This window comes from Uloborus diversus, chromosome 9, assembly GCF_026930045.1.
Source record: "Uloborus diversus isolate 005 chromosome 9, Udiv.v.3.1, whole genome shotgun sequence".
Classification (NCBI taxonomy): Eukaryota; Metazoa; Arthropoda; class Arachnida; order Araneae; family Uloboridae; genus Uloborus; species Uloborus diversus.
The window spans coordinates 135383079-135527257 of NC_072739.1; the positions used below are offsets into that span (position 1 = coordinate 135383079).

The 144179-nt window shown below is 35.8% G+C and overlaps 1 protein-coding gene across 1 annotated transcript; it reads right to left on the reverse strand.

Annotated features, from left to right (window-relative positions):
* Positions 1-27835: 27835 nt before the first annotated feature.
* Positions 27836-78340, reverse strand: LOC129229286 (23 kDa integral membrane protein-like). The gene is made up of 6 exons (XM_054863560.1): positions 78013-78340; positions 61202-61399; positions 60277-60357; positions 46377-46472; positions 32735-32830; positions 27836-30592 (listed from the first exon to the last, which is right to left on the reverse strand). The coding sequence occupies exons 1-6, from the start codon at positions 78223-78225 to the stop codon at positions 30440-30442; spliced, it is 837 nt and encodes a 278-aa protein (XP_054719535.1). The 5' UTR covers positions 78226-78340; the 3' UTR covers positions 27836-30439.
* Between the last annotated feature and the right edge of the window lie 65839 nt (positions 78341-144179).

The following is a 144179-nucleotide window of genomic DNA, read 5'->3' on the forward strand; positions in this document are numbered from 1 at the left end:
TTTTTTTTTTTGTGCCATTCACATTTTTACGCCAAGAGAGAGAGAGAGATTGCCGCCTTCGGCAGCTTTCTACCTTTACAATCTATCTCTAAATTTTCTTATCCATCTCTATTTATTTTAATCTCCCCGTCCATTTCCTAATAAAAAAAAGATCACTCAAAAAACCACTTTTTTTTATTTAAGTAGAGCAAAAAAAAGCTCAAATTCCCCGTAGTGTGCAAAAGGTAGCGTTTGACAAAGAAAAAAAAATCTCGCTGTTTTTATTGAATTAAATGCGCACAACTATGAAATGTAACGTAATATAGATACAGCAAAATGTCCAGCTTGGGGGGGGGGGAATAAATGCAATCCCTAAATAAAACAAAAAAAGGAAAGAAAATAAGCAAGCGCTGCCGGAAAAACACGTGGTCATCACGTCATAAAATGTAGAAGTAAGCTATATAGTAAAAAAAAAATAACACTGTTTGCGATTAAGATTCCATCGTAAATATCGAATCGAAATCCAAGTAGTGACGTCAAAAGCATAAAAGATTGAAGAACGCTTTTTTCGACCGATGCGTGGAAAGACATGTGTTCAGCATTAAAAAAACATTGTAAAAAAAAAAATATTGCGTATTTATAAGAACTATTTACTTCTGAAGAGGGCGAAATGTTTTTACTATTACCAACTTAAATTTTAGAAATGAGGCTTTGATACTTTTCGCAGGATATTAGAAAAAAAATAAAACACAGGAAAAAATGTAAATTAAAGGTTTTTTCAAAATTCATAGAAAATACAAAAATTGCTCTATCTTCAAACTTTTTTCATTCATCATATTTAAAATTAAATTTCCAACACTATAGTACAAAAAATATTTGTGTGGTGCGATTGGTTCGGGGTCTGTGAGGTAAAAAGTACTAAAACGTGCAAAAAAAAAAAAACACATAAAACATTAAATAACTTTTTTTCTCTAACTAAAATATCAAAAATCGAAGCCCGAGGTGCACATCTTCGGCAGAAACTGTACCTGTATACCAAATTTCATCTTTCTAGGCCTTACCGTTTTCCCGGGAAGCGTGCCACACACACACACACACACACACAAACATCTTATTTTATTATATGTATAGATTAAAAATGCTGGTTAAGTTTTTGTCTGGTGTACAAGATAGATGTCATTACGTAAACCAAAGCTTCAAATGATGGTGCATGGGCACACGCAGTTTTTGTTGCCGTGCTATCTTTGACGTTCGAATTTCAATGCGCCGGAGATGTGAGGTATGCATCACGGCCCGGGGTCATAATTTCGAACACCTACTTTGATGACGATTGTTGGGTCCCTTAGTTCTTAGGATAATAAACATGTGTTCTTCTCTTATTCGTGTCTTTCCTTTTTGGTGATTTGTGTCATCACAACCGCGCCGTTTAAGCGTTTCCGACTATGCATTGCTATGCGTTTTCCCATCGTCTTGGTGTACTCTATCTGCCCTGAAAGTTTGTAAACGCTGTACTGATACACCCTGTATACACAGTGGCGTAGCTACGCTTTCTGCCGCCTGGGGCGGTTCCTCAATGTGTCGCCCTTTAATGGGAAATAGTTAACATATTTAAGAGTAAAAAGTGTTTTAATAGAGAAGAAAATAGAAAAAAATATTACCTTCTTATTTTTCTTGCAGACAACACAAAAAAGAAATTCAGAGGCCCACCGAAAATTTTCAAAAGTTAAGTCAAAGTTCAGAACTTTAAGCAACTTTGATAACACTTCTAGAAAAGAGGCTTTGAGCTCCCTCCAGATTTTTTTTTAAATCGAAATCAGTTTTATGCTTTCTTTGGTGACATTAGGGAAGTTGGGACTTCTCAAGGAAATTTGTCGAAATTGAAATCTTAAAAAAGCAATTTTTGGCTACCTTTGTATACGTGAAGATAGTAGGGAAGATTCATCGGCGCTATCCGGGACGCTTTTCAACTAAACTGAAACACACGTAAATGTAGGATATATCTAGTGGTGTAAGGGCCTCCCCTGAATCCAACAAAGACTGGATTTTCCTCCCGAAATATTTTCAAACTTGAAATCAATTTTAGTCCATCTTTGATGACGTTAAAGAGAATAGGGAATGTTCGGGAGCTCTCTAGAAATTTTCCGGTGCAAAAGTTTCAAAAACGCATTTGTAGGCTATCTTTGACGTCATAAGTTTCCAACTTTTTCCAAAAATATTGGGAGGTCAGGTTGTTTTCCCGTCTCCCTATGAAACTTTTTGAAAATGAAGTCTTTAAAACGCGATTCTAGCTGTTGTTTGACGGATAACGTCATGAGAGAGAGTTCGGAGAGGGGTTTCCCACCCGAAATCTTTTTCGAAACTGTTGCTTATAAAAGAACTCAGCAGTTCCAATTTTGGAGGTTTTAAATATTGTTCGTAAATTTGTTCATTTGGTCAAAATGTTACACAAGTAACCACATTACAACCATCAATTAAAACAAAACTAACTTTTATTAACATAAACAAAATAAAATTAAACCATAGGAATGGTTCATGCTGGTATTTCAAGGGCCAGCGGCTCCCTTCAAAATCCACATTAATCGAAATCACAAAACCTAAAGCAATCTTTCAATTTAAACTTAAACTTAGGTTTGCTGTAAAAATTTGGCGAGATATTTTCTCGCCAAAAGAAACTAAAAGGGAGATTCAACACACTCCCCCAGGATGAACAATTAAAATGTTCAGCAAAATTCAATATTTAACTTTTTTTTTTAAACATAATAACAATCAAACAAATTAACATACTTACAAACTTGGTGTAAACTTCAAATGAATAACAGCTAACTAAAATATATAACAGTCTGAATTAGACATGAAATAACATAAAGTTCAATTTAAAAGTAAACAGAAATGACATTTTTATGCGAAAGATTTTTTTTTTTTACTGAGTCACTGACTCAATGTCAAGTTCTAAATTATACAGTAATTGTATAGGTCTCCTCAAAATGCCTGAAGGCGTTCGAACAGCACAAGATCTAACTTTAGAGTCTCTGCTGAAAAAAAGGTCTTTAACTACTCCTATTTTCCACATGTGTTTTGGAACCTTGTCTTCATGAACTATAACTACGTCTCCAATTTTGAATTTTGTAGGAGTATCTATTGGAACGATGCGATTTGCAGATCGAAGTTCCAGTAAGTACTCCGTTCTCCAACGCTTCCAAAAATGGTTTAAAATTTGATCTCTGTATCTCAATAATTTCGTGAGGGTCTTTTTGTTGGATTTTGGTTCTGCCACAGAAGGAATATCAGGAAAGAAATTTGGGCGCTTGCCTATCAGAAAATGAGAAGGAGTTAGGGGAAATGGCTCGTTAATTTCATCATACACGTAAGTTAAAGGTCTTCCATTTATAACAGCTTCGATCTCAGTGAGAGTGGTTTGAATCTCTTCATAGCTCAAGCAAGATCGTCCTAAAACTTTCTTCAAGGGCGTTTTGACAGAACGCACCATGCGCTCCCAAAAACCACCCCACCAGCTGGCTCTAGGTACAATAAATTTCCACACAATTCGGTTTTTAGTAAAATACTGTTGAACCTCAGTTTTGGAAATCTTACTCCAAATCTCCTTCAGTAAACCATCAGTTTTGATAAAAGTCTTGGCATTATCACTGTATACAATTTTACAGAGTCCTCTACGTGAAACAAATCTTTTGAAAGCTAAGATGAAGGTTTCAGTGCTGAGGTCAGATGCTACTTCCAGATGAACAGCTCTAGTAACTCCACAGGTGAAGAGCACAATGTAAGCTTTTTCCGGGCCCGATTTAGTTTTGATAAAAATAGGGCCGGCGAAATCAACAGCACAGGTCTCAAATGGGGTGATTCAATTATCCTATCCTTCGGTAAAGGAGCAATTTCTTCTTTGCCAGGTCTAATTTTAAATCTTTTGCAAATAATGCAAGATTTCAGCACAGATTTAACATATTTCCTTCCTTTGATGATGTAATATGTTTCTCGAAGATGCGCCAAGGTTGTGGCTACTCCATAATGATAAACTTTTTCATGGGCCTGAAGAATTAGCAGTTTGGTGAATTGTTCCCCGCCCGGGAGTATCCAAGGATTTTTTTCCCTTAGAGGCAGATCAGATAAGCGAAGTCTTCCCGATAAATATAATAAACCATCTTCATCCAATTTAGGGTTTAAATTGTATAAAGGAGAATTTTTATTGATAGGTTCTTCCCGTTTCAGTTCTTCAATCTCAAGAGTGAACACAGTTTGTTGAGTTAACTTTAACCAATATTTTTCCGATTTGTAATTTCTGCAGTAGTAAGCTCACCTGACAGCTTAGTCTTTTTCTTATTAATGTTATTAAGGAATCTGAAATCCAAGCGGTGCTGTTGTATACACGATTAAGTTTACTAAATTTTCCTAAATCCAGCAATGGTTCTGTAAGTAATTTAACATTGCAGGAAAGCTGAACAGAATTTAATTTGGACCTCTTTTCAATCAAATAATCATTATTGCTGGGAAGAATGTCATGCTTCGGCCACCTTTCTTTAGGCATTGATAACCAATCTGGACCTTCAAAACCATAATGTATTTTCTACAAGACTAGTTAAACTTTCCCCTCTGGTCAACAAATCTCCAGGATTGGCTTTCCCTGGAGTAAAATTCCAAATTCTGGGGTTAGTCAAAGACTGTATTTCTTCTACCCTATTTGCCACAAATGGCTTCCAGTTTATCGGTGAACCCTTTATCCAATGTAGCGCGACAATGGAATCTGACCAAATATGGACATCTAAAACATGAGAACTAAAAACAGTTTTTAAATATTTGCACATCCTAGCAGCTATTATCGCACCCATAAGTTCGAGGCGAGGGATTGTCAAACGTTTTATAGGGGAAACCCTACATTTTGCCCAAACAAGACTGGTCCGAATTTCATTATCATTTTTGGCACATCGAAAATATGCAACAGCACCATAAGCCTTAGGACTTGCATCAGAAAAAATGTGAAGTTCTATGGTATCAAAATTTTCTAAACCCCCCGGAAAATATTTACGAGGTATCTCAAACTTGGGTAAATGATCAATTTCTGAACACCAACTTTCCCACTCGTATTTTAGATCATTAGGTAAGTTTTCGTCCCATCCTATACCTCGCTGCCAAGTTTCTTGCAACAAACTTTTCATCCTAACAGTAAATGGTAAAAGAATTCCAAGAGGATCAAATATCTTTAGAACAGTTTTCAAAACAACGCGTTTGAAGGATTGATTTTACAATCCTCGCGAAAGTCTGGAACGTCAAAATGCAAGCTATCAGAATTGGTATTCCATAGTAAACCCAAGATCTTTAAGGTACCATTACGAAGTTCAGCTGTTTTTCACACATTCCCTTTTCTTCCCACATTTTTCGAAGTTTTACGGAATTAGTATTAAATTTCCGCAAATTCATTCCAGCTTCTTTAAAAATATCTGAAGCTGTCGATGATATGTAATACACTTCTTTATCAGATTTCGCACCAGATATCAAATCATCTACATAAATGGATGAATCCAAAATATTAACTACTTGGGGATGATTTTCATATTTTTTAATATGATGCTTGATCGTAGAAGCCAAAATAAAGGGGGAACAGCTTACCCCAAAAGCCGCCCTCGAAAATCTCATAAATTTTAATTCACCCCTTTCGTTACTAAACCATATAAATTTCAGGTAATTCCTGTCCTCTTCCGCAATTCCAATTTGCAAAAAAGCCTTTTCTAAATCGGCGCAAAATGCAACATTATGTTTCCTAAAACTAAGTATTATATCAAGAACGTTTGGATTAAGATTAGGTCCGGGGAATAAACAATCATTCAAAGAATTTAAATGTTTCTCCTTTGAAGAAGCATCAAACACCATTCTAACTTTAGAGGTTACCTTATCCTCTCTTACTACTGGTCTATGAGGCATGAAATAACTATTTTCGATTTTTGAATCAGAACATGGTTCTATAACCCCATTACGTTCCTGTTCCAAAACAATAGCTTTATAACTATCAAATAAATTAATGTCCTTTTCAAGTTTTCTACTTAAATCGTCAAAGCGATTTCTTGCAATTCTGAAATTATTCGCAACTTTAGACTTATCTTCCTTCCATAAAAAAGAAGTTTCGTATCTGTTATTTACAAACTTTAAGTTAGATTCAAATTTATCAATTATTTCCTTTTCTACTTCTGAAACATTTTCCCTAGATTGCATAATCCCGAGTGATTCCAATTCCCACAAAAATCTTAAGCTTTCGAGCTCATTATCAGGGCTTTGCTTGCTACTTACGACTGAGAAACTACAAACAGATTTTCTTTCCCCTTTCATTGACCCATCCTCTACAAAACCGCAAAGCGAGTACCCCAACAAACTATCACACAGAAAGAGTGATTTTGTTAACTTTTCAACCGGACCATAACAGATTTGGTAAAAATAATCCGCACCAATTAATAACTCGATTTGAGAACCACCTACGTTATCACAACTCGAAAACTTGTATGACACTAGTTTAGTCATAACTTCTTTGCTAATTGGTGGGGAGTGAATACTAACACTCGAAATCACATCTGTTACTAACGCTTCAATATGAATACAACGCGATTTATCATCTACATGAGATAACTTCAACTCAACGACATCAAAATTTTTAATTTGCGGTTTAAAAGCTCCAAATGAAAATATCTGAAGTCTTTCTTGCCTTAAAACTGGAGGGTTTAATTCTGAAATTAAATTTTCTGTGACATAAGTTTTTTGACTTCCCGTGTCATAAAGAATTAAAGACAATTTAGAATTCGAATCAGATTCCACCTTAGCGCATGAAGTTTGCAAAATTACCTCTTTAGTATTTACATTAGTAATATTTTTCCGACAATGAGAAACTGAAGTAATAATTGGTTCTCCCCCAGTGTCTCTGTTTACATTTGCGGGTTTGAAAGTTTTATTGGTACAAATTGATGTGTGATGAAAGTTACCATTGCATATTTTGCAGCTCTCAGTTTTAAATTTGCAATTTGAGAATAGGTGATATTTACGAAAACAAACATAACATCGCCCAGTCTTCCGCAATTTTTCACGTTTGTCAGAAATAGGCTTCGACTTGCATGATTTCGAATCATGTTCTGTTGAATCGCAAAATATACAAACACTTTTTGAATTTGTAGTTAATGTAGAAGTCGTGGGAATATCCCCATTTGTAATTACTAGTCTGCTGTTTATTTTTTTCTTTTTTACTACTTGAAGAATATTTTTCAGAATTCTGCAGATGAATTGTTGCTTCACGAGATTGAATTTCATTTTTTATAAATGTTAGAAGTTCATCGATGTCCATATCTGTCATACTTGACCGTTTACGATTGAAATCCAGGGCCATTTCAGTTGGAATTAATTTCAATAAAATAGGTGCAAGCAAGTGTCCGTAACTACCGGCTGTAACACCGAGGGAGTTTAAATTTCGAATTTGAACTTCAACATTATCATAAAGTTCCCTTAAGTCCCTTATGTGATAGGAATTTTTCACTGGTTTTAAATTTAACAGCTTACTCCATATGCGCATTAATGACTAAATCATTTCTACCATATCTGTTTTTCAACAAATCTACAGCTGATTTGTAATTTTTTGCCGTAAGTGAAAATCCTGCAACAGCATTATAAGCGCTGCCACCAAGTAGAGATTTCAAATATGAAAATTTGTCGATAGGAGATAAACTTTTGTTTTTATCAATGGCATTAGAAAATTGGCCCCAAAATTCCAACCAGCAACTGCTGTCCCCATAAAACTTAAGTATGGTAAGTTTAGGAAGTTTCATACAACGCTCAATTTTGAAGGATTGAGAATTACTTTCATCTTTCGAGATTGATGACTCAAACAATTCCTTTTGACTTTCAGCAGCACGTTCATTTAAAAACTTAGTAATCTTGTACCTAAATTCTATTATTCTTTCGCTATAATGTTCAGAAGTTTCTATTTCATTTTCAAATTCTGACTCGGCAGTCAGATCTTGGATATCCGAATTTAATTTTTTCAAGCAGTCGTACTTTTCATTTAATTGGTCTTTGTAAATATTTAAAAGATCAATTTTCTGCTCTGCTGCGATTTCCTCACTTTCTAGTGCTGTATCTATTTTGTTACACAGTTTTGAAGTCTGTGTTCTTAAACCTCCGCGTTTCTTCTTTAGGATTTCTAATGTACTTGTCATTTTCATTCAATGCAATATTTACAACAGGTATAATAATAAACTGAGCTTACCTGTGTAAATTACAAGACTTTTCAGATTCAGATGATCACAATATCAAATCCTGTCGCGGACGCCAGATGAAAGAACTCAGCAGTTCCAATTTTGGAGGTTTTAAATATGGTTCGTAAATTTGTTCATTTGGTCAAAATGTTACACAAGTAACCACATTACAACCATCAACTAAAACAAAACTAACTTTTATTAACATAAACAAAATAAAATTAAAACCAAAGGAATGGTTCATGCTGGTATTTCAAGGGCCAGCGGCTCCCTTCAAAATCCACATTAATCGAAATCACAAAACCTAAAGCAATCTTTCAATTTAAACTTAAACTTAGGTTTGCTGTAAAAATTTGGCGAGATATTTTCTCGCCAAAAGAAACTAAAAGGGAGATTCAACAGCTTATTTTAAGCTCTGCATCACTGAGAAAAGAAGGCTTTGCGGTCTTCCCTCAGAAATTTCTAAAAACGAAATTTGGAGCCAACTGTGATGACGTTAAGTGATTTTGTGCTCATTTGGGGTCCCTACCTTAGGATTTTTTTGACATTTAAGTTTTACAATCCCAACTTTAAGCTATTTTCGAAGTTGATGTCCTTAATACACATATTAGACTATCTTTAATCACATTACATGAAGGTCAGGGCTTGCCCGCCCTCAAGAATTTGTTAATATTGAAATTTAAAAAACTCAATATTAGGTTAAAATATGAGATGTAAAGGGATGGAGTGGGCATTATCCCTTGGAAATGTTTCGAGACTCAAAGCCTAAAACTGCACTTTTGAACTGTTTGGTGACGTTAAGGAATAAGAAGGTTCGGTTGTTCTTCCCGAAAAATGTGACACCGCCCTCAGTCTGTACATGGTTATAACCAGGGGTTCCAGACCAGTGAATATATTCCCTCTAAGGTGAAAGCATAGTGCCCTAAGGTGCCATGATGGTCAGGAAATAGAGCAGAGGAGCCAAAACAACATGCAATCACAGTAAGACTCGCTGCGCTTGCGCTTTTGCCTTAGATATGCATTCAACCACTTCAATTTGGCGGACAAATGATGGTTGCATCTATGTGTCTTTCACATTGAATGAAGTGCACTATTAGGTTAAAACACAACTTTTCTAGGATTAATTATCCGAAATAACAAGTAAGTACAGCTTTTGATTACATTGTAGCTTTTAGGGCTTTCAAACATAGTTAAAAGTATTTAAAAGTGCATTTACTGCTTTTCAGTTACCGTTACTGTCGTTTAGTTTCAGTTTACTGTTACTGTTGTGAAATTTCTATCATTCAAAACGGCTACCAAAAATATCTCATTATTTCTTGAGTACTCGATAAGCAACATTTAATCACCAAAATAACCAGCAATAAGATTATCAATAATCAACAAGCGAGAACCAGAATAAAAATGATTCTTGTGCTTCGGTAGGATATAACAGAATAACATGCGAAAACATAAACAGCAAAAAAAAAAAATCTTTCTCCGTCTGGCTTTTTTTTTTTTTTTTTTTTCTTTTTCATTCAAGTGTTTGAATCATTTCCTGTTAGTGGTTAATGTCTCAATAGCGTTAGAAGATTCTTTTGGTTTTTAAACTATCGAAAAACTTCATGTGCATTTTATTTTGTTTCTCTTGATTAACGTTTATGAAGCGATTTTGTTTTTCCGTAACTGTAATATCCCAGAATATTTTTGGCTCTTCATGTAAATAATTGATTGAAGGTTGGAGAAGCAAGCACAGGAGTTGGTGATTTTTTCTCGAGTTTGTGAGTTAGGTTTTGTTAAAGGGGTTTTTCTTTTATTTCCAATTGCGTTTCTCCAGCTATGCATGTTGCTCGTGCATGGTTTTTGTTTTTATTTTTCTAAGAGGAACTTGTTTATATGGGGCCAAAAAGGAAGGCTAGCCCTAATAAGGAGGTGGTTGTTAATGGTAAAGAGAAAATTACCAAGCGAAATGAATTTATATATGAAGCTAGTATGTCTAGGAAAGAAAAAATTAGGGCTGCCATGACAAATGGAGCCGATAAAATTAAATAGTTATTTTCGGTGTTAACAAGGAGATACTAAAGAACAAAGGGATGAAGTTCCACAAAGAAATAGAAAACTTAATCTCAAAAGAAGATGAAGTATATTTTACCAGGAACGGCAACATAATTGTGAGTACCAAAAACGAAGACACCATGAAAAAGGTGAGTGAAACTAAAACTTTTCTGGATATTGAAGTTGGAACAAGACTATTAGAAGATGCCATAAGCACAAAGTATATACTAAGAAATGTAGATGAAGATTTGACCGTAAAGTTCATTGCAAACAAACTGGAGGAAAGGGGAGTTTACGTAACGCAGGTGATAAGATTTAAGAAAAAAGAAACTGAGGTACCAATCCCGATTGTTTTGATAAAAGAGTTGGGAATCACAAATAGAACAGAATTTAAAATAGGATGCATTAACTTCCGAGCTAATAAATACATAGAAAAACCTTTGACTTGCAAAAAATGCAAAAAAATAGGTCACCCAGCAAAGTATTGCAAGGGAGAAGTTAGATGCTCAGATTGTGGAATGACACACCGAAAATTGTGGAAAAATAACAGCTTGCTTTAGATGCAATGGTAGTCACAGTGCAGAGGATAAAAGTTGTCCTGTTCTAAAGAATTATACAAACAATAAAGACAGGAAAGAACAAGAAAAAAATAAAACATATGCAAAAGTGGCTAGTGAAAATAAAGATGAAAATGAAAACAAAGACTTAATCATTAAGCAGTTAAAAAAAGAATTAGGAGAGAAAGATGAAGAAATAAAAATGCTGAAGCAGGAAATAGACAAAATTAAAATTGAATTACAAATATTGAGGTACAATAACACCTACAACGACAAAGCTGAAAATAGTAATTTTAATACAGTGGAAGTTCAGCTGATTAAGCAATATAGAGAGATGAGGAAGGAAAATCCAAAAATCAATTTTATCCCAAGTGCAGAGAATCTTCTACCTGAAGCTGAACTGTTGGGAGTCTACCAATTGATGGAGACCCGATGGAAAGTGACCAAGAGGAATACAACTCTCTTTAGGGGGTTGTTCTTTTTTCTTTTTTTTTTTCATGTTCAGGACTGTTTTCTTTTGTCATGGAATTGCCGCAGCTTGGCTAAGAATCTTATTTACTTAAAAAATTTAATTTCATGGTTATCTCCTTTCGTTATTTGTCTCCAGGAGACCTGGTGCACAAAGAATAAAATCCCCACTATAAGTGGCTATCATAATTTTAGTTATGAAAGACCACCTCCCTGCAAAGGGGGTGGACTTTGTATATATGTCAAAACAGACATTCCTGTCACTGAAGAAGTAATAGACATTACCAATTCCAATTTTGAAATTAATAGTGTGACTATTTTTTACAATAGCAAGTATTATCAAATTATTAACTGTTACAGACCACCAGGTAGATTCACTGAAGAGGACTTAAACGTTTTAAAAAAGATCCAAAAGGGAAATAATCAAATTTTTACTGGTGATTTTAATGCTAGAAATAAAATAACAGGAGACAAAAAAACATACAATAGCTCAATTAAATTCTATGACTGGATCCAAGAAAAAAATATCTGCATAATCAATAAAAATATTCCAACCCATATCAACAAACAAAAAGATGAGGGAATATTAGACCTAACAATAGTCAGTTCTGAGCTAATTACAGAAATGGATTGGCATAGAAGCGATGAAAACGGCGAAAGTGATCACTACCCCCACTATAATCAGGATTGCTGAAAAAAAAAACACACACAAAAATTAAAAGGTATGTAAATTGGGACAAATTCAAAGATAATATGGAAAAAATCATTCCTAATATAAATTTCAAGATTCTTAATTGCAATACTTTTAATCAAGTGACAGAAATTATTACATCAAATATAGATAACGTAACAAAAATAGTGAAATATAGAAACAACAACTCAAACAGCAACTGGTGGAACTTAGAATGCTCAAAAAAGAAAAAACAGAAGAACCAAGCAAAAAACAAAGCCTACAGAACTCAAATGATAACTGATTGGATTGATTACAAAAGAAAACTTGCTCTTTTTAGGAAAAGCATAATAGAAGCAAAAAGAAAATATTGGGAAAACATAAATTATAACATTAAACAACCTAAAGACATATATAGATCGGTAAATAAATTAAAAAATATCATAAACAAATCAGCAAGTCCCAACCAAGTACTTATCAAGGAGGGAATTAAATATTTTGAAGATAATGAATAGGCAGAAATGTTTGTGGAATACTTTAGCAAGAAAGACAAAACAGATAAAGAGAAACACATACTGGAAATTAATAATATAGGAAGTTTTCAATCTTTTACGATGAAAGAACTTTTGGCCGAGATCAATAGTTTAAAGAATACGGCAGCAGGATCAGATGGAATAACAAACAGCATTATAAGAATGTTACCAGAAAAAACCAAGGAGCTATGCTTAAGACTTTTTAATTATAGCATACATACGGGTAATATGCCAAGTAACTGGAAGATATCAATGATTATTCCAATTTGCAAACCAGAAAAAACCCACAGAATTTGGAGAGTTATCGGCCAGTTGCACTAACACAATGTTTGTGTAAACTTATGGAAAAATTGATACTTAAAAGACTCACATGGTGGGAGGAGAAGAACCAGATTTTCCCAGAATTTTTACATGGTTTCAGAAAAGGGAAAAGTGCAGAAAACTGCATAGTACAAATTATTAATACACTAAAAAGGCTAAGAAAAGAAAAAAACTTTATCTTCCTCATCTCATTAGATTTGAAGGGTGCTTATGATAACATAAAATCAGATATACTGTTAAGAAAATTAAACAATTTAAAAATGGATCATAAATATATTAAATGGATAAAAGAATGGTTGACTAATAGAAAAATAGTGATTAGATGGAGAAACAAGATGTCTAAAGAAAGAAGTATTGAGTATGGACTGCCTCAAGGTTCCATATTATCACCATTCCTTTTCAATTGTTTCATGTCAGACCTGGTAGGTAATGATGAAAGAAACAAACTATTTGTATACGCAGATGACATTTCATGTATTATATTCGACAAAAGTAGAGATGCAGCCATTAGGGCTATCAAGAATTTTATAGAAAAAATAGAAGAATGGTCGGACGACAACAAAATGATATTTTCGGCTGAAAAGAGTAGCATACAAAAATATGACAGCGACTAGAAACAAATTCATTGAAAATATAAAGATAAAAGGAAGGGACATTCCATGGAATACTCGGAACAAACTTCTTGGAGTGTACATTGACTATAATTTGTCCTGGAACAAACACACACAAGTAATTGAAAGGAAAATCAACAAGACTGCAAATGTAATTAAATTTTTGGGAAGTAGGACAGGTTTCTGTAATGATAACTTACTCAAAATAATCAAGCAAGTTATACTCCCACAAATTGACTATGGCAACCTGAGCAGAATCAAAGATACAAAATATAATAAGAATAAAATGGATGTCATCACAAACAAAGTCATAAGGAATGCTCTGAAATTAAACAATTTTGCCCCAAATGAAGTTATAAGACATTTTACAAATATTGACACATATGAAAGAAGACTAAATTGGAAAGCCACTAAGTGGGTCTTAAAGGAAATGTATCAAGATAATTCTTCAGAAAATATTAACTTGATTAATTCAATGGAACTGGATGAAAACATAGTAGATTTTTGTAACAACTTTATGACAAATTATAATACAAAAATATGGAAGGATACAAATTATGAAGAATACCCACCATGGCAATGCAGAAAACTGAAAATCATTACAGATGAAAGAAAATTTCAACAGACACAAATAAAAGAAGAAATTAAGCAAGACTTCCTAAAGTTTCTTACAGAAAATAAAGACAAAGAAATATGGGCTACTGATGGCTCCAAAAATGAAACATATGTAGGCTTTGGACTGTTAAACCAAGACAAATCTATTAAGAGAAAAATCAGAATCCCTAACTTCTGTTCCATTTTTACAGCGGAGCTTTCGGCGCTATATTATGCTGCTAAATATCTTATAAAAGCTGATATGCCAACAATTATTCTCACTGATAGTCTTAGTGTAATCAGAAGTGAAAACAAAAATCAAGACCCACTTGTGAAAATTACCAGATGTTATTTGGAGAAGCTATCCAGCAAAAATTATATTTATTTAGTATGGTCCCCCAGTCATTCAAATATTGAATTAAATGAGGATGCTGATGCTCTTGCAAAGGAAGCAGCAAGTGGCTCAAACATTCCAAGCTTAAATATCACTACATGGAAAGACTGTAATAATTATCTGTTGAAAATGAAACATGAGGAGCAAATGGAAAATTGGGAAAAATCCAAATACTTTGAAAAATTTAAATTTAGAAAAATTCCCTCAAACAAAGGAAGTTACAAAGTCCAAAATAGAAGGATTGAAATTTTCCTGAATAGACTAATCTGTGACTGTTATATTACAAAAAGCAAACTTTTCAAAATGAAAAATACGAACTCCCCAAACTGTGATTTGTGTGACTCTCCTGAAACAATTGATCATATACTACATCATTGTACAAAAACAAAATCAAATAGAAAACGTTTAATAGAGCTTATTCAGAAATACAAAAATCCTCTTCGTATCAAATTTCTTGATCAAGATATTTTGTTTACTCCTGGGGTCGCTCAGACTTTGTTTTCTTTCTTTGGTTGAGACTGTTTCGGTGTTGCTTGCTTTCCCCGTTTGTTTTTTTTTTCTTTTGCTTTGGGGTTTCTTTCTCTTGATGCATGCTTTTCTGCTATAATCAATAACTTTTACCAAATAGTCTTCTATTTTTGGTTGAGAAAGTATCTTATCGTGATATTCTACTTTTATAGGAACAAGATAGACAAAGTTGGAAGAACTCTTCAATAGTGACTTTTATAAGGAAGTGAGGCAAGGCGAAAAGAATTCGCAGCCCTCCATAAATTTTTGGAGTCCCAGGACTCGAGATCAAATCAAATCAAATCCCAATGTGTTTGTTTTTCTGTGGTTTTCCGCTATGATTACTGATTAAACGAGAAAGTTCGTAAACTAATTGTACTATTCTCTTATTGAGTGCAAAAAAAAATTTTTGAATAATACTTAAAAAATCCGAATTTATAGCTTTGTTATGGAAGGATATTATTTTTTTCTATGCCTTGTGTTTTAATGTTGTCACACGTGTGCTGGTTTATTTTAAACTTAAGCGGTTAAGCTTCTCATCAAACATTTGATTTAAAAATTTTGAGTTTTAGTAGGTGATGGATCGACTTCGATCCATAAAAAAGTTAGCTAATAGAATTATGTGTGAATAGAATGAGTTATGTTAAATTTTATATTCATTACTTTATTTGCATAACGTATGATGAAAACAATTACTCTCCAATGTGTATTTGCTTAGTCTTCAGTATTTCAGCACACATTAAATATTAACTTTTCTGCGCAATACAATTCAATTCAGAAATGGATAGCGAAAGAGGGTAGTAGTGTATTTTCTTACTCTCTCTGCCGTTGTATCTTTTTCTGTCTTCTTAAGCAATCCCATTCCTTTTGTCAGCAGTTAACTAATTATAGTTGGTACAATAAACTTAGAATGATAAAGCATTCATTATAAATGTCATGAATGCAGACTAAGTAAGTATGAATAGTATTGATGTATATCTTTGTATTGTGCTGTGATTCCATCTATTGCTAGATCCTCTACCAAGTCATGCTGACTTGCAGATATTAAATTTAAAATAAACCCTAATATCTTTAAAATTCTCTTATTTTCATGTATCTCTGTTTAAAAAAAGCTTATATGATTGTGTCAAATATAGTTTTAAAAAATCTTCAAGTTACTCGAGATAATTTCAGTGTAATGACTGACATATAAGATGTGTGAAGTCCTAATAATTGCACAAAATTGTACATAACTTTAAAAATAATCAGGCTCACGCAAGATTACGTAATCCAAAAAGTTATTTTCATTCAGAAAAATAAAGATTTAAACCATATTTTTAAAACATAGTTGAGGTTTCCCCAATTTGTCTATTGTGAACGGCATTAACTTTTCAAATTAAAGATTCAAAATAGTAAAATTATTGCTCAAAAAAAGTAGCTTTGAATTAATTTCATGTTTAATATTTACTGTACTTAATAAACATTTTGCTCATTTATAAGACTTATTTTATTCATAGTCTACCTTTCTTATTTGTTGTGATTTTAAATAAAATATGCATGTACTTTCAAGATTTTGGACACTCCCGAATAACGGACACCTCTAATTAACGAACATTTTTGCAAGTCCCAGTCCCTCAATATAGGCCATTCCATGTAATTCACTCTGAATAACGGACACTCCGAATAACGGACAGTTATTTCACAAAAAGTTTCACTTGCGATCGTAGCACTTCCGGTTATTTTTTCTTTTCACAGAACATCTTAGTAACTGCTTGCCTTACTAAGCTTTTCATCCTCCACAACTGAATCCCCCCCCCTCACCATCATTTCCTTATCACTGTTTCTTGGAATTAAAAGGGTGGTAATGGGCAGAAACAGCGATTGGGGCTTAAAAGTTGGGGGCAGAAAAAAAAAAGAACTAAAAGACATGGTACTTTTTGCAAGCAGCAAAAAATGAAACAGAAAAAAAAAGTCATAATTTTGTTACGGCTAGTTTTAAGAGTATTGAAGCAGATAAGTGAAAACTGATGTCAGTGTAACAATTAACGTACGTTTTTCTTAAGATTTTAATGATTTTTGTACACAATAACTATTCAAAAGTTAAGATAAAAAAGGGGAAACTGGGTGTTTTTCTAACTGGGGCTCTCGGGAGATGCAATTGAACAGACCGGCGCCGGTAGTAGTCGGCTTTATGGCGCCGTGGTTTCGTTGGGTTATTTAATTTTTAGACATGAAAAAGATTTGCCCATATTCAAGGTCATATTGCCAACTGTCAATAATGCAATAGTGATACTCCAGATAAAATAAATTAGCCATATAAAGTAGAGAATTTTTGGAAGCACTGAAATACAGTAAAGAATTGAAAAACTTTCCTGAGCAAAGGGGACACTGAAAGACTTGCTAAGGTAAATGATTTAAATATTTATGTTGAGAAACAGGCTTGTAATGCAAAAAAGAGATGTCAAACTGTTTTAACTGATTACTTTAATTGATTAAATGCTTTTTAAGACAAGTGTGTGCTGTCAGTATACCTTTATTAAGAAAAAACAGATTAATTACTCTTGACGTAAAATGTAGTAAACCTTTCGCAATCATTTCGATTGTGTTCTACAAAGGGAACAACAGCCCATTTTGAAAAAAGTAAATTAAGTAGTTCCTCCTAATAGCGGACACCTCCCAATAACGGACAAAACTTCTTGTCCCTTGACTGTCCGCTATTCGGAGGTTTCACTGTACTATGTATCAATAAAGCCATGTTTGTCAGCAAGAATATTTTTTACCTTTGGTTGTCCCTCTCTATAGCCTTTTAGCGGTTTGGCCGCGATTTTTGATATCCACTACACTTGTGCCTCTTAACTCCTCATATAATCGGGAGTTTACTGTACAGTTGAGCTTAGTTAATGTGAAATGCCAGAAACTCCACAATTTGTTCGATTAGCTGTTATTTATAACTGTTGCATAAATAAGTGAAATAGTGAAAAAAACAAATGAGTGTTGTCTTAAAAAAATGAATTACTACTATTCATTATTACGTTATGAACGTATCTGTTAGTTATTAAGATTTTCCATTTTTTGAAAAGAAGGATGCTAAACAGTGGAGGAACAAGTGATAATCCGCATTGACACATAGAAAGTTCCGAGAAATGTCCACATACAACAGGTATAAGGGCTTAATGCTCCATACAAAAATATTTAACGTATGGTTGACTTTTTAGTCGTACAAAATGATGTATAATTTCGACAAAAAAATGGCGTTCATCAGCAAAAGTTTTCAGAGGAGGGGTCAAAAATTTTTGTTTGTTTTAGCCTAAACTTTCATTTGAATGCACCTATTGTGCATAAGATTTTCAATTTAATTATGTACAGTGATGGTCCTATCATTTTTTCTGAGAGTATACTCCCAGTAATCAATTATGCACAATATGTGTATGCGATCATATGCATAATATGAAAATTTTTGAAGCTTGAGGGTATAGGATATATGTTGTATTATATGGAGTATACCCTAGGGGGGCACCACTGATTATATATAGTGGACCCTATCTGAACACTCGCTAAAGTGAGCACTGGCCTGAAACATAAATTTTTGGGAGAGCGGAACACAAGATAGTCCCAGACTACATGTGCATTATCCAGTTTTCTCCTATAAAGAACACGTCCATAATCCAAACATTTTTGCTTGGTTCCATGATTGTTTCAAACCAACTTAACTAAGAAAATATTCGTTTTAACCGAGATTTTGTATCAACCGTGAATATTGGGAATTTAACAATATTTTTGCATTAATATTTTATTATTGGGTCTAAATGCTACTAAAATATATATATCGTCACCTCAGAGTAACAGTAGGATATCTTAGTATTATTCCTGGGATTAGATTTCTTACTGTTACTCTGAGGCAACAATATTCTCTTGCTATATTATTTTCTGGGACATTCCAAGTTATTTTTGACATTATGTACAGTCTGTAACATGACCTTTTTTTGCCATAACTTTTTAATTTTCAGTTCGATTTGCAAATTATTTTAATTTGAGCTGGTGTGTTGGTAGGAAAATATCAAAATAAAATAATATGCTAATCAAACAGAAAATAAAAAAGTTATGGCAAAAAAGGTCACGTTACGGACTCTACATAAATGTCAAAAATACCGTGGAATGCTCCTTCTACTTTTTAAATTGAACAATCACTATTCGTATTCAACAACCAGGGGCATGCACAAAAATTTTGGGGCCCCATCACAAATGTCTTTCCCATTACCCTTTATGTTGTTTATCCCTATTTTCATCCCTAGTTTAAAAAATATTTTGTCAACAGGTGTCCTCCCCCCCTTTGCACGCCCCTGGCAATAACTAATCTGAGTTTTTTTTTCTTTTGTACTTCTTAAGTTAGTGTGTACTAACTTGTACAAATTGTTTGTGTTATGTGGGAATTTAAATATTTTGTTTGAATGGTTAGCTATACAATTTTAGCAAACATTTAGATTTAATGTGAATGTTACTTGATGAAAAATACAAAATTTTTGTTTTTTCCCAATAAATAAGAAAAGATTTCAGAAATTTTTAGCTGCGAGCTGTCACATTTCCTCAGCAATATCACAAGCCCAATGAATGTGCATGTAACTGAAGTTGGACAATTCAACGTGTCCAGAACATCTCTGGGCTGTCGCATTAGGATGAAAACATCACACTGCGACAAACCATACATGTTGCATTGCGACGTAACTGAAGATGGACAATTCCACATCTCCAGAACGTCTCTGGGCTGTCGCATTGCGACAACCCATGCATGTCGCATTGTGACGTAACTGAAGTTGGACAATTCCACGTCTCCAGAATGTCTCTGCGCTGTCGCATTGCGACAACCCATGCATGTCGCATTGTGACGTAACTGAAGTTGGACAATTCCACGTCTCCAGAACGTCTCTGGGCTGTCACAATGCGACGAAAACATCACATTGCGACGAACCATACACGTCGCATTGCGACGTAACTGAAGTCGGACAATTCCACGTTGCCAGAACATCTCTGGGACGTTTCTGGAATGTGCCGTGACGTGCCCGAGACGTTACAGACGTCGCAGTGCGACGTATTTGCTACGTGGCCGAGATGTGACTGTGCTATGTGGGAAGGCGCTAACCTTGACTCCCAAAGGGTGCACAGTTTCAAGGGGGGGGGGGGGGAGTTAGCTGAAGCGCACAGGTTTGAGATAATAAGGGGAAAATATCGAAGGCGCACGGGCACGGATTCAATAACGCAAAAAAATGAAAAAAAAAAAAAAACGCGCTTCGAAACCATGCTTGCCACAACTTAATTACACACAAAAAATTTGATCAACATCGGTCAGCCGTTTAAAAGCGTTATGGTGACAAACGTGAGCACAGAAGATTTTTATATATTAAGACTAGAGGACCCGACAGACGTTGTTCTATTCAACCTTTGTGAATTGAAAAGTTAAAAAAATTCAATAAACTATCAAGTGTTTTAACCGTTTTGTTGAAAAGAAATAAGTAAAAAGAAAATGTTTTAGCTGCTTGGTGTCAGAATGCGTATGGATCATTCCACGTAAAATCACCTAAATTAAATAGTCGGCCGTGCCGTCATGTCTCCGATTTTTTCCATTATTTTTTTACGAATAGATATCTATGAAAATAGCCCAAAATCATTTTTTTTTTAGATTTTTTGAATGAAAATTACGCCCTGGAGATTTTTTTCAAAAATTCGATTTTTGAGCATTTTTTGTAGTCACCGTTTTGGCATGAATTCAGAAAATCTCTCTAATTTCTTTATTTTTCAACCAATTAAACTGAATTTGGTATCAATTTCAAGCTAATATTTTCTGTTTCAGTATGAACCATAGACTAATTCGGAACTCCAGCGCTCGAATACGCTACCTTGCGGTGATTTACAAAACTGCCGATGGAACTAAAACATTGCCACGTTTTAGTTCCATGTGTGTCTGTTGACGTAAATACAGGCAGTTTGTTCTGAGTATTTATTAACGCAATCGATGTGTCTTAGTTTGCTTTCAGCTACAGAAATTAATTCGTCCCCTAAGAGTATTCTCGAGCTTCTCAAAATAATGTTAGTTTTCCTTATTTCTTTCAAAAAAGTATTAAATGGTGGACGCGTAAACAAGAAAACTCTGGATTAACAAAATTGGATAACGTTATACCAGGTAAAATTTTTTATTGTATGAATTTGTAAGAATATGAGTTTTTTTTAATCTTAAATTAATTTAATTAATCATATTTTACAGCAGCATTTAGTTGGAATGGACAGTATGCAAAATATTTTCTTGGATTTATTATCGTAGAACAAAATGAAAAATGTTTAACCTAGAAAGAATTTACTTTATTCCTTTTATTCTCAGCTGAAAGGTTTCGCCAAATTTGTTTAGGGTTATAATTTTGGTATTGTGCGAGCAAAGTAGCCTTGGCGAGATTTCGCGTTTTTAGTTAAACCATTTTTAATTTTTATCATGAGTGGAATAAAATGGTAGTAAGATTACAGAATTCGATAAGTGAAAAGAAATAATGGTCAATCAACTGAAAAGAAAACTACCACCATATATCCGTGAGAATTTTGTTGATGATTTGCATAACATGACACAATTAAATCGTAACTCAGAAATTAGAAAAATCGAAACAGAAAATTTTTAAATGAACCGACCGATTCGGGAATTCGAGAGAAATAACTCAGCTACAAATGGAAAAAAAATAAGCGCTAGCCAAGAAAGGCAAAGAAGTATCATCTTTTTTCGATAATAATTTGTAATGTCATATTGAATTTTCTAGCATTAATTGTTGTTCTTGTCAGGCCACAATTATTATTTAGTTTTATCAAGAATTGATAAATATCGAATTCAACATCATGGAAATAGCTGCTTAGAACTACGAACTACGTAGTTTGCATTAATCTTTGACGTTTAGTAATGCTTCTTGAATTCTCATTTGTTTCTACGTGGGCCAGAATATCCACAAGACTTTGAAAATTAATTTAAAAAGAATAAAGCGAAAAAATCATACGTACGAACAAAAATCACAACACTTTTAGCATTTTCTTCGTTACCATGTGCGTTTGTTTTAGTTTTCAATTCCGCCATTAGACAGTGACTTCAGTGCCCCCTACAGTTCGTTGGAGTTGCGAATAATAAGAGTAGACCGAGCTTTCCCAGACTTGCTGATGAAAAAATTGGTTCATGGATACATCATGTGACTGGCGGAAGGCTTGGCGAAAACTTTGGCAGCATAGTTGCTAGATGGCAACATTATCTATAGTTTGGCACTCGACATGTATTTTAAGTAATGTGTTTTCATTATAATTTTTTTCCAGGTGCAGAGATTGAACTGTTTTTCTTTTAGTTATGAATTAATTTGACATTAGTAATTAGTTTTTGATCACAGTTTTCAGAAACTTTTATTTCATTTGGAACTGCTACACCAGCGTTGGCGTGAACGTAATGGAGGAAACGTTTTGCGTTAACGCAAAAATGTACTAATCGGAATCTTAAATTGAAATTGTAGGTAAAAATCTTACCGTTTGCCGATTCAATTTGGGCACTTGCATCTTTAATTGCTTAGAGAGTTATTGAAATTGACTAATGAAAATGCACAGTGCTATCTAAACGAAAAACTCACTATATTAACAAAATATTTACAACTTAGAATAAAAAATTTACAAATCGGACTCCATAAATATTCCGCGTTCCATCAATTCTATTTATTTTATTTCTCGCGGGCGTTGATCGTCTGCTACGATCAACGCCCGCTGTTGCTAGGATATCCACTAGTCACATGGTTTGGTTCATGAGCAGCAAAAAGTTGCCATAGCTCGGTCTATTCTTATTATTAGTCTATGATGTGAACGACAGAAAGTATTCTATGAACAGTTCGGTGTTGGGTGTTGCCACTCTTTCTCTAAAGTCAATTTTTATGTTTTTCAATAGGGGGATTAAATAAGTTATATCTCCGGAGTACCTACTACGATTTGCATCAATTTTTTTTTTGTAGCAGATTTAAATCATTCTCTTGCTATGTAGACAAAAGTAGAAGGGTGTTTTTGTTGTTTTGAAATAAAAAGATAAAGTTTGTTTTGCAGAAAATACAAGTTTTCTATTACTTTAAATCCCTTTTAAGCTTAAAAAAGGCCAAGAACTTTTCAGAACAATTAATACTGGACTCTCAAAAGATTTGTATCAATAGTTAATCGCTAAAAAGCTGTTTACTTTTGAAAAGAATTGTGCAAAAACCTCCGTTTCAGACTTCCCAAAAATAAATAAATAAAAAACACTTTTGATTGAAAGGATGAAAAAAAAATTACTGTTGAAAACTTTTCTTAGCATAATCTTGTTTGGATTACGTTACACCTGACAATGAACTTCCATTTACAGTAAGTACTGTACAACTCCAGATTTCTCCGAAGAAGATTAATTTTGCTGATTGAAGTATATTTTAAAACCTCTTTGAAACTTACTGATAGAAATTCTGACTTTTTCATCTTCTGATACAAAGGAAATAGTAAATTAAAAAAAAAAAAATTGCAGTCCGCACAAGCATGCCTTTCATTTCACATTTTATAATCCACGAAAGCTATGTGTCGATTAACTTTCAAAGCGAAAGAAGAATGATGCATATTGCATGAGTATTGTAAGAGCGGAAGATAATTGTCAGGTGTTACGTAATCCAAACAAATTTAGGCTATGAAAACTTTTCAATGGTAATTAGTCTCTTTTTTTTTCGATTAACTGCCCTAAATTTCTCAAACTGTCCCTGCTCGATCATCCCCGAATGGGATGAAATTTTATAGAGGTGTAGAGATGTTTTTGAAACTAACCTATGCAAATTTTCAGATTTCGAGATCCGAATCCTAAGTAACTAGGATCCCCAAAATATAGTGCTCCAAAATGGCGGATCAGCTTTGTGAGAAGAATTGCCACGTTGTTGTCAAGGTTACAGAAAATTTTATAACATGGGAAACATGAAATTTTGGGAGCTTAAAGTACATTTGGCTGTTGTTTCGTTCTAGTATTTATGTGAGTTTGAGCTCATAAGATTTTGAGTAACAAGCATATAAACTCGTGAAAAAACGCTCTTTTGTATTGAAATTATTATTTTTGAGACCGTTTAATTAAGTAAGATGATTAGATCTCATGGTTTTCTGACATGAGTCTAAAACTACACCACGTCTAGAAAACACTCCTGTCTGTGAAAATTGCAACACCACGAAGGACTTACGCGAGTGAGCTGAAAATTGCAGGAAATGTAAAGTAGGGCATGATATGCAAATGATTAGAATTGCTGACCGGTAGCGCATGCGTATGCTGAGCAGCGCCCTCTGAACGGCGGATCGAACCGAATGTAAACAGACGGCTGTAGCGAGGCGTGTATGATTATCGGTGGTTATATGCTAGAGTAAACGTTAACTGAATCTTAACTATGCCTCCTGACGAAAAAAAGCAAAATTTGAGCAAATTTCGGAGTTTGAACGGGGCAAAATCGTCGCCTTTCGTGAAGCTTGATTGTCTTATCGTGCAGTAGCCGCTCGTGTGCAGCGTAACACAAGCACAATCATGCGTGTTTGGAAGGAAGCAGTGGACAGAGGAGGGTCGAACAGCTCGGAAATCCGGGAGTGGACCCCGAAATGTGACGTCAGTTCGCGATGACAGACAACGGGTGCGTATGGCGCTGACGGACCGCACAGTTTCTTCTAGACCATTGGCAGCACAGTGGTCAACAGCTACAGATGTTTCATTGTGTGCTTCATCAATTCATAGACGTCTGCTGCAGCGTGGGCTGCGCGCAAGGATTCCTTTTATAGAGGATTCCTCTCACGCAAAACCATCACCGGCTGCTGCTATACAATGGGCCAATGTGCATAGGAGCTGGCGTGCTTATTGACAGCAAGTCGTCTTTTCTGACGAATCCCGCTTCAATTTGTGGCACCATGATGGCCGAATTCGTGTCAGGCGCTCTGCCCGGAGTGCATTATCGAACGCCACAGTGGACTAACTCACGGAGTTAAAGTCTGGGTTGCCATAGCATATTATAGACGATCACAATTGCTACGAATTGTGGGCAATTTGAACAGTACCCGATACATGAACGAAAATTTACAGCCCCAAGCTATTCCTTCCCTGCAAGGATTGCCAGGGGCTGCATTCCAGCAGGATAATGCGCGTCCACATGTCGCCAGGAATGTCAAATGCTACCTTGATTCGCAGCAGGTACAGCTTCTTCCTTGGACTGCATATTCCCTGAATATGTCACCGATTGAACATGTGAGGGATTTCGTTGGCAGGCGTCTCGCTCGTGATCCTCGTCCTGTTTCTTCGACAGACGAACTTTGGTTGCGCATACAAACAATATGGAATGCTCTTCCGCAGGCAGGTATTCAAACTTTGTTTCACTCCATCCCGAACCGTGTAGCAGCTCTTATTGCGGCGCGTGGTGGCCACACAAAGTACTAATTTCTATCTCTTTTTATTGTTTGTTTGGTTTGAAAATGTAATCATTTATTTGTACCATTACAACTCAACTGTGTATTAGATTTCATTCAACTATGATGCTTCCTTCATGGTGTTGCAATTTTCACAAACAGGAGTGTAATTACAGCTCTTGCTCAAAGTTATTGACTCCGGCAATTTAGAGTAATTGATCTAAAACTGTGATTCTTTTTGTTTCAAATTATCAATTTTGAGACCGCGTAATTAAAAAAGTATTAGTTGCCATGGGTTTCTAACCAGGACCTTAAACTACACCACTCGCACTATAACTACAGCTGTGTCCCAAAGTTGTTGACCCGTCGCGATCAAAGTTATTGACCGTTAAACTTGGGCATTTTAAAAAATATCGTCGATTTTGAGACCGTTTAACTATTAAAGCCAAGAGAAACGAAAGCTATTTTATATTACTCTTAGTACTATACTGTGGTGAGTAGCTAATCATGTACTTATTTCCGAGGGTTACTCGCGGCTTTAGCAGATACCTGGACCTAAACAAGGCAAAAAAAAAAATAAAAAAAGTAGCAGTTTCAATTGACCTTTGCCCTCAAATCCATGAGTGAGCCACCAAAATATTTATGCAAGCATATACCTGGTATCAAGTAGTATCTTTATTTAAAAGAATTGGTTTGGTACACTCATTGCTGTTGAAGCAAAGCAATAATATATTTAGCTCTTTTTTCTCACGACCCTAAACTTTGACCCCCACTCGAGGGCTAACAAATTAAATTAGAGAGGAAAGAAGCTTCACTTTTTCTTATTACCATACTAGTAAAATATCCTGAAAGTTTCAGGAAAATTGAAGGTGTCAACTACCAGGCCCCCATTCATTTTGGCCAGTTTAAAAAAAATGATAAAGACGTTACAAAGTATTACATTAAGAAAACGTCTAATTAAATTTTTTTTAAAAAATCTTAAAAATGATGCTTTTTTCATATTTTGTCAAACTTTAGGCCCCATGCGCGATCGGAAGATGTCAATCGATTTCCTTAATTCTTTTTTTCCTTTGTTTGTCTTTATAATTCGCAACTTTTTCGCGCTATAACAACTTCGAAATAAAAAAAAAATGAGTTTTTTCGGCCCACCTTAATGGGCACCCCTGTCTCAACTATATATGAAATTTTTTCTTCAAGAGGTGGTCTCTCGTCCCTCTCGAGAAAGTTAATAGTTCCGCAAGTGGAAATTTGCTGTCCAATCACCAAAACAAACAAACAAAAAAAAAAAAAAAACTTTGTTTAATTGATATATTTCCAAATAAGTTTACAACGTTTCTACAACACAGGGTTTATTTTTCAGTCGTAAAATTCCGATTTTTTTGCGCAATCACGATTGTTTATTTTTCTCATTTGACTGTTTTTGGCGTTACGCTGATTTTATTTTCCCGCCAGCACCCTCTGCAGCATCACCGTCGACCGACCGCCTCATGATGCTGCTCCTCTAGCAAAAACCGTCTCCAGGTTGTGTCCATATCCTACACACACACTCATGCCTGCACACAGACACAAACACACATGCCTACATACACACACACGAACGCCTACACACACGAACGCCTATACACACACACGAACGCCTACGCACACACACGAACGCCTACACACACAGACACGAACGCCTACACGCACAGCACTACATACATAACACTCACACACATGCATACATACATTCACACACACACGCATCCACACACATGCGCCTACACAAGCACACACACATGCGCCTACAAAAACACACACGCGCCTGCATACACACACGCTCGTGATTGCGAAAAACATACATTGAATTCAAAATGCCAAAAATTCAAATTAATATAATTTTTTTAATTTAATTTTTTCTTTTTTTTGTGTGTGTTTTTAAGGATTAATGATGCTAATTAGGATTTTGTGGAATTAATATCCCTATCTTTAATAGCGACAATAGATAGTATTATTCTTTCTTTCTTTTTCATTTTAGTATTTTTTTTTTTAAGTCTGTAGTTTCAGACAGCAGACACAGAAGAAAGTAAAAATGCCTCTATCATGCGAGATATATACTTAAGGAAACCAGGGGCGTCCCGATGGGAGGTCACAGGAGGTCAGTGTGACCTTCCAGAAAATGTCCTTATTCAATAAATTTTGTCTGACGATTCAGCAATTTGGAGAAATAATAGCAATATTGCAATTTTTAAATACTCAGGTATCCCTTTTCATTAGAGATGTGCTTATGCGTGCATCCGTCCTTTTATCATTCGACAAAATTAAGTTCAAATTGGCAAACATAGAATTTCCACTCTTCCAAAAAATTAAGTTCCGGGCGCCCCTAGAGGAAACAGCTGTAAGACTAACTGACGAAACATAGATAACTAGTGACATTAACTAAATATAAAGAAAAGAAAAATCTCTAACAAGTGATTCGAAATATTACTATTTAAATTATTGGAAAAAACACACATACACACATATTTTCATATTTTTTATTTTCAAATAATACATTTACAGCAAATTTGAATTTTCTACACAATGAATATTAATAAAAACATTTATCAAACACATAAATACAATACTGAATATCATTTTTCAAACAACAATGCTCACTGATTTCTTTTTCTGTGAGCTATTTATTTAACAAAGTAATGGAAGAAAAAAAAAATAATGCAATTTTATCAGAGGAATCTTTTGGTTACTAACAGTTAACAGAAACAAAATTAATTTGAGGTTTTGACACATATAGATATCTTTAATTTCAGATTATCGAGCGTGATTATATGTGAAATTTTATATTCTCTAAGGAATCATCAGTGGTAGTAAATGATGTACTATTTTTGCATTAAAAAGCACTTACGGATACTTGTGAAGCTGTCCTTTTTGGAGTTAATACCAATAATCAGCATAGGGTAGACTGGCCAGTGAGTACACACCTGAGCGTTTTTTAAATTTAAAAATTCATAGCGTCGTTGAAAATTGTAGCATTTGACACACGCACTAGATCAGCCAGAAATACCTTCTGGTGGGTTTTTTTTTTTTTGATCATAAATACCATTCTCAAGGGGTTTATTTATTTATTTATTTGTCAATTTTTAATCAAAAATATCTTCTGAAAGGTTTTTTTAAAAATCAAAACAGTTCTTTCATATACCTAAACTACTGTATTAGGATTTGCATTTGTGTTAAAACCAATGCCTCTAGGGGGTGTTTTTACCCCAAACCTCCCCCTCCCCTTCGCTGCGCCACTGGACATACACCTTCAGTAAAAACATTTTAAATGATATATGTAAATTTTTTTTTTAATTTGGAAGAACGTTTCAGAGAGGGGGGGGGGGGGGGTAAGGAATGAAGAAGAGTACTCCTTCCCAGTAAATGAACACTCCAACCAGTGATCAAACGCAGCGTTTTCTAATCGTTTTCTTTCTGAAAATGTGTAGGAGAAAGTTACCACCATCAATTTAAAAGAAAAAATTTTAAACCTTATTTTTTTGAAAAAGAAAAAATACGAACTGTTCATTTACTACAAAAGATTCACTCACTGGGTACCTTTAGAAGAAAGTACATCCCACCTGGAAACTTCGTTGTAAAGCGCGAAATGTTTTAAACTTAGTGGGTTTCCCAACCGCTCTCTCTTCTGTACATAAACAAGTATAAAATAGCATAATTCAAAATGGGAACTTCGTACATATATCATACTTTGAAAGGAATACAAGAGTTTTACAGTATATGAATTTTCGTGGGCAAAAGCATTACCAGGGATTCAACAACTTTTTGAGGAAGGGGAGAGAGGGTTTTGGTTTCCAAACGGATTTCATATATACACTAAAACCCAAGCTTAATGAGTAATTCTTTGATATATTAATATTAGTATTTAATTATTGTTATTATCATGTTATTAAAAATTGTAGTTCTAGAGGGAGTATGGGCCGGGGACTCTCTAAGGATTGAAGCGCAGTCGTATCTCCTCTGGTTTCAAGAACGAGGTAGAGCTAAATAAAACTCAAAATTAGTTGTTTTTCCTCGTATTTAAAATAACTAAATACTCATAAACAGTCAAAATTAACCACTTGCATTGAAGCATGGTTTAGTAGGGTAAAAGTCATGGTTTGTTTCATGCCGACAATGAGTACGATTAACTGTTTCTAAATCATTGCTACACATTTATTTTTAATGATAAATACTTTTGAAAATAAACATGGGGGCCACTGCTTTTGATAACATGAGCTTGGCAAAATTGTACGGCAAAAGTTTCATGAAATTTGAAATACTTCCAATATTTCTTATGGATCAGTTTTATGAACCTTTTTATGCAATTTTTTTTACAAATTCTTTAAAGATATTTCCTTTTTTTTTAATTGTTAGCTGGAACAATTTTACAACATTTTTATCAGAACAGTTTTGAATCTAAAACGGCAAGAGTTTTTTTTTTTTTTTTTTTAAACTACTCAGAAAAAAAAAAAGAATCAGAATTTTACTTTGAGTTTAGATATTCGAGCCATTAGCTAGGCTAGTTTAAATTGCAGCAATTTTGCACACATTATTTCTTAAAAATTTACAAACGTAAAATGAAAATAATTTTCTAAACTTCTTATGCAAATGCATCAGCAGCTTTCCTAACAGTGGTTTTTGAACCACTGATTTGAACCATTTCGTAGAAATTTGTTGGCAGATGTATTATAAACCTTTTAAGACAAGTTTAATCACCTTTTATGGCAACATACTCGCATAGCTTTCGTGGCATCTGTTCATAAGAGAAATGCAACTACGCAGCCTCCGAAATCCTTAAAACCGAACACTCTGCCACCGACAATATTCAGCCCGATTCTCGTACCGCATCGTATTAACTACTTTGCTGTCCTTTTCCACTCAGTCACATGATTGTGTACACGTGACTGGTCGAAAATGATAGGGGAAGAAGTTCGACAGGTAAAAGAATCGGGCTGACTTTCGTCAAAATTTAACCAAACACCACGTGATTACACAAGAAGCGCTAGCTGAGTACATAAGAAAGACGATGGTGAAGTGGCAGCTGACTTGCTTGGCCTTGCAGCTTTCAGAGACCTAAAAAACTTTTAGTTTTTGTCGCTAAGAAATATTTCACATGAAGTACTTTGATTCAACACTTATGCTTTTTATGAGGTAGCCCGTTGCACAGAGCGCCAGTAGCTGAATTAGAAGAATAGGCAAAGATATTCCACCAATAATTCCAGCTTTTCCTCGAATGTAAGTTAGCATCTTCGCAGCACAACCCTAGAAGGAAAAGAACATCAAATGAAACTTTTTTTTCAGGCCGTGAAAGAATAATATTCAGTATTTTTTAGATGTTGTAGTAGGGTAACGGCACCAGTAACAGACGTGCTTAAGACATCGCTCTCAGGTTAACTCACTTTTCTGAGCATTTTAATGTATTTAGAGATTTGAAACTTGTTTTCTCTAGTGCAACTACATCTCATCTAACATTTGGCTGCTTCTGGATCCTCTGAGTTAGTTAATTCTAATTTTATTTGCTCAATTTCGAAAAAAAGTCCAACCCCCCAGTAACAGACACCGAAAATTCTGATGATACCCAGCAACATTTAGGATGAGGAAACGATGAGTAATGGACAGAATTCCTCTTTCCTCTTCAAAATATGCAAAAGTTCTTTATTATTAGATCTAAAACCTTATTAGATTCAAATGAACATGAAATACCAGCAGACCTCGAGGTGGTTCAGTAAATTAGCGCCCTTTAGCCAGGGCCCTAAAGCAGAAATCCATGAAATACACCGCCAGCTCAGTCATTTCCAGCCGAGGACTGCAATTTCATGCTTATTAGCACTATTCAGCCCGGCATAGGAAAGTGACTGAGCTGGAGATTGAAAACCTCTTAACGAAGCCAAGAGTGCCAAACAAACTGGTAGCTAATATAATTAGCACAGACCAGACGAGTGACCGAAGCAATGGTTCGGTTCAATTCGAGGATTGAAGGCAAGGCACGGTATATTCAATAAATTTCCGGGGCCCTTATGCCAGGGCTAAAGCAGAAATCCATGAAATGACTGAACTGGAGGTGTATTTTATGGGTTTCTGCTTTAGGGGGGGGGGGCTGGCTATTGGGCGGTAATTTACTGAATATGCCATGCTTTGCCTTCAAATTTCAAGTTGAACCGAACCATTGCTTCGATCACTCGTCTGGTCTGTGCTAATTACATTAGCTACCAGTTTGTTTTGCACTCTTGGCTTCCTTAAGAGGTTTTCCACCTCCAGCTCAGTCACTCTCCTATGCCGGGCTGATGAGTGCTAATAAGCACGAAACTGTAGTCCTCGGCTGGAAATGAATGAGCTGGCGGTGTATTTCATGGACTCGTGGTGGTTGTTCATAACCTTACACCACTGCCTTGTTAATACCAACTGGCTCATAAAATTCACTCTGATAACACTAGATGGTTGCACAGTATTCGTGGGTCACAGCAACATCAGTTTTACCCGCCTAAAACTCTAATTGTTTAAATCCAAACGTACGACTGTCTGTTACAGGACCCTTGTCTGTTACTGGTGCCGTTACCATATTGAATGTAGATGTTGCAGAGAATGCAGTAGTTTGTAGATGATATCGATAACAACTTATTTAGTGCTTGGGAAGTTAAAACTGCTATTCTGACACTGAATTGAAACTTTTGAACTGAGTTTCGTTTCTATTTTCAAGAAAAAAAAAATCACTGCTTTTCAGAAAGTTGAATTAGTTGTATTTATAGGAAGTTCTTTTTCCCCATTTTTAAACTCTCCCCGTTTAGAAATCAATTTATTTGTTTTTCCCCGATAGATTTTATCATCTCCTTTCACGAAACTATACCTAATTTCTACATCAGTTAGATGCTTTTGTTCCATGTCTTCATTTTAAAAATTAAATTTCTTAGTCATTTCGAAATCCCATTTTTTATAACTCTTTCTCAGATATCACACATCAAAGCAATTTTAAAAACTGCGTTTTCCAATTTTTATACAAAGAATTTCGTTGCAATATGCATATGTTCGTTATTTAGCAATTATATTTTCGCATACTATATTTAAAACCTGACTGTGGTGTTTTTTAAAAATTGCACTTGGTTCCTTTTACCTTGAAACTAAACTTCGCCGCTATTTCAAGAACTTCATTAATTGTTTTCATAGACCATTTTTTAAAAATGTTGCCAGTTCCTATTTTACTCGTATTTTCGAATCTGCCTTCTTGTTTTAAATGTCCATTTAAAGCTTTACTGCTTTTATTTTTACTTGAAATACATTTTCTTATACCCCTTCCTAAAAGAGATGGTGAATGAACTCTCAGAATCTTATAAAATTTATGAAATATCGAAGAATTAAAACTTTTGCTCTGCGAAATAAACGAAAAGAAATTTAAAAAATCCTGCTTACCGTAGGATGTAAAGTACCAGTACTACTGCCCATGCAGGACTTGGGAGCTTCTGTCAATCTGTAGTCCCTTGGACTCTGAGAACCACAGCATTCCAACTGAAAAACAAATTAACATTACCGTTTTGTAAGCGTCACGTAGGGGGGCCGATCCTAGGGTGTCAGCCGCCCGTGTGCAAAGACCTAATGTGCCGTTCCTGAAGAGCAATTTGCATGTTTTGACTAATACTTAGCGCCCATATAAATCTTTCTTCAAATTTCTGTATCAAGTTCTAATTTAAAACAAAAACCAAAAAAAAAAAAAAAACAGAAGGATGAATTTATGTAAAAAGTTAGAAACTCCTTAAGTACTCGCACAATTTATATCGTTGAAGAAAGTAATAGGTACAGAAATTTACTAGCCGTAAAAACGCATTTTATAGTCTGTCTTTCGTGACATGAGAGGAAGGAGGGGGGGGGGGAGGTATCGCCCCCAGAAAATATACGAAATTGGCGTATGAAAGATAGCTGTAATTAATCTTTGGTTGTGTTTGGACAAAAGAGTCGGGAATATTCAAGGTCCATGGAGAAATTTTCAATATTGACATCAAAAACTGTATTTTAGGAAATATTTCGAGACTTGAGGGGAAAGTAATGTTGGAGTTCTTTCCTGAAATTCTGTCAAAATTGATGTTAAATTGCAGCTATTTTTTGTGACCTTAGTTTAGGAAGGATCGACGCTCTTCCCGAAAATTTTCTGAAACTGTCGTTTTAAATACGCAATTTCGAGTTATCTTTGTTGAAATTGCTGGAGGGAGGAAGATTCAATCGTCTCCTATCGAAAGTTTTCGAAATTGAAGTTTAAAACTCAAATTTAGGCTGTCTTTGGTGACGTTAGGGGGTCTGGCATCTTTCCTCCGGGAATTTATCGGCACTATTGTTTCAAAAACACATTTTTGGCAAAATTTGGACACGATAAGGGAAACGGGAAAATATTCCGAACTGAAATATTTTTGGGAATTAAAATCAATTTTAGGTTATTTTTGTGAAGGAAGGATTTTAGGGTTCTAAAAAGCACAATTTTGTGCTATCTTTAGTGAAGCTTCAGCGGATCTTTCTGAATATTTTTCGATATTAATATCTGAAAAATACAACCAAAGACTTTTCTCCACCTCACCTCGGTGGTTGATGGGGGATGCCAGATGCCCTAGCGCCGTGAAAATTTACATAAGCCATCCGTAATTTTTTAGAAATGGAAGTCCCAAAATCATATTTTAGGCATTGTTTCATAGCGATGGGACAAAGAGCGGGGGGGGGGGGTCAGTGTGCCCTCAAGAATTATTTTTTGAAACTGATGTTAATTTCAGGCTAGTTTAGGCAGGAAGGGTTTGGTGGCTCCACGGAACTGTCTGAAAACGAAATTTTGAGCTATAGCGATTACATGAATAATTATCAAAAACGCTTTGTGGAACAATATAATTAAGGTGAAAAAACAACGTAAATGAAGCACAAATATTGAAGAAAATACAGCATATAGCTATTTCAAGGCTACAATGGAGCCTCTTCATCAGTGCAAAAAGCTCACCAACACAACCAGAAGTTGCGAGAGAACTAACAACAACCAGGTGGACACCGGTATTTATACCAAAGAATGCCAACCAATAAGAATACAGGAACAAGACATCAAACAACCAATCAGCGAACAGCATGTACACTCCTGGCTCAAAAGCAAAGGGAGAGACAACCAATCAGAAGCCAGGAGACAAAAAGAGTGCGAGACACCAAAGAAACAGGAAAGGCAATTATAGAAATTGCTTCCAAATATCATGAAAAAATGGAGTGCTGGAAAAATCATTGACAAGAGAATGAGAATTTTTCCAAATATAGTAAGCTTCCCAGAAATCGAGGCCATAAACCGAAGAACATTTACAAATAATCTTTGCAGATGAAAAATCAAAACAGTGACCAGAAGTCCAACAATGCTGAGCGATGGAAGAACGAGCAAGTTCATTTTGTTTAACATAGTTTTCGTGCTCTTTCAGACGGTGCTTGAGAGCACGTTTAGTCTGTCCAACGTAACCAAGTCCACACTTGCAGGAGATGCTATAAATACCCCAGTTGCTATGGCAATCAATGGGGTCCTTTAAGTTCGTAAATTTTATCTTATTAACTGGAGAAAAAGCTATATCGAAACCAAATTTCTTCAAAATCTTTGCAACTTGATGAATAACTTTTGGATAATAAGGCAAAACAATAGTATACGAAACATTGGAAGCAAAAACCTTTTCAGAATGAGAGGGCAAAAATCATTCTGAAATCCTTCTGTACCGGTGTCCACCTGGTTGTTGTTAGTCCTCTCGCAACTTCTGGTTGTGTTGGTGAGCTTTTTGCACTGATGAAGAGGCTCCATTGTAGCCTTGAAATAGCTATATGCTGCATTTTCTTCAATATTTGTGCTTCACTTACGTTGTTTTTTCACCTTAATCATATAGCGATTACGTTGGAGAAAAGGGGGATCCGGGGTATTTCCCCCAGTTCTTCGAAACTGATGATTGAAAAATGCAATTTTAGTTTGTTTTTGAATACGTTAAGTGAGAGGGGTGGGATTGGAGGCCTCTCTAGAGACGCTAATTCAGTCTATCTTTGGTAGTAATGTTAGGGAATGGATTTCAGGGCCCTCTACCGCAAATATTTCGAAAAGGAAATTCGAAATATGCCATTGAGCAATTTTTGATGACGTTAGGGAGGCTGTCTCCAGAAAAGACATTTTGGAGCCATCTTTTTTAGGCTATGTTTGATTACATTAAGGAAGAAAGGGTGAATAAGAGACTTAATTGGATCTTTAAAATCGGTGGTTCAACCAGCGAAATTTTCCGAAATTAAAGTCCTAAAAACGCAGTTTGAAGCCTTCTTTAGTCTCGTCAAGGCATCCTTTTGGATCTTCGCTTTGGAGCCACACTTAAAATTTTTAACCCGGGGCAAAGGCCCTGTCCTCCTACCTAGAGCAAACACAATGTGCTCTAAACATTCCATTTTTCTTAATATGCTATGCTGTTGAAAAAATTGGCACTTACTCTGATAATTGAACATTTAAAATTCAGCACATTTATTCGACTTATTATGTTATCTTATGAAAAATTCTTCAGGAATTTTGCTTGCTTAAAACAACTATATGATGCGGCCTGCGGCCGCCCCTTACTTTGGCCGCCCGTGTGTGGTGCACACTCTGCACAACTGCTAGGATCGACCAAGGCGTCACGAATAATATTCATAACCCCGGTAGCAGAAACAGAGCGACGCTGCGACGTTCGTCTCAGATTTTTGAAAAGTCTGCAGATTATTTCTTAGTTGAGTCGAAGAAAAGCTTTAATTTTCATAAGAAAAATAGTCTTACATTTACAAATAGTCTAGCTTAAAAAAGCTGTTTCACAACTTTGCGGAGGGAAGGATAATAGCTTGCGTCGAAAGGATCATTAGTTTGCAAATGAACGCAATAAATCAACAGCCCGTGTGTGCCATCAAGAGACTGTAGTTTCGTCCTTATTATGGGCTCATTCGTCTGGAATAGTCAATAATCGAGGTGGAGGCTAAGGGAATCTTATTGAAGCTGAGTGAGCCAACAAATTGGCAGTTAAAGCAAATTTAGCACATCAGCGAGAGTGCACAAGATGAAACGTACCATTGCTTCGGACTCTCGCTGTGGCACAGCGAGTAATAATAAATGTATCAAAAAAAAGGACGTTCAGAACAGCCTATGCTAAATATGCTTTTTTTAAACGTATTTATTGTAATTCAGGGGTTTAACTTTTCAGGTTTTCTTTTTCTTTTGAAAACTGACATGAGGTCACACATATGTAGTCCCCAACATAGGTAGTCACCCCGCCCCCCATAATACATGGTTAACACAAAAAACTGGAGCTCATTAGAGTAACTAAAACTAGTAAAAATCCAGGTACTTTCACACACAAAATTCAACTCTACTGCACAAAACTTCATTTTTTACATATTATTACTAGAACATATGAAACCCAAGAAGCAAAGAAATAAACACTATGCTTTTGAGATAATTTAAGATCTAGGTGAGGTTGACATGTACATTAGTCACTTTCACAACATTAATGAGAGGGCTCTGACTCTGTTGAAGTGGGGGAGAAGTGTGTACAGTAAGACAGGGAGAATAGTGAGACAAGAGCAATATATTTTCTGTTTAGATATTTCTAGTCTAGTTAAACTTTTGAAAATTCAGGTCGATACACTATGAAAAATATTATAGAAAAACGAGCTGATGACATCACAAGACTTCCTTTTACTCCAATTTAGTGCCATTTTCTCATTATTGGCAGTTTTAATGTGATTCATTAGTTTACTCTCTAAATATCACCAACAGTGGCCGAATTGAAATCAGATTTAAAAAAAAAAAAATCGCCAAATTTGTTGGACGACAAAACTTGGCGACCAAAAGACTGACAATATATCGCCAAGTGTCCGTCAAATTATAACACCACTTGAGCTTACATCGAAATTAACAATGATTTCTCCCCAAAAAGGGGCAAAAGACCCCCTTTGGAGCATCCGAATGCACCAAAAAAGAAAGTGAACAACTAGACCCCACTAGGAGTCTACGTACCGAATTTCAACTTTCTAGGACATTCCGTTCGTGAGTTATGCGACATACATACGTATATACAGAAGTCACGAAAAAAATCGTTTTTTTTTTCTCGGGAATCGTCAAAATGGTTATTTTGCGTGTCTATACGTTCTTAGGCTCTTATCCACACGTGGTCGAGTCGGAAAAAAAAAAACTCAACATTAATTCGGGCGTGAGTAAAATGGAAATTAAGGCCGAATTTTGAGTTAACTTTTTTTCGCGAATACAAAACTTCCTTTTTTGTAAAAGGAAGTAGAAAAGTTACTTTCAAGTATCATGTAAGAAAAATAACTATGCCATCATAGTTTAAACCCACTGAAGTAAAATAATCTCCATTGTTTTTTGCGCTATTTCTAAACCGTTTGATATATTTGACAGATTTGTGTTATTAATCCTACATTAGCTTATTAACTAACGTTCATTTTAGCAGTATAATGATGTTGTCAGTTTTCTTTGCCTGAAAATGGCAGCCATTGAGTTAAAATTTTTGCAGTGAGGGAACAACGAGACACTATTAAATCGTTGCTCTTTGCTCCCATGGCACTTTTAATTTAAAAATAGAGAAATTATACATTGAATTAAATTTAATTACAACTGGCCTGTAGATGCAAATAATAATAAAATACGTTTGAACGCCCTGCATCAACGAAATAAGTATGATTGAATGGAATTATGACTCTTATGGCTTATATTGGTTTCTAGTGTATTTTTTTATTATTACTGTCTAGTTTTAGTATTTTTACTGTACATTTCTGTATTGGAAAAGGTTCAGAGAACGGTTATTAGACTAGTCAGAGGACTTTCAGATTTAGAATATGATACTAGACTCAATAGGCTTAATATGTATAAGCCTGGAGCAAAGGAGAGCCAACAGGGGACATGATTCAGTTTAAATTAATCAAAACGAAAGATGTTAACGGATTAAATTTTCTCAAGGGAAAGCAAGACAAAGGGACATTGTTATAAGCTATTCAAATCTCAGACTAAATTGGAAATTAGGAAAAATTACTTCTTTAGTAGGGTGGTGGGCACTTGGAACAGCTTACCGGAAGAGGTGGTAATGAGCAAGGGGTGGATAGCTTTAAGAGGGCCATTGATCTTCATTGGGGACTTATAAACGGACTAAAACCAGCCTAGCTGGACCCAGAGCTTGTTGCTGGTCGTCACATTTGTGTTTGTATAATAACACACAAATATTTCCATTTCGTAATTATTCTATTTAAATTAGTTTTTTTTTATTGTCTCATTGCAAAGTGTCAAATGTAATAATATTTTCTCACTTCAAAATTTCAACGTGCCTAGAAAAAATTTTGCAGATTTTCTGAAACAGCTAAGAAAGAAGCTGTCGTCGTAATAGACAAACGCAACAGTGAAAGCATTCCATCCTTATCTAATGCTATATCATAAGAAAACACTTTTAGCCAATTTACTAATCCGGACTTACCTAAATATCATTCTATCTCATAATACCAAACAAATTCGTGGTAGATTTCACTACTGTGTGCCAAAACAACATGAAATTTACCTTGCCAAAGGCCAATGTTGCCAGATTGGGGGAAATTTCCCCATTTTGGGGAAACCTGGTGGTCTCTGGGGAAATTTTGGGGAAATGAATTTTGAGGGGAATTCTTTGAGGAAAAATTTTTTTCTTGGGGAAAACCTGGGGAAAGAAAAAACCTCGGGGAAAAAAGAATTTTTTTCGTATTGAGATTCATGACAAGAAATAGTAGTTACATTGTTTGTATCAAACAGCTTTGATCAACTTAATGGAATTCGCATTTCGCATTATGTGGAATATTACGCTACGGAATTCGCATTAATGTTCTGCGTGAGTAACTAGTTGATACGTGAAACAGGTAAAAATAGGTGTGATGAAGAATGTTCTTGGATAAACATATAAAAAAAATCATAGTTTAAATGTACATACAGAAGCAGAGTAGTAAATGCGAGTAGAAAAAAAAAAACATTTGGCTATTTCTTATCTTTCGGTCAGACGCTGGTATTTATGACTAGTGGCACCCGCACGGCTTTTCCCGCAGTAGAAAATTAAGAGGTGTTTTGGTTCCCCTGTACATTTACAAATAATGCATGATGAATTTCTCGTCAATTGGCTTGCCCCCGTTACGGTTTCACGTTATGATAGCTTGGTAATTTACTCGTCCATCTTATGATAATTTTTCTCGGGAAAATGTTCTTAAAATTGGAATAGAAAAAGAACAAAATCCATTTTTCGAAAAATCGCTTCGAGGTGCAAACCCCTATACTACAAACTAATTTTGTGCCAAATTTCATGAAAATCGGCGTAACGGTCTAGGCGCTATGCGCGTCACAGAGATCCTGACAGACAGAGATATCCAGACAGAGAGACTTTCAGCTTTATTATTAGTAAAGAAGATAAAGAAAGATAAAGAAGACAAAAAAAAAAGTAAAAATGGGAAGAAAAAAAAACGTTGGGGAATTTTATAAGAAAATTTGGCTATTTGGGGAGAAAAAAAATTTCAGGAGACAAAAATATTAAAGAAAGTCGATTCGTTTTATGAAAATATTAATGGAAAAATAATTTTTGAATTTGGGGAATTATGATGGAAAACATCGCTTTTTGGGGAAAAAGTAGGAAGGGAATTGGGGAAATCTGGATTTGACCATCTGGCAACACTGCCAAAGGCGATAGCTTATACCAAAACCAAACAACAACAATCATTCGTATTTTTCCAAGTAAATTTAGATTCTTTCAAAGTTTACTAATTCAAAAGATATGTGTCTCATTGTTCCCACGTTCCAGGGAAATGGTAAAACAAAATTGCATTTCGTTTTTTTTCCCCTTTATTTCCCCTTCAATTTTGTGAATTTATAGTTTTTCTAGATCCACTTTCAAAAAACCGACTAGAGTGACAAATAATGTAACATTTGAAAGAACTTAATTTCTGTGTTTTTGAATGATAAAAAATATAATTGAATTTTCGTGTCTCACTTTCCCCTGAAACATCGGTTATCCGGACTAACTGGAACCAAAGGCAATCCGGATGAAAGAAAGTCCGGGTGATATGGGGAATCCTAAATTAAAAAAACTTATCTTTTATTAGCAGCAAAACACAATGCTTTTTTGAAAATTACATGGGACCGTTTCTCACTAATGCATTATCATTTATAGTTCAGCTGTAGTGGTGTCGGGCTAACGTTCAAAGTATTGCCATGATGTTTACTATAATTTATCGTACTACCTATGCAGGGCCGACTCTAGTAGTTCTGCCTCACTAGGCAACATTGACAAGTGCCGCCCCCTCCCATTGAATAATAATAATACTAATATAAAAAATTAATATATTAATAAAATAAAAATAATTGTTAAGTGCTTAAAATTAAAGTGAGTTTCTAGTTAAATTCCAAACTAGGTTTTGTATATCCAAGCACTGGTACACACTTTAAATCATCTTTTTTAATATTAAATTAGGGTAACTTATGGCACTGAAACAGATATTAATATTTTTAAATGACGTTTAAATCACGCAATTTGCCGTCTCTAAAATTAAATTGAATTTCTTGTTAAATTCCGAACTATATTTTGCATAGTCAAGCACTGGTACACACTCTAAATTATTATTATTTTTTTAGCATTGAATAAGTAAATTTTATGACGCTGAAATAGATATTCATACTTTTAAAAAATATGTTTTAATCTCGAAATTTGCCGCCCCTAAAATCGGCCGCCCTAGGCGGCCTCCTAGGTCTCCTACCCCAAGAGTCGGGCCTGTACCTGTGCAGGAGCTTACATTTAATCAAAAGAAGAAGCGGATGGTGACGATGGAAGATGATTGGTGTTCTAAAATTTCTGATCTTGCTATCGCAATTAATTCATTAACTAAATATTAAGATTATTATTCCAGCAAATGTATGATTACTAGGACTCGACCGATGCATCGGCCTGGCCGATGCATCGGCGCCGATGGTTCAACAATTTAGCCATCGGCATCGGCATCGGCGGCCGATGCTAACTTGCAGGAAACATCGGCCCATCGGCCTTAAAAACATCGAAAAGCCGATGGAATTGGCCGATGTTTTTGAAAAAAACAAGACCTTTGTTTTACTTTTTAATACAAAGTAAAGGGAGTTGTTGTTTTCAAACAAAATTGTTTACTTAAATTTCAGTATGAATTAATATTTTAGTCACCCCTGAAAGAGTTTTTAATACTGCATTCAGGTACCAAACACGTTAATTATTGCGTTGTTTCTTGCGGCTGGATGCACGTATGTATCTCTCATAAGTCATAACTAAAAAATGGTAAGCTGTAGAAGGCTAAATTTTCGCCTGTGGGAAGTGCGCACGTTTCAGTTGTGACCTTCCCTCTTTGTTTTCGATCGGATGTTCTAAAAAGCCTATTAACTGATTTTTTGTGGCTATTAATTACTTATTTCAATGCAAAACTAATATAGCGTCTTAGACTGACGATCATTTGGCGATATATTACCGAATTGGAGACTGTGGAAACAAATATGAGATGGCGAAACCGGTTTTGTTTCATTTTGTTCGATTCCCGTTGAACCGACGGTAATTTTTAATTTTTCGATGTTTGTAATATGAATCACAGTAATGCAGTCTTTTCTGTATCGCTTCGACGGAGCTACAAGATTGGGGCCCGTCGAAATACATTTTGGGGCCGTATTTCTCTATCACAGAAGTTGTAAAACATTAATCAAAAGCATTGTTGTAACTCCTACGGTACCCCTGCAACATTTGCTACATTTTAAATCCGCCACTGTACGTCAAAACAAACTCGGGTGCAAGTTTTAAAAGGGTTTTTCTGCTCAATGTTTATTATTATTTTGAACTCTATTTTTTGCGACTATTTTTTGTATTTCCGAGAACACTTGCGTGCTCCTCCTTCCACTCCCTCAATTTCTGAAATTAAACTAAAGTTGTACTTCTGAGTTGTTTAAAACCAACACCATTCATAAAATTAGAGATTTTTTTTTCAAGTTTTATCTATTGTTTAGGAAGAGTTTAGAGCATTAATTAGAAATTGATTAAAGACGTTTTGAATTGTGACATATAATTCGGAAAACAAAGATTTTGAATTTTTCTTCGGAAGTGCTGAAGTAGATTCAGAAACTCTTCCGAGGCGTTGGTGGTAGCGCTTCTGTACTAAAAAAATTAAGCCGAAGTTGGGGCCGAAGTTTAACATTGTGAGTTACCCCAAAATTAGAGTTTGACCCCCTAATCCGCCCTCGTCGTTTCAAGCATTTCTTAAATATTTAGCGATTATTTATTTTGGTCAAGAAATGTCATTTTGCGTATTTTTTATACTTGTTTCACCTATATTTTGTAATGCGCCACCTTTTTTGCATCATTAATAGCGATCGATTTTTTTTTTTCTGTTGTAACTATTTTTATGTATTTATATAAAATCGATGAATAAGTTATTTTCGTTTTCATCATATGCTTAATAATATGTTATAGAAAAGTTTCAAGGATTTTCTACTATGCAATTTTTTAAATTTCAGAAAATTATTGTTGAATTGAAAAATTGAATTTGAACGTGTTTGTAGTGCTCCATAAAAGATTAATCAATCAAAGTGTTCAATATTACGTGTGCAAACATCAAATCAAGTAGTATGTATATGTATTAAGTTATTAACTTGGGGTAAATATTGAGTTTGTTTATTGGTAGCTGCGTTTTAAGAATCTCACTCATTTCGTGGCTATTTCTTTTTTCCGCAAAATTTACGCCACTGTTATACATTTTATGAAAAATGCCAACTTTTCTATTCATAAATTTTAAATAAGTATAAAAATATTCCTATTATGATTTAATATTGTAATTTATCTGTTACCTTTTTTGTTTAACTTGATGACTAAAAAAGGTCTACGTGCAATCTTTCCACTTTAATAGCGTAATTTGTTGACGGTTTCATAGTTTTTTTTTTTTTTTCTGAATGATTAAACAACATAATTTAATGCTTTTTAACTATGTTTAGTTTACCTAAATCCAAACATTATTAAAATATTACTGAAATCTTAGTTATATGTTCAATTTAAAAAAAAAATCAATTGGTTATTAAACAGTCTCTTTGTTTTTCCTCATTTTTTTTTTTTTTTTTTTGGCTGTTGTTCTTCGTTTTCCATCACACAGCAGTCAAAAAAGGAGAAGCATAACTACACCCTATACAGATTGTACGTAGTACGATCCAAAAGTTCGAGGGATAAGCTGTATAAAACCTTACCCAGAATAGTTCACATTACCGAAGCACATCCACCTACAAAAGGTCATCTTGAGGGACTATGTACTTCTGCCAGTGTTCATATAACTTTTACAAAAACTCCTGGGAGCCATTTTTCACTACCTTCTGTGATGCAGCTTTATCTTCTCCTGACGGAAGAAAGCGGCGTCCATGCAAATGTTTTTTTTTTTTGCTGGGAACAGGTAAAAGTCACACGGAGCTAAGTCCGACGAAACGTGATGTTTTTGGTTTGTCATATCAGAGTATTGGCCAATCGAACCGTGCATCCTCAACATGAAAGTCGCCTTCTTCCCCACGATGAAGTCAAAGCAGCAACGAAAGAGCCCTTACAGGAGGTTGCGATAAATGTCTTCCAGGAGTCCTTCTAAAAGCTATACGAACGGTGGCAGAAGTGCATAGTCGTTCAAGGTGACTATTTTGTAGATAGATTCACGGTAAATTTTTATACAACTTGTCCTCGAACTTTTAGATTATGCTACCTACGTACGAGTTTTCAACTTACTATTTCATAACATTTTTGAGTGACGTAAGTTTACGCGCATGAAAACATCACAAGAGAATTTGCGATAATTTTAACTAAGGAGGCTTTCAAAATGGATATTTCGGTCATCTATATGTTCTTAGGTACATATGCATGTACATATGCGCAGAAAAAACTTGTGAAGTTTAAATTGGATGATCGTAAAATAAAAATTTAGGTCGAAATCTGATTTTTTTTTCGGGAGGGGGGGGGAGTATTACAATTCCTTATCCGTAGAAAGGAAGTAAAGTGAAATGAATCAATGATACTTTAAATCCCTGACAATTTTATCAATTTATTTCTGTTAGATTTTTTTTTTTTGCCATCGGCCAACAGCATCGGCCATCGGCCATCGGCAATCGGCCATTTGGAGGAAAACAATCGGCCATCGGCCATCGGCCATCTTTGAACAATCGGCCAACAATCGGCATCGGCCAAAAAACGCCATCGGTCGAGCCCTAATGATTACGTAGAAATATTTCGTCCTCATGCATAATTTCGTCCCCCTTAGTTTCTCTTGGTCTGACACTAGGTGTCGCCGTCGGTGATATTTTTCCTGGTTGTGGTCAAGTACTTTATTTGTCGAAGTTTCCTGAATCTTTCTGCGCTGCGTTGCTGTTTGGGAGCACTTATTCTAATTTGTAAACTTGATTTACATTTAATACTATTAGATGCTCTTCTAGATTTATTAAAATGTATTTATATATTTGAATTCCACATATTTGTTTGGAGTAAACGGAATGCCCAGGGTCTTTAGCAACTTTTAGGTTCACTTCACGTAGGAAGCCGCGATATTGGCGAATATGATGTTCCTATTTTCGTCCCCTGCTAAGATTAGAGTAAAAACTTTGATACAGAGAATCATCTGCACTAAAATTGTTTTATGAAGACGGACATGGAGAAATATAGGTAGTTTGCACCTCGTGGCAAACACAGGGGCGAAGAAAAAAAAAAAACATCTGTGACGCTTATTTAGAGACTTGAAAAATCAATCTTATATCTTTTTTGTAAAACAAGCTGATGTGCCTCACATGACTTCCTTTTACTCCAATTTAATGTCATTTTGCCATTATTAGTAATTTTAATGTGATTCAATAGTTTACTCTCTAAATATCACCAACAGTGGCCAAATTAAAACCAGACTTTAAAAAAAAAAAATCGCCAATTTGTCGCCAAGTCAGCGACAAAACTTGATGACCAAAAGACTGGCGAGAGATCGCCAAGTGTCCGCCAAATTAAAACACCACTTGAGTTTACATCGAAATTAACAATGATTTCCCCCCAAAAAGGAGCAAACGACCCCTTTAGAAACACCCGAATGCAACCAAAAGGGGAGGTGCACAACTAAACACCACTAGGAGTCTACGTACCAAATTTCAACTTTCTAGGACATATCGTTCTTGAGTTATGCGACATACATACACACATACACACATACATACATACGTACATACAGACGTCACGAGAAAACTCGTTACAACCAAATCGTCAAAATGGATATTCCGTGTGTCTGTATGTTCTTAGGCACTTATCCACGTGTGGTCGAGTCGAAAAAAAAAACTCACCATTCATTCGGGGGTGAGCAAAATGGAAATTAAGGTCGATTTTTGACTGAAAATTTTTCGCGAATACAATACTTCCTTTTTTGTGAAAGGAGTAAAAAAGGCATAATATGAGATTCTTTCCTGTAATACAATTTATTAATCCGCATTAATTATTATTACATCTCATTGTAATCTCTTTTAGACGGTGTATTGGAGGGGGGGGGACGAAAATAGGTTATCCGTTTTTAATTCTGGTAAAAGTTCATTTAATAAGAACTTCTTTTTAAACTGAAAACAAATTGCGTGTAATTAGCTTAAATACCATGTGCAGGCTTAGTTGGTGGTGTGATATAAATGTTCTCGGATTAAATGATCGTAACGTATATGCTAATTAGAAACTAGAAAGCTTGTGAGGGACGAAAAATGGCGACTTTACCCGTTATAGATATATTTTTAATTTTACAAATTTGATCCAGATGAATCGGAAATCTGGATAAACGATGTTCTACTGTTCTTAATATTCACATGTGACTACAAAATTTAGTAAATCAGTGTTTGTTTTACTTTTTATTTATATTTTAGGCACTCTCGTCTCCCTTGAAATTCATCTACGCCCCAGATTCATAACCGCTGGAATAGATCATGTTGATTCATTGCAAGATAATAACTCTTATTGCCGTGGATAGTAGGAAAATTTTCTCAATTTATTTCACTTACGTGCTCTTGAACATAATCCATAAATTTTCGAGCAGAATCGTCCTCCATCCTGTCATCTATCTGTTTCTGGATTTGCTTTTCAAGTTCTCTGCCGATCTGGAAGAATAAAAAAAAAAGAAAAACATTGTATTAAAAGTAACTACTAAACTAACTACTATAGTCTGTAACATTATTTCCAAAGCTTTTTGTCCTTGCATGAATTGAATATATTTAACTACACTTTTTTGCGGTTTAGTAAACTTTGAGTTGCCAAACCTTTCTCCTCTTCTCAAATACTGCTCTGTTTGCAATTTTGCACAGTTAACTTTTTTTTAGCCCATTACTTATTGAAATGAAATAATTCGACTTCAGTTAAGGAAATTCGAATTATTTGGTTACTTTTCATCTTTAAGTTTTTCTAATGTAACCATGTTGAAAGTTAAATTGTCTGTTGACATCGTTACAGCTTTTGGGACTTTAATTATTGAAATAAAAATTAAGTTGCAATTTCACACCTTACACTTTTTTTTTTGTAATGTAAACTGAGACAGTTTATTTGCATTTTGCACCTTTATGAAGTTTAGCTATTGCAGTTTTATTTATTCGATTTCATTTTCAACGCCGTTATAATTTTTTGCACCTTAGTTATTGACAATTTTTCTGTGCTTAATATTCGTGCAGTTTTGTACTCACGTTTCGATCATTTTCAATGATGATTTTACGTAGGTCTATTTTAGATAAAAGAAGAAACCACTAGTAGTCGACACTACACAACCAGTTGGCATTTATAAATATAATTTAAGAACAGAAAACACTAAAATGTGCAAACAATTCGCAATCCCAGAGCTCGAATACGCTACCTTGCGGTGATTAACAATACTAAAGAAAAAGGTAAAACATTCCATTCCATGTGTTTTCTTTTGGGTAAATTACAGGCTTCAGACAGTTTGTGGCATAATCTAATTTCAGAAGAATAGAAAAGAAAGCTTCCCACAAACACGATGAAAACTTACTGCCATTCACGAAGCGTAGATGCAAGTTATAAGTAACGGCATTTGTTTGTTTTACCTTTTTCATCCGCCATTAGACAGTGGCTGCAGCGCCCCCTATAGTTTATTGGAGTTGCAAATAATAAAGCACAAAATGTCTTTAAATCTGCAATGTTTACCGTACGGCTTTTCCTTAGCTAATGTTTTGGCACCTGCATTTCTCTTTCTTCTCTCTGCAATTTTTTCAGCTATACATCTGAATCTGATCCAAGCTGAACTAAAAACTGTTCACCTTGATCACTTCTTCTCGAAAATTCAAGGTCACGTAATTTGCACGTGCTTACAGCTAAAAGCTGTTGCTAAATTCCAAACATTTTAAATTGAAAACGATATGCAACTTATTGAGCAATCACGATTGCTTATTGTTCTCACTTGACAGAACTTGACGTAATGGTTCCTTTTTCAGCTTGAACCAGGGGCCTCTGCAGCACCACCGCCCACCTGCGCGACTCCTCTGGTCCCGAGCGCTGTCCCCCAGAATCCACTTCTGCTGGGTGGTGGCGTTCATGTCCCACACATGCATACTCATTCATACACATATACACTCACACACACGCGCGCGTGCCTTTCCACACGCCTACGTGCACGCACTTAAGCCTTAAGCCTATATACACACACACTCAACTATACACGCGTAACCACCCAGGAGGAGGGACATCCTTGGGGGGGGGAGCCGTTTCTAGAAACAATAACTCTAATAAGTAGGGTCTTATCGCAACTCGTGATTGCGAAAAACATAATTTGAATTCAAAGTTTCAGAATTCAAATTAGAGTTGATTGGAGGAAGAGTTTTTATTAAACATTTCTTCAATTTCCTTTTCATTCATCTGAAAATCCTGGACAGTCAATTTTCATTTACAAAATAAATTAGGGAGAAACACGCGAATTGAGCAGTCATTCCAACAAATTTGAAAAAGAAATCATTCGTATTTCCACTGGCGTAAATCAAACTAAATTTTTCAATAATATTTCAAACACATATTCTACCTGCTTATTCAACTTAGTGTTGATTAAAGTTTTCCATTTCATTACCATTTTATTCTCAATAGCAATTTAAAAAATACGACGCAACAATAATTTTCAGAAAAATATTTCAAGCATTACTAGCAAAGCAAGCCCATCAATACATCGACGATGTCATGCATTTGAGACTCGCCATCTACTAATCACTCAGCAAATGAAGCTCAAAGTTTAAAGAAAAGTTCTGTGTTCAAAAAAGTTTTTTTTTTTTTTTTTTTGTTACATCAGTTTTCGACAAAAGAAAAGGTTTTTGGTAAACCTGTTTCTTTCTGAAATCACCTCTCTTCAAATATAAAATCAGTTCAATTTACTTATTTTTTATTTTAATAAGTATTCGCAGGAACTCTCTGAAATACAGGATGTCCGAAAACTCTTTGACACATTTTTAAAAAATCATAAAAAAGCAACAAATTTTCGTATAAATATGCTATTTGTACAATAATTCACATTTTCCATGTGCTTCTTTTTGTCAAATGGGGTCGATTCCGAAATTTTAAAAGTATTTTGTTTTTCTGAAAGAGCATGCTAAAAACATAGGTTTTGAGTATTTTTTAAACAATTTGACAAAGTTTAATATTTTGAAAAATTATTTTAATCGTTTAATTTTCTTTTTGACACCTCTGCACACGACATCACAACTGATGAAATGCCATTCACTGATGCCATTAGCGCAGAGCGCAATATTTAACTCGCTTTTTTACTCATATGTAGTGGCAATGATATGGTTAATAGCAAGCGTTGACCATAATATTTAATTCGCTTCTGAATTATCATAACCTGGAAACGCGGTAGACAGCAACTGCAAGCATTCAGTGCGCCAGTGGATTGCGCGCCTAAGTGAATCACTTGTGACGTGATAAAAAACCACACCTTGTTTGAAAAATAGGACATTTTAAAAAGTAATTAAAAATTAAACGTTTTGAAAATAAAAGATTTTTTTCGCTCCATGTTATTTTATTGCTCATTCTATCAACTTTGGTGACTAAAAGTAGTACTTTTGACCGATGGAAAGAATCCCATTGTGTAGCATTGATAGCATTTCAAATCTGAAGCTAGGGTCAGGTGGGGTGGAATGGGTATAAAAACAGGTATTTTTGAAATGATTATTAAACTATTCAAATTTGATATCCAACAATTAAAAAAAATTAACTGAGTTTTTACATTTCAACAATACACTTCACATATCCATAGTTATTATTACTGAAATAATTTTATTATTTAGTGAAAAAGCAATCGTTTCAAAGTCGGTTTCTATATCCATTCCACTTTATGGGGTGGGGTGAAATGGGTAGTATTGTTTTAAAATAAATTTCAGAGTGGAAACATGAATTTATTTATTATTTTTTCACAAAAATCTATTAACATAGGGTAAAAAGCAATTAGACTGTAATTTCACTGCAATTAAAGGTATAATGTTCACGAATATTGAGGATTGGCTGACTTAGATTTTGATGATCTGTTCTTCTTCAATTTTCATTTTCACTTGACTGGGGAAGTTGAAAAAAATTCCCATCAAAGACTTCTTAAGAATTTTTACGACATAAGCACAATAACATAAAGGTTCTAGAACTCTTGAGCAATAAAATACTTTTTAAATTTCTTAACACTGCATTCAACTAGCACCCAATCTCCTGTAGATATTGTACTTCAGCATAAGCTTTAGTGGAAAGGGAGTTTGATCCGACTGGTTTTCAATTTATTTGGTCAGCTCTGGAATTGTCTAGTGGTTGCATGGCGGTGGGCAAATGATAATTTCATTATCGATACAGTAAAACCTGAGAAGTTGACCACCTGTCTAAGTTGACCGCTGTTTTCAGGCACGGAATTAGCCCTTGTCATATAAATCAACCTCTGTAAGTTGAACACCTGTTTCAGTTGACCACTAAAGTAGTGCACCGCGAGTGGTCAACTTACACAGGTTTCACTGTTGCATGCTTTACAGTTTCATAGGTCAGCTGGCTTGCATGTCTTTTCAGATGCCTTGCGAAAAGTTTGAGCCATTCTTTAAAGACTGTGTCTTCCATCCAACCAGATTTAGTGCAACCATAAGCAACTCCATAACATAAGGATTTCAGAATATAGAACTTCTGATAAAACGAACAACTTACTTCAGAGAATAACTTTTAATGAGAAAAAATGTTAATTTCAGAGCCTATGTCAATAAGCCTAATATTATACCCATTCCACTCCACTTAAAATTTTCAAACATATTTCTTAAAATGTAGAGACTTTTTCTTTTCTGATTTTTTCAGTTGACAAAGGAGACTTCCTTTAATGAAAATAATAGCAATAGAGTGCTGTCTAAATTCAAACAAAATCCCGAAAACAAAGTTTTAACGATATCAGCAGACCTGGCAGATTCACCTCTTTGTGTGCTCTGTGAGGGGACTTCTCCAATGACAAGGGAGCATCTTTATAGTTGCTCCTCTTTTCATGACATTCATAATTGTGATGACTTCCAGGCCCTAACACCCTTTGAAGCCACTTCATTGTTATACTGGACAGCAAGACGCCTTATGCTTGAAAGAACGATGGTGGGCGTAATTTAAAAAAAAAAACGATATCAGTTAATTTTAATTCTTACAATATAACTTACAAGAAGGCTGCCACGAAACTGGCTGTTTCCATTCAGTTTTCTCTTGAACCAAAATTAAGTCAAACTCTTGTAAACAACATGAAGGTTTTTATTTTTAAAAAAATTATTTTTCTTTTCTGTAACTCGAAAGATTAATAAACTACCCATTCCACCCCACCTGACCCTACTAATTATGCAAGTAGCACAAACTGCCCCGCAATCCATGATGGCTAAAACATGGGTTGAACTTGAGTAGGGGAAACTAGGGAGGTTTGATCCATAGGGAAACTTGACCCTGGGGATTTTTTCCATGAAAAGGATATTTAACGAAAATATTAGACACATTATTGGTTGTCCAAACGCACAACAGTATTTAGCAGAGCGAAGCCATTTCAAAGTTATCAGTGGCTTACACATTAAAATCTTTAATCTAAGTTGTTAAGAGCCATTATTTTGAAGTTCAGACAAGGTGTGGCAGTGACCACTTTTGATTTTTATAATTTTTTTATATGTCAAAGTAGGTCATGAGAAGTGAACATTCTGAAATTTTTAGCCTTCCAAAAAAATTTTTTCGCTCGTTAAAAATTCCCAAAGTTTGACGTTTTGCAGCGCTTTTTAGAAACATTCTAAAAGTCGCGTTTCAGTGCGCTTTAGCTCTTTACAGAAACACCACCCCACGGTAATGTTTATATTTATTGGTTGTACTGTATCTAGTGATGATGACTTCATAGTTATTTTGGTTGGGGGTTGTTGCTTTCTTCAGATAAGGGGTCGCAAAGTATGGATTTTATCCGTTTTCGCGCAAGTTGAACCTGCGTTATTTCCCCCAAAAAGCCACCCCCCGAAAAAAATGTAACATATACTGAAAGTTTATACTGTGAAGAGAGTAAATGGCACAAAATTTGTTTGAGGTTTAATATTTTTTAGGAGAAAAATACCCTGATATTTTTCAAATTATCAAAAATTGTGCTTTTTTGATCGCAATTAACTGAAAACAGCATCACTAGGGAAAAAAACCTTTTATATATTATGGTACCTGGCTATGTGTAAAACATCATGAAAAAGAAAGCAGCATGGGATCTCTCCTTGTTTTCCAGAAAATATTTTTTTTTTTGTAGCTCATTTTATGCGTTTTCTCTACGTAAAACATGTGTCCAGTATGCAGATTAGATCTTCTAAAACTTTAAGGATGTAGTAAGAATGTATATATTTGTGTATAGAGAAAGAAAAAGACTAGTAATACTTTATTTTTCTGATTTTTACAAATTGATGGTATTTTAATTGCAGGTAATTCAGAAAACGATAAATCCATATCATATATATATATATATATATCATGAACAATATCTGCTTCACTTTCCTCTAAATGTCTATTTTCTATGTCATCTTCAAATACCTCTAAAAGGCTGTCAGTTCTTGATAAATCAGTATTATTCGCTTTTTCTTGCTTGGGATATCAGCTAAAAACAGTTTGAATTTGACTTTTTGTCAGATATTCGTTCGGTTGGGATATTTTTATGTCTTCAATCATCTCTGTTCTCATTGCATGTTCTACTTGGTCGGACGTCTGTTTTCTGCCGGTTTTTTACCATAAAGGAACTTTTCATAAAGAAATTCTATTTGTTTCAATGAAAATTGTGTACTTTTACGAGTTGGGAGAGCCCACCCCTCACATGAGATTTCCAAAATGTTTTCTTCTTTGTTTTCTCTTTTGTTTCAGTACATGCAATGAGAATAGAGATGATTGAAGACATAAAAATATTCCAACCGAACGAATATCTGACAAAAAGTCAAATGGAAGCTGCTTTTAACCGATGTACAAAGGAAAAAAAAAGCGGATAATACTGATTTATCAAGAACCGACAGCCTTTTAGAGGTACGTATTTGAAGATGACATAGAAAAAAGGCATTTAGAGGAAAGTGAAACAGATATTGTTCATGATATTTCTTCCATTGCTACGGACATAAATAAGAAAGAATTATTTTGGGATTGATACGATAAATCTATATATAGTATATATATATATATATATATATATATATATATATATATATATATATATATATATATGCATATATAAATATATACATGTACTATATATATATATATATATATATATATATATATGATATCGATTTATCGTTTTCTGAATTACCTGCAATTAAAATAACATCAATTTGTAAAAATCATAAAAATAAAGTATTACTAGTCTTTTTCTTTCTCTATACACACATATATACATTCTTACTACATCCTTAAAGTTTTAGAAGATCTAATCTGCATACTGGACACACGTTTTATGTACGAGAAAACGCATAAAATAAGCTGCAAAAAAAATTATTTTCTGGAAAACAAGAAGAGATCCCATGCTGCTTTCTTTTTCATGATGTTTTACACATAGCCAGGTACCATAATATATAAAAGGTTTTTTTCCCTAGTGATGCTGTTTTGAGTTAATTGCGATCAAAAAAGCACAATTTTTGATAATTTGAAAAATATCAGGGTATTTTTCTCCTAAAAAATATTAAACCTCAAACAAATTTTGTGCCATTTACTCTCTTCACAGTATAAACTTTCAGTATATGTTACATTTTTTTCGGGGGGTGGCTTTTTGGGGGAAATAACGCAGGTTCAACTTGCGCGAAAACGGATAAAATCCATACTTTGCGACCCCTTATCTGAAGAAAGCAACAACCCCCAACCAAAATAACTATGAAGTCATCATTACTAGATACAGTACAACCAATAAATATAAACATTACCGTGGGGTGGTGTTTCTGTAAAGAGCTAAAGCGCACTGAAACGCGACTTTTAGAATGTTTCTAAAAAGCGCTATGCAAAACGTCAAACTTTGGGAATTTTTAACGAGCGAAAAAAATTTTTTGGAAAGCTAAAAATTTCAGAATGTTTACTTCTTATGGCCTACTTTGAGATATGAAAAAATTAGGAAAATCAAAAATGGTCACTGTCAAAATTTCCGTTTTTTGTCTGAATTTCAAAATAATGGCTCTTAAAACTTAAGGTAGAGACAAAAGAAAGCTACCTAGGGAGCTTTGACCCAAGTTAGGTAGGGAGACTTGATCCAAAGACTAATTTGATGCTTTTTCAATAAATTTTTGTTTATGAATAGTTAAAATATTACGATTTAGGCCTAATGATTTGACTTGATTGATCTAAGTTGTTAAAAATTTAAGGTTAACAAACGAAAGCTACCTAGGGAGCTTCGACCCAAACTAACGAAGGAGACTTGACCCAAAGAATAATTTAATAGTTTTGGAATGTATTTTTGTTTATGAATAGCTAAAGTATTGTGTTTTAGGCCAAATGATTTTATTTTATTTAAGCAATATCTCAAATAATGTGAATATGAAGGCGTGATTTTTTATATTTTTTAATTTAATGAATGTCTAAAATATTTTGGTCAAATAAATTGTTTATATTTGACAAATAACTAAAATACTAATAATCTTTAACTTTTTAAAATAACTGAAATATTGTTTAGGCTGAGCTAATAAAGTTTTTAACTGGATTTCTGCTTTTCTGTTGAAGTGGAATAAGATTAAATTAAAAAAAAAAGTGTAGCACTTTGCCTAAAGAGTGAACAATTTTTGTTCATTCACTTCAAGTATCACTTCTTAGAGCAAAACACAACATCAAAAATCACTGCGTTTTTGATTTCAGTATCTACGATTTTTCTTACATTCATGAAGGTGGGTCATGTCTCCCTAAGTGTTGGGACAAGTCTCCCTAGCTCTAGAGACAATTGCGGAATATATATTTTTTTGTAACATTTCTACTTAGAATTATGCTATTATTTTTAGCCATAATAATGTGCACAATGGCAACCTATTTTTGGATTTTTTTTTTATTTCGTTCTAACTTTCCTACAAAAATTGTGGAAAAGAAAAAAACAAAAATTGGGTCAAGTCTCCCTAGTTTCCCCTACCGTTTAGATATAGTTCGAGCAACAAACGGTGCACACATCGAACTCAGGTAATGAAAGGAATTGTTTTCTGTTTATTAAAAGGATTAAATGCCTCACCTTACGTTTGTTTTTCGAACTGTGACGTTTTAGCGCCACCTTTAAAAACTCAAGTTCGAAGTTCTTTTCTTTTTTTTTTTTTTTAAATATTTCTTTATCTTTATCTTTACCAATAATAAAGCTGAAAGTCTCTCTGTCTGGATATCCGGAGGATGTCTGGATGTCTGGATCTCTGTGACGCGCATAGCGCCTAGACCGTTCGGCCGATTTTCATGAAATTTGGTACAAAGTTAGTTTGCAGCATGGGGGTGTGCACCTCGAAGCGATTTTTCGAAAACTCGATGTGGTTCTTTTTCTATTCCAATTTTAAGAACAAAACTATCATAAGATTTACGAGTAAATTACTAAATTATCATAACGTGGAACCGTAACATGGACACAAGCCAATTGGCGAGATACGAAATTATCATAACGTGGAACCGTAACATGGGTACAAGCCAATTGGCGAGAAAATTCACCATACAGTATTTGTAAATATACAGGCGAACCAAAAGACCTTTTAATTTTTCTATTACGGACAAAGCCGTGCGGATATCACTGGTTAGTATTAAAGTTGAAAGTCTGGATCTCTGTCCAGATATCTGTCAGGATGTTTGTGATACGCATAGTGCCTAGACCGTTCGTCTGATTCTCTTGAAATTCGGCACATAATTAGTTTGTAGAATAGGGGTGTGCACCTCGAAGCGATTTTTCGAAAATTCAATTTTGTTCTTTTTCGATTCCAATTTTAAGAACATTTTACCGAGAAAATTATCCAAACGTAGACGAGCAAATTACCATAATGTGGACGAACAAACTACCATATGCGACCATGGTCGAGCAAATGAACATAGCAGATTGGCGAGAAATTCATCATCCATTATTTGTAAATATACAGACGAACCAAATAACCTTTTACTTTTCTACTACGGTCAAAGCCGTGCGGGTACCACCAGTGGTGTCATAAAATATTCCGTGAACCAGTGAAGTACTATTGTGCAAACTTCATTTTAATACGACAATTTGTTTCTTTTTTATGAATTTTTCAAATGTGTCAAAAACTTTTCGGACCCCCTGTACATTTAATGATAACAATCACAGAGTTCTTATCGTTACGTAAACATATTCACTCCCCAACTAAAATATGTATAAAAATATACGCACAAGTATAGCCCACACTTCAATACCGAGGAATCCACGATGGTTTGGATTGGTCTGGAAGAAACAGTATGTTTAATGTATTTTCAGATTTTTGAATTTTTCAAATTCAACTTCTTCATCGCTACTTGAGTGTGATTTCAACAGGCAACAGAGGAATTAGTTGGAGTGATGATAAAAATTTTCGAAACCAAGAGAAATATGTTTGGGAATTTCCACTGGTAATTCACTAACATTTTCGAAGAAAATCACAAGCATTTTATTATATTCCAAGCAAAATATACATCATCCTCATAAAAATGATAGCCAATGATCGAGTAACGCTCCTGACGTCATCAACAGTTAGACTCGTGCCACGACATGATAATTTGATAGTATGTTTTGGTAATGTTTAAAATGACTTTATTGTGACAAGGCTGAACTAAATCCAGTAAACTAACTGTTTTACTGGTAAGACTGTCAGGGAAACTTTCATGGGAATCAAAAAACGAAAATGTGGTCAACAAATGAACGCTATCTCCTGGAGTTCAGGGTTCATCCACTGGAGAGAGGCTAAAATTTCAACTATCAAAATATCACCAAACAGGCAATGGCTTCGTTCAAATGTAGAAGCAATTTTCACCCGTCATATCTTCACTGGCGATTTTCTGGTTTTAATAAGAAATTCTTTGAGTTTTGTTCTTTTTAAGCTAAATGTAATGTTGTAATTAAATTTTCAAAATATTTTTTAGTTGATTAAAAAAAAATAATTAAAAACAGGGTTACTGACTGACATCTAGAGTGTTTTAATGTCAGTCAGTTACCGTGTTTTTAACTATTTTTTAAAACTCAATCAAAAAATATTTTCAAAATTCAATTACGTTACAAAATTCAGGTTAACGAGCTGATGCGTGCATCACATGACTTCTTTTTACTCCAATTTAATGTCATTTTCCCATTATTGGCAATTTTAATGTGATTCAATAGTTTACTTTCTAAATATCACCAACAGTGCCCAAATCGAAATCAGATTTAAAAAAAAAAGCCAAATTTGTCGCTTGGCGACCAAAAGACTGGCGATATATCGCCAAGTGTCCGCCAAATTTTAACACCACTTGAGATTACATCGAAATTAACAATGATTTCCCTCCAAAAAGGGGCAAAAGGCCACCTTAGGAACATTCGAATGCAACCAAAAGGGTAGGTGCATAACTAGATCCTACTAGGAGTCCACGTACCAAAGTTCAACTTTCTAGGACATACCTTTTTTGAGTTATGCGAGATACATACACACAAACGCCTATACGCACATACAGACGTCAGGAGAAAACTCGTTGTAATTAACTCATGGATCGTCAAAATAGATATTTCGGGTGTCTGTACGTTCTTAGGCACTTATCCACGTGTGGTCGAATCGAAAAAAAACCCAAAATTCATTCGGGGGTGAGCAAAATAGAAATTAAGGTCGATTTTTGAGTGAAAATTTTTTTGCGAATACAATACTTCCTTTTTTGTTAAAGGAAGTAAAAAGAACAATAAACTAGAGGAGAAGATTATAAAAATAATGTTTTATTTTGCGTGGAATGTGATAAAATGCTTGCGGTTTTTCTTCGAAAATGTCAGTCTTACCCGCAGAACTAATTGCATAGCTATCACTTGAAGTTGAGATTTTCGCCCGGATTATCCATGCGTTTTACAAAAGTTATAACCACGACAATTTAAGGGCTTCTTAAACAAAAGGAAATTTATTTTTATATTCATCGCAATATAATATCAGTTAATGTAGTTGCAAAAGTAAGATTTACTTAGACGACTTTATGAAAAAAATGACAGTTCACTATATTTTCCATTGCACTTCCGTTGCACGTTGAAATCACACCGATATCTAAGCTACTTTTCTAAACTAAACATTCGTTTAAAAAATTGAAAATTTAGCAATTTAAGGCACAGACCTTTTAACGCGCGTACACGAGAACACAAACCCACTTTTTTAGATTTTAGGTACTTCCTTATTTTAAAATAGCTCCCTCATTAATGAAGACTATACAGTCATTCTAGGTAAGGCCACTAAAAAGAGCAGCTGACTCATCCGACATTTTGGTTCTAAATTAGTGCGCCTGAACACATTATTATCTTTATTTTATACAGTAACCACGTTGCGGAAAACTGGTTGCTATAGATGTGTTGTTGTTTTTTTTTAAATTATTTTATCATCTTATTGGGAAAGATATATGTAATTTATATTTAAAATTAAGTAAGGTATAAATGTGGGGTCCATTACAGGAAACAGGTCCTGATAAATTGTTATTTAATTTGAGAAAAAATTTTCCTCGTAGATTTACCTGAAAAGGGACTTTTCGTTCAACTAATCATCAATTATTTTACGACATTGGAATCAGCGCATAAAATGAAGTATTTACAAATACTTGAGACAAGGCTCGATCCATAGCTGTTTTAGAACCAAAATGTCGGATAGGTCGATCTGTCCTCTAAAGGGGTTCTAACTTCAGGTAACTTGGATCTACAGTTTCTTCATTTCCTAACTGCTCCACTCAAATGTTAATAGTACAGTGAAACCTGTGTAAATTGACTGCTTGCTATGCAGTACTTTAGTTGTCAGTTTAGACAAGTGGTCAACTGATAGAGGTTGATACACATGGTATGATACTCACGTTAGTAATGAGCCTCACGTTGTATTGACGCATGCGCATCATGCAGCTCGCTCCGCTTGACAGTAACGGCGGTGGGGATTGTTGGTTTTACAGCGCAACGCAGGTTAGTTGCCTCCCAGCTTTTGGAGCGGTACCATCAGCTTTAACAGTAACTCCAATACTATGGTGTGTAACACGACGATATAGAAAGTTCGTCAGAGCAATGCAAAGAGATAAAATTTTTGCATCCGGTTTCCTTCCCAAACATGCGCTATTCTTCAACAGGTGTTTGGGACTGAGTGTCTGTCTTATTTACAAGTAGAAAAGTGGCAAGAGGCCTTTCGTAAGGCCGGGAAGTGGTGACTGACGGACCCCAGTCTGGATGCCCGTCCTCGACTCGTACTGACGTGAATGCGCAACGAGTGTGTGAATTTTTGATTACAAACTGTCGTTCAGGTCTCTACCAAGTAGCAAACGCCCTGGACGTAATCGGAGACAACGGTGCAACGCATTGTTACGGAGACGTTGCACGTGCAGAAAGTCTGCGCGAAACTTGTGCCGATAGCACAAGTTCATTGCTCTGCACTCTTACGCAACAATGTACTCTATAAGCATAGACTAGTTTGATGTACTCTCACGCTGCAAACGATGTTCTATGTAAGCAAGAACGTATTTTTATATACTCCATTGTTATCCTTGATGTATCTTTTGAACTCAATCCACTGATGTAATATCTGATCACGAAATTTCTGACGTCACAATAATCTCTCCTCTTTAGGAGTTATGTCACCATGCTCTAAATTTCTTGAATGCATTTATTCTGTAAGCATTATTATTTGAACTGTTTGAGCCCCACTAAACTTTACACCTATAAACCTGCGACTTTCTGACTGTGAGATGACCGCATTGTAATACTCACTAACGAGTAAGTACACATTTATGTGTTCACGCAATTATCTTAAAATTGATCGATGGGTACCATTACACCAACAAATGGAGCGTTGATAGCCTGGTGGATTGAACATCGAACTCAGAATTGGAGGGTCTCGAGTCTTGGTCTCGTTTCGTCAAGTACCAGCGAAGTACGTGCTCGTTAAATCCATGAATCCGAAAGTCACTTGGACTGTCATTTGCAGTTGCCATGGGCACAGCGTTTCTGGAGCACCCCCCGATCCCTTACCTATAGAACTATAACATAACTCAGGACGCTCCCTTTCGTACAGAACTATGGCTAAAACATGGAAGTATGAGGTATGGCTCTACCATCAATCGAGGCCAATAGTTAAACTCCTGTCTCTGTACTGGGCCTCTCTTTTATTATGGGGTTCGCTATAAACCATTCTCAATGTAGTTGAGCAGGGATTGTCTTTACTGCCATTTTGGTTTCCCAATTGGCATTAATAACAGCAACAACAAAAACTTTCACGAATAAGATTAGTAGGAATTATAATATACTAAAATACTTACCGAATTGCTATATGGGGCACTCCAAAGTAAAACAAGTGCGGCCAGTTCAAACAAGAATACAATTCCAAAAACAATGATGTACTGTAACAAGAAAACAAAATGTAGTATTCCGCAAGCGAATATTTTTTAAAGCAAATGACGAGGAAAGAATGAAAAACTCAACGAAATCCGAAGTGATCAAAAATTTTCGACTTCTAAAGACTTTTCGACTTCTTTTTAATTACCAAAAATTAAGAGTTTTAGAGAACTGACGAAAAATAAGAATCTATTTTAAAAAAAATCTTTATTTTATTAAAAACACAAATGCAAGGTTAAAGCCATAAGGACGTGTGGTCGTATAACAATCCACATTTTTAACCGCAAAACTTTAGAACTTTTAAAAACTTTGTCAATAAATTAAGTACCCGTAAAATAAGTATTCGATGATTTACTACAAAATGATGATTCAAGAGACTAATAAATCGCCAAATTTCATTGGCTGATAAAAGTCTACATCTTGAATCAATTATATTAACAGAAATCATTTTTTTAAAAGATTGAACCCGACAATTTAAGCGCTCTTAAATTCATTGCTTTTAGCTTAACAAAACTAAATGTTTTAAAATGTGTTGGACTCAGCCTCTCATCTCTTCAACTGGTGGATGAAATAAGTGCAAGCGTGCTTGGGAACTGAACCCTAGGGGTTCCGCGTTCGATTGACCACTTAACCGGAACGTCCGTCTGGCATCCCAGAGCCCTCGGTCTCGTAAACAGAGATGGGCACAGTAGGCCTTGGCTCCCATAGGCTGCTGCGAAACTGAGCTCAGTTTTATATTGACTGATAACTCTCAAAAGTCAGTATCTTGTTTGAAGCATTTGAATAACACAAACCGCGATTACAATAAGAAGCATAAGCATACGAACTACGATAGAAAAGATAACTTACGAGGAAGAGGAGCCACCTTCGTTCTGCGACTGCGCCGAAGCACCCGAGGAACCCGATGATCAGGATGACGAGGGAGGCGATGATGCACATCACCAAGACGGTCTTCAGATTATCCACTTTCAAGGTCGACTCGTACTGCCAGAATTCCGGATCCACATACACCCAGACGGACAGGGACAACAGAACCACGCCCAACAGCTGCGACACATAAAATACGGGTTGCAATCGTCTATTTAAACAGTTTCCTTCATAGGCGGCTCGTACGGGGTGTTGGAGGGGGGGGGGGCAAAGGGGCAACTGTCCCCAAACTTCCCGAAAAAAAAAAAAAAAAAAAAAAAGAGGTTGCGTCTTCAAAATTCACGACTGATTGAAAAAAGATGAAATTGATCGATTCTAGTGTTTAAAGAAAGATGAATTAACTTGACAAGTCAGTTTTGGTTCATCGCCCACCAAACTCTGCACCTTCTTTACCTCCCACTTTTTGGTGTTTTGGTGTTTAAAACCTAATTTCTTCCAATACTTTACTTTAAAATATATCACGTGACTTGAGATCCTTGCTTCAAGATTTGAAAGCTTCACTCTCTCTCCATCTTTTATCCATTCTCAATGCTTTCAAACTATCAGTCACTAAATAGCTTCCGTATAATTTTTTTTTCTTTTTTTGAGCAATCCGAATTGCTTATTGTTCTCATTCAACCGCTGTTGACGTTAAGCTAATTTTTCAGCTTGGACCAGGGGCCTCTTCAGCACCACCACCCACCGTCCTCTTCAGGCCCACTTTCTTCCGGAATCCGCTTCTCCTGGTCGGTGGCGTCCATGTCCTACCCACACGCACGCTCATACACACACACGCGCACGCTCATACACACACACGCGCACGCTCATACACACACACGCGCACGCTCATACACACACACGCGCACGCTCATACCACACACACACAGAGACACCTTTGCACACATACACACACGTCTACGTGCATACACACACAACTATACACACGTAACTGCCCAAGAGGAGAGGCAGTTTTGGGGGGGACAAGAGCCGTTTCTAGAAACAATAACTCCAATGAGTAGGGTCTGTCGCAACTCGTGATTGCAAAAAACATAATTTGAATTCAAAATTTTAGAATTCAAATTCTTTTTTTTTTTTAATTTTTCTTTTTATTTCATCGTTTTAAACTCTATTTTTCTATAAAAAAAAAAAAAAAATCGCGCAAGTCAGAAATAGTCTGCAGATTTCCTCAAGAACATGCGATGGGCGTTTCTGGTACTCGGATAATGAAATCCTTAGTTTACATCCGCAACTTGAACATACCTGTATACTGTATAGTCTGACTTGATACCAGAAGGTTACGTGTTGCATATCACGTCCGGGTCGCCAGTTATAGACGCAACTTGGACGTTTCAAAAATCGCATAAGTATCACATAACTGAAACACATATTAAAGTAATCTTTTTTAATTTATTTATTCTAAGGGTTTTTAGTATCGACATCAATATTACGCTTGTTATTACTTTTTTATTTAAAAAAAAAAACACCATCTAATTACGAAGCATCAAATGTTGAATTACGTTTTGTCTCCAAAGATATTTACTGAATTCAAAATCGGAATAAAATACAACTAAGTAAAATAAATGTTGCTAAAGGGGTCATTCCATTTTAAATCAACAAATGGGCCGTTCCGCACCATTTTTTATTCTGATGAAATTTGGTAGGTAATATGAGGCAGTGAGAAGCTAAGGGATGTAAGTGGGCATTTCAACTTTTGAGTAAAACGCGTTTAAAGATAGCATCCTAGGTAGGCTTTCATTGATTTTTTTTTCTAAATCATGCTACATAACAATAACTACCAGGGCTACTAGTACCATCTCTTGCCCCAAGTTTAAATAAAATGTTTGTTTTTCGTAAAAAATTATGTTTTGTAAATATAGTTAATAAAAATTGGAAGCTATTTGTTGTTTAATTACATTTTGCAAATATATTTCAATGAAACATGATTACATGGTGATTTTTAAGGTATTTTTCCAGTCTACTTGGCCTCTTTTAAGTAATGTGCAAAAATTATTATTGCATTACTTTAAAGGCTTATATCTCTTCTACGCCCAAGAAAAACAAGACAGTTTTTGTTTTGTTTTAAAGGGCAATGTAACGGCTTCTTACCCTAGCATTTTCAAATTTTTATCACCTAGCCCACAGGTCGCTTTTGTGGAGTGAAAAAACCCATCTTATCAGTTTTTCTTAAGTTTAAGCAATTTTTTTATTATAAAGGACTGCCAGTATCAGCGTATTTTTCTTTGTACTTCTAGTATGCACAATCAACTGCAACAGGGAAAAAAATAGTTTCCTACAGCAAGTTCATCATTGGCTATTTTAGGATCGAAATGACGAAAACGGTCTAATTAGAAATTTTCCGTTGTCAAATCGTGGTTGAAAAAGTTACGTTTTCGTCATTTCGAGCCTGAAAAAATCGATGATAGACTTACTGTAGAAAGCTATTTTATTTCTTGTTGTAGTTGACTATGCATACTAGAAGTACAGAATAAAATAAGCGGATATTGGCAGTCCTTTATTATGAAAAAATTGCTTAAACTTAAGAAAAACTGAAAAAAAAAATGGTTTTTTTCACTCACCAAAAGCGACCTGTGGGGTAGGTGAGAAAAATTTGAAAATGCTAGGGTAAGAAGCCGTTACATTTCCCTTTAAAACAAAACAAAAATTGTCTTGTTTTTCTATTGCGTAGAAAATATATAAGCCTTTAAAGTAATGCAATAATAACTTTTGCACATTACTTAAAAGAGGCCAAGTTTGCAAGATAAATACTTTAAAATACGCCATGTAACCATGTTTCATTGAAATATATTCGCAAAATGTAATTTTAAATAACAAACAGCTTTCACTTTTTCTTAACTATATTTACAAAACATAATTTTTTTTTTACCAAAAGCAAATATTTTATTCAAAGGATTATATCTCTTCTACACATGGAGAAAAAAAAAGGGACAGTTTTTGTTGTGTTTTAAAGGGAAATATAACGGCTTCTTACTCTAACATTTTTTTTATTTTTTTTTTGCTTCTAGTGTATAGTATGCATAACTAACTACAACAGGAAAAAAAAATAGCTTCCTATTAAAAGTCCCTCATGACATTTTTAGGCTCAAATGACTAAAACGACACTTTTTAACCATGATTTGACAACCGAAAATTTCTAATTAGGCTTAACTTAAATCTTTTCTTTTTATGCACAAATAAAAGTTCATTCTTTCACCTTTAAAATAAGACGCTTTTGGTCTTCTTACTAATTTAAATAAATTTACTAGAGCTTTTTGAATAATGATCAAAAAATGCCAAATTTTACTCATCCGCGGAGCAAAAAAATGGTTTGGGATCAAAACTTCGCTGGACAAAACTTCGCGGTCAAAACTTCGCGTGAACAAAACTTCGCGCGGACAAAACTTCGTGCGGTCAAAACTTCGCGTGGACAAAACTTCGCTTGGACAAAACTTCGCTTGGACAAAACTTCGCTTGGACAAAACTTCGCGTGGACAAAACTTCGCCGATTCATAACTTCGCGTGTCTAAAACTTTGCCGATCCATATAACTTCGTGTTTCTAAAACTTTGCTTATCCAGAACTTTGCGTAGGTAGAACTTCGCGCATTCATAACAATGATCTTCCATAAACATATCATATAAACATAGCAAACAAGTAAAAATGTGTGTGTGTGTGTTTTTTTTTTTTTTTTTTTTTTTTTTTTTTGTGGGATTTATTGTTTAATGATTTTTCCAGGAACGCATTAGACACACACTATAAAAAACTAACTTTTCATAATGAATTACTTGATTGCAAGTTAATTGTGTAAATCCTAAATAAATTTAAGTATAGCAAGATAATAAAGTAATTTAATGGTATAAATTTGAAAATTAAATTAAGATTAATTGATCACTTTTCCAAAAGCGATTAATTGGTTTTATAATAACAATTTAATGTTCTACAGCTAACTAACTGAAAAATGTTTGACAGTTAAAAATTTTGTGTTTCATTTTAATTTTTTTCATCATTTATTCCTATTCCTATTTCAAAACTAGTTTTTCAAAATTTGTGAGAAAAATTCAGAAGCGATCCTACCCCCCCCCCCCCCCCCCCCCCGCCCTTTCTCCAACTTGCTTTCTGCGGTGTTAGTCATAATTCTCTCGCCTCTCCATTCGAACAAGAAATTGAATGATCGAATTTTTTTTTTTTTTTTTCGAAATTTTAAATTCTAATTATGCGGAGAAGATGTTCTATGATGTATGGATTCATGAAAAGTAAAATAAAATTTTAAGTTAAGAACTGCCACAAGAGAGATAAATTTTAGAAAATTGAGGTTTTTTTAGCAAAAAAGTAATCTTAAATAAATTTTAACACAGAGTATATACGGATAAAGTTGAGACTTGATCCTGGAATGGTCTTTATAATGTGTGGTTGTTATAACGAGCGTCAACTGTTTATGTAATTTAAAGATTGTTTTCACATTAAAACTAAAATAATTTAATTTTAAGAAGTTTTATTTCAGAAGCGAAAAGTAATACATACATGCACGAAGTTTTGTTTGTGCAAAGTTTTGTACGCACGAAATTTTGACTGCGCTAAGTTTTGTCCAGGCGTAGTTTTGACCGCGCGAAGTTTGTCCAGGCGAAGTTGTGACCGCGCGAAGTTTTGTCCTCGCGAAGTTTTGTCCACGCGAAGTTTTAGGCGCGCGAAGTTTTGACCACGCGAAGTTTTAGGCGCGCGAAGTTTTGACCACGCGAAGTTTTGTGCACGCGAAGTTTTGTCCACGCGAAGTTTTAGGCGCGCGAAGTTTTGACCACGCGAAGTTTTGGCCGCGAAGTATTGTCAGGCGAAGTTTCGGCCGCAAAGTTTTGACCCATTTCCAAAAAAAAAAAAAAAAAAAATAGCTATGTCTCAGGAATAAAATTTTTCCAAGAAAAAAATGTAACAGTTTTGGGGTACAGAATATTGGTACATATTACCTGGCAAATTTCATCAAAATCAAAAATGGTGTGGCACGAAAATTTCTGAAAATTTGTTGATTTTATATTGGATGGCTAAAACATAATTAAGCGCAGACGATAAAATATCGGCTGTTTAGCTACAAGTTCTTACATTTAAGGATTCGTGTTCACTATTAGAAGTTAACCTTTGAAAAAGTCTTAATTCTTATATTTAGAATTCAAGCTTCTGCTATAAATTTTACACTGTCCTAAAAAAAAAGAAGGGGGAAGAAAAGACAAACTTCAAAATGTTTCTGACAAAGTTCTTTCTGATGTAAATTGCCCCCCTAGTTCCAAATATGACCACCGTTTTTTCCCATCGCATCACACTTTTTAGAAATTCCCTCCTCCCCATTTTTTTTTCTTTCCAGTTTTCCAGTTTTTGTAGCCATTATTTTTTGGGAAAGGGAGCATTAAATGAACCGTTGACATGCTTCTGCGGGATTAGAGAGGTTTGAAGTTCAAAAACATGGTACAGGTTGGAAGACCTACGGGGTTATTCCTCCCTCAGCTATGTTTTAAATCACCAAAACCGGTCTTTTTATTTGAGGGGTTTGTTTTACACGTTTTACACTTATTTTTCGGCGTAAAACCAAGTATAGGATTCATTCCTGTGAGTCCCAAATCGGAAAAAATTTTCACGTTGTAAAAAGCAAAAATATTGGAAGCATCGAATGTAGCATAGCACAGCACAGTCAGAGTCGCATCGCAGATCTTCAGTAAGAAACCTTCCCGCATTATTCAACTTACATTCACAGATATAATTACGATAAAAATGAATTTAGGTATGCTTATAAAGTAACATTAATGTGTATATTTATATTTCTGGTGCTGCAACAGCTCCATTGTACATCAAGTTTCATACAAATCTGAGATGATTCATTTTTTTTTTTATTTTGCTCTAGCATGAAAATACCTCCACCTTAGTTTTTGAGGCTTGTTTTAATTTAAAGTTGAAAATACTTATTATCAACGAACAAACTGTCATATTGTCGAACCACGTAGTTTCTATTTTCATATCCCGCCAGCCCTAGTCTTTACCGCAGAAACAGAATCGTCTGCTTTCTCTTCCAAAAAAGGATTCCTTCCGGCGAGGCGTGTTTCCAACCTGAATCATGAAGTGCAGATAAGCTGCAAACACAAACCCTGACAATCTATCTTCAGCCGTGCCGAAGATTAAAAATGCATCCTTATCTGCAACGGTTGCGTTAGCTTTTGCACATCGCTGTACCTATTGAAAAAATTATCTTATCTCAAACCTATAAGTCTAAGAGGGAAAACGAGAAAGGTGTCTCTCAATCTCAAATTTAAGAATTTTAGGTGGTTTGTATGAATAAGGGGAGAGTTTGAAGCAGAGGAGCACAGAGATCTTGGAGCTCGTCACAAATGACTTTACGGTCCCCCTCCATAATGTTTACCGCTATGTCTTTATACATATTTCACTCTCATTTTAAAAATGTCGGGTCTCCTTCAGGCTCGGGCCAACAAGAGTGCCTTCTCTCTCTCCCCCCCCCCGTGCACACCCCTAGTTTGAAGAAACGTCTTAAAAGCATAGACAAATTTGAAAATTAATTACCTATCTTTTTTTTTATTTATTTACACTGGAGGTTAATGCTTTTAGTTTTGCTCTAACGAGAATTAGTTATGGAGGAAATTTGTACAAAAATTAGACATTTTTTATAGTTTAGTAGAAGCAGAGGTGTTTCTAGTCACTCGGGGTGGTAATTTGTAATGTCAAGCATTTAAAAAATATACACATAATATTTTGAGTAAATGAAGTTTATACAATTTCAGAAAAAACTCATTTCTATTCATTTTCCGTAGCAAAAGTCGAAATTGAAGAAATCAAAGAACACGTATAAATTGCAATAGCTTTTCGTGGAAAATTTGCCAGAGACGCAAACATAACCGGCCCCTTCCCTCAACGTTGTGTTCCTTTTTTAGCCTACTTTCCCAGTAAAAGTCAGAAAAAGAAGAAAAAAGCATGAAAGAAGGCTTAATGCATCTTAAAAATATCGTGAAAAACAAAAAAAAGTCAAAAATAAATAAAATAATTAAATAAATATTGAAAAATTAAAAATTGGAAAGTAGGGTATTGAGATGGGGAAAAATGTCTGTCGGTCTGTCTGTCGGTCTGTCTGTCTGTCGGTCTGTCTGTCTGTCCCCCCCCCCCCTAATAACTTTTGAATGAATAGTCTGATTCGAACAAACTTTTTTTTGTTCGAAAGATCTCGGCGAGGACACCTCATTCCCATATTTCACTTTTTGATTTGAACTATTTTTTGTTCAATTTTGAACACTTCAAAAAAACTTAACATTAGCGCCTACGGGGATATTCAAAGCAATTCCGAACTGTGAGGCGAATTTGCTTCAAACAAACTTTGTAGGAAAAAGCTTTTGATAAAAAACTTGTATATAAGATATCTTTTTGATTTGAACAATTTTCCGTTCAATTTTGAACAGTTCAAATCCCTTAACATTAGCGCCTACGGGGAAACTGAAAGTCAATGTAGATTCCGTACTTGAAGGCGGATTTACTTCAAACAAACTTTGTTGGAAATAGCTCTTGACGACCTACTCCCGACTCCGACTCCGAGAATTTAGGGTGACCTGACACCGACTCTGACTCCTGTTCCCGACAATTTATCGGACTCCGACTCCCCGACTTCGACTCTGACTTCGTAGCTTTGGCAAACATTCATACACGGAGGACAAATGACTGACTCCGATTCTTGGATATTCGACTCCGACTCTTTTATCCCAAAATGAGATTGACTCCGACTCCGACTCCGCTGTGGTTTTAACTGTGAAATAATTATTGTTGATATGATTTGTTTTTATTTTCACGATAAAGTTTTAATTTAGGTATTTAGTTTTCGGTGAATAAAAACTAAAAATATGCGCAGACTTTTTTTTTTATTTTTATTTTGGTACGCGCATTAATTCGTTTAAAAAATTATTTTTTGCAACAGGGGAAAAAGAAACGATTTTTTTATATGATGTATTTATTTTAATGAACTTATTATTATTTTTTCGTTTTGAAAGCTGTTAAAAAAATTTTTTAATGGAAAGAAGTGTATTAGCTGCTTTGCTTAAAAGGTGCTGCTATTTTATTTGTTCGTTTTTTTTTTTTTTTTTTTTTGAAGAAAAGTAAGGAATATTTTATTCCTAGAAATCAGCTTAAAATATTAAAAAAAATATGTTTGAAAAAATTTGCGATTTTAGCTATTTTTGAGAATATTGATCAGGTACTAGAAAGTAGTATGGGTATACGGGAAAGTAGGCTCGTCTAGTTCTAGACGGAACTTCTTGTTGTAGTTTCATAGATATTAAATACAATTTGAGATTTAATGGGCAAAACTTTCAGAATTAAGTTTCTACATTTTCCATAAACTCTTGATAACAAAACATTTTGGGTATGACCCGCAGAAGGGTATCACCCGAGGCAGAACGCTGCCCCCCCCCCCCCCCAACCTGTATTGATGCCACTGGTAGATGTAGACATTAAAAACTTTTAGTTGGTGCATTAAAGCATCGTGAATAGTTCATTTCTGATTTTTGTTTTTAATTATGAAAATAAAGCAATGAAAAGCTAAGGTTCACCACGTGACGCCCTCTCATGTCTTGGCGCCCGGCGCGATCGCCCCGATCTTCGGACGGCCCTGACTGGGATGGCACCGTGACAAAATCAATCATATGATCAAAGAAAGCAACCGCTGGAATCTATCCGAAAGAGTAGACCTTCAAGTACTTCTTGCTGAAATTGACCCAGAAATCCATTTAAATTCGCTGCACTAGACACACGAATCTTCGCTACACTTGACATACGAATCTTCGCTTCACTTGGCACACGAATCTTCGCTGCACTTGGCACATTAATCTTCGCTGCACTAGGCCCACGAATCTCATTAAAAAATTGACTCGTTAAATGTAACTGCATCCGACTTCATGCTACTATGTATGTGAAGTATGAAGAAAAAGATAAATTTTTGCGTACGCTAAATTATTTCGAAAGTGATTTATTTATCTTGCCAATGTAAGAGAAAGCATAACATATAGTGTTTGGTAAATAATAATTGGTATTTTTGGTATTTTTGGGCGGAAGCAGCGACATATTTTGACAATTACAGCATTTGTCACTCCACATAGTAAAAAAAATGTGATGAACTTTTTCCGTAACTTAATCCGATTTTTGAGAACGCATTTTCACGTAAGAATTTCGAATCTTTCGGATTATTTCTAAATAGAGGATCTTTAATCGTTTGAGTAAGAAGCCCCCCATTCCACCCTGAGTTTCAGTCCTTTGGTTTTACAAGCTTTTAAGTTGCAATAACTCTGTTTTAATAAACTACTACACTACTATTACTAAACAAATTAAGGTTTGCTAAAAAAATCTAAATAATTTCTCAATTTATAATACTCTATTACTGTGGAACTGATGGGCGGTTAGGAAGTTTTACTATTACTAATAATGTGTATTAAAATGTTGATAGTGGGTATAAAAATGTTGACTAGCACTCACATACATATTCATCTGAAAACGTAAACAAATGTGACCTGACCCTTCCTCCACTCACCCCTTCCTGCAAATAAGCCCTTTATCCTAGTCAAAACATATATATCTTCTGGCGAATCTTCGATGTCGAAGCTTCCATTTTATAGCGATTGCATTTCCCTAAAGAAACATACTCGTGCTTTATCTCTAAAATGTCCAATGTGGTTGATACAGAGTTGAGCAAGTGAGTACTTGAGTATAAACGAGATTGGTTCCTCAAAAAAAAAAAAAAAAAAAAAAACTTCCGGAAACAGCAAGGAGCACAGCTAGAGGGAGCTAGGGGACCAACCACCCATAGCACTTGGTTTTAACAGATATTGTCAATTCTAATAAGTTTCACTAGACATAAGGACTGTTACCACTAGATATTATTCGGCCATAGATTCCTGAGTCGATCAAGGACTGAGTTCATATTTAAACAAATGGAGAGCAGGTAGTGGAGTACTTTGATCTTATTGGTAAAGAACTTGGTTAGAAATTACAAATCACATCAGATGTTGAATTCGTAGGCAACTTTTTTACTTCTTATATGCCAACGGGGGATAGAGTGTTGCAAAAATTGTATTTCCTTCACAATCATCTGAACTTTTCCCGGCAGGACATAGGCCATAAAAATGGGGAAAATTCTCACCAAACAAATTTAATTTAATGAAGACAAGATACCAAGGCCAAATATGATACGTAACTTTGCTGGTTTCTGAACAGGAAATCTAATGGTACGCACAAACACCAGAAAACACTTAAGAAATACAGTCAAGTGCCCATACTTAGGACAGTTTTGAACTTTTACATTTTGTAGAATATTAATCATACGTTTTCCATTCGAACGAAGTATTCTATTTTTAGGATGTGCCTTAGTACTTCACCTCAAGACAAAGTATAGATGTGTAGATATGTCCCTTTAAAAATAACACAAAAAAGTACTTTGTCCCGCGTTAAGGATCCTCTCCCTAACTTGGGTAATCTATTATTTTGATCTTTTTTCATGCATTCAGCAATACATAATAGTTTGCAACACTAATTATCATTTTAAAAAAGTTTATTTTACAACCCAATAAAGAAAAAGTATTATTAGATAGAAATAATATAATCTTGTTAACTTTCAATGATTTCAGAATGTACACTTGCCCCTGAAAACATTGAATGTCTCCCCAGCCTTCTTAATTCTTTTGAATATAATATTTTGGCTTTTCCCTCTATATTTGGAGGCAAAAAAGCAATTGGTGAACCCAAATAAAAATTAACACAGCTTATTTTTAGCTCTCCATGTTCCTTATTTCACATCTTTTCACATTCATTTTCATTTCTTCATAATACGTGAAATTCACTACAAATAAATTAACCTCATAATATATACTTCGAGACTCATTTTCATTAGTAGAACTAATATAGGTAATATTTTGACAAAACGTCTTTTGCTCGCAATAGATTCATTTTTTTTTTAACAATGACAACTGTTCTGTCCAGCTATGATATGGCACATTTATTATCATCAGAATAGTCCTTAATTTATTAAATTTGGCATCTATACGTTTTTTTTAATAAAATAATACACTTTATTTCCTTAATATTCCTTATAGATACTTTTTATGCCTTAGTGTTCTAACTTGGAAAAATGTCCCAAGTTTGGAGCGTATTTTCAATTTCTCAAATTCATGAATAAATAAGATCAACTGAATTAGTTGGGTGGAAATGAATTTGTCCAAATAAGGTACAGGTACATAGCCGAGATTAATTGTGAAACTAATTCAAACTAATGCTGCTCAGTAAGCGTAGGTAGCCAAAGTTATTTCCATACTTAAAAATCGCATATTTTTTCAAATTTTCAAAATTATAAAAATAACCCATAAGGCTGATACATCAAAGTCCACTCCCATCAGCCTCATAATATAACTATTAATTTATTCGGTAACACCATTTATTTCTTACTGGTGAAATACCAACAGGTGTACCAGCCCTCAAAACTAAATTCGGCAAAATGTCCCAAGCTAGGATACTGTTTCAAGTAAGGGCACTTGACTGTACATCAAAAGGATAAATTATCATCATCTACTGAATAGAAAATACTGCTATAAAATTTAAACTGTTTTAACACTGCTTTAAAAATTTGACTAAATAATATTAATTAAGTTTGTGTTGGGTAAAAAAGTCTCATAATAATATTTAAACTAAAAATTAAACTATCTGAAAATTCTATAAATCAAGATGTTAATGACTTGACTAGTTAACGAACTTTGGAATGCATGTTTGAAATCAGCAATCTCAAATTATTTTAGAATACTAAAATTTTACCCGGTGGACAAAATGTTGTTAAGTAGTGCTATTTAACAACCATTGTTGGTTCGACGGGATCAGTAAAGAAAGAAGTTTCCGAATTCCACATTAGACTATATATCCTGGACTAAATATAAATGATTAGATGAATTAGCCATTGAAAAAAAGTTAAGATTCTTATTAATACGTTCTGATGTATATTGCACCAACAGTGTAAAGCGAAATGATTACAGTGCGACGCAAAAGTTTAGACAATGAGCAAAGTCACAAAGATTTCGAAATCTATTTATTCAGTTTTCCTAAGACTACTTTAGTCTAAGATGCTATGCATACTATATAATATTTATAGCAATGAAAAGTTGACTTGCGCATTTTACAAGTTTTTACATCGCAACAAAAAATTAACATTGTCTCAAAAGTTTAGACACAAAAGAAATAAAAATTAAATAAAACAGTTTTAAAACCTGCTTGTGCATCTATTCTTCTTTATTAGTTCATAAATACGAGTTTCCATCGAAGAAACTAAATCTTGCATGGTTTCGGGCTCAATTTCGTACCATACTTCCTCAATAGATCTCTTAAGTTCCGATACAGAAGTGTATTGTCTACCATTGCTGTAAACTTTACGACACATGATGCCCCAAAGATTCTCTATAGGGTTGAGGTCTGTGCTACACGCTGGCCAATTGAGAACTTTTATATTATTTGAATTTAACCAAGATTTTGTGTTTCCTGCTGTGTGAATCGAAGCATTGTCTTGCTGAAATTCCCACTGAGGGCCCCCTATAAGCTCAGCAAATGGTAGGAGATTATCCTCTAGTGTCTTAGTGTAATGCTATGATGTTTGGCGACCACTGGTAAAGGTCAAAAAGACACTTGTCCATTGTAGCAAAACGCTTCCCAAACCATCACAGAGCCACCACCTTGTCGGCGACTAAAAAAACATCTGGGTTCCTTCCGTAAGTCTATGCCAGTACGATGTCCAAGCCATCTGGACCATCCAGACTCCACTTTTTTGCGTCGCTAGATATTACTGATATCCATTTCGATCCACATGACATATGATTTCGAGCCCACAACATTCGTTGTGATTTATGATGTGGCTTTAGAGCTGGTTTCTTTTTCATTTTGCAGTGAACCATTGTCCCTGTTTCCAAAATTCATCTACGAATGTATCCTTTGATACCGAAAGCCCAAGGAGCTTTGAACTTCACGAACAGTCATTTGTTGGGTACTTGCTAGTCTTTGGACCTGACGATCATCCCGTTTATTCGTCACACGCGGGCTCCCAGATCGGCGTTTTGCTTTATAATTGCAGCGACTTGATAAAACTCGATAAATAGATTTCTTTGATCTATTAATAATAGCCGAAATTTCAGGAACAAGCTTACCTTCAGCTTTCAACTGCCAAATCTTAGTTACCTCATCCGCTTTAATCTGCTCAGCTCGCGGCATCTCGACTACCAAGTGTTATCGTCGGTAGACCTTAAGTGCAAGAGGTCTGTGATGTCATCTCTTTTAAATTTGCATATACGAAAAAAAATTCACAGAAACTCGTAATAGTGTCTAAACTTTTGCAACAAGCAAATTTCTATTTTTATCCAAAACGGTATTGTTAAAGCATATCAAACAATTGTATTTTGGTTTTAGTATTTCAAAAGAGTTTTTGAATGTGTTTGCAGACTTTTGTATTTCTACTATCGCAATTCTAAATTCTACAGCTGAAGAACGTCACTGTCTAAACTTTTGCATTGCAGTGTACAAGGAACTACGTAATTTCAATGAGGCCTACGGCGCAGCGCAAACATAAAGAAATTTTGAAAACAAAATATACTTTATCGGCGATTTGTTGACTACAACTTAATTTGAATAAGTAGGGGAACATGGGACAAAGTGAATTGGTGAAATATTTACTCTGCTTTTATCTCCATCTATCTGGTATAATTTTAACTATGTAGTACCATATGTAGTCTATTCCAGTCGGGAAAAAAAGAAGTCGAAGAGTAAAGCGTTTGGTAATACAGGCAATTTTTAAAAAATGGCACTCATATTGTAATATTTTGTCATAAGTCAAAAATTATTTTTGCTACTATAAAATGATAAAGTTCTTGTTATCAACATTTTATGTATTAATTGAGACTTCCTAATATTCAATGCAGTATTAATTTAATTAACATTAAGCTTATTTGTCTTTTAAATAAATTGTACAATTAGTTGCTGTTGACGTATCCGTCATAAACTATTACGGAAAGATTGGTGCCATTGCCTCGAAAGGTTGGACTTCTTTATTAGCAGACAGGACAAACACAAGAAAGATTTACAGCACATAGAGAGGAAATAACACTCAGGGCACCGGTTGGAATCGAACCCGCAACCTCCGGCATGTGAAGCGAAGCTTCTACAATAGAGCCACGGAGGCCCCAGTGCAATTAGTCAAGTACATATAAGGCAAATTGGATGGGGCAAAGTGAAATAGTTTGTTTCATTTACTCACTCAACCATTTAATATAAATCACTTCCGTTTCTATTTATTAATTAATTCATTTACATTCCTCCATTTAGTAGTTCACTTATATATATTTATTAATTCACTCACTTGTTTTCTTATTTATTCATTCTTTTACTCTCTCATTTATTTTTCTTCGTTTAGTAATAGATTTATTTATTTAATTATTCGTTTATTGTTTCATTACATTTTCATTTATTCATTCAACCTTTTATTTACTGATTCTTTTGATCAAAGACACGTTTTACAATCAAATAGAAAATATTTCATTGGAAAAATATTTTATTTTTCACTTTGCCCCATAGGGAAAAAAAGTGAAAATTTTCCACTTTTTTTTTTGAAGTCCCAAATTTACTGCCAAAAATAAAAAATACTGTTTCAACGCAAGTTTTATTATAAAATACAATGTTCTTTCTTTATGTACTGTAATTTTCAAAACAAATATCCGATTTGTTCATTTTGAAAAAACTCAGTCATCTTAACCATTTCACTTTGCCCCACATTCCCCTACTTTAAAAATATTACTACAGTCCAAACTCTTTTTCCTTTTTTTTTTTTTTTTTTAATTCCGCCGGACGCTTTATGTGGTAAAAGAACCGTTATTTGAAAAGTCATCAGTTAAAGGATATACCATTAATAATTTTGACATGATATTCTGAAACATATTTCCTAGCATAATAATCGCAGTTGGCTTTTTGTAGTCAAAAATCAGTAGGAATAGGATAGGAATGTGTAAACGTGTAATGAGCGAGTTAATACGATGCCATCTCAAATCGTTCACATTTAAATTTTTCAGGGAATACCCCCCCCCCCCCCCAGCCAAAAACCTTTAAAACAGGAACATCCTTTAGGGAGATTAGGAGGTGAATTGCTCCCCCCTTCTACCTGGATTTGAGAAACTGATGTTCTTGCATATAAGTGGGTGTAGTTTTTGTTGTTTTTCAAAAAATATTTTATCGAGTATACAACCTTTACCCTCCCCCCTCCCCCTGGAAAAGTTTGAAATGACGGGCCTGCTTTTTCAGCCTTCGACTTCAAACCACATAAGGTTTGTTTTTGTTAAGACAGATAAAAGCATGGAAGAAGAAATTGAATACAAGCAACAAATGCCTGGCACAACAAACTTAGAAAAAAGCAGTTTTTTGAGCTGCGAAATTGTAATAATCATGCTATACCGACAGCACTGTTATCACATCCAGAGACGGAACTTTCGTCCTTGTTATGGACTCATCAGTATGGAATAGTGAATAACCGAGATGGAGGCAGATGTCATCCCATTGAAGCTGAGAGTGCAAACAGACTCACCCTGGCTGGTTTAAAGGCGATAACTTACTGCTTTATAATAATCATGTTTCTGTAATTGTTCTGAAACATTCCCAAAATTCTGTGGTTTTGTCATCACAATACGATGGTTTAATAGTTAACAGTTTATTTCATCGTTAATGATTCTGAGGTTTCGCCATCACAATGCGACGGTTTTACTTTCCCATTTATGCCATCGTTAATGATTCTGGGGTTTTACCATCATTATGCCACGGTTTAACACTTATCAATTTATTTCATCGTTAATGATTCTGGGGTTTTGCCATCACAATGCGACGGTTTTATTTTCCCATTTATGCCATCGTTAATGATTTTGGGGTTTACCATCATTATGCCATTGTTACCCACTTATCACATTACGTCATCGTTAATGATTCTGGGGTTTTTCCATCATTATGCCACTATTTAACACTTATCAATTTATGTCATCGTTAACGATTCTGGGGTTTTACCATCATTGCCACGGTTTAACACTTATCAGTTTATTTCATCGTTAATGATTCTGGGGTTTTGTCATCACAATGTGACGGTTTTACTTTCCCACTTATGTCATCGTTAACGATTCTGGGGGTTTACCATCATTATGCCACGGTTTAACACTTATCAATTTATTTCATCGTTAATGATTCTGGGGTTTTGCGATCACAATGTGACGATTTTACTTTCCCACTCATGTCATCGTTAATGATTCTGGGGGTTTACCATCATTATGCCACGGTTTTACACTTTTCAATTTAGTTCATCGTTAATGATTCTGGGGTTTTGTCATCACAATGCGAACTGTTTTACTTTCCCATTTATGCCATCGTTAACGATTCTGGGGTTTTACCATCACAATGCGACGGTTTTACTTTCCCATTGATGCCATTATTAATGATTCTGGGGTTTTGCCATTATTATGCCACGGTTTAACGCTTATCAATTTATTTCATCGTTAATGATTCTATTGATTTGCCATCATAATGCGACGGTTTAACTTAATGCAAACACAAAGCGACGATTTAAGGCTTAACAATTTATTTCATCGTTAATGTTATGGAATCAAGTCATTAGACACGCCCTTCTAGTCGATCGAAAAAAAAACAGGTTCTTATCAAAATGCACTTAAACAAACCACTTACCGTGACCAAGAAATTGAATCCGAGCAGCAGATACTTCAGATGGTGAACTTTCAGCAGCGGTTCGTTGTGTCCGGGAATCACAGTGACCGGATACTCCTTGACCGGAATTTTTTTCATCTCCATCTCCGGCTCGGGATTTTGATTAAGTTTTTCCTGTTCCGGATCTGGGACTGGGTTCTCCTCATCGTGTTCGTCACGTCTGCCGAATCCCATGATTTGAAATTTTTATTTCTTTACGATATTTGCGATCGAACGTTTTAATTCCAAAGCGGATGCAACGCAGCTATGGAAGGAAAAGTACAGAGTCCGCGCACTCAAACTTAGGAAAGGTTGAAAGAAAATGCTTCGGGCAGGTAGAGGTGCGAAAACGAATTTTTTTCTTACGGCGGTTCTTATCTCGCGATTTCGAATTCGTCTCTGATAAGGGCAGAGGTAAAAAGTGATCCGGAAACACTTAAAAAGTAGAGTGCACTTCCCACAGAGAATTATTCATCGAGTTTCTGTGAATTTTCATCATTGTTACTCGAGTTATTGTAACGGAAAACATTTTTAACTTAAGGCATCAATTTTCTTACCAGGATACTATACGATAGTGTAATAATGGAGAAATATCCAAATAAGTAGTTACCAAAAGAGCACAGTAAAACGTGTTTTTATTTGCACTCGTATACCCATTACCCAAATATGAGGCCTTAAAATCTGCAATTTTTTTTTAAAAAGAAGCCAAAAGCGAGCTTTGGTGAGTAATGGAAGATATCTTTCACATTCTTTGCAGATGGTGAAATCGTAAGCGGCAAATTGGTTCTTTCACTTTCTCGCCAAATCTTTTGATTTGGCGCATTTCGTAAAATTTTGGCAGACATAAAGACTTTTGATCTCGACAACGGGGCACGAGGGCAAACATTTTTTGCACTAAAAACGTCTCGCTGTGCTCTTTCAAAAGCTACCTATTCAAAAAATAAATAAATAAATAAATAATCACACTATTCATGTGGTTCCGTGGTTAGGGGTCATCCACACTAAGACCCCTATAGTGGAGGAGCCGACGCATCCGCCATTTTGGAGCAAATTAGATCCAGTGCTTCGCAACGATAGCATTGCTGCTGATGTTTACATTTCTTTAGCATATTTTAAATTGAGTAAAATGGGTGGTTGTTCGGCTATTAATTGTGAAAACAGCCCCAAAAGAGGATTTCAGTTCTTCAGATTTCCAACAGATGCAAAAAGAAAAAAGAAAAGGATAATTAATAGTCGACGAAGTGACTGGCAGCCTGAAATGGAGCTCGCTTGTGTGCGGTTAATATCGATTTATTTCTCATGATTTTACTATCATTACGTTATAAATGCTCAGTAATGTTTGCTAACACGTTGCAGTGCTCTACAGAATATCTTTAATTCTGTATTTTCTGCTTGTGCGACAAGTACTCTTGCTCCTGCTTGCTCCAACATGGCGGATGCGTCGGCCTCTCCAGTTATAGGGGTTCTAATCCACACATGATGTCAAACTTAGAGGAGGAGAGTTTCGCTAAATTGTGACTTTGCAACAAGGGGGATGGAGGGGGTTACAATAAATTTGACCTTGCAATTTTTTTAAATTGAAGCAAGTGATAAAAATGTGGTTTTAATCAATCATAAGTGACCGAAGGAAAGCCAAAAATCGCAATTTTAACACGTTTGACTGCTGAGGACGCCAACTACGAGTTATCTCGTACTTGTTTACTTGTCATTTTTGTACAGCTACGATTAAACTCGGAATATATCAGTGCCAATATCTATAGGTGAGGAAAATCCATTTTTTGAAGAAAATTATAAATTTTAGGCCAAGTGTGGGATACCTAAATGCTTTTAAATTTGAATAAATGTTTTTGTGGTGCATGTGGGGTATAAGGGGACAACGTATTATCAACAGAAATTTCAAGTTTCTAAAAAAAAGTTATTATTATTATTATTTTTTTTTTTTTGGCCTAACATTACAAGCAGGGCTGCGGAGTCGGAAGAAAAATTCCCGACTTCGACCCGACTCCTGGATTTTGAAACGTTCGACTCCGACTCCGGATTTTTTATTTATTTATTTTTGTCAAATCCCCTCCCTCCCTCCCCTCATGGGAAGGGGGGAGGGAAACCACTTAACAGATATTGAAATATTAATTCCTTTTTGTGAATTTCCTCGTTGTGCTTTATTGTAAACCTAAGATGTTACAAGTTAAAAATTCAATTTGTGCAAATTTGGCAGCTTTAAAATTAATCTTAAAATATGAAGATTTTAAGATTAACTACAATTATTGAGTGTTGTAACCAATTAATCATATACTGATTTTATTTTGTACTTTTTAGAGCGAACCAAGTTTTGTATAGTCTTTAGATTTAATATATATATATATATATATATATATATATATATATATATATATATATATATATATATATATATATATATATATATATATATATATATATATATATATATTTTTTATCAGATCTTTTGGATTCGTGCTTTCGTGCCAACAGTTATTTGAATTTACCAAGCACCCTCAAAAGTTTACAGACTTGCTCAAGCGATACATACATTCCTTTTACTCTTTTATAACTGTGATCGAGGAAAAAAATACATTTTTTTTTTTTAATTTGAAAGTGATTTTTTTAGAAAATGTTAGGCAGCAAAACTGTTTGCTGACAGTTGCTACCCAGTCAAATAAAGTTAAAAAACAAGCAAACTTAAGGACGGCGCAAGCAGCTATTGCAGAAAGTTCGATAAACAATCAAGCCAGCTGGTTGCCAAAATGAGTTATTTTCCTATTAGTAGGTCTTTATATATGTATTCAAACTAAGTGGTAGTCCGTTTTTTAAAAAATGCAAGGAGAGTCTGAAAATTAAACAAAAAAAGAAAAAGAAAAAAAGCCCAGAGTAGGAGTCAGGGCCTGATTAAGATATCAAGGGGCCCTAGGCCAAATACTTTTTTGGGGCCCCTGTATTCAAACTTTATAACTTTATCCATTGGCTGAAACAATTTTAACCATTGACTAAAGTTAATTTCCGCCATTTAGGGGCGCCTAAATATCGGGGGCCCTAGGCCTGGGCCTATTCAGTAATCAGGCCCTGGTAGGAGTCGGCATGTTTTCGAACGACTCCGACTCCTTTACCTCAAAATGAGTCCGACTCCGTCTCCACAGCCCTGATAACAAGTGCTGGTTCACATTTTCAGACGGGAGTCGTCGCGGGTTGTCGTTGTTCAAATTACATGAAAGTTAATAACTGAAAAATTAACAGAAATTACATTTTTGTGCCTTCATACATCTTCATTCTTCCGCAGTTCAACTTGATTCGCAGCGTGAGGGGATTTTCGCTTTAACAGTGAAACGAGAGAAAAGTAAAAAATCAATCATTGAATGATTTTTACTGAAGCTAAAAAGACTAGGAATGATAATCAACAGACAAAAAGGATAACGTGAAACTGATTTTACAGTGTTACTGGTTACCACTAAAATTTGAACTAAACCTGAGGGAATCTAAGAACTCCAGAACGGAACAACGACCTATCTACACACCCCTCAAATCCAGATTTCTTATGAGTTTCTTAGCAACCTTTAGTAAACATAATTTTCTCCCCTAACCTTCATTTTTCATGAGACAAACAGTCTAAAGTGGAAAAAAAAAAATCTACGAATGTCTCAAAAAAAAAATCGGTATATAGAGATGTTTTCGATATATAGAAACAATTTCTCTATGTAATGAACATTGAAATTTGCTGGGATTTCGATATATAGAAAATTTCGATATGTGGATGTTCGATACATGGAGGCTCGACTGTACTTTTCTTTTTAAGTCAAGCTCTATTCAATACAAATATTGGCGAAAATTGAACATTACGATTGGCAAACAAACTAATGGCATTAAAACGATATTATTTCTCATTGCATCCGCTGATGCACTTTGTGTGTAAAATTTGCGCCAGTCAAATTCGTTTGAACCTTGATCCTTTTAAAAGTAGCTTCCAGAAATCGCTACAACTACTATTTTTTTGTCTCGTCACTACATTACTTTTTTTTTAAAAGTAGCATGCTACACTACAAACTACTAAAAAATATAGCTACTACAGTAGCGTTGCTACTTGTAGCGCGCTACTTCCAACCACTGGTTTTACCACATGGTTCGGACGATGAAAAAGACAATGTGCGGCGTGCTACAATAAAAAGTAGAGCATTTCAGGAGCTTATGCCTACACCAGAGAAAATTATGAAAAAAAAAAAAAAAAAACACCAATTGTTAGAAGAAAAGCCATTAATTATCAGAGAACTTCAGACATCAAAGACTTGTTTGACAGAAACAAGAAAAGAAAGTAAAAAAGTAAACTCTCACTGAAGGAACTGATACTAAAGAAAACGATGCTATTTGGTACTGTCACACACTTGTGAGAGGATAAGATGGATGAAATGAGACTATATCTAAAATGCGGCAAGTGGCATCATAAGGAATGCATCGGTGTAAGTCTATGGCAAAGATAATTTTGAGCGCCCTGTCGATCGTTAAACAAAGGTTTATTTTTTTCTTTTGTCATTTTGAAGACTTTAAGCATGATTATTGCATATATATTACAATTGATCTCAATTATCAATGTTAGAAGGTTATTATGATTATTTAAGAGTGTTAAAGTTCTTAGGCCTTATTATCCTACCATAGTATAATAAGGTATGACAAGGTTTTAAAAAATGTTTTATTTTATGCTTGTTTTCTGCAAAACTGGTGATTTTTTGGTTAGTGTCTTGTAGTAGTTGATCTGTATGTTTAAATTATATTACAATTTGTTGATTCGGATACATAGTTTTTATTTTATTTCAAATATCCCTTGGGTAGGCCTTATCACCCGCACCTACCTTATTAGGGCCATTCCACGAAAGAGTTAACCCTTTATATATTTTATTAAAAAATAATAATTTTAAACGGCAATGACGAAATTTTGGCTTAAGAGTTAATACACACATAAGTAAGGTAATTTGTTAAACAGAAAAAAAAAATCATTAATATTTTAAAGTATTATTTTTAATGACATATATGAGGCGTCACGTGCGGGACAGGGTGAGTTTTCGTGGAAAGAGCCATTAGATATAGAAAGAAGAAAAACCAGATCCATTCGAACCAATTTTCTTTTCTTTCCGTTTTAAATTAGGTACAACAGCAATTTTCGACACACTTTCTACTGAAAAAAAACACACATTAAAAGAGAAAAACGATGACGTAACACAAAAATTCTTGCACAAATTTATTGTAAAAAAATTACATTTTGTACAAATATGCAAATCAAATGACAATGAAATGCCACATGAAAATGTTTCACTTTTGAATCTGAGAAAACTCGCACCGTTGGAAGTCAGGAATGTAAACATTCAGTAGCTGTTAACCAAAAAATAAATAGGTCAAAGAATAACGAATAAACACCTTTCTACTTGAAAATTAAATGAATCAATTAACCAACGTTTTGATGCACAAAAACTGAAAATTACTGCAGACACGTGTTTTGGTGTTACAAGGAACATCTTTTTCAATGCAAAGAAGTGTGAACTTTAGGATGAAAAGTCATAATTCCTCGAAAGGTCGTGGCTTTAAACTGGTGCGAGTTTTCCCAAAGTCAAACAAAACAATGAGGAAAATGCAGTTCAAAGACAATTGACATGAAGCTTTGATATATTACAATGAAAGCATTTGATTATCGAAATTGATTGGAGAGCCAAAAATAAATATGCAAACAAACCCGTATCGCCCGCACCGGCGATTTAAGAACAAAATGGCGTTCTTTCTATCAGTTGTAGCCCTTAAAATTTCGAACAAGGATTTTTTCAACAACTTCCTTCTCAATAATGTCGTGGTGCTGGAAAAATCACTGTTTTTAATACTGGTTACAATTAACTTCACTGATTATGATTTCTTTACTAGTAAAAATGTCCTATTTCAACAAAATTAATTTCTTCTAAGGTCTTATACAGATCTTCTTAAGATGAAAGGGGGAAAAAATAACTTTAATATGATTTACAACCACACGGGTATAGTTTTCTCTTTGTAATCCTTTCTCAAATTGAGTAAATAATTTCTAATTTCAGGGGGTGGGGGGTGGGGGACCTTTTTTCCCATCGCAATTATGACGCTTGCAAAAGTCTTTCTTTTTAAAATAAATACGTGACATTTCCTTTTTTTTTTTTTTTGCCATACTATTTAGTTATTAGGATTCTTTTCCCTTCAAATTTTTCTATTTCTCTTACACCACTTACAAAATGAGACAATGCGCTTCTTTTTAAAAACATCCTTAACATAAATTAGAATTCTGACGTTCAAAGTGTTTAACATATCATTTTTAACATCGAGTACTTAACATCTTAATCTCTACTAAAGCATAGGTGAATATTTTTTGACATTATTTTGACTTAGTGCTTTCCGGTCTTTTTTATGCTTATAAAAACGAATTATGAAAAGTATCACAAATACTAATGCCCAATGCCAACCCTTTATGCGATTTTACCAAAATAAAGTTTTTACTTGACATATTTAGAATGTTCATTACATTTTAGAATGCTTCATAATTAAGAGAAGTAAGAGTAATTAACTTTTATGAATTTAGAAAAATGAGACATTAGCAGTAAACTTTTACAATTTGAGAATACACAAAAGACTGGAATAGATAAATAATAGTTCTATTTTTTTTCCGCTTTCCCCAAAATTTGTCATTCTTTCCATACAAAGAACTTGGAAGAAACCTTCCCCTTCACTTAAATTTTAGCCCCTAGATAAGTTATAAGAAATATTCGAAATATTACAATATACTGTACAATTAATCCAATTTTCGTCAGAAAGACTTAGCGACCAAACTTCCACAACAACAACATTGACAAAGAAGCAAGTCACTTGGCGTAATTTAGGGACACAACTAATAAGGAAGCACCAAAAAATTAAGAGTCAGCCGAATTCATCTTCAGAAGAAATGCAATCGCCAAAGTCCCGCCATGGCGATGAAGAACAATGACATCAGAGGCAGAGGAACAAATGCAGGAGCTGAATTACATAAATTGTAGTCACATGTGCAACGTTTCGATGAAAAGGCGAAGTTCTCAACTGTCCTACAGTCCCTGGTGAGCTCAGTTTCTGGCTGAAGACAATTTCTCCGCACTTGCTCCAGGGCTCCTGAAATCATGAAAGCAAATAGAACAATGAGAATATAGAAGAGAATGTCCTCGTAACAATCAGTCCAATTCCCCTACTTCTCGAATTAATTTCGTCGTCGTTTTCGACTTTGTCCACGTGACTGGTCGAGAACGACAGAGGAAGAAGTTCGACCGGTACGAGAAACGGTCTGAATGTCGTGCACAGTGCGAACTCAGAAAAACCAAATCACTATAACACACGCCTCTGATTAATTGCGCTATCGTTTTCATCTTTGTTCACGTGACTGGTTGAAATCGAGAGGGGAACAAGTTCGATCGCTGCGGGAATCGTTCTGGATGTCGAGCAGAATGCAATTCAGAAAAATTAAATCACTTCAACAGGGTAAAAAGTATTTACGATAGATAAAACTATTTACCATGACAAATACACTTAGTTTGAATTGGATAAATATGTAGGTAGGGGTGTATTGGCATTTGGCAACTTGTTTGCTTTCTAACTTAACAGAAAGAGAGAAATATCGTTCAAGTAACCACAATGTTTGCTTCGCATGCTTTAATTTCACATGCTAATAGAACGTACAAAGTTTTTTAACGGCTAGATTTTTATTAGGTAGATTATTTTACGCTCTAAAAGAGCTCTTGATGTTATTAGGTTTAGTTGGCAGATTGTTTTACATTTTTAAGGCCCTTTTAACGTTATACAAAACACTATTAGAGGTGCATCGCTCACTTTCGAGGATTCCTCAATCGTTGGACGTTTTCCGTCATTTACTGTGATTCCTTCATCGCCGGGTCAGAAACTCATACTCAAATCTCACGAAAGTTTCGTTCATTTTACGAAAAAGTTACTCAATAAGTGAAAAATTTTATAAGAGCATTTTTCACGAATCCATTTCGTCCAATACAACGAATTTAGTGAGATTTAAAGCTATATTTATACATGAGCGTGGTTTTGTTTTATATACTTCGAGAATTATTTTAAACTAGCTGCGTCGCCCGGCTTTGCCCGGTCCACCTCGAAAGTAAAAGTTATGTCAAGTGACGCGAGTTCAACACTCAGGCTTGAACCAAAAAAAAAAAGTCTGAAATTTTGCGGCAGATTGCGGAAACCCCCCCCCCCAAAAGTAAACATTTTAAATCCCTTGATTGTAGGAAAAGCCTCAAAACAAAAACAAGAATTTTACCTGCTCATACTCGAGAAAAAAAATGGCAACAGATCTTTCATCTCAATGATTTTCTTCACGCTATACATTTTAATAAAAGCGTTGTTGTGGAAAGTTGAGATGAAGCACTGAATAATAATTTGAATGGAGGAAAACCTTCGAAAAATAGGGATTTTATGTCGAAATCCAAGCTTTATAATTAATAGTTTTTAATTGATATCTCCGCTAATTATTATCGGAGGATTATGTTAAATAGCCAAACATGAAGACGGGAAGATTACGAATCCATCGATACCTGGTTCGATGGTCAGTTCACTGTCGTTCGGGAGAAGAATCTAGGACATACATAGACACGCTCAGTTTTTAATTATATAAGAGATGTTAATGGAACTTTGAATGTGCATTGTTCTGCTTTTTTACACTTCAATTTGGATAGCTCAAAGGAGTCGAATTCGAAATCGTAGACACGTACAGGTACTTCGAAAAATTTTAAAGATCGTTTGAATTTCTTATCAAACTAATGGTACTTTTTTAAACTGAGTGAAAATTAGCTGTTAAATTTTAGTCTATTCGGGTGATCAGACAGAATAGACAAGTATTAACGCTGACCTGCACCTGACCAAACACGATGACAAGTAGTACTACGGTTGCCTTACTGTTCAAGAATAACGCCAAACTAGGAAGTCATTAGTTTACAACAGCGATAAGTGCATTACATCGCAATGTACCCTTGTTCAACACTATGAGGACTGTTAGATAATTATTCTTTTTTTTTTTTTACCTGAAGGATGCGAATCAAGAGCGCGTGCGTGAGCCGACCTTGAACCTTTGTGATCATGCGTGAAAATTTTCCCGTCTGTCAATAACCGTCAGTCGCTGGCAAACAGAGTTTGATTGATGCAAAGAGTAGTGCCCTCATCGGGTTCTTTAAAATTGAAAGTAAAGTAACGGAAGGACAGAAGCAGCACTACTGCATCAAATTTTGCCAGAAACTGGGCAACAGCCAAACGAAACTCATTTGAAAGATGCGTCAAAAGGGATGCAGCAATCTTGTTCTGTGCGACTGCCTACCTTAGGAAATAAATTTAATCAAAGCAGGCATTAATTCCCTGATAAGGACTAGTGCTGATTAGTTTTTTACCAAATTCTAGAGCGCTTCTATCTCGTCGGGAGCTATTAGTTTTGCTGTAAAGTCCTTTGTACGTAAAATTATTAATAAATATTAATGAGCTCTGTAAAAGTTGCTTCATTGCCAGCATTGTATTAAGGTAGGGAAAACATGTCGTCACTAGAATATCTAAATAACAAATTAGATGCATTAGTCTTCATGAATCACTCACCATTACTGTCGTAATGAACATAAGTTTCACAACCCTTCTCGCAGTCCAAAATGCCAACAGCATTCGCCTCGAAATGGTCATCACTACACATCACAGTCCTGTTAGGCGCATCGTTGGGGGACCAACTACAAATGTAGCATTTGATAGCAAGCGCTGTGGGAAAAAAGTCATTTAAAGTTAAATTAAAGAAAAGCAGTCAAAACAAAAGTTTACATTGAACGATAGATAGTGATGGATAATGATGAAAAATCAACAAAATTGGTTACATAATATGATGTATTCAATTAAAAAAAAAATGTTTAGCCAAAACTAAATTTGTTTGGAAGTTACACAAGATTTTTTACTTTTTTTTGCCATGAAACTTCACCATATACCTTTCCGTCAGTATATGATAATACAACAACACTCAGTTCGATTGAAATGTCTAAAAACGGCTATTAACCTACTCTTTTCCGCTTCCTTAGGCAATTCAATAACTGAACCCTGTGTAAGATGACCACTTGCGGTGCAGCACTTTTATGATCAAATTTTGACGTCGATATATAGATTTGTACCAACCTGACAAAAACGATCAACTTACAAAGGTGGTTAACTTTTCAGGTTTTATTGTAATACATATTTAATTTCTTTATCACATCATTTAAAAATAGTTTTACTTTACATGCACTAGATGGCGCCACTGAAATATTGGGAGCTTTAAATTCCTTAAAAATTTTCTCTTGTCTCTTCTCGTCCCAAACGTTTTCCTTCAAACAAATTCAACTTTCTGAACGAAAATTACACAAGAACAACAAAATCGACAGTCAAACTGACAATTGAATTTTTCTTTTAACTGCATGACGCAAACTCTGACACTTATGGGAAAACAAACCGTCATATTAGTCAAAATTTCGTCTAATTCTAATGTAAAAAATTACAACTTCAAGTTTATCAAAAAAATTCGCCTTGAATAATTTTTGTTTCTTAGATCATGACTTCCTACTACTGCTATACTCCTATTGCTACTGCTTTTATAGTCACTTTTTTCTTTTATTTGTTCACTTTGTCTCTCTTTTATTTGTTCACCCCCCCCCCCAGACGGGTGACACTCGGGGCGGACCGCGCCCCCTCCCCCGTAGTGACGCCACAGCGTCAGAAAAAAAAAACACTCAACAAAAATCTCATCCCCCTCCCCATAGGCGCCCATATGGGGGGCAACGGGGGCTCAAGCCCCCCCCCCTCGGCTAGAAATGAGAATTTTCTCTTGCTTTTAGTACTTTTTTCCTTACAAAAATGTAAAAATATTTCTTCTTCAGTCATTCATCAATAAATTATTAAAAACGTCAAATTTTAATATTTCTAATCTGTACTGAAATTTAGTTTCTTTGGGGAAAATACCTGAGCCCCCCCCCCCTTAAAATTTGGCATATGAGCGCCCATGCGGCCCCGGAGAAAATTCTGCGTGCGCTACAGACTCTGTTTGAGAATAAGTGTTAACCTTATGACACGTTCTCTAGCTCTAGCACATCGTTGATTCCGGATAAGAATCTTTTCCGGCTTTCTCCTTAAAAACAACCAACCAGAGAGCAGTCTCTCTCAGCCCCCTCCTGGAGCGCAGACATTCCATAATGCGCTCTGCATCTGAAAATTTCAAAGGAAATAAATTTGCGGAGTAATGGGGTGGAGATACGTTTTCACCTGTTACAAAAATCAATGGACATAATGGAGGTCCCTTTATCCGACGCAGTAACAAACGCACCCACCGAGAGCCGAACCTCATATAAAGATGATTCTCGCGAGCCAGAAATATGTAATAAAAAAAATATTTTAATCTTTTTACTTCTTTTTACAAAAAAGGAAATATTGTATTCGCAAAAAATTTTCACTCAAAAATCGGCCTTAATTTCCATCTTGCTCACCCCCAAATGAATGTTGAGTTTTTTTTTCGACTCGACCACACGTGGATAAGTACCTAAGAACGTATAGACACGCGAAATATTCATTTTGACGATTCCCGAGTTAATTACAACGAGTTTTCTCCTGACGTCTGTATGTATATGCGTATGTACGTCGCATAACTCAAGAACGGAATGTCCTAGAAAGTTGAAATTTGGTACGTAGACTCATAATGGGGTCTAGTTGTGCACCTCCCTTTTTGGTTGCACTCGGATGCTTTAAGGGGGGCTTTTGCCCCTTTTTTTTGGGGGGGGGGAATCATTGTTAATTTCGATGTAAACTCCAGTGGTGTTATAATTTGGCGGACACTTGGCGATATATCGCCAGTCTTTTTGTTCGCCAAGTTTTTGTCGACAAATTTGGCGATTTTTTTTTTAAATGTGGTTTTAATTTGGTCACTGTTCGTGATATTTAGAGAGTAAACAATTGAATGACATTAAAATGGCCAGTAATGGGGAAATTACATTAAATTGGAGTAAAAGGAAGTCATGTGATGCACACATCAGCTCGTTTCATATAGCAAAAAAAAAAACCAGCTCAGAATTATTGTTTTCATTACTTGGTAATTTTCATCTGTTTTGACGAAACCAATCTCTGAATATTTCACCCTCATATATATAATAGCGAATTCACTGATCGAGTAACGCTCCTGTCGTCAACAATAATGAAACTCGCGCCACGACATGATACTGTTCGCCTCTGAGAAGTTGAGCCGTGGCCTTGAACAAGTCAATTTTTTTCAAGGGAGAGCAAACAGTAAGAAGAGGAATTGTTAGCGCAGAGTTGGGCTACCATCAAGCCTTTTGACCTTCAGCAGTTTTTCCTCGCCCGTATTTCAGCAAATGGAATCGTTAAATCCGTCGGCCGACGGAGCTCAACTTGCCAGAGGCGGACATAGCTTGATAATATATTTTAGTATGTTTGACATTCAGGGAAAACTTCTATTTTGACAAGGCTGAACTGGATCCGGTCACTTAACTGTTTTACTGGTAAGACTATGTCATTTTAGGAGCATGAAGTAACGAGAAAGTTGTCAGCAATGAACGCTATCTACTGGAATTAAGGTTTTGAGATACAAGAGTTGGGGTTAAAATTTCAACTATCTATCACCAAATAGGCAATTGCTTTGTTCAAATATGGAAACTATTCGTCATACCTTGACGGACGATTTTCTGGCTATGAATAACACAGGTCTACACTTTTTTTCTTCATGAAAAAGTGTTTCAAGTTTAATAGGTGCACTATAGTAAATGGGGTGTGCTGTTCACGAATCTGAGCTTAGTTTTTTTTTTTCAAGCACGTCAGGTTTTCAAGAAAAGTGTGTTAGAAATTTTTCATAGAAACTGCAAAAAATACTGAGAGAATATTTATTGAAACTAAATTTAATAGAAAATTCATACAGAATTGTGTTGTTCATTAAAAAAAAAAGCCAATACAGTTTAATCTACGTTAGACAATCGTTGTTTTTTTTATTTTATTTATTTATTTTTTTAAATAACTAGGCGGCTCTGCCCCCTGTTCGCTAACGCTCACCAACCCCGAAGATTGATTCGCAATCTTATTTGATTCGCAAAGATTTATATCGTCAGTTAGAAAGATACAGATTAAAAACGCATGCTGAGCTAGCTCCCTTTGGATCAAAAAGCACCCCTTCTCCGGGTTGCAAAATAACTTGTACCAACTTGCAGAGTCGTAAGGGCTAAGGGGCTCCTGAGCATTGCAAAACTGCAGTTTTGTATACTCATGGTCTCAGTAATATATTATGCTCTTTAGCTCGGGCTTGCGTTGAGTTGAACCAAAGATTTTCCATTAAAGTCGAAACCCTTAAAGTTTGTGAATAAGGAAAAGAAGAAACATGCGAATCGAAAAGACGCAACTATGGCAACGATAAATAAAATATCAAAACATTAATCGAGATGAGGATTATTCGAACTTCATTTTTAACGGCTTTTTTTCCTCAGGAGATAGAAAGCTCAGTTTTTCGAACATAGGTCGAGTTAGATCTAGAGTAAAAAAAGCCGCTCTTTTCAGTGGTGTCAAAAAGAAAGCTGTAGGACAATTCCTTCGCTTTTTACTGATAGATTTAATGAAGAAAGTAGTGTCTGAATTTTAGCTAAGCCTAAAAAACTTCGAGCTAAAAACGCAAATAACTCCCGCCGTATTTAAGTTAAAGCATTGATACAAATATGGCAGAACGCGGAAAATTTTACCCTTTATAACGATATATAATATGAATATGTGTAAGTAATTTTTCACCCTAATAAGCAATTTACGCGAAATTTGAGCTTAAAAAATTCTTTACAAAAAAATAATAATAATAATAATAATTTGAATTCTGAAATTTTGAATTCATATTATGTTTTCCGCAATCACGAGTTTCGGCAGGACCCTACTCATAAGGGTTATCGTTTCTAGAAACGGCTCCTGTCCCCTCAAGCCTGCCTCTCCTTCTGGGCGGTTACGCGCGTGTGTGTGTGTAGGCGTGCTTGCGTGCGTGCATGTGTAGGCTAGGCTTGTGTGTGTACGTAGACCTGCGTGTGTGTACGTAGACCTGCGTGTGTGTACGTAGACCTGCGTGTGTGTACGTAGACCTGCGTGTATGCACGTAGACGTGAGTGTATGTGTGTAAAGGCAAGTGTGTGTGTGTAAAGGTGGGTGTGTGTCAGCGTGTATGTGTGTCAGTGTGTATGTGTGTAAAGGCACGCGCGCGTGTGTGTGTGTGTGTGTGTGTGAGTGTGTATGAGCGCGCATGTGTGTGTGTGTGAGTGTGTATGAGCGCGCATGTGTGTGGGACATGCACGCCTCTGGATTCCGGGGGACAGTGGTCAGGACCAGAGGAGCCGCGCCAGCAAAGGCCGAAGGGCGGTGGTGCTGCAGAAGCCCCTTGTCCAAGCTGAAAAAGGCACCGACATCGAAGACGGTCAAATGAAAACAATTAACAGTCGTGATTGCTCAAAAAGAAAAAAAAAAACTAATTCGAATTTAAAAAAATAAACCCCCGAGGCTCGAAGTAATTTCGTACTAAATTTCAAGGCTGTAGGTGCTATGTGGTCTCCTGGACGCAAGTTCGCCACAGACTTCCTTCCAGAATTTCTTTGAAACCTTACTTTTATTTACTATTAAGAGAAAAGAGAAATTGTTTTTTTCGCCTTTTCTTCCTCGGTTTTATCGTTTGAATTTTCATCTGATGATTGCTGTAGGATGGTTGGAAAAAGTAGAGGAATGGGAATTCCTGGTTCATGAGGCAGAGGTCGTGGAGAACACGGTAAATCAGGATACTGAATTGTATGTTTGTTTTTTGAATTGAAACGCTTGACATCGCAGGTGCAAAAGTAACACTCGTCTCCGTGATTTTTTGGTTCTCCCATAAAAATGCCAAAGGGTAAAGAGCTACGTGTACTTATTGTCCATTTTCTCAGTGCCTAAGCACATTTCATGTGGAGCCCAACGCTTGTCCTGATCACGAAGCTTTACACCGAAGTAGGCGTGATAAACTTTCTTGATAAATACTGTTACAGTTAACCCTCGTTTATCGCGGTTAATTGGTTCCAGATCTTACCGCGATAACTGAATTTTCGCAAAGTAGGATTCTGTACTTATAAACCAAATATTTTCCTAATTAGAGCGCATGAAACTTACTTTACGACAACTTAAATAGGTTTCTAACATAGTTAGAGCCCCCTAGTAATGAAACAGCATCCTTTGCCACCATTACATTTGTATTACTTAATATATTGCATAAAATTAGACGAAATATGTATCACATTGTTAATCATTGAGAAATAAACTATACACACACACACACATGAAGTTCTTACAATCTATCTACTAATCTATGAAAATAGCTCAACTTGTTCGATGATGAATTAATTGCCACTTAGTGACCTTATGAGCCCCCGTTCTTCCTCTCTACATTTATCCTCATTAAAGGTATTAAGTATTCACCGTATACAACTTACAAAGTTAGTACATTGTTGAACACCATTTATAGATGCATTTACATCCCCTTGTAATAGTACAGTGATTTGCACTTTCCAGTTAGTGTTTAACGGATAAAATGAGATAGCGATTCCCTTCACTTTCTCCGGTGATTTTATACCTCCACTCCCTCAACTAGTACAACTACACGCCTCAGAAGAGCTCAGCTTACTTAAAAAGACATGCATTGTTATTCTTTTGTAGGAAAAAGTTTACACGAGCGCATGCAAAAGGCTAATTACTGAATTTGAAAAAAAAAAAAAAAACTGAAAAAACCGCAAAGTAGTGAAGCCGCGAAAGTTGAAGCGCGAAGTAGCGAGGGATGACTGTACTGTCCGATATTTTAACGCGAAGCCTTACTCGAATTTGCGCATGCGTCAGGTCTCCTCTGATTTTATCAAAACAGGGGTGATAGCAAGAAGTAACGAACGAACAAAAACCGAACGCATTCGGGAAGTGCGCTTCTTTTAAACCATCACCCCTTTTTCAATTGGAACCGTTCGCAGCTGCTAGTCGCGGAGTTCGAGAACAGACAGTATGTTTCGTTGATGCGTTGTTGTGGGTAAATCACCAAACACGTAACAAAATGTTTCAGGACTTTTTCAACACTTTCTTGATGACATTATGACACACTCAAGCACTCAGAAAACAAAACAAAACTTGATGCTACAAATAACTACCGCTTACTGTTTCGTAAAAAACTGCCGATGCCGTCAAGTTGCTTTTGACAGATGCTAAAATTAAAAAGTGTTGTCACTGAAATGATATAAACATAACATTAAACTAAAATACTTTTAATCGATGTATCAAGGCTTCGTCAGGGGTCACTACAGATTGAGTACACCAAAAATGAACTCCAGAGGTCTTAATATGGCTGGGATAGAGGGGTGAAAAACCCAACTTGTTCTGTCATGTAAACTGTCCTTTGTCGAGTGTTTATTTTCTTTCGTCTTTCTTGGCGGTGGATATTTGTTTTTGTTGGTGGCCGAAATTTGGTTTTCTTGGCGGTAAGACATTTTAAAGAAATAATTTCAATGTAATTTAGGAAATATCAATAAGGTACTTTTTTGCTTTGGTAGAAAATACCTCATATGTTTTTTTTAATTTTGTGAAAAATCTTGACGTGATGAGCGCAAACCAAATTCATATTCAGAATCAGCGTACTCGTATTAGCTAAAGACACTTATCAAATTCAAAACACCAAAAAACATGTAGGCCTGTGTAATCGTGGAATTCATTTTGTAACATTGAACAAATTATCGATTCACACGAGACGGATCGGCTTCACATGCTACATGATGCCCCCGAATCGTAGGTTGGGCGCGAACCGTAATAAGGGGAAAAAAATGATAAGACTTTTTAATTTTTAACAGAAATGTGGCACTAGTAAATGACCGGGAAACGCCGGGTAGTAAGCTAGTGACGATGTAATAATTTCAGGTTTTCTTTCACGCAAATATTAAAACATTTTTTTAATACCTAGTTCAACGTTTCGAATTTCATAACTTACTTGCAGGGAACAGCGTAACAATAAAAGTCAACAAAAGCATATTTGGCTTGAAAAAATGCACTATGACATCAGTCAGATTCTAGGACATTGAAAGTTCTGAAACAGAAGAAAAAAAAACGAATTAAATCATGGTACAATACATTATTTTACAAATGATTCCAAAATATTCGAATTAGGAGAAATAGGGTAACAGCATTAGTAACAGACACGCTTAAAACATCGCTCTCAGGTTAACTCAACTTTTTAAGCCTTTTAATGTTTTTAGACTTCTAACACTATTTTTCTCTCATGTAACAACATCTCATCTAACGTTTGGCTGCTTCTGGATCCTCTGAACTAGTTAATTCTACTTTTAGTTGCTCAAGTTTGAAAAAAGGTCCGACCCCCCAGTAACAGACACCGACAATGCTGATGATACCCAGTAACAGATGAGGATGAGGAAAGGATGATTAATGAACAAAATTCCCCTTTTCTCTTCAAAAGGTGCAAAAGTTCTTTATTTTTAGATCTAAAACCTTATTAAATTCAAATGAATATGAAACACCAGTTGACCTCGTGGTGTCAGTTCATAACCTTTCACCACTGCCTTGTATAAATACCAACTGGCTCATTAAATTCACTCTGATAACACTAATTGGTAGCACCGTATTCATGGGTCACAGCAACATCAGTTTTACCCCGCCTAAAATTCTTATTATTTGAATCCAAAATTACGACTGTCTGTTACCCTGGACCCTTTTCTGTTACTGGTGCCGTTACCCAACATTACATTAAAAGAGTCTCATATTTTTCTGGTTAACAGTTTTCATGAACGATCACGCTGGAAGCATAGGCCTCATGGTAGTTAAGATTGCCAGATTTTTGAGATGTTTAACCGGGACACTGAAATGCCCCCCCCCCCCCCTCCGAGTGTCAAGGGTATTCAAAAGGGAACACACCCTTGACTGGTTTTTAGAGTAGTTCATTCTCAATGCAAAAAAAAAGCACTAAAACCAGGGGTAATAATAAATGACACAAGAAGCTAATTTTAAACATTTTACTTTTTACATGTTAATATTTAAGTTACGTAAATAAGATCAAACAGTTTGTTTCACGAGAAAAGCTCCCGCCGTCAAGTCTGAGCTTGTGTACTGCCTTAGAAACGGACTTCGTTCATTTTCTGCAAGGATTAGCAGGAAGGTTTTTTGGCGCTATTTCGCCACTCGTCTTTGTGCAGTCGTAGGGTTTTTTCCAACATTAAGCTTCCCTTGGAAAAATTAAACGCGCCTCGTTGCTATAGCAGTAGACAGGCGCAGACATTTCGGCGGTGGCTTTTCTCGTAATGGTCGGACAGGACTTTTTATTGGCCAGGAAAGTATTTCTGGGGAAAAAAAAAAACTTACATTTTGTGAGCTAAATTTACAGGGTATCAACTTGACCCTAACAATGCCATTACGGTGGAAAAACAATTTCAAATGTAAGCAAATTCTGTTAGGTAAAATCATACCTCCTATTCAAGGAACAGTGTCCTGAAAATCTTTATACATAAACTAGAGGACCCGACAGACGTTGTTCTGTTCAAACTTTGTAAATTGAAAAGTTAAAAAAATTCAATAAACTATCAATTGTTTGAACCGTTTTGATGAAAAAAAAAAGTAAAAAAAAAATGTTTTAAGCTGCTTGCTGTCAGAATGCGTATATTTATTACAACTTAATTTATCCAATAACAACTGAGCAGTTGTTTTATTAACTATTTTTTCTCCCTTACTTGATGGTTTGTTCCTGCAGCCACACTCAAAGGATAAAAAGCGTCCTCAGATATTAAGTGCAAAAAACTAACTACAAATCTAGAACATCACGGGAAATCCCGCTGCAACATCTCAATTATGAAAATAAATAAATAAAACAATTGAAAGGATACCGTTTAAAAAAATAATAAAGGTAAAAACAGTTCTCTGAATAAGCGAAAATCACTCATTCCCCCCCCCTCCCGATGTAAAATAAACACATTCTTCAACTAAAATGACTAAACACTCTTTAAAAACGAAAAAAAAAATTCTTTGCAATTTAAAATATTTCGCCAAATAAACAAAAAATACAATAAATTACATTAACCTTAGTTTTAAAGTGTATACAAATGATCATGCAACTCTATTGTTTAAGCCAAAGCCGTTAAGCCACCACGTTGCTGTAATCCAGCCGATCAGTGAGCGAAGCCAACTCCGACCGATTAGCGGTCATAGCGATCTTTTGAACGAAAACTTCATATATTGCCCAGTTTGTTCTTTCCACCAAAGATAAAGATCTTCCACTGAACTGATCTTTTGTGTACAGAACTACCCTGTAATAGAAAAAGCTTTAGACTATGTTCAAAGAAGGGGGGAAAAAACCTGATAAATCTTAATAAACAAGTTAAATTTCATGTTTTGGAAATTCTTCAAATTTTTTTGCATAAATGTCGTTTTTTCGTTTCTAACTGAATACTTTTTCGGTCTTTATACTTATTGCTATTTTGCTTTTATGGATGAATCACATCAAAGCGGGATGTTTTGAGTTCTTTCAGTTAAAACAGAAAACGAATGAAAGTAGCGATTGTTTCTCACAATTATTACTGACCCAGGCAACGCCGGGTATTTTTGCTAGTCTGATATATTTGCTCAAACATCTGGCATGACGGTTGAAAGTAAATTATGAAAATTTAACAAAAAAGGCAGGTTTTTCCCGCTTATGTATGTGAAATAAATATAAGTATGTTGTTTCTTAAAATTCTCAGTTTTACGCGATCGAAAATTAAAGCCCTAGTATCAACTTTACCCCTGTATCAACTGCACCCGGTCTCTCCTAAGAATTTTAAACGCTGTTCAAAAAATAAGTAAAGTACTTGACGCTAAGAACTGCTAAAATTCCGCCTACAACCTCTGCTAAAACAAACAGCATTTCCCTTGATATGCAAAACAATTTTCCCCTTCATGAGCGTTATTCTAAAACTTTAATAAGCATGACAAATTAGTTCCCCTCTTAAACAGCTGCATAAAATTAATTCTAAATTAAGTCTCCAGGGCAGCGTGAATTGACTGCAACCGAGAAGTTAATGCCCTAACATGAGACAACGTATGCCTGACAGATACCACGTGATGCCTATCGACCAATGAGGCGCCGGAGCATTCGTTCCAAAAACACAAGTTAACGCATCTGCCATTTTGTGAATTGAATATTCGTCTTACTCCAGAATTTAAACTTCGTCCATAAAAACTGCTTAAATTGCTTACTTGAACTTCAATAAACTATGGGGGGCGCTGCAGCCACTGTCTAATGGCGGATGAAAAAGGTAAAACAAACAGATGCTGTAACTTATAACTTGCTTTGTAAATACTTAATGAATGACAGTAATATTTCATCGTGTTTGTGGGGAAACTTTCTTTTCTATTCCTCTGAAATTACATTACAACACAAACTCTCTGAAGCCTGTAATTTTCTCCAAAGAAAACACGTGGAACGGAATGTTTTACCTTTTTCTTTAGTATTGTTAATCACCGCAAGGTAGCGTATTCGAGCTCTGGAGTTGCGAATTTATTTGAATTAGAATTTGATAAAAAAATAAAACCATGCGAACAAAAATTACAAAAATATTTAATTTCAATAGGATATTTAAAACACATCTCTCAAATACAAAGAAGATAGCGAGAATCTGTCTGAGTGCTAGTAGAGAATGTTACAAAGTTGATTCACTGCCAGGAGGCTCCCCTCCTGCTCGCTTCGCCCGCCACTTGCGGTGGCTGTATGTTGTCTGTGGCGGGTGAAAATTGATGATTTTAATTCTTTTACTGGGTTGGGGATTAATTAGGGATGTTCTCATTTCTCAGAACTGGATGTCTTGCCCCTTACGGTTAGAGGGGTGAGACAGGGCGAAATGGCTTTCCCGGATATTCTGTTAGCAGTATTGACCTGGTAGACATTGATAGTCCGGAGGAGATAAGGTAACAGACACACACATACACAGACAGACGCGCACGTGTTTTAATAGAATAGTTATTAGAGTTCCGATTAACAGAACTCGCCTCTGAGATTTTGATAATACGGTACAGTGACGCGGCCGGAATAATCCAATGTACGCGAATTCTGATGATTTTTATTTTTTTATTATTATTATTTTTTAAAAATGATAAACAATGTATTTTCAATTAGGACACTAAATAATATAAAAGATAATTAAACACAACAATTTATTACTTTCTACAAAATCCTCTTCGGCAAAGAATACTACTTCCCTTCCCTTTTTTTTTGTGAGACATCCCGGATAATCCGATTCCGGTTTATCGAGAGTCTTCTTCACTTTAAGTGTGTGGACCGAAATGGAGAGGTGCGCCTGTGCTCTTTTGCTAATCCCACTCCCAAAGCGCCAATCTGACTGGGTCACTCGGGTTACCATGGGGACGGTTTGGGCGTCCCGACATACGGTCACCAAAGCAAGTAAAAAGTTTTATCTAGTAAATATTGAACTCTTGGTCGTAAAAGACCCCAGTGACAATTTTTTTTCTTTCATCTTCGAAAAGGGAGTTTCCGAATCTTTTAGTTTAAGTGACATTTTTGGAGATACATTTTAATGTGCGAAGATCGATTAATCTGGAAAATTCTTAGTTTTAGGAAAGATAAAAACATTTTTATACGAAAGTCACATTTTCTAGTTTAAGTTTAAAAAAAGGGGGGGGGGAGATAGTAATAGTAGTTAAAATAGTAATCAATAAATTAATAATCAAAAATGATAATATGAATACACTAGCTGACCTGCGCGAAACATTCGTGCTCGAAATTTATAGACCTGAGGTAAAAAAAGAAAAATAATAAGTTTTCGCTTCTACTAAATTAAAATATTTTAAAAAGTTCAACTGGGAGTAACTGTGTTAAAAACCAGTGTTTTGTTCCCTGGTTTCAACAACAGAACTGCAGCTCAGAATCCTCCAATGAGTTTATATATCCATATAAATAAAACAGAGAATATATTTATATACAGTGGCTTCCAAAAGTGTTCGCACACCAACGACAAGAGCCGGCTCGAGTAGTTCTGCCATCCTAGGCAATATTGACAAGTGTTGCCCCCTCCCATTGAATGATAATATTAATATAAAATAACAATATATTAATAAAATAAAAATAATTGTAAAGCGCTTAAAATTAAAGTGAGTTTGTAGTTAAATTCCAAACTAGGTTTTTCATATCTAAGTACACACTTCATTTTATCTTTTTAACATTAAAGTAGTGTAACTTATGACACTGAAACATATATTAATATTTTTAAAAGACTTTTTAAGTCACGCAATTTGCCGCATCTAAACTTAAATTGAATTTCTTGTTAAATTCCGAACTATGTTTTCCATAGCCAAGCACTAGTACACGCTCTAAATTATTATTATTTTTTAGCTTTGAAGCAGTGAATTTTATGACGCTAAAACAGACAACCATTTTTTTTTAAAAATATGGTTTAATTTCGAAATTTCCCGCCCTTAATATCTGCCGCCCAAGGGGGCCGCGTAGGTCGCTCACCCCAAGAGCCCCCCATTTATTTCCCATTATTGGCAATTTTAATGTGATTCAATAATTTACAATCTTAATATCACCAATAGTGGTCAAATCGAAGTCAGATTTAAAAAAATAAATAAATAAATAAAAAACGCCAAATTTGTTGCCAAATTGGCGGCAAAACTTGGCGACCAAAAGGCTGGTGATATATCGCCAAGTGTCCGCCAAACTATAACACCATTTGAGTTTACATCGAAATTAACAATGATTTCCCCCCCCCCCCCCAAAAAGGGGCAAAAGACCCCCTTAGGAACATCTGAATGCAACCAAAAGGGAAGGTGCACAACTAGACCCCACTAGGAGTCCACGTACCAAATTTAAACTTTCTAGGACATACCGTTTTTGAGTTATGCGAGATACATACACATACATACGTACATACAGACGTCACGAAAAAACTCATTGTAATTAACTCGGGGATCGTCAAAATGGATATTTCGGGTGTCTGTACATTCCTAGGCATATATCAACGTGTGGTCGAGTCGAAAAAAAAACCCAACATTCATTCGGGAGAGAGCAAAATAGAAATTAAGGTCGATTTTTGAGTGAAATTTTTTTCGCGAATACAATACTTCCTTTTTTGTAAAAGGAAGTAAAAAAAGTTCATGTTTATATCAAAGGTTTCTTAGGATCCCGGGGGGCGGGGGGGTAAGAAAAATCTCTACATACTTTTGGGGGGAGGGGGTCAAACCCATTCTCACATAATATTCTCCGTGCCGATAGTTCATATCAGAAATCGCGCGGTCAAGTGGTTTGGCAGAGATCCTATTTCATTTGCGCCTGGAAGGTAAAAAACAATTTAGGATGAGTTGTTTTTTACTTGTTTTACAAAGGATACAATAAAAGACTGGCACTGTAATCGATTACGCATTTTTAATTCGTATCACAATATATATTTGGAAAATAAAAATCCTTGATTTACGAAAACTGGGAGTTTTAGTGTAATTTTGATCCTTTTCCAACAGTATGTTATTATTTTGAAAAACGAAATGGAATTTTGCGTGAGAATAGGGGGGAGGGGTTTGAGAAATCTAACATACCCTCTTACATGGGGATAGGGGTGGGGGTTCAAAAATTGCCAAAATCATCTTTTTGGAATTAATAAATAGGCCCTTAGCTCCTTTTCAGGAAGCAATGTTTCTTCAAAACCATAGGTGATAAAGAAACATTGTTTTGGGGATGTTTAACAATTATTATTAACACTAACACAAAGCATCGAGCGAAAAACGACGACGTTAGAAAAATATGGGCTCTAACAAATCGATGATATAAACTTTGATGTTTCGAAAACATCGACACCTGTGTTGCATCCCCACTGATAATGGTTTGTTGTAATTGTGACAACCAAGTAGTAATAGATTTTTTTGTGACACAGAAGGCATTTGACAAAGAAGGGAGGAGATAAATATTTCCGAAACCTTTTTAAAATGCTACAAAAGCTACTGTCCGATCTTTAAACGCGAAGCCTTACTCGAATTTGCGCATGCGTCAGGTCTCCTGTGATTTTATCAAAACAGGGGGGTTATAGCAAGAAGGAAGTAACGAGCAAGCAAAAACTGAATGCATCGGGAAGTGCGCTTCCTTAAATCATCACCCCCTTTTCAAGTGGAACCGTTCGCAGCTGCTAGTCGCGGAGTTCGAGAACAGACAGTACGTTAAATGTGCAAAGTGACTACGCCAAGCAAACTTCGCTAACTATGAGAACATATTGTAACGGATCCGGTGCGGCTTCCAACTTTCTTGAAAGGACGACACAGTTCTTGATTAAAAACACAAGAAATTTATTTACACTATGTACAGGAAAGATCGTCAACAACTGCTAAATTAATCATCAGCAATTAAGCAAATATCACACAACACCGTAAACTCAACGGTTACACACGTATTTACTTCCAAATACGAAAAACAAAACAGCGAAATGCCTCGCAATAATCAGAGATAATACACTCTAAGTACAAATTCTCAATCGAAGCTAACTTTTTTATCATGCGGGACGCTTTTTATAAACATCGAAAGAGAACTCTCAAATATTCCACAAGATTAAATGCTTCTCGAAAATCGTAGACCGTTATTTTATTTCCTCTTTTTATTCATTCACGAATCTAATCAATGAAAAATAGGGGGACCATATACTTCAATCGAATGTATAGGGGCTGTATATTCATTACGGGAAAATATTTACAGGTTACGTTACTGCAATAATTACTATTTACAGAATTTGTAACAATATTAATGCCTAAATTTGTACCTCAGAGCCAGAAGGACGTTAAGTCCAAAAATTTTGATTTCCTGTTTACTAGTGCATTGCATGTAGAATCCATCCCACATCGAAACATATGAACGTAGTTCCTTAAAAAGTAATCCTTTTCAATTTTTTTACAAGGGTTAAAAGCGTGCTTCCCATCCTTACGCCAGAAAAAAAGCTTTTCCTCTCTACAGTAAAATTATCATAATGTGACTTACGTTCCTCTGGTTCTGACGTATATAAATTTACTAAATAATTAACAACAAAACCAACCAACCTTTTCAAAATTACCGTCACAGCGACATGAACTTCTCACTAAAATAATCCTCCGTAGTTGATTTTATCAAAATGACACGAAAAACGCGATCTCCCAAAACAAAACAATTTCAGCAATCCCTCATTATAATTCAGTACAGGGTGATTCGTATGAATTAATCGTCTTTTCCACTCAATGAACACACAAAACTCAACAGTCAAACTGATATAACAATTGTTTACGGAAGGAATGTTAACCAAGAGCAAAAGCAATATCTGTGTCGCGCCGCATCATTTTTCAAAGTCTAACGGGCAATAGCCATTTGCGTCTGGCGGAATTCCAGAAAGGTCATTTACCACGGACTATGTCCGCCTTTTTGTATTACCAAAATTGGCAACGACTTAAAAGTATACTTTCATCAATAAAATGTTTCAAAATCTTTTTTTTTTTTTTTTTAATTATAAACTAGCTGCATTGCCCGGCTTTGTACGGTCTACCTCTTTAGTAAAAGTGATGTCAAGTGACGCATATTCAACAATCAGGCTTCAATTAGAGAAAAAAAATACTAAAATTTCCTGTCAAATAATCATTCTTAAAGAAAGAAAACGGAAAATCAAAAATTCAGGAATAAAATAAACGAAACCCTCCACAAATACACCTAAAATCGTTAAAAAAAAGAAAAACGATAAATCGCCAAATAATAATCAAAAGGGAAAATATTTACCGCAAAACGAAAACAAAATTTTATTGAGTCACAGTCGAGAAAAAAAAAGGTGGCAACATCCTGAATGGTTTTATTCACGTAATTTAAAATGAGATAGTGCAAAACGATACATTTCCGATATAAAATTTCTGTTTCATTAGACTTAGTAATGCTTTTAAATTTTATCCCGGGGATTTTACTGCCTTGGGTTTTTTTTTTTTTTTTTTTTTTTTTGAAATTCGAAGGAATTGTTTCAATTTCAGGGGTATTTTCCGCGAGTTTTCGAATGGCGCTTAATTTAAACTGATCGCATAATTATTTCGGGTAGAGAAAGAGTCATTTAATAAAATTAATATTCGAACGGTTCGGTACTTTTTTTGGCATTCGACCCCCCACCCCCACACACACACGTCTTTCTCGGGCCCCGAAGGATTTCCCTGCCAAATTTAGTCGAGATCCGACGAAAACTGGATTTGTATAGGGAACATATAAACACATATATCGTCGCCACAGAACAACAGTAGGATATCTTACTGTTATTCCTGGGATTAGATGTCTTAGTGTTGCTCTGAGCAACAGAAAGACATCTAATCCCAGAAATAGCAGTAAGATATCCTACTGTTGCTCTGAGGCGACGATATACACACATATTTTTTGTTTTATTTATATAGATGCTTCAAAAAAGGCCACACACATATCATTGTTCCGGCGGAACATTGACGCAACTGCAAAATTAATTGAAAATGAGTTATTGTCGTCACTGGGTCCAAACGTGGTCAACCCATACAAAGGAGCACTGACAGATTTGTTTTTTAACATTTAGCCACCAGGACAGTAACTCAACTATGTTTCATTGTATGAGGTTGTTGCATGTTCTACTGTAAAATTAACTACACTTTTTGCAGTCGCGTCAGTATTGCACCGGAACAGTATTATATTGTCGGCTGCTTACTACAACTAGGTAACTGCACATTTGGGGGGGGGGGAATAGAATGTTTCACTTTTGTTAAATGTTTTTGTTCAAAAGAATGATAGATAAATACTTCCAATTAAATAAAATTTGAAAAGGGTATAGCTATGCTACAGATAGATAACGGATGAACTGGAAGCGGAAACAGAACACTTCACTTTGTAATAGGTAGGATCAGCTAGAAAGCGCAAGCAGCTTTGTTTTTACTGCTCGCGCGATCTCGCCGATCATACCTACGACAAAATACAGCATACAAGATTTTTTTTTTTTGTTTTGTTTTTTGACTGTGCTCCCTTAAAACTTTTTTATGGTTACGTCACTGCACGCAGGGGCAGAATTGAAGCGCCTTTTGTTTGATTTTAAACAATTAAATTTTCAGAAAACATATCTGCTTTAATTATACAAAGGAAACGGATGTTTTGGAGACTTAGAGAGAGGAATATTTTCGTGCCCTAGGAAAAAATGGAGAACCATTGCAATGATTCTCTATTTTGTGTATCTATGATACACGAAATGAAATTTTATGCAATTGGGGCATTTTATACGATGAGGGGCGCCGCTAGGCGCACATCGTGAAAATGTCGTTTTCGTGTGAATGTCGTCGTTTTCCGTCGAAACGAGGGGCCCCTTGCGGCGCCCCCTCATTTCGTGGCACCCGGGGCGATTGCCCCGCTCGCCCCCGCACCCTGAGACGGCCCTACCTGCATGTTAAACATTACCAAAACACATTATATAAAATTAACAAGCCGTGGCACGAGTTTCATTGTTGAAACACGTGGGTTACTCGATCATCGGCTATTATTTACATGAGGATATAAATGATAAAGTGGATTGTGTGAAATAATTTCATGTATTTTTGTTACACAACATTGTTTTTGCTGCATTAAAACGTACGTCTGCTTAGTTAAAGTTTTGTTTTGCTTATTTTCATACTTTAGTCCCAGTTAGTCCAGTTAAACGAGGTTCTACAGTTAAAATATGTTCTTGTATTTAAAAAATAATGGTTTGTAAGTGCGTGACCGTACGATCACACCCGAAACAATTACAAATCTTTATTTTTCAAGTACAAAAAAGCTTTTTAGAAATTTGGTTCTTCATATTATGACATATAATGATTCCTAATACACAAATATATTAAATTCCAAACTTTGAAATTCGGAAGATCAAGTGCAAATATGTACGTTAAAATATCACACCCGTGCAAACGGATTGAGCCAACTAGAAAACAAATTAAGAATGAAAGAAAATTGAAATACTCCTAGCTAAAATCAGACCAACAAAAACAAAACATTAGAATATTGAATCGCTTATCGCAGTCAAATTAAACTAATAACAACAATTTATATGAGCCGGCATCCCTTCATTTTCCACATATTCAGAAGACAAAATATGTTCCGTGTGCGCCTGTATCGGGCTCTACCAAGATAAACGATCAAATAAATTTCGCACACGAAACGCCATCTGGAATTTTTCCAAAAAGTTACCTCTTTTCTTCCACATCCATCATTTTTTTTTCGTTTCGAACGATTTTCGCTCTGGATGAGCTTCCATTCTGCAAGGTGGTTGAAAAACAGGCAACTTAAAATAAAATAGTGGTTCTACATTTTGGAAATACTTAACGTTTCTGCCCCATTATCTGAACATTCGGGGATCAGAATGAAATGTGCGAAAGAGCCTTGGCAAAAGCGGCCCCCAATACCAAGTTTCTGCAATCGGCCATCTTGTAACCCATAAAATATATGCGTTCTGTAACCAGGGGCGGATACAGGATTTTAGGAAGTGGGGGTCATGCTCAAGAACGTAGTAAAACGCACAAAAATTTTCTCCTACGAACATCCCCCCCCCCCTGGTAAAAACTCTTCAAATATACAAATAAAAATCATTGAAATCATAAAAGCACTTCAAATATGTTTACAAAAATCATCGAAATCATTGATAAAAACATTTAAAAAGTTTTCTTTTAAAAGAATTTCTCAGTTTCAGAATATAAGCGGGGTTTCCGTCTCATACAGTGGGCTAGTTTACGATAACCTTTGTATAATGAGGTTTTGCGATAACACGACACTCAAATTTTACATTTCTTGCGCGATACTAAATCCAAAACACTGATTTAAACTAATAAACTATTTACATCACATTTAAAAATGAACTCAGCACGACTAAAAATGAAACTAAATATTACAACAGAAAGAAATTATAATCAACAGAGACTTTACATTACAAAGAAAAAAAAAGAAAATTAATTTGAATTCAGAAATTTTGAATTCAAATTATGTTTTTCGCAATCACGAACTGAGACAGGACCTTACTCATTGGAGTTATTGTTTCTAGAAACGGCTCCTGTCCCCCCCCCCCCCCCCAAGCCTGCCTCTCCTCCTGGGCGGTTACGTGTGCATAGTTGTGTGTGTGCGTAGACCTGTGTGTATGCACGTAGGCGTGTGTGAGTGTATGTGTGTGAAGTCGTGTGTGTGTATGTGTGTGTACGTGCGTGTGTGTAGGATATGGACGCCTCCGATCAGGAGAAGTGGGTAGCTCAAAACCGGAGCAGCAGCGCTGCGCCGCCAGCAGAGGACGGTGGGCGATGGTGCTGCAAAGGCTTCTGGTCCAAGTTGAAAAAGGCACGGACACCAAAAACGGTCAAATGAGAACAATAAGCAATCGTGATTGCTCAAAAAAACCTGTGACCGTTTTCCTCCAATCAACTCTAATTTGAATTCTGAAACTTTGAATTCAAATTATGTTTTTCGCAATCACGAGTTGCGACAAGACCCTATTCATTAGAGTTATTGTTTCTAGTAATGGATCCCCCCCCCCCTCCAAGCATGTCCCTCCTCCTGGGTGGTTATGTGTGTGTGCAGGCTTAAGTGTGTGCACGTAGGCCTGTGTATGTGTGTAAAGGCGCGCGCGTGTAGGCGAGGGTGTATGAGCATGCGTGTGTAGGACATGTACGCCACCACCCAGCAGAAGTGGATTCCGGGGGACAGTGCTCAGAACCAGAGCAGCCATGCCGCCGCCGCGCCGGTGGGCGGTGGTGCTGCTGGTCCAAGCTGAAAAACGAACCACAACGTCAAGGACTGTCAAATGAGAACAATAAGCAATCGTGATTGCTCAAAAAAAAAAAAAAAAAAAAAAAAAAAAAAAAAAAAAAAAAAAAAAAAAAAAAAAAAAAAAAAACATTTACACACTCAAATGCTTTATCGATTGAAGCGATGCCTGTAGCTTTGGGATATGGTTTTACAATAACTATCGTTGATTAAGTTTGTTGCATAAAAAGCGATCGGACGTCAGACACTTCTTTTTTACTTTTCATTATACTGGTTCCTGAACCCAGCGCAGCAGACTAACTGTCTCAAGAAAAACTATTTTACTGTCTATATATTTTAAATAAAATAAATATGCTATGAATAGAAAAGTGACTGTTAATACTCCCCCCCCCCCCACAAAAAAAAAGAAAAAAAAAAGAATTCGAGAACTATTTACTGTTTCCTTATATCCACTTCTTACGGTTACGATCAAGTTTATTTTTTCGAGCAAAAATTCAAATACTGTTGCGGGTTTGGGGGGGGGGGGGGGGAAGGGCAGCACCCCCAAGACCAGCATTAAAATGAATCTTTTATTTATTTTTTTTTATTGCAATTTTTTAACAGTATGTCTCATTAAACATCAGAACTAAAGCACTTTCTCGCAAAATAGATTATTTATTATTATTATCATTTTGATTGCTTTATGTATCGCGACATATCTTTAAATTGTTTCGATTATGTTGTTCTCAAACGTGAAAACAACGTTTGTGTGTCATAACCCAGAGTTTCCCAAACTGGGTACCGCGGCATCCTGGAATGCCGCAGGAAGCGGCGAGGGGTGCCGCGAAATGACCATGGTATCAATTTATGTGTGTATCGCAGAGATAGAGTAGGGTGCGGTGAGAAAATTTCAATTCTTCAAAGGATGCCACAAATCGAAAAAGTTTAAGAATCCCTGTCATAACCTATTTCATGTTGTCATGTCATCGAAATGTGTTTTTCAGGAAGTTAAACTCTAAACTTTTTTTTTCTTCTAAATTAACTTATTAATTTCTATGGTAAGCCTAAATTCAAGTACTAGGTAAGCTAAAATTCAATTCCAAACCCGTCGAAAATCACATCACATCACTCATTCTTTGGAATTTTAAACAAAAAAAAATGTTTAATGATAATGACGTCAAATTTTTGTCTGAGAAAACAATTACTTTTTTCTTCCTCCAACTTATTCCTACTCGTAAGCTTTTAAGACTTAAATTAAATACACCAGGAAACATACGAAAAAAAAAAAAAGACTTGGCACACAAGCCATCTGCTACTTTCTAGCTTTGTCTACATATTTGCTTTCTCGTATCACGAAGTCATCTCCACCGTTGCCACCTAATTTAAACTCCCCTGTCAAACCTTCTGACATAGATGGAACGTCGCAGGGATCCGCAGTCGCCCCAAACTCTCCCCCAAATATTAATTACATACCTAAAGCAATTAACGGAACCACTCAGAAGAGTTGAGCGGTATATCTTCTGGCTGGAGGAAATATATTATGGAAGAAGTGGAGGGGAAATAGCGCTCGTGTCTCCGGAAAGTAATGTGGGAAAATACCGGGACGGTTACAGTTTTTGTTGATGTAATTGCGGTATCTCTATGGTTGGTGGGTTGCAGAGAAATGTTCTATAACAGAGAAATTAAAACAAACATACGTTTTGAACGAGATATCCGCTTGGTAATTTAATTATACATTCTGAGATAAGTGCAGTTAATAAAAGTCAAAAATTAACCGATTGACATTACTCCAGGGTACTTTTCAGAAGCATCTACTAATGAGATCTTCTATAATTTTATTCGAATTCGATTTTTTTTTTCTATTTTTGTAAATATTTAAAATTTATTGTAAGAGAAAAATACTGTTACATTTAATTAAAGTTGCTATTATTTTTAATTGTTTAATTTAACATCAAATTAGATATGCGATAGAACATATGTAGTGTTAGTTATATGAATGGATAAAATAATAATGGAAACTATTTTCTCTCTATATATTTTGAATTATGGAGAAAGAGAGAGAAATCCATTAATTTCGTGAATTTACTCAGTTAACCGTCGAAATTTTCAAGCAAAAATTAATTCCTGAGGATTCTACATGCTTTGATCCAAAACAGCGACTGATTTAATCAATTAGCAATATAAATAGTCGGTGGTTACAGTAGTAACTTTTTATATGTAGAAACATAATGATAGTTAAAAAAATATATTCAATTTTTTCCCTCCTAATTTCAAGTAAAAAATAAGAAAAAAATCGCCATCAAAGTTGAAAAAACAACATACTACCATGCAATTCTACTCATTATTAGTTTTTTTTTTTAATCATGTGAGTCTTAAAATTATTTTATTTTATACAAGTGGTACCCGCACGGCTTTGCCCGTAGTAGAAAAATTAAAAGGTCATCTGCTTCGCCTTTATATTTACAAATAATGGATGATGAATTAGTCGCCAATTAATTTGCTCGCTCATGTCATGGTAATTTGTTCGTCCATGTTATGATAATTTGGTCTATAAAATGATATTAAAATTGGAACAGAAAAAGAACAAAATCGAATTTTTGAAAAATCGTTTCTAGACGCTCACCCTTACGCTGCAAACTAATTTTGCTCTAAATTTCATGAAAATCGGCCGAACGGTCTAGGTGCCTATGCGTGCAACAGAAACCCAGAGATCAGACTTTCATCTTTATTATTAGTAAAGATAAAGAATTGAAAATACCTCTTTAAAACCATCGAAACAAAACAGTAGTCTTCAAAAGAGAATGCGGAAGTCGGTTGTCAAGTCTCAAGGACGTGAAAAACAAAACACGAACTAATTTTCTTCTTCTCAAAAACCAATCAAATCAAAATAACTCCTCATTTCAACAATAGTAATAATGAAAGAGCGTGCAGTTAGTGTAATTCAATGCCAATCGATTTTTGTAATTTAAAGCATTAACGTGATGGCATGAAGAGGAAGAAAACTGAGGAGGAAACTTCCATCAAAGAAACCGCCTTTTTGCAACAAGCGTTTTTAAGAGCGGTTTGAAAATAAAAAGTACGCGAGGTTTATTTTCAATTTTTGCAGACCTCAAAACAACTGATTGTGCTGGCAGAGAAAATAACATGACCGTATTTAAAAGCAAAATTGAAACTTCCTAATTTGAAGTTTGTTTTTCAATAATCTTATATAGTTAAAAACTGAGCGTATCTATTGTAACGGATTCGGTGCGACTTCCACTTTCTTGAAATGAAGACACAGTTCTTGATAAAAGCACAGGAAATTTATTTACACTATGTACAGGAAAGATCGTCAACAGCTGCAAAATTATTCATCAGCAATTAAGCAATTATCACGCAACACCGTAAACTCAACGTTTACACACGTATTTACTTCCAAATACGAAAACAACACAGCGAAATGCCTCGCTATAAACAGAGCTAATACACACACTCAGTTCGAAATCTGAATCGAAACTAACTGTTTATCCATCGCTAACGGCTTAAATACACCGAAAAGAAATTTCTCAAATATTCACTTAACGTTAAATCCCGGTTATCACAAATTTGCCATTTCAACTGCGCTTGCGCGCGGACTTAGCTTTTTGGGCTTTCTGTTTTAAGATTTCGTGTTGCTTGTTTATATTTAAGCTGAGCGAGAGTCCCACCAAATTAATGAATGCGATTAGAATATTTTCACAGCGACTTCGTGATATATTATATGAAACTACGGATATGAATAATTGATAATCTTAAGAGAAAAATGACACTTCAATATTTATTAGTTTGGAAATATTTATTTAACATAAGTGTAAAATACGTTGTGTACTTCAAAAATGATTGGAATATGAGTACAGAAATCCGTCTTTTGCGGATATTTTACGTTAGGCGTAAACAGCTTAGTATTATACATTTTTATTTAGGTTGAGGGTTCGGCTTTGTATTAGAAGTGATGCTGAAATTCTAGTACGCTCTTCTGAGGTTAAAAATTTGGTCCTGAAAAAGGACAGACGATTCAAACACCGAATCCATTAATAATTAAGACGCAAAATTAAATTTTTACCGAGGTCTAAAAACTAAATCAGAAAAAACTTTGTGATTTCTAATTTTTATCTCTTGCCATCTCATATTTATTACCAAATTTAAAATGTTTGTAATTAATTTAGCAAGAGTTTTGAAATCAGCTAAGTCCGCGCGCAAGCGCATTTGAAATGGCAAATTTGTGATAACCGGGATTTAACGTCGAGTCAAATATTCCACACGCTTCTCGAAATGCGTTGACCGTTATCAAATTTTATCAATGAACAAAAAGGGAATAGGGGTCGTATATTTTAGCCATATGAAAAAGGGGTTGTATATTCATTACGGGAAACTATTTACAGGTTACGTTCCTACAATAATTACTATTTACAGAATTTGTAACATTGCCCCCTTCCTAAGGACTGCACGTCCCGGGCAGTACAATCCCCAGAAAGGGTGCCAAACTTCTATCACAAGTTTACAAATATACACATTAATTAATAACAAACAGATACAGAAAACACAATAATAACAAGAAATATTACTAAACATTAAAAGCAAAAATTATCCACAACTTTTATGTTATCAACCATGGTTGTTTACGTAATACTCATGAATTATGGCCATAGTATGGGGCTAACCGATCATAATGTACAACCCTAGGTTTTGCATTAGGTGATTTTTGGATCCTCACTACGACGTCATTTAGTCGGTTAACGACTTTGTAGGGTCCATCCCAATGCGACTGCAATTTGGGTGAAAGACCTTTCCGTCGGATGGGATTCCATAACCAAACCTTGTCGCCTTCGTTGAATTCATGTCCAGTAGACCTTGTGTCGTATCGGGTCTTCATCTTCTCCGCCGCGATGTTGATTCGCTCTCGTGCGAAGTTATGAACGTCTTCCAACCGGGCCTGGAGATCCTGGATGTACTCCTCAGGCGATGAAGGCGCATCCGGAGGACGACCGAAGACGAGATCACAAGGTAGCCGAAGCTCTCGTCCAAAGAGCATCTGAGATGGGGCATATCCGGTAGTCTCGTGGACAGCACTGCGGTAGGCCAGCAGGAACAAAGGTAGCTTCTTGTCCCAATCCTGTTGATTTCTGGATACCATAAGTGAGAGATTATTCAGGATTGTGCGGTTAAATCTCTCCACCATGCCGTCTGATTGTGGGTGTAGTGGTGTTGTCCTAGTTTTCTCAATTCCGAGAATTTGACATAGGCCCTTAAACACAGCAGAGATGAAATTCCTCCCTTGATCGGAATGAATCTGCAAAGGTGTTCCATATCTCGAGATCCAGTGTTGGACTAGAGTCTCTGCTACGGTGGTAGCCTCTTGATCTGGAATGGGATATGCTTCCGGCCATTTGGTGAAGTAGTCGATGGAAACAAGAATGTATTTGTTCCCATCAGCAGTTCTTGGTAGAGGACCCAGGATGTCGATCCCAATTCGTTCGAAAGGAGCTCCAACGTTGTACAGATGTAGCTTCCCTCTGCTTCTCTTCTTCGGTCCTTTACGAGCAGCACAGGCGTCACAAGAATGGCACCACTTCTCCACGTCATCCTTCGCCTTGCTCCAGAAGAAGCGCTCCCGAACTTTATTGAGAGTTTTCAAGACACCAAAATGTCCTCCAGTCGCACTACTATGTATTTCTTTCAGAACATCTGAAATCCTTGATCGGGGAAGTAGTAACTGCCACCTAGATGTTTTGCCGTCGTCAGATTCCCATTTCCGGTACAGTACGCCGTTCCGTAAATGGAGTGAGTTCCATAAAGCCCAGTATCTTTTTGTTGCTGGACTGAAGATGGAAACGTCCTGCCAGCTAGGGCGTCGACTGTCACTTTCCATGAACTCCAAAATTGGTTTTATGTCGGGGTCTTCAAGTTGATCTTTTCGAACTTGGTCATCACTCCATGGATCAGGTTCTGATGATGTTGGAGTCACTGTCACCTGATAGACGGTAGGGCTAGTCGTTCCATACTGTTTCTCGATTCGGGAACAATAGTGGCAGTTCTCAGGACAGGGTCTCCTTGATAAAGCGTCAGCATTACCGTGAGATAACCCTTTTCGATGTTTGATCTCCATGTCATATTCCTGGAGCCGCTGTATCCATCTGGCTATCTGGCCTTCCGGATTTTTGAAGTTCAAAAGCCAAGTTAATGAGGCATGATCTGTCCGAAGCAGAAATTTTCGGCCGTAGAGATAATGATGGAAGTGTTCTACAGCTTTCACTATGGCCAGTAACTCCTTTCTGGTGACGCAGTAATTTCGCTCCGACTTTGATAAGCATTTGCTCCAGTAAGCGATGACATGTTCATTTCCGTCAATTTCTTGGGATAAAACAGCTCCGATGCCCTCGTTGCTCGCATCAGTGTCTAGGATGAAGGATTTTTCAGGCTGAGGATAGGCGAGGATAGGCGTTGATGTTAAAGCCTCCTTCAGTCGTAGAAATGCATCTTCGCATTCTTTGGACCATTCAAACTTTTGCTTGCTCTCCGTCAGCTTATGCAAAGGTCGTGCAATGTTGGAAAAACCCTTTACAAACTTCCTGTAGTACGTGCAGAGCCCCAGGAAACTTCGCAGCTGATGGATGTTTTCGGGACGACTCCAACTCTTGACCGCAGATACCTTTTCTGGATCGGTTTGTACACCTTCAGAAGAGATGATGTGACCAAGGTAGTTCACTTCCCGGCGGAACAAATTACATTTGGACGGGCTTAACTTCAGATTGGCTTCCTTAAGCTTTTGCAGCACCTTCCTAAGATTTGCCAGATGTTCTTCGAAACTGCGTCCCACGATGATAATATCGTCTAAGTAGACCAGACAGGATTCGTAGGAAAGTCCTCTTAACACTGTCTCCATAAGACGCTCGAACGTAGCTGGTGCATTGCAGAGGCCGAAGGGCATCACTTTAAACTGCCATAAGCCTTGTCCAGTTGTAAATGCTGTCTTTTCTCGGTCATCAGGGTGTATCTCAACCTGCCAGTAGCCGCTCTTCAAGTCCAGGGTCGAAAACCACTTGTGTCCGGAAAGAGTGTCCAAGGTGTCGTCTATCCGTGGAAGGGGGTAACTGTCTTTCTTGGTGATTTCATTCAGTCGTCGGTAATCGACACAAAATCTGGTGGAGCCATCTTTCTTTCGGACCAAGACGATGGGAGAGGCCCAAGGACTGGATGAAGGTTCGATTACATCATTCTCCTTCATCTCTTTCAGGAGGGTTTCAACTTCTTCCTTCTTGGCGAACGGTAGTCGTCTTGGATGCTGTTTAATAGGGGGGTGTTCTCCAGTGTAGATCCTATGCTGCGTTAAATTCGTCCGGCCCACATCCTCCGATGTAGATGAAAACAGATGCTTGAAGTCGTCCACCAATTGTTCCGCAGCAGTTCTTTGATCCTTCGATAAGGGTGCACTCCCAATTAACTTCGATGTCAAGGCCTCAGAAGACACAGTCTCGGGGGAATTGATTCTTCTAATGATGCAGTTTACGGGAGTACAAGTTGCTAACACTTCGCCTTTCCGGATATTCCTTGGCCTTTCACTCACGTTGGCGACTCTCACAGGAATTACATCCTTGGAAAGGTCCACAAGCGTAGATGCCACCAGCACTCCTTTTGGGTTATTGCTTAAGTTGGGGTATTCAATGAGTCCAAATCTAAAACTATTGCTTTCTTCAATGGAGCCGGGTATTAATGATTCTGACCTTGAGGGAATTGATAAATCTGTTTGGGCAATTATTTGATGAGCGGATTTTACATCACTTTCTGCGGGAAAGACTGCTATGTCTTCTCTCGTCGAGTGCAGCTCGTTAGTCTTGAAGTCGAGGTTGAAGTCATACTTCTTTAAAAAGTCCAATCCGAGAATGAAGGGGTCTATGATAGCAGCAACGAATGCGGTATGATGGTAGGTGGCATTCCCGAACACTATTTCCAAGTCCACTTTACCGTCAATCTCGATTTTGTCACCTGTCACAGTCTGGAGACTTACGCGTGGCGATGTCCACAGCAGTTTCAATCCAAATTCACGAGCCACATCTGTTCTAATGATTGTCACATTGGCTCCAGTGTCAACAATCAGTCTGCAGGGGTTCCCATTTACATGTGCGTAAATGAAAAGTCCATCACTGCCACTACTAGAAGAGGAAATCTGCAGAGCTCTAGTGGTGGTGATTTCCTTCCCTCGCGTAGCTTGGCGAGCCGGACAACTCCTTCGCAGGTGTCCTTCACTACCGCATTTCCAGCACTTCTGCTCTTGTTTCTTTTGGGCTGTTATGCTGCTCAGATGTCTTGTCAAGTCACCGAGTTGTCTCTCAAGTTCAGCGAGGTGGGACGACCTGGAATCAGACTCAACAGCTTCCTGAGTCCGGATTAGATGGCGATCCACACGGGTTGCTTCTTGGGCGGCCTCGTATCTCATCGCATACACAACAGCAGAATTCAGGTCTTTGACATCCGCCATCCGTAGAGCTTTCTGGATTTCCGGATCTCGAACCCCGTCGATGTAGTAGTTGAGTGCCAGGTTGTCTCGAACATCCGCAGGGCAGTCGTAAAAAGCAAGATGAGACAGTCTCTCGATGTCCGCCGCAAGCTCTTGCAGGGTTTCCCCAGTTTTCTGGAAACGGGACTTCAACTGGAGTCGGCTGAAATCTTTCTGGCACTTCTCACCGAAGCGAAGCTCCAACGCAGATGTGAGGGCGGCGAAATCCAGGCGCTGGCTGTCCGGAAGGGTCTGGAGAATGTCCGCTGCGTCACCTCTCAGGGATGCTGCAAGATGACAGGCCTTGGTAGCAGAGTCCCATCCGTTCGCTTCCGCCACTATCATGAATTGAGTTTTGTAAACCTGCCACGAAGTTTTCCCATCAAATGTGGCAAGTTTAATGGACGGTCGAGCAACCGATGTGGGAGCGCCAATCTGTACAGAGCTGCTTTCCGCCGTCGCCAATCTCCTTTCCACGTCCTTAAAGATCTCTTCTTTAAGTAGAGTAAATTTCTTGTCTTCTTCTTCCAACTTATTTTCCACATTGGCGATACGCTCTTCCACAGTATCAAATTTTTCTTCCAGAGCATCAACTTTATCTCCCATGGCGGTTAGTTGATTCTCCATCATGGTTTTCATCGACGTTAGGTCCCTTTTTATTTCATCTTGACTTGTAGTAATTTTAGCAGTTAAATCACTATTTAACTGTTCTTGGTTAGTCGCCAATTCATTTTTCAATTGTTCTTGGTTAGTAGCCAATTCATTTTTCAATTGTTCTTGGTTAGTCGCCAATTCATTTTTTAATTGTTCTTGATTAGTCGCCATATCATTTTTTAATTGTTCTTGATTAGCCGCCAAACTTTCGGTCAAGTCACTTTTCACAGCATTAATTGCTGCCAGAAGTTGTTTTAATTGGTCATCCATTGCGCGAGTAATCACCATAAAAACAAAGTCTATAAATTCAAACAGTCTTTATGAAAAAAAAAATGTCCAAAGTCACACTTACTCCAAGAAAGTCCAGAAGAAGCCCCACGTTGGGCGCCAAATTGTAACGGATTCGGTGCGACTTCCACTTTCTTGAAATGAAGACACAGTTCTTGATAAAAGCACAGGAAATTTATTTACACTATGTACAGGAAAGATCGTCAACAGCTGCAAAATTATTCATCAGCAATTAAGCAATTATCACGCAACACCGTAAACTCAACGTTTACACACGTATTTACTTCCAAATACGAAAACAACACAGCGAAATGCCTCGCTATAAACAGAGCTAATACACACACTCAGTTCGAAATCTGAATCGAAACTAACTGTTTATCCATCGCTAACGGCTTAAATACACCGAAAAGAAATTTCTCAAATATTCCACACGCTTCTCGAAATGCGTTGACCGTTATCAAATTTTATCAATGAACAAAAAGGGAATAGGGGTCGTATATTTTAGCCATATGAAAAAGGGGTTGTATATTCATTACGGGAAACTATTTACAGGTTACGTTCCTACAATAATTACTATTTACAGAATTTGTAACACTATCTATGTAACTACGTTTCAATATCTATGTTCGAATTACTTCTCCCGAACGCCAGTAAACTGACCATCGAACCAGCATCGATGGATTCTTAATTTTCCCGTCTTCATGTTTGGCTATTTAACATAATCCTCCGACAACCCTCCGAGATATCAATTAAAAACTATTCATTATAAAGTTTAGACTTCTACATGAAATCCCTTTTTTCGAAATTTTTCGAAGGCTTTCCTCCATTCAAATTATTATTCAGTGCTTCATCTCACTTTCCGTAACAATATGCTTTTTTTTTAAATTTGTAGCGTGAAGAAAATCATTGAGAAGAAGGATCTGTTGCCATTCTTTTTCTCGAATATGAACAAATTAAATTCTTGGTTGAGGCTTTTCCTGTAATCTGGGGATTTAAAATATTTACTTTTTGGTTATTTTTCTGCAATCTGCCGTAAAACTTTTCCGGTTTTTTTTTTTTTTTGGTTCAAACCTGATAGTTGAACACGCTTTACTCGACATAAGTTTTATTTTCAAGGTAGACCTTGCAAAGCAGAGCGACGCAGATAGTAATAATAAGAAAAAAGGGATTTATTTATTGCAGAGGATAAAAAATAAAATATCAATAGTGTTAATGAATTAAAAGAGAACTGACACTTCTCAGGTGGCACAACTGTTCGCAAGAAACTGATAGTGGATTTTTTGTCCCACTAATATTTATCAGAAATGTCACTTTTTTAAATCCACTGTAGAAATCAGGAAATCAGGACTGTAAATTTGGAGTCGGAGTCAGACATATTTTCGGATGAAAGAGTCGGGGAGTCAGGAGTAGAAGGCTTTAAAATTCCGGTCGGTCATTTTAACTCAGAGCCTGCAACTCTGACTGTGCTGATGCGGGGTAAAAAGTCGGAGTCGGATAGATTTTGGGGTAAAGAAGTCGGAGTCAAATGCTTTAAATTTTCGGAGTCGACTCTTTACTCCGCATCCCTCGTCGAAATAACAAATTTCTGCTCAGCTCAACAAAACAAAAAGAGTAAACTAAATGTACCAATCAGTTATTAAAAAAAGAGCAACATTGTCATTGGAGTTTTTTCACCTCCTTAGGGGGGGGGGGCGAAAACCACCCACGGGGGAGGGTTTCTTTATGCAAAGCCAGGTTACGTCGTATCTTCAACAAACTTTGCACAAAGATCCTTTGATGCTCAGGAGTTCACATAGGTTTTTTTCGCCCCAATGGAGGTGGAAAGGGGAGGGGGAACATCACACGGGGGGGGGGTATCCATGCAAAGCCACAATTTACATCGGGTCTTCGCCAAACTTGGCATAGAGATCCTTTGCTGCTCAGGAATTCACATAGTTTTTTTCCCCCTAATGCAGGGGAGAGGGCCGTGAACCTCCCCTTTTACAGGGTTTACGGGGGTATGAAAAATTAAGGTCTAATTAAGGTCTAAATTTTAAATTTTGAATGAAGAAATTGCTCCTCTCTACAAGTTAAAGGGGAATATTTACACTGTTTGTGTTTTATTATTTAATCCTGATTGTTAAGCATGCGTAACTTGACAAAACTTTTACTTTTGAGGCAGACCGAGCAATGCAGCTAGTTATGTTATAAAACAGCAAAAACAGTCGTAAAATTAGTATCACTCCGCTTAAAAATAACAATAATTAATAATAAGCAAAACAACGTCAAAAGTACAATAAAAAAGCTATTTACATTACAAAACTTAAATCGCAATGACAAGAATTAAGGTTTGTCATGAAGACTCAAAACTACTCTACCAATAATAAATAAATAAATAAATAAATAAAAAGTCACTTTTATTTATAAATAAAAATTTAAAGAAAAATAAAAGCCATACCAAACAATCTAATCAGCATTACTATAAAATCAACGAAATTTACAAAAATCAGTCACAGTCAACTGGCAGAAACAACAGCACTTTATTCGGCAATGGCTGCTGCTGAAAATGAATCGATACAAACTGCAGTACAAAATATACTTAACTATTAAACTGCCAGAAAAGTAAAGGTCTGTTTACTACACACAGGGTTCATACTCAATTCGGATGAAAAAATTCCATGACTTTTCCAAGACTTTTTCATGACTTCATAAAAATTTTCATGACCTTGCTACACGAAGAGAATAGTACTAATTAATGTCAAACTTGCCGATTTTTCGAAATGGGTATTAGAAAAACTTTTACATGAGTGCCATTACCTCATTGGAGCACTTACTTGTGACGGAAAAATATCAGTGCATATTACTGAAAGTAATAAATTATTCTTATTTCTCATCACATAAATTCAAGTAAAATAAAAATATAATCAATGCGATACACTAATGTTTAAATGTCTAATAATTATTTATTAAATAGGGCAGAATAGTAACGAATGGGATAAAAATCAAATAAGTTTAAAATAATAAATTTACTTCATAAAAACATTGACCTTTGATGTCAATGGTGCATCTAATCACTTATATAACTGGACAGCATACTCGTTCATTAAAGTGAAGCTACTTTTTACAGTAAATTCATTTTTCCAAACCAGATATTTCAGCTGTCTAAAATGATCAGTTTTGCGAGCTATATGTTGGGCACTACTGTTTTAGAGTATTAGAATTCACCTATTTCTATGTTCTATTACGCAGACTAAAGTCTTCATTTTAAAACCTTCAACATATAAAGATAAATTCTGATAAATTTAATAATGACGTTTTTACAAGTGGTTGAAACGAACTCGGATGCAATTGAATTACACTTTTTGAGGGGGCATGGCAAAATCAAGAAAGTGCGAGTCCACTACTACAGAATATAAAATATAAGAGGTACTGAAAATAATGGTGGGTTCAAAATTAGTAATGCCCCAGTAGTAAAATCACATCACAAAAAAAGGTGAGCGGCTGTTACAGAAGCGGATGAAATTGGATTCCGAAACTCGGATTTGTTTTTGAGATCGTTCAATTTATATGCAATATTACTAAATCACTCAATATTTCTAGCGCTCTTTTAGCAATTGTTGCTTTCTTACTACCCCAAGACATTTTTTCATGACTTGAAATAAATTTCCATGACTTTTATGAAAATATTAATTTTCCATGACTTTTCCAGGTCTGAAATTTGTTTATATTTTTTCCATGACTTTCCAGGATTTCCATGACCCGTACGAACCCTGTACACAGAGCGCGACTGCTTAAACTTCATTTTCAATTCCACTTGGAAATCCCGTGCACGAAATTTAATTTCGGAGGCGAATTAAACGTCCAGAAAATGAATTATTCTCGTTTGAATACATGTAGCGCAAAAAGAAGAACAAGCGATTAGGGAGTTTTCAACGTAATTGCATTTAAGAGAAGCCAAAATCTCGAACCTGAAATTGCTTCGAATATTTCTGGAATTTTAAAGTGCAGTCAAGCTTACTTCAATACCCCCAAATCGAAAAATTCCAATAGTTTATCTCTCTCTCTCTCTCTTTTTTTTTTTTTTTAACTTTCGGCACAACAGAAGCTGTGGAACTGAAGCATTTCAGTTTAGATTTACTGAAAGTAATTTTCTTATAGCTAATGTTTCCGTTGCAAGTAACTTTTCGGAAACATTTTTACCTGATTTTTTGGTCACAAAACCTAAAAAATTAAATGGTCTATTCTCTGTTAAATCCGAAAATGATTAGCAATTAATATTTTCTCTTTTGTTGATGGGGTTGACAAACGAAACGAGCAGGAAGCGGAGCTTCTTAGTTTTATTGCGATACAGATTTTTTATTGTACAGTCATAACATTGAGGATTCGCATAAATTAAATTGGAGTTTGAATGGATTTTTTTTAAGTCGATTTAATTTAAAACCAGCTCAATCCCATTCCTTATTATCCTTTTACCAAAAGTAAAATGAGACAATACTTTAAAATAGAAAACAAAAATGAAGTGTGACACTGAATTTTATTCAAACGAGAAAAAATGTTTGAAAACTTAAGTGGGAAGAGAGTGATGTAGTTTTTGTCTCTTTCAAATTATTTTAACACAGGTTGGGCTAGTTTTAATTAGGGATGCGGAGTCGGAATTCTCTCGGAGCCAAGAAGTAGGACTGATATGGGTGTTAAAGAGTCGGGTTTTAAAATTCCAAGACTCGGAGTCTGTCAGTTTCCCAGAGTAGGCAACTGTGCCAGTGCTTTGGAGTCAGAGTCAGACTGATTTCGAAGTAAAGGAGTCGGAGTCGAAGGCTCTAAAATTCCCGGAGCCGTAGCCGGTCGTTTCTCCTCAGACTCCGAAGCGCAAGTTTTGATTGTACTAACTAAGGCAATTACTCCAGTTGAATCGATTACTTCAGAATGGGCGTAAGCCCTACCGGAATCCATTGGACTTATGCCGTTTCTGAAAAATTCGATTCAGTTAAGATATTTCGTTCAGTCACTAAAATTTAATCTTCAGTTACTCGGGTTTTCTCCAGGGTCCCCCGTATCTACCACTATTTGTGGTTTAACCAGTTGGATGGGACCCTAAAGACTGATTTTTGATTTTTTGATCTGATTTTTTGATCCAGACCAGAAGCCGAGCAATCCCTGGTCCAGCACCCACAGGGGTATCGTTGCACGAGGAGGTCTTTGTGACCACGAGCATATTCAACGTCCCCCTAGTCACCATTAATAAAGGCGGTGGATCTTCGACCGGCTAGGATCGAACCCGAGAGCCTTCGGTCACAATTCCGATGCCCTACCGATCAGGCCACCACGGCCCTCTCTCCAGGGCTGCGGAGTAGGAGCGAAAACGACCAACTCCGATTCCGAATTTTTAAACTGCGACTCAGACCCCTTTGTCCCAAAATCAGCCTGACTCCGACACCACAAGAACTGGCAGACTTGCATATTTGGAGGGGAAAATACCGACTCCGACCATTGGAATTTTACACCTCGACTCCCGACTCCTTCACTCCAAAATCAGTGCTTCAACTCCACAGTTCTGGTTTTCCCTTCAGTCATAAATATTTTACTGAAGATATGTTTCAAGAACAGAAGATTTTTCTTTCTTGTTAATGTCACTGTCTGAAGGGGTGCCCCCCCCCCCCCAATGAGTAAGGTTGCAACCCCCCAAATCGCGAATACCCTCCAAAAGCAAGAGCGCCCACCCCCTAAAAAGTGAAAAATACCCCTAAAAAGAACCGTCCCTAAAAATTTCATGGCGCAATCTGCGCCATGAATCCTCTAAAGTGCAGGGCCTGATTACCGCACAGCAGTGTTGGGCATCAACTAAAAAAATCAACTAAATTTGTAATTGATTGATTAGTTGACTAAAGTAATCTGACTCCCATTTAGTTCAGACTAATATTTTAAAAATTTAATTCAATTGCAGACGAAGATTAACGTTAGTTTAAACTAACTCGTTAGTTGACTAAAAAAACTAATTTAGTTCTGATTGATTTAGTTCAGATTAAATTAATCAGATTGAATTTAATCAAACCAAAAGCAATCAGATTAAAAGTAATCAAATTGATTTGATTACTTTTATGTACATTCTACGTTTGTATTTCTACGTTTATGTACATATTTAAGCGTGCATATACGAGAAGGTACGTGTATATACAAGTATGTTCATGTACACACGAGAATATACTTATACATACGTGTTACCCCGAGTATACTCGTGTACAGAGGTAAATTTCTATTTAAACGGGTATTTACATATCGATGCATGCATATACGAGAAATCACGTGTATATACGAGTAAGTACGTGCACACATGATAATAGTCTTATAGATACTTCTTTAACCCGAGTATACTCGTGTAACATGGCACATTTGTATTTCTACGTGTATGTGCATATTTATGCGTATATAAACGAGTAAATACGTGTATATACGAGTATGTACGTGTACACACGATTATGCGCATTGATACGTGTTACCCCGAGTATACTCGTGTACAGAGGTAAATTTGCTTTTAATTGTGTATATACATATTTATACGTACACACAAGCTAAGATACGTGTATATACGTGTACACATGAGAATATGCGTATAGATACGTGTTACTCCGAGTATACTCGTGTAAAGAGGTACATTTGTATTTCTACGCTTATATACATATTTAAATGTGCATATATGAGAAGGTACGTGTATATACAAGTATGTTCATGTACACAGGAGAATATACTTATACGTACGTGTTACCCCGAGTATACTAGTGTACAGAGGTAAATTTCTATTTAAACGTGTATTTACATATCGATGCATGCATATACGAGAAAACACGTGTATATACGAGTAAGTACGTGCACACATGATAATAGTCTTATAGATACTTCTTTAACCCGAGTATACTCGTGTAACATGGCACATTTGTATTTCTACGCGTATGTGCATATTTATGCGTTTATAAACGAGTAAATACATGTATATACGAGTATGTACGTGTACACACGATTATGCGTATAGATACGTGTTACCCCGAGTATACTCGTGTACAGAGGTAATTTTGCTTTTAATTGTGTATATACATATTAATGTGTACACACAAGCTGAGATACGTGTATATACGTGTACACATGAGAATATGCGTATAGATACGTGTTACTCCGAGTATACTCGTGTAAGGAGGTACATTTGTATTTCTACGTTTATGTACATATTTAAGCGTGCATACACGAGAAGGTACGTGTATATACAAGTATGTTCATGTACACACGAGAATATACTTATACATATGTGTTACCCCGAGTATACTCGTGTACAGAGGTAAATTTCTATTTAAACGGGTATTTACATATCGATGCATGCATATACGAGAAATCACGTGTATATACGAGTAAGTAGGTGCACACATGATAATAGTCTTATAGATACATCTTTAACCCGAGTATACTCGTGTAACATGGCACATTTGTATTTCTACGTGTATGTGCATATTTATGCGTTTATAAACGAGTAAATACGTGTATATACGAGTATGTACGTGTACACACGATTATGCGCATAGATACGTGTTTCCCCAAGTATACTCGTGTACAGAGGTAAATTTGCTTTTAATTGTGTATATACATATTTATGCGTGCACACATGAGAATATGCGTATAGATATCTGTTACCCCGAGTATACTCGTGTAAAGAGTTACATTTGTATTTCTACGTTTAGATACATATTTAAGCGTGCATATACGAGAAAGTACGTGTATATACAAGTATGTTCGAGTACACGCGAGAATATGCATATAGATACGTGTTAACCCGAGTATACTCGTGCACAGAGGTGAATTCGTATTTAATCTAGAACATGCACTTTTATGCGTGCATAGACGAGAAAAGACAAGTATATACGAGTATGTTCATGTACGCACGAGAATATGCGTATAGATACGTGTTTAACCCGAGTATACTCGTGTACAGAGGTACATTTGTACTTGTATGTTAAAATACATATTTATGCGTGCATACACGAGTTATACGTGTATATACGAGTAAGTACGTGTACATACGAGTATTTTTGTACATATACGTGTATATACGTGTTGACTCGACGATATTCGTGTATACAGGAATTTTGTATTTCTACGTGTATATACCTACAAGTACGTGTGAACACAAGTAAATATGTGTATATACGATACATATTTGTAAACACGAGTTTATACGTAAAAATACGTGTTATCCCGAGTATATTCGTTCACGGAGATATGTTTAATTTCTAAGTGTATGTACAAATTTATTTGTGCATACACGAGTAAATACATGTATACACGAGTATATACGTGTACACAATGAAATATGCGTATGGATACGTGTTAATCCGAGTATACTCGTGAACAGAGGTAAATTTGTATTTAAACGTATATATATACATATTTATGCATGCATATACGAGAAAATACGTGTATATTCGAGTAAGTTCGTGTACAAGCGAGAATAGATGTCCAGGTTCTTTTTTTAGCCCGAGTATACTTGTGTACAATGGTACATTTGTATTTCTCTGTGTATATGCATATTTGTGCGTTTATACATAAATAAATGCGTGTATAAACGAGTATGTACGTGAACACACGAGAATATGTGTATAGATACTTGTTAACCCGAATATACTCGTGTACAGAGAAATTTGCTTTGTATATACAGATTTATGCGTGCATATAAGAGAATACGAGTATGCACGTATTCACACGAGTATATGCGTATAGATATATGTTACACCGAGTATACTCGTGTGTAGAGGTCGTAGTATTTACACGAGAATATGCGTATAGATAAATGTTACACCGAGTATACTCGTGTGTAGAGGTACATTTGTATTTAAGATTGCATATACATTTTTATGCGTGCATACATGAGAAAATACAAGTATATACGAGTATGTACGTGCACACACAAGAATATGCTTATAGATACGTGTTTAACCCGAGTATACTCGAGTAGAGAGGTACATTTGTATTTTTGTTTAAAATACATATTTATGCGTGCATACACGAGTTAGTACGTGTATATACGAGTAAGTACTTGTATATACGAGTAAGTACGTGTATATACGAGTGTGTACGTGTATATACGGAGCTGTACGTGTTAACCTGAGTATATTCGTGTCTACAGGAATTTTGTATCTCTACGTGCAAGCAGAAGTAAATATGTGCATATGCGAGTTCGTAAGTGTAAACACGAAATTTTACGTATAAATACGTATTTCCCGAGTCTATTAGTGCACGGATTTATATTCAAACTTCTAAGTGTACACAATGTTTATCAGTACAGCGTTTACAGACTTTCAGGGCAGATAGAGTACACCTAGACGGGGGGAAACACATAGCAATGCATGGTCGGAAACACTTTCCTGGCGCGGTAGTGACAACACCAATCACCAAAAAGACAAAACACGATTAAGAGAAGAGAACGTGTTCAGAATCTTTAGTACAGCAAAAAACTAACGAAAAATAAAATTAAGGGGCCAACGATCATCATCAAAGAAGGTGTTCGAAATTACGACCCCGCCCGTAATATCGAAATTTAGCAAAAATACCGGGCGGGTCCCGGATTTCCTGGTGGAACAAAAACCACGTGTGCGCATGCACCGTCATCTGATGCTTCGGTTTAGGTAGCAACATCTGTTGTATGCACCAGACAAATCTTAGCAGTATTTTTGCTGCATTAAAAATAATAAACATGTTTTCTCCTCTTAATCGTGCCCTGTCTCACGCTTTGTGTCGTCACTATCGCGTCTAGGTGCACTGTATCTGCCCTGAAAGTATGTAAACGCTGTACTGATACATCCTGTATACTTATTTATGTGTTCAAACACGAGTAAATACTTGTATATACGAGTATGTTCGTGTACATACTAGAATTTGTGTACGGATACGTGTTAACCCGATTAAATTCGCGTACAAAGGTAAATTTGTATTTAAACGTTTATATACATATTTATGCATGCATATACGAGAAAATACGTGTACAAAAGAGTAAGTGCGATTTCACACGAGAAAAGACGTAAAGATACGTGTTTAATCTGAGTATACTCGTGTACAATGGTACATTTATATTTCTACGCGTATATGCATATTTATGCATTTTTACACGAGTAAACACGTGTATATACGAGTGTGTACTTGTACACACGAGAATATGCGTATAGATACGTGTTACCCCAAGTTTACTCGTGTACAGAGGTAAATTATCTTTTAAACGTGTATATATATATATATATTCATGCGTGCATATAAGAAAAAATACTTGTATTTTCGAGTATGTACGTGTACAGACGAGAATATGCGTATAGATACTTGTTTAACCCGAGTATACTCGTGTACAGATGTATATTTTTATGTCCAAGTGTATGTCAATTGCAGATACAAAGAGGGGTCATAAAGGTCAGGACCCGCTCCCCCCCCCCCCCCACCCCGCGGGGAAATTTTTGAACGTTTGCTTGAAAAATACGAAAAAATATCGAAACCATGAGAAAGTGTAATAATCTTTTTGAATTTTTTTTTGGTGGGGGGGGGGGGGCATTACAGTAGAACCTCGATAATTTGAATTAATTGGAATCTGACCCAATCCGGAATATCGAAAATCCGGAGAATGAAAAAAAACAAAACAAAATAAAACATACTCACTGAAAATCACCTTAAAAGGAAACACATAGAATTACAAATAAACACTAAACATGTCTACTTTGTTATTACAAAGTGGGTAATCTTCTCCTGTGACAGTTCAATTTTTTCCCTATCGAGTAAAACAAATTGATTCAAAAGTTGCATTGCGAAGAAAATGGAACTCAATCAACGACATAACACGGTCTTGCCCGTGAGAGGGTTAAATAAATATTTTATTATTATGGAATTTTGACGATCGCTCTTTAAATGTAAAGGGAAATCGGTCAAATCGATCGAGTCGGATTATCCGGTGATCCAGACTAACGGGGTCCGTGGCACCGACTTCAAATTTGTAAGGTTTGTTTTTGAAAAATTTTCGTGTTTTAATAGGATTTTTGAAGGTGGGGGAGCCCCCCAGAATATGAGGGACTTTCTTATTTAAGGAGGGGTATCCCCTTACGTAAGTTACTCAGAAACAGACCATGCATCAGCCATCTGGATTTAAAAAATTCAAGCATTTTATTCCAATAAAACCAGAAGCAGTGTGGTCTACGGGGGGGGGGGGGGGCGTGGTCAGTGGAGAGGTTGGTTCAAACTTAAAATTTTAAGCGCTTGTTTTTGAAAAAAATTTGTACTTATGTTTTTTGGGGGGGAGCCCCCTTCCCCCGTAATTTGAGGGGGGTTCAATCTAAGGGGGGTATCCCCTTAAGTAAGTTACTTTGAAACAGAACAAGCATCGGCCATCTGGATAAAAAAATTCAAGCATTTTATTCGAATAAGATCAGAAGTGGTGTGGCCTACAGGGGGGGGGGGGATTAGTGGGGCGGGTGGCGCAGACTTCAAAATTTTAAGGTTTGTTTTTGGAAAATTTTCGCGTTTCTAACCACCCCCCATAATTTGAGTGGAGTGGATTTCTTTTTGAGAGGGGGGCATCCCTTCATATAAGTAACTGCAATAGGGAATAGGCATCGGCTATCTGGATATGAAAAAAATCAAGCCTTTATTCCAGTACTAGTGGTACCCGCACGGCTTTGCCCGTAATAGAAAATTAAAAGGTCTTTTGGTCCGCCTGTATAGTTACAAATAATGTATGGTGAATTTTATCGCCAATTGGCTTATACCCATGTTATGGTTCCACGTTATGGTAATCTCGTCCATCTTATGATAATTTTGTTCCTAAAATCGGAATAGAAAAATAACTACATCGAATTTTCGAAAAATCGCTTCGAGGTGCACAGCCCCATGATACAAACTAACTTTGCCAAATTTCATGAAAATCGGCCGAACAGTCTAAGCGCTATGCGCGTCACAGAGATTCAGACATCCAGACATCCTCCAGACAGAGAGACTTTCAGCTTTATTATTAGTAAAGATAGTGAAAAAGGGCTTAAAATTTTAATAGAAAATTAATAAAATCGAATTTTTGAAAAATAGCTTCGAGGTGCACACCCCCATGCTTCAAACTAATTGTGTGTCAAATTTCATGAAAATCGGCTGAACGATCTAGGCGCTATGCGCGTCACAGAGATCCAAACATCCATACAGAGAGACTTTCAGGTTTGTTATTTAAAAAGAAAGGAAAAGGAGAAACATAAAGAAGTAAAGAAAAGAAAGATAAAGAAAGATAATTTTCAGAACAAATTCTTTCCCATTTTATTAAATTTCTGTGAAAAATGGGCTTAAAATTGGAATAGAAAAAGAACAAAATCGAATTTTCGAAAAATCGCTTCGAGGTGCACACCACTATGCAACAAACTAACTTTGTGCCAAATTTCATGAAAATCGGCCGAACGGTCTAGGCGCTATGCGCGTCACAGAGATTCAGACATCCAAACATCCTACAGACATCCAGACATCCTCCGAACAGAGAGAATTTCAGCTTTATTATTAGTAAAGATTATGTGAAAAAGGGCTTAAATTTTTAATAGAAAATTCATAAAATCGAATTTTCGAAAAATCGCTTCGAGGTGCACACCACTATGCAACAAACTAACTTTGTGCCAAATTTCATGAAAATCGGCCGAACGGTCTAGGCGCTATGCGCGTCACAGATATCCAGACATCCTACAGACATCCTCCCGACAGAGAGACTTTCAGCTTTATTATTAGTAAAGATAAAGAAGATAAAAGATAAAGAAGATTAAAAGCAGTATTGTATACCAAATGGGGGCGGGGGGGGGGGGTAGTGTGGGTCATGTTGCAAACTGCGTCACTCCAAAGGGGATGTTATTAAAAATTTATTGATTTTTTAGGGTCTTAAATCGGTAAGGGGGGCAGCCCCCCAACCCCCAATGCCCCCCCGTAACACATTAGGAGCTACTTAATATTCATTGGGGGGGGAGAAGAGAAAGGAACCCCTTAAAGAATCTAAACGCTATCTGTAGTTTTAACAGTGTAGATTTATTTCAATCTGATTAGATTCAGTATAAATTTTAATCGGACGAAATTGAATCTGATTACTTTAGTTGACTAAATCAATCTGATTAAATTAGTTTGATTAAATTCAATCTGATTAATTTAATCTGAACTAAATCAATCTGAACTAAATTAGTTTTTTTAGTCAACTAACAAGTTAGTTTAAACTAACGTTAATCTTCGTCTGCAATTGAATTAAATTTTTAAAATATTAGTCTGAACTAAATGGGAGACAGATTACTTTAGTCGATAGAGGACTTAGTTGATTAATGCCCAACACTGCCGCACAGGCCAACTAGGCCTGGGCCTAGGGACCCATCTTCCTCAGGGTCCCCGATTTTTTTAAAACTTATACACAGCATTAAAAATCATACATTTTTGTGAAAATAATGAAAATTAATGATTTATTAATTGGAAACATACCTCTAAAATATTGTTAAACATTATTTTGCATTGACTTAATGTGATGGAATAGAGAGGGGGGCCTCCAAAGCATTGTGAGCCTTCGGCCTCACATTTAGTTAGTCGGGCCCTGCCAAGGTGGGTACCGCTGACTAAAAGTTGTGCCTACAGTTGGCAGGCACTCACTGCACCATTAATAAATATTAAATCCACCAATACCATGATAACAGGATCATTAAAGAACAATGAAGGCAGCGGAAATCTTCATTTGAATACCCACTAACAGTTTGACAGCGAATTGACACTTGGCTGAGTCCCACTGACAGTTAACGGTGATGTCAGGTAGTGTAGTATGCAGAACCCCGTCGATGACGTCATCGCTAGAGGCGCGCCAGAATAGGATCATCGCGAGAAGTGGTTGTTGTTCCTTCCGCCCACAGAATGCGGAGGGCGAGATTGAATCAGCGATGTTATATTAATGTTGCCATTCGGTCAGATATTAACTGCAGTAATTGAGATGATAACGCGACATTTAATCTAGCAGTCGCCTTGTGGGGCAAATAATGGCACATGATATGCGCTGCGGAATGTGACCTCATTCCCTGACCTGAAATATTCATTTCATTATAATAATCGAAACAATTAATGACAGTTAAGGATTAATGAAAAATAATTTAAGAGTCTTTCACTGTTAAGGACCAAAGTCAATGGGGGAAAAAAGGAAGGCTAAAAAGTTGTTAAAGATCGACCCCGAAAAAATAAAGGTGTAAAAATTTAAATAGGTTCAAAGCTGGAAATCGATAGAAAAAAAAATTAAAAACAGAAAAGTAAATACTACAATGAGTTTTAAGTAGCAGCACCAAACCAAAAAAAGAGATGTTTCAAATACTCTCGAGGTAAATGGTGAAAAAAAAAAAAAAAAAAAAAAACTTATCAAGTGTTTCAAAAACTAAAATCGGAAAAAAAATACGAACTTTTAAAATCTATTTTAAGGATAAAATTTTGAACCGAAAGACTGTTACGAGCTCAAGACGGAGGAAATAACGAAAACTTTTACGGAACAAAGTCGGAAAAATTAAAGAACTAAAAACAAATTTAAATACCGAAACTTAAAAATAAAAAATAGAGAGTGGGTGAAAAGTGAGAAAGGGGGGGGGGGGGGAGAGAAGAACAAAACAAAAAGTTACGACTAAAAGCAAAAACTTGAAATTGAATAGTAAGTAAGGCTAAGACGTTTAAAGGACTATAATCGAAAAAAAATTGAGTAAGTTTTTATAAGCAGTTTTGAGGATAAGGTGGTTTTGAAAATGTTTGGTGGTAAGGGGGTTACCCTTCTTTTGTTCTTGGAAGTGAGTGGTTCCAAGGTCATTTTTTAGGTCCATTGATCAGCGTGAAAGAAATGTCAGATAATGACAATGAACATAAACATTCAGTAATATTTATGTTTTTCCATACACTTTTCAAGCGTCATCGCTTGTTATGGCCACTTTTTGTTTCATATCTTCCAACATAATTCGCGGAATTCAGCAAAAAAAAAAACATCTCCTTTAAATTACAAAAAAGTAGTTTAAAAAAAAAGAAGTAACAGCTAATCGCAACCCCAAAAAACTATAGGGGACAATGCAGCCACTGTTTAATGGCGGATGAAAAAGGTAAAACAAACGCACGCCTCGCCGTTACGTTTAAGTTCTTCTAAGCTTAGTAAATGACAGAAATTTTTGATCGTATGTATGATTGTTTTTTTCTTCATTCTTTTGAAAAGATTTTTCAATGTATTTTGGTTATTCTGATCTATGTAGAAAGAGATGAGAAAATGTTGAATTCGATTATGGACCCACTTAATTCTTATTTCTTCGAATCGGTTTATTTTAACGGAGTCGTTTCCAAAATTTTAAAAGTATTTTTTTCTGAAAGAGCATGCTTAAAACCATGGGATCTGACCATTTTTAAAATAATGTGTTTAAGTTTAATATTTTTAAAAAATTACATAAATCTTTGCGCTTTCACTATTTACCAATGACATCACAAATAATGAAATGCCATTTAGTGTTGCCATTCACAAAAAAAATATTTAATTCGCATCTTTACTCACGTATATTGGCAACGATACGGTTGCTGGCAAGCGCAGATTGCAATATTTCATTCGCTTCTTGATTATCATAACGTGGAAACGCGTAGAAAGATGCGGCAAAGTGCATCATTTGTGACGTCATCAAGACCACACCTTGTTCGAAAAATCGGATATTTAAAAAAAAATTATTAAAAAAATAACTGTTGGGAAAATGAAAGGTTTTTCTCGGTCCATGTTATTTTTATTTATTTATTTTTTTTTATTTATTGATTTTATTATTATTATTATTTTTTTTTTTTTTTTGCTTATTCTATCAAATTCAGTGACTAAAAGTAGTATTTTCGACTGAAGGGAACAACCCTAGAGCCGCTATATAGATAGGCCGACGCATCAGCTTAAGTTTAGCCATTTTGGATCGGATTTTTTCACTGTTACGGAGCTAAAGTTACCACAGCAAAGTGTCGTTTTCGCCAAATTTGCTGTAAATAATATTTTATTTAATAAACAATTCACGTGTGTGCTGCTAATAATCGCTCGCAGTGAACAATCACCAAACGCGATAACTCGCCAGAAAAGACAACCACTCAAACACGCGCTCCGATCCAAAATGTCTGATTTTAAGCTGATGCGCCGACTCGTATATATAGGGGTATTAAACAACCCCATTCTCGCTGCTTCATATATATGTTTCTATTTCTCATTCTCAACTAAATGATAAAATTATGTCATGCTACGCTCGCTGTGTGTGTATCATCTTCAAAATCTCACGGATATGTAGTGGCAGTTCTGTTTTAAATCATCATGTATTTAATTCATTCATCATGGAAATTATTTAACTGATAAGTAAGATTTTGTCAAGATACATTATTTTAGCGATAAAAATTCCAAGCTTTTATTTTTTATTGTTCAAGTTCTTAACGTTCTTTCTGGATTTTTCAATCCGTTCTTCGATAAATATTTTCAAGAATAATTATTTGCATACTGTCCATTTCTGTTAGATGCTGGTTATTTAAATAAATTATGTGAAATTAGGTTAAGGAAAAGCAGTAATTTTTCAGCATGGTCCTAGTGTCCAGCCAATGTTATTAAGTCCGCTTTTTTAAATCGAAATGCAAAACTAGATTTATTCAAATTCACTCAGAACAAGATAAATAAAATGTGTACTCAGAGTTTTTCAGCAGATATTTTTGATGTTACGCTGTCGCGGATGACGATTCCAAATGATGAATTACACAAACAAAAAAATACACATAACAAACTGCTTGTTTTGCCCAAAATAGAACACGTGGAACGCAATGTTTTACCTTTTCCGGCAATTTTATAAATCACCGCAAGGTAGCGTATTTGAGCTCTGGAGTTGCGAATAGTAACTTGTACGAAAAATTTGTGGAAAGGGGAGGGACGTGGCTCACAAAATTCGAACTATGAATGAGTTTTTTGGTACAAAAGCCCCCCCCTCACGGCATCCCCTTCGGCCCCTGCCAATCAACGCTCTGAGAAGCATGGAAAAGCGCTGAACTCAGTACATCAAAACTCTCAGCTATGCTTACATTTCCATTAAGAGCGATTAAGCGAGCGGGAAACTGAAATTCCGGAGAGGGGAGAGAATGGAATGCCCGCGCAAGCGATATAAATGTTCTCTACCACATCAACACGCTCCCCCTAATTCCGGGGATTTATTCCTGCACCAAATAGAACAAGAGGCAACAGACAATCGCGATGAATTGAAAAGTGTCACACCAATCTATCGCCTGCCCTCGAACCGGAAGTAATTTCGGGAAGATTAATGTTCTTTTTTCGCACCCACTTGTTGTACTTGAACGTTGCTTTCAAAGGAACCTGGCAACAGCCGCGTACGCTAACTCTCCCCACTCAAAAATATAACTGGAGATTCTTGTGAACAGATTTTCAATACAAAATGCAACAGGATAAAAAATAATTAACAGATAAATTAAACTCATCCAGCTCCTAGTATCCATTTAAACGTTGGCATCTTGAATTAAAATTATGATTCTCGCAATCACGAATTGCAATAGGTCTCTACTCATAGAGGGTTTCCTGGTTCTACAAATTTAATGCAATGGAAATGGAGAAGCAATTCGCATTCGTCATAGCATAACTGGTGATTTTCTAGGTTAGGTAATACGAAGAACACTCATTAAAAAATGGTAATTAGGGCGTGATAATAGAGATATTTTGAGAAATGGAATCGCTTAAGCTTAGCAGATTGAAAGTCAGCCAATCAGAACCTCCAAAAACAATGAATTTTAATCGTTTTAGAAAGAAATCGCCAGGATCAAAAACACTTAATGCCCCCCCCCCCCCCCCGAAGGTGTGATTCAAGCGCTGTTTCCAGTTTTCCCAACGTTAAACAAAGAATGGTATTGTCAACTGTTAATGATACTTGGAATCCTTGTAGGATGTTTTTTTTTTCTTTGTAATGGGACTGCGGTAGACGCACTGCCTTTTGCAGACCTAGTGCGATTCCCCAGCATAGCAACCACTTTCTTCACATGGTACCACTACCGGTGGGATGCCATTGACACGAGAATTTTGACACCCAGTATCCCCACTAGAAGGAGGCACCCGGGCGCTATTCGATGCGAAACTGCACTAGGAATTTCATTTTACCAAGAGATACTCAATTTCATACGAGTACTTGATGGATCTTTTACATAACGCATAATCAAACGACGTGGACGCTGTCGATTTCATACATTTTGAAAATCCACCGACTGGAGCTAGGACCGAACCTGCGCCTTTGGGCGTAAGAGACCAGCGTCTTACCACCACACGACTCTGTCGGACCTAGTAGGCTGCTTTGAGTAACAACTGCTTTTTATGAGCGGTCAACTTTTTATGAACGGTTTGTGTGAAATAGTTGTCAGGTGTATGCGGCCAAAAAAAAAAGTGTTTAGAACGCTTCAATAGACCGTTACTATCAGGGGCGCCGACTTGCAAAAATTATTGGGGGGGCTAGACATCACCGAGGGCTTAGGAGGTTCCCCCCCCCCCCCCCCCCCATTAAAGGTCAGGTTTTTGTTCCTTGAAAATGCCAATTTACATATTTTCTGGTGTGTATAATTTAAACAAACAAATGTGCCATGGCGTTTTCAAAGTAAAACAATCTAAAAATTGGTATACAAATTTTCTGGTTCAACTAGATCATGTCACTTGTCTTAGTAAGAGGCATTTTTTTGTTCTTTTTTACGGGGAGCCGTGCAGTGCCGTAGCTGGGCATTGAGAAAGGTAGGGCACTTAACTTGCATAGAAAGGCACTCCCAGAGACGTCGACTAAAAAAAAAACATTGTGGGGGGGGGGGGTGCATACCGGAGAGTCTTGCAGCGAGAAATTTTCTAAATTTGAAATTAAAAATAGTGAGTTTTAAAGCATTTTGAAGTTAATAATGAACATTAGAACTCCGAAAACTTGACAAGTCTGAAACATATTTTTTGGCTTTGAAAAATGGAAAAACTAAATACAAACATGCACAGTATTTTTGTAAAAAGGTAATTTAATTTACACATGTTTTTTAAGACCAGTTTTTTTTTTCATTTAGTGATATCGGTTAACATATTCAAATGTAAACGCAGTCTCTCAATGTCTAGGTCATTTTTGAAAAATAGTTGATTTTTCAAAATTTGTTTCACCTCTGTTTAATAAAAGCAAGCACTCTTGTTCAACTGCAATGACCTGTGGGAGTCCAGTCAGGGACGGATTTGCAAGTGTGGAGGCCCCCGGGGCAATGAAGGAGTGGAGGTTCCTAATCGGGGTTCGAAAAAATCATTTTTCGAAAATATCCGATACTTCGATATAATAATATTATATCAAAGTAACAATATCATATCAAAATATTTGGATATTAAATATCCAAATATTTTGATACATATGTATATATCCGATATTTTCGACCCGTAAAAGTTAGGATATTTTGTAAAAATATTATTGTGGGGGCCCCATTGTTGTGGAGGCCCCGAGGCAGTAGCCCCGCCTGCCCTCCTCAAATCCGGCCCTGAGTCCAGTTGATGTAAACCGCCCAATAATGCAAGATTGCGCCATTTCGCAAACCTCATCGATGTATTGCTTTGTAGTACTTTGGGATTTTGAAAGTGTGCGGTGAGCTGGCTTCGTTGTTTTCATACTTCTTTGGTATACGTCGATTCTAAGGAAGCGAAAGATGTTGAATATGTTCATTTTGTGAAGGTTTTTCTTTTAAACACAACACTCAAAAGTATTCAAAACTATCATGCCTCCAATTTAATAGACAAATCACACCCTTGTATATTTTTCCAGATCAGCAAAACTTAGATGAGCGCGTCGCAGCGCTGGCTACCAGCAACTGACTAGCCCCGTAAGTTCGCGCACTGGGACAAATTCTAAGCGTGCTTGCAGCACCATAACACTATCATTATTCACACCATTTGTTTTTCAGTTAACCTGCTTACTACCGCAATAATTATTTGTTTTAACTCATTACTGAATGTATTTTACAAGGTAACTAATATTAACTATCTTCAAACAAAGAAAATAAAAGTTGAATTTATGAGTTTAGAAAGCATAATGCATATAACTAATAATTTTCTTGATTTATTGAGGGGGCTCTGCCCCCTCAAAAATATTTTTGAGAGGGCTCGGGCCCCCTCAGGCCCTATGGAGTCGGCGCCACTGGTTACTATGAATTCCAGTACAGATAGCTTTCCTGTTGCATGGCGCGTCACAGTTCATTTAACAAATGGGGATCTTCAGCATGAAGGTAGTGTTTTTAAAAGAAATGGATAGCAGTTCACCAGTAAGCTACAAAAATCACGATCTAAAAAACAGAACCGTTGAAAAATTATTGACACTAAATATCATAAAACCTATCTCTTATACAGTGTGCCACAAATCACTCCCGAATAGCCCAGTAAATTTAGGATTTTTTGCACTACAAATTTATAACAAAGAAATATTTTCAGAATTAGTTCCTCATAGCATACAGAGCAAATATTAAAAAGTCCCCTAATTTTATATATGAATTTCCATCTAAAATGGCGGATCAAAGATGGCCGCCTATTACTTATTGCCTTCCTCATAACTCGGTCAAAAATGAAGATTTTTTAGTTCTAAAAAAACCTGTATGCTCTAAAAGTAATACTGTTTCCATATATACCCTAAAAAAAACAACAAAAAGTTTGAACAATTGTTTTCACACCAAAAGCTAAAATTTCTATTTTCTATGTAATATGCAACAGAACAAATAAGGTACTAAATTTAAAAAAAAATATGATGTTCTTTTTAAAATATTAACTGCAAAATGATTGATATATTCCATTTATTGAATAACCAAGTAGCTTTTATTTCATTCCTGAAAGAAATCTTGCTATTTATAGATTTGGAATAAGAATATGACAAGTGACCTTATAAAGAATTTTCAAAAAAAAAAAAAAAAAAAACTGCAGTGGTGTGCAGAATATCATTCATTTAGTACTATAAAAACTGACATATAATATTTTATTGAAAAACGTGTAAAATAAAAAGAGAAGATAGTAATGTCAGTAAAGATCAGGGGGGAAAAAGCATTTCATCATTCAATATCATCATCTTCGAAACTGCACAGAAACTGAATTTTTACATGTTTCACTTAAACAATGCATGCAAAACTTGGTTTACAGGTCTGCGTTTTCATTGGCATCTAAATCACAGTCTCAAATAATTACTGTTAGTTTGTAGTCACAAAACATTAAATGCAGAATTGCTTCGGAAGCTTCGGGAAGTGACAAAAGCGTTTTGAACGGTCCACCTTCTTTCATAATAACACATCCTAATTTAATTGGATTCATGTTTTTCTTCAGCTATTGTTGTACATTTGGATTACTAAAATGGATGCTGTGAAGCTACTGCACTTGTGAGTGGAAGAGTTGCCAGGTTTTCAATTTTCAAGAAGGAGTTTTGTTTACTTAACTAGGGGGCTCTGCCCCCTGCTAGCTAACGCTCACCAACCCCCGAAGATTGCTTCGCAACCTTATTTGATTCGCAAAGATTTAAATCGTCAATTAGAAAGAAACAGATTAAAAACGCATTGTGAGCTAGCTAGCTCCCTTTGGATCAAAAAGCGCCCCTTCCCCGGGTTTCAAAATGACTTGTACCAACTTGCAGAGTCGTAAGGGCCAAGGGGCTCCTGAGCATTGCATAACTGCAGTTTTGAACGTTTGAAAAGTCGCTTTCATATGGTGGTCTCTAGTAATATATTCTGCCCTTGATCTCGATGCTTGAATTGAGTTGAGCCTAAGATTTTCCGTTAAAATCGAAACCCTTAAAGTTTGTGAATAAGAAAGAAGAAACATGCGAATCGAAAAGACGCAACTATGGCAACGCCAAATAAAACATAGAATAACTTTAATGGAGATGAAATTATTCGAACTTTATTTTCAAACAGCTTGTAACTTTTTCCCCTTTGGAGATAGAAGCTCCGTTTTTCGAACATAGGTCGAGTTAGATCTGGAGTTAAAAAAGCCGCTCTTTTCAGTGGTGTCAAAAAGAAAACTGTAGGACAATTCCTTCGCTTTTTACTGATAGATTTAACGAAGAAAGTAGTGCCTAAATTTTAGCTAAGCACAAAGTGGTTCGAGTTAAAAACGCAAATAACTCCCGCCGTATTTAAGTTATAGCATTGAAACAAATTGCGTAGAACGCGGAAAATACCACCCTTTCCAACGATATATAATATTAATATATGCAAGTAATGTTTTACCATTTTAAAAGGCAATAATAGGCAATTTACACGAAATTTGAGCTTAAAAAATTAATTTCAAAAAAACTAATTCGAATTTTAAAAAATAAAACCCCAAGTGCACACCCTCGGGGCTCGAAGTAATTTTGTACAAAATTTCAAGGCTGTAGGTGCTATGAGGCGTCCTGGACGCACGTCCGCCAGAGACTTCCCTCCAGAATTTCTTTGAATACTTACTTTTATTTACTATAAAGAGATTATTATTGCGGTTGTATCGTAAGATGTCTAGAGAATTAAGTGTTACTCCCACCAAAATGATGTTTCAGCAACACTTCTGAAATCTGGGTGACCTTTTCTGGATGGATCAAGCTGAAAACTACTGAGCTGTGAGATTCGAGAAAGCAGTTTGAGATTTTCCTGCAGCAACTTGAATGCTCAAGATTTACCCTTTCGGGTTATAGTTGACGTGGAGTCACATATACTGTGGCTGCGTGAAGAAAAAGAAAAGGATCCATCAAGGAACCCAAGACTGCTTGTACCTTCAACATATTGAAACATTTTTCTTTGAATTAAATTGGTTTGAGAGTAAAAAGTACAGCAATGTCCCAGACATTCCTCTTTCAATTAGAATCGAGAGCAGATCTGTATGAATAGCTGTTACTGCTACTGGTCTGAAGCTGTTTATTTCGGCATTACCCTACTTTGTTTACGCCATTTTGGATAGAAGCTCACATGGGAATTTAGGGGACTTTTCAGGATTCGTTCTACACATGTTGAGGAACTTATCCTAAAAAATTCAGCTAATTATAAAGATGTGGTGCATCGATCCTATTTTTGGCCTAAATTTACTGGGCTAGAAGCTGCACATGGGAATTTAGGGGACTTTTCGGGATTCGTTAGACACATGTTCAGGAACTTATCCTACAAAATTCAGCTAATTATAAAGTTGTGGTGCATCGACCCTATTTTTGGCCTAAATTTACAGGGCTAGAAAGCTTATTAAAACAAACATATTACCAACTAGCAAAAATACCCGGCGTTGCCTGGGTCAGTAATAATTATTAGAAAAAATCGTTACTTGCTTTTGTTTTCTGTTTTAAGTGAAAGAATTTAAAACACATCTTTTTGACGTGATTAAAAATCGAGTTTCTTCCTTACCCATAAAACGAAAATAGCAATAAGTATAAAGAACAAAGTAGTATTGATTTAGAAACGAAAGCACTATATTTAAGCATATACAAATTTAAAAAACATGAAATTAATCTTCTCATGTTTAAAAAGATTAATCTGTTGTTACTTTTTTTTTTAACATGGAGTCTAAAACCTTCTCTGTATGGCTAATGAAGTACGAAGTGATTAAAAAAAAGTAGTTGCGCTCGTAATCCCCTTATACTTGCTTTAGTTATTTCGGGAAATTTCAATCATTGTGGCTCTTGGTGCGATTTTACCGAATTTGCGAAAGTCGTTTCGGGGTACCTTCGATGATGCTCCCCCATTCTTTCCTTACTTTGTAAAACGATATGATATTAATTTTCGTTACAGAGATATCGTCGCCAGATGCTGAGATATTTTTGGTCACCATAAAATGGCGCTAAACAGTTTCATCCGAAATGTTACCAAAATAAGTAATAAAATTTGGTGAGTGTTTGAAATTGTGCAAAAAGGAAAATTAATGGAAGTTTTTGTGCTGTTTATGGATTTGCCTAATTTAGTTGCTGGATTATTTAACACAGTAAATTGAAAATTCTTTGATTGGCGATATTTTGTTTACATGGTGAAAGCTGAGAAACATTATGACGTAGTCTTCGGCTTCAAAAACAGCAACGTTGAAAAAACTGCCAAATGCATCAGCTACGGAAATCTTTCTGCAAAAATTTTGGCGATCTGCTGGTTGTTTGGATAATGAGTAAGTGTTCAATCAGCATAAATAATAATAAAAACCATTAATTACATTAAAGTTCCGTTTTAATGGAAAATCATCAGCCAAATCATTTATTATTTGCCAATCTTGTGCAAAAATCTTACTTCAAGATTTGACTTGAGAAAAGGCTTGAACAATCACGAAAAGCAAAGAAAGTCAACAATACAACAATTGTCGCTATCGACAGGGAGTTGAGATGATACACTAAATACTGTATTGAGTTGAGGAAAGCCTTCGAACATGGATCTAAAAAGCTCATAACTCGTTTTTTATTCTACTTAGAAATTTTGAACAGGTGCCATCTTCAGCAGAAAAATCAGAGCTTTCGATGGACATATAATGTAAATATGTGCAAGCATTTTTTCATCCCAATATTAGAGAATTTATACAAAAATTGTGTTTTATTGCCCCCCTAAGGGGGTTTTACCCCCCATAACGGGAAGAAAACTACCCTATGTGTTATTCTGATGCATAAGCTATATTATTGTAAAGTTTCATCAAAATCCGTTCAGTAGTTTTTGCGTGAAAGAGTAACAAACATCCATCCATACATCCATACAGACAAACTTTCGCATATATAATATTAGTAAGATACAGCAACAACGATGATTTTATTGGAGAAAAACACTTGACAAGTTTTGTTTCACAAACGAGGCAGTGTGAAGCAAGTGGATGTAAATGGGCTTGATAAAGTTTTAAGTAAAACACGTTTAAAGTTCAGAACCTTAAGTAGGATTTAATTGATTTTTTTTTATATCATGATGCACACCAACAGCTACCAGGAACACTAGTACCATCTCTTGCCCAAAAATAGAGGAGAGGTTCTCCTACTACTTGTACTGATTATCTCCATTTTATAAAACTTTTGGCATTTATATCCCTTTGCTTCTCACTGCCTCAAATGTTCTACAAGTAGTGATGCTCCCATCAATTTTTCTAAGGGTATACCCCCAGTAATCCATTATGCTCAGTATGTGTATACGACCATATACATAATGTGTCCAGAAATTCTTGAGATAATAACACAAGGGTGATAGAGCTCCGGGTTTTCCACGGAGAAGAAAAAACTGTTAATATTAAAGTTTCATATCTTCCTTATGTTTCAAAAATTAACTTTAATTAAACTACCACTGCAACGGTTAATAACTCTTTATGTGCAGCTATAAGGGTCCCTACGTAAAAACTGTAACGGCTAACTAAATCATTTCATTGCTTTAGGAAAATTGAAAATACGATGATAGAATCTGAATTATAAATGAAAACTTTTGAAGCTTGAGGATATACGCTATATGTTTAAAAAACGTTTGAGAGTATACAGCGTATATATCCTTCGGGAACACCCTTGTCTACGGGTGAATCTTTCGCAAGGTGGCAGATACGAAGTCTAAGTCTCATTCATGTTTCACTCGCTGTAACATGTCACGATCAGTGGTCATTCATTTTCCCATAAGATGGAACACATCCCAATCATCTTACAGACGTTCGCCATTTAATCAGTAACGAGCTTCTTAGTCGTTGAATTGGAAGAGGTTCTGACGACGACAATCACCTCCTTCCGTGGCCACCGCCCTCTCCGGATGTATATCCATGCAATTTTTTTATGGAGTTGTATCAAATATCGTGTGTTCGTGCCCTCTGTGCAGGATTCACAAGATTTAGGCCAAAGAATCACATTCATAATTGCTACCATTGATTGTGATATGTTACAGGGCGCGAAGCAAGAATTCTACTTTAGACTTGATATCTACCACATCACAAAAGGTTCGCAAATTAAAACTTTGTGAAACAAAACTGAAACTTTCTTTCTCCAGTAAAGTCAAAGTTGCTGCTATAATAATACTTTGTTTTAATAAGCCTTCTAAATCTCGGAGGGAATTGTGACCAGGGGTGCCACGAACTTTTTTTTGGGAGATCAGAGTGACCTCCCATTGGGTTGCCACTGATTTTCATGCATAATTAACATTACACGGGCCTGTCATTGGGAAATAGAAATGTTGATTCGGTCCCTGCAATTCGAAAGGTCACCTCCTTTGACAAAATGATAGTTATTTTACCAAGTAATAATCGTAATAATTTAAGGAAACAGATGTCGGTTAAACGAGGCTCCGATTAAAAGGTTTACGAATAATCGAAGTTGTACTGCAGTTACAACCTAATATGGTGCAGTCAATAAATGATCATATATTAATGTATTTTAACCACATTTTCGCTTTTAATGAAATATTTAATCAAACATTACTTAGTGTCAAGTTCTCAGACGATATAACAACGTAGCTATGAGAACAGTAAACATGAATGCTGTGTAAAAAAAAAAGGCAAATCCTATTCAATCTGAAAGCAAGCAATAAAACAGATCTAGTGTTTTTGCTGCTTCTAAACCCCACAAAATTTCTTTTTCGGATTTCGTAAAAATCTGAGTCTCCAATTTCCTACTATTTGGTCAAATAAAACAGTCTTCTTGAGTTTCCGAATGTGCTCAACGTAGCGAAGAATTCTTTTCACTTCAGTTTAAATTAGAACCGTCGTCTGCGGTTACGCTTAGCTTGAAGAAGCATCTTCTATCCTTTAGGCCAATTCTAAGCAGAAAGATTTCGAGCGAATAGGGAAAGGAAAATAATTCAATACGATTTGATTTTCGATTAATATATAAAAATAGAATAAAGGGATATTATTAAAGAATATACATATTTTAATAAAGAAATCCTTTTTTTGCAATGGTAACATTTTGAAAT

Excerpts from the sequence above, each read along its gene's own strand:
- LOC129229286 (XM_054863560.1), bottom strand. The coding sequence starts at position 78,225 with ATGGGATTCGGCAGACGTGACGAACACGATGAGGAGAACCCAGTCCCA. Across the intron at positions 60,358-61,201 it reads GAAGGTGGCTCCTCTTCCTC|TACATCATTGTTTTTGGAAT; the intron begins GTAAGTTATCTT and ends TTCTTGTTACAG. Across the intron at positions 30,593-32,734 it reads CTGGTACTTTACATCCTACG|GGTTGTGCTGCGAAGATGCT; the intron begins GTAAGCAGGATT and ends TTTTCCTTCTAG.